This window comes from Vidua chalybeata, chromosome 19 (genome assembly GCF_026979565.1).
Source record: "Vidua chalybeata isolate OUT-0048 chromosome 19, bVidCha1 merged haplotype, whole genome shotgun sequence".
Lineage (NCBI taxonomy): Eukaryota > Metazoa > Chordata > Aves > Passeriformes > Viduidae > Vidua > Vidua chalybeata.
Genome location: NC_071548.1, coordinates 8,877,096 through 9,015,156, shown reverse-complemented (window position 1 = coordinate 9,015,156; position 138,061 = coordinate 8,877,096). Strand labels below are relative to the sequence as shown.

The 138,061-nt window shown below is 52.4% G+C and overlaps 5 protein-coding genes and 2 long non-coding RNA genes across 8 annotated transcripts; 4 read left to right on the top strand and 3 right to left on the bottom strand.

Moving 5' to 3' along the window:
* Positions 1-10,526: 10,526 nt before the first annotated feature.
* SLC16A6 (solute carrier family 16 member 6) lies at positions 10,527-19,659 on the bottom strand. Its single transcript, XM_053960678.1, has 6 exons — positions 19,543-19,659; positions 16,976-17,217; positions 16,224-16,367; positions 15,402-15,530; positions 13,698-14,519; positions 10,527-13,147 (listed from the first exon to the last, which is right to left on the bottom strand). Exons 2-6 carry the CDS (start codon positions 17,208-17,210, stop codon positions 12,900-12,902), a joined length of 1,578 nt encoding a protein of 525 aa, XP_053816653.1. The 5' UTR covers positions 17,211-17,217; positions 19,543-19,659; the 3' UTR covers positions 10,527-12,899.
* A 6,837-nt stretch (positions 19,660-26,496) lies between these two features.
* ARSG (arylsulfatase G) lies at positions 26,497-47,264 on the top strand. Its single transcript, XM_053960677.1, is given in 12 exon segments — positions 26,497-27,205; positions 27,518-27,705; positions 28,502-28,549; positions 28,629-28,740; positions 29,017-29,154; positions 31,760-31,950; positions 32,544-32,624; positions 35,822-35,930; positions 40,350-40,470; positions 45,449-45,539; positions 45,824-46,094; positions 46,096-47,264. Coding segments are annotated over 12 exon segments (1,599 nt in total). The 5' UTR covers positions 26,497-27,002; the 3' UTR covers positions 46,142-47,264.
* On the bottom strand, positions 47,261-68,220 carry WIPI1 (WD repeat domain, phosphoinositide interacting 1). The gene is made up of 13 exons (XM_053960679.1): positions 68,099-68,220; positions 66,245-66,327; positions 64,788-64,957; positions 60,553-60,649; positions 57,021-57,118; positions 55,916-56,008; positions 55,600-55,670; positions 54,822-54,929; positions 54,280-54,444; positions 54,034-54,141; positions 52,533-52,654; positions 51,762-51,862; positions 47,261-47,799 (listed from the first exon to the last, which is right to left on the bottom strand). The coding sequence occupies exons 1-13, from the start codon at positions 68,167-68,169 to the stop codon at positions 47,752-47,754; spliced, it is 1,335 nt and encodes a 444-aa protein (XP_053816654.1). The 5' UTR covers positions 68,170-68,220; the 3' UTR covers positions 47,261-47,751.
* On the top strand, positions 67,730-69,302 carry LOC128797795 (uncharacterized). Its single transcript, XR_008434238.1, has 2 exons — positions 67,730-67,972; positions 68,650-69,302. It is a non-coding gene; the product is annotated as an uncharacterized LOC128797795 (long non-coding RNA).
* A 403-nt stretch (positions 69,303-69,705) lies between these two features.
* LOC128797529 (uncharacterized) lies at positions 69,706-74,563 on the top strand. The gene is made up of 3 exons (XR_008434173.1): positions 69,706-69,932; positions 73,020-73,132; positions 74,475-74,563. It is a non-coding gene; the product is annotated as an uncharacterized LOC128797529 (long non-coding RNA).
* A 4,661-nt stretch (positions 74,564-79,224) lies between these two features.
* PRKAR1A (protein kinase cAMP-dependent type I regulatory subunit alpha) lies at positions 79,225-96,088 on the top strand. Of its 2 annotated transcripts, XM_053960171.1 has the most exons (12): positions 79,225-79,313; positions 80,225-80,288; positions 82,512-82,690; positions 87,829-88,002; positions 88,625-88,716; positions 88,913-88,974; positions 89,470-89,516; positions 90,041-90,199; positions 90,623-90,683; positions 90,948-91,069; positions 91,656-91,737; positions 93,542-96,088. In XM_053960171.1, the coding sequence occupies exons 3-12, from the start codon at positions 82,514-82,516 to the stop codon at positions 93,712-93,714; spliced, it is 1,149 nt and encodes a 382-aa protein (XP_053816146.1). In that variant the 5' UTR covers positions 79,225-79,313; positions 80,225-80,288; positions 82,512-82,513; the 3' UTR covers positions 93,715-96,088. The 2 variants fall into 2 exon arrangements, with proteins under 2 accessions (XP_053816146.1, XP_053816147.1); XM_053960172.1 differs by lacking the exon at positions 80,225-80,288 and having other exon boundaries at positions 79,232-79,313.
* Positions 96,089-98,676: 2,588 nt separating this feature from the next.
* FAM20A (FAM20A golgi associated secretory pathway pseudokinase) lies at positions 98,677-114,713 on the bottom strand. The gene is made up of 11 exons (XM_053960418.1): positions 114,359-114,713; positions 108,825-109,009; positions 108,641-108,691; positions 107,783-107,861; positions 106,273-106,365; positions 104,660-104,775; positions 103,629-103,809; positions 103,225-103,334; positions 102,400-102,481; positions 102,257-102,316; positions 98,677-99,308 (listed from the first exon to the last, which is right to left on the bottom strand). The coding sequence occupies exons 1-11, from the start codon at positions 114,655-114,657 to the stop codon at positions 99,044-99,046; spliced, it is 1,521 nt and encodes a 506-aa protein (XP_053816393.1). The 5' UTR covers positions 114,658-114,713; the 3' UTR covers positions 98,677-99,043.
* Between the last annotated feature and the right edge of the window lie 23,348 nt (positions 114,714-138,061).

The window sequence follows — 138,061 nt, the reverse complement described above, 5'->3', positions numbered from 1 at the left end:
TAATGAAATTATCAGAGGGAAAAGTAGAACATTAATAAATGGCTGTAGGAACCATGGGCTAAACTCCTCCTCTGTCTCCCAGCAAACCTCACCAGTGCTTGTAAAAGCTTCCAAACACAAAAAATGTAAATATTGGAGCTTTTATTTGCTTGGATTGAATAAAACCCCCAAAGAGCTGGTGGGAGTGTTGAGGAACTGCTGCTCCTGAGACACCTGTGCAAACCAGTAAACCCAGAATGCCTCTGGTCATAAAGAAAATATAGGAACAATGTTTCCTAGGAAAAATGCAGGGAGGCAGGTACCTCCCTGAAGGGTTGCAGCTCAGGGCTGAGTGTGGTCATGGTGCACTGTCACTCACCACGCTTCTCCCCTCAATTCTGCAAATCCCACCCAAAATCTCCTCCAGAAAGGGCGATGCTCTCATTGCCAAGACCTCAGAGTTCTCCTTCCCTCGCTGCTGCTTTCCTGCAGGTCTCTGAAAGCTTTTAAATGAGCTGGATTAATAAAAAATGCTCCACCTCTCTCATGCACACATTTTAAATGAATCATGGCAATCCCGCTGTCAATTCACGCTGGAACCAACCAGTCCAGCACACCCAGTCCTCGTGTCCCCAGCCCGTGTGTCCCCGCCCAGCGTCTCCTCCCATCCCTCGTGTCCCCACCCTGCCTGTCCCTGTCCCGTGTGTCCCCATCCCGTGTGTCACCGTCCCATCTGTCCCGGTCCTGCGTGTCCCTGTCCCGCCTGTCCCCATCCCGCCTGTTTGTATCCCGTGTGTCCCCATGCCCCGCCCGTCCCTGTCCCTCCTGTCCCGTGTGTCCCCAAGACCTGCCTGTCCCTATCCCGCGTGTCCCTGTCCCTCCTGTCCCGTGTGTCCCCAAGACCTGCCTGTCCCTGTCCCGTCTGTCCCTGTCCCCCGTGTAACTGTCCCGCCTGTCCTGTCCCGTTTGTCCCCATGCCCCGCCTGTCCCTGTCCCCATGCTCCGCCTGTCCCTGTCCCTGTCCCATTTGTCCCCATGCCCCGCCCGTCTCTGTCCCTGTCCCGTGTGTCCCCATGACCCGCCTGTCCCTGTCCCGTGTGTCCTTGTCCCCTGTGTCCCTGTTCCTCCTGTCCTGTCCCTTCTGTCCCTGTCTTTGTGTCCCTGTCCCTGTCCCCATGTCCCCACTGTCCCTGTCCCGTGTGTCCCCATGCCCCGCCTGTCCCTGTTCCTGTCCCGTGTGTCCCCATGTCCCTCTTATCACTGTCCGTGTCCCTGTCCCTGTCCCTTCTGTCCCCATGTCCCCTGTCCCTGTCCGTGTGTCCCTGTCCCGTGTGTCCCCATGTCCCCTGTCCCTGTCCCTGTCCCTGTCCCTCCTGTCCCCATGTCCCCTGTCCCTGTGTCTGTCCCTGTCCCTCCTGTCCCCATGTCCCCTGTCCCTGTCCGTGTCCCTGTCCCTCCTGTCCCCATGTCCCCTATCCCTGTGTCTGTCCGTGTCCCTCCTGTCCCCATGTCCCCATGTCCCCTGTCCGTCTGTCCCTCCTGTCCCCATGTCCCCATGTCCCCTGTCCGTGTCCCTGTCCCTCCTGTCCCCATGTTCCCTGTCCGTCTGTCCCTCCTGTCCCCATGTCCCCATGTCCCCTGTCCGTCTGTCCCTCCTGTCCCCATGTCCCCATGTCCCCTGTCCGTGTCCCTGTCCCTCCTGTCCCCATGTTCCCTGTCCGTGTCCCTCCTGTCCCCATGTCCCCTGTCCCTGTCCGTCTGTCCCTGTCCCGCAGCCCCTTGGGGGACCGCCAGGGGGCGCGCGCGGGCCGCGCAGCCGGGGGCTGCTACGGGAGGGGGGACAGGGACAGGGACAGGGACAGGGACAGGGACAGACAGGGACAGGGACAGGGACAGACAGGGACAGACAGGGACAGACAGGGACAGGGACAGGGACAGGGACAGGGACAGACAGGGACAGAGACAGGGACAGGGACAGGGACAGACAGGGACAGACACAGGGACAGGGACAGGGACAGGGGACAGGGACAGGGACAGGGACAGACACAGGGACAGGGACAGGGACAGGGACAGGGACAGGGACAGGGACAGACACAGGGACAGGGACAGGGACAGGGGACAGGGACAGGGACAGGGACAGGGACAGGGACAGACAGGGACAGGGACAGGGACAGGGACAGGGACAGGGACAGGGACAGGGACAGACAGGGACAGACACAGGGACAGGGACAGGGACAGGGGACAGGGACAGGGACAGGGACAGGGACAGACAGGGACAGGGACAGGGACAGGGACAGGGACAGGGACAGGGACAGGGACAGGGACAGGGACAGACACAGGGACAGGGAGAGGGAGAGGGAGAGGGAGAGGGACAGGGACAGGGACAGGGACAGACACAGGGACAGGGACAGGGACAGGGACAGGGGACACAGGGACAGGGAGAGGGACAGGGAGAGGGACAGGGACAGACAGGGACAGGGGACACAGGGACAGGGAGAGGGAGAGGGACAGGGACAGACACAGGGACAGGGAGAGGGACAGGGACAGGGACAGGGACAGACACAGGGACAGGGACAGGGGACACAGGGACAGGGAGAGGGAGAGGGACAGGGACAGGGACAGGGACAGGGACAGGGACAGGGACAGGGACAGGGACAGACAGGGACAGGGACAGACACAGGGACAGGGAGAGGGACAGGGACAGGGGAGACACAGGGACAGGGACAGGGAGGGACAGACACAGGGACAGGGACAGGGACAGGGACAGGGGACAGGGACAGACATAGGGACAGGGACAGACACAGGGACAGGGGACAGGGAGAGGGATAGGGACAGGGGACAGGGACAGGGGAGACACAGGGACAGGGACAGGGACAGGGGACAGACAAAGGGACAGGGACAGGGGACACAGGGAGGGGACAGGGACAGAGAGGGGACACAGGGAGGGGACAGGAACAGGGGACACAGGGACAGGGGACAGGGAGAGGGATAGGGACAGGGGGCACAGGGAGGGGACAGGAACAGGGGACACAGGGACAGGGGACACAGGGAGGGGACAGGGACAGAGAGGGGACACAAGGAGGGGACAGGAACAGGGGACACAGGGACAGGGGACACAGGGAGGGGACAGGGACAGGGGACAGAGGCAGGGGACACGGAGGGGACAGGGACAGAGGACAGGGACAGGGGACAGAGAGAGGACACAGGGAGGGGCAGGGACAGGGGACACGGAGGGGACAGGGGCAGGGGACACGAGCACCTTCCCCCGGCCTGCCCCGTCTCCAGGGCCCCTCTGCTCCTGCCGCCTCCAGGTGCAGCCCCGCGCGCGGCCGTGAAGCGGCGGAGCAGAGCGCACACCGCGGGCCGCGGTTCCCCTAACGCCGGCTCTTCCTCCGCTCTTCTGGGAGCCGGGAATGGTGCCGGTCCTCGGCACAGCCAGGGGCTGCCAGCTGGGATGCAGGGCTCCAGTCACCTGTAGGAATGGGACTGGCATCCCTGGACCCTGCCCAACCCCAACCCCAACCCTGCCCAGGCTGTGAGTGGAATGGAATGGAATGGAATGGAATGGAATGGAATGGAATGGAATAGAATAGAATAGAATAGAATAGAATAGAATAGAATAGAATAGAATAGAATAGAATAGAATAGAATAGAATAGAATAGAATAGAATAGAATAGCCTGAGTGGGAAGGGAACCACAAGGATCATTCAAGTCCCACACAGACACCCCAACAATCCCACCCTGGCAGCGCTGTCCAAACCCTCCTGGAGCTCTGGCAGCCTCAGGGCCGTTCCCTGGGGAGCCTGGGCAGTGCCCAGCACCCTCTGGGGCAAGAAGCATTCCTGACATCCAGCCTGGCCCTCTGCTGACACAGCAAGCTTGAGGCTGCCACTGGCTCCAACGTGACAGAAATCCAGGGGCAGGGAGCCTGGGCAGTCACACAAGCTGCACCCAACCTCTTCCTTCCTCCCTTCTGCAGCACTGGGGCCGTGCTGGTGGCACCCAGGGCAGAGCCCAGCCCCTGCCCTGCAGAAACCAGTGCCACCGTGTGAGGAGCACATCCCTTTGCCATTCCCAAGGCCTCCCGAGGGTGTCCTGCAGCACCCTGGGACCAGCAGGATGCTCTGGGCAGGTTTTTGGCCACTCTGCTTCCCTGCAGCCTCGTGCCTGGCTGGGTGTGTGCTTGCCCCAGACCTGCTGGGCCCTGGGAGCAGTTGCCTGGCCCCTGCTGGTGTCACCTCTGCCTGGGAGCCATCCCCTCACACCTGAGACTGGATTCCAGCCCCATCAGCCAGCCCTGGTTCCTGACCTCCTCGCAGGATGCATTTCATAACCCCTGGTTTGTGTCTCTGTTGCTGTAGATACCAGCAGCTTCTGCCTCTGTGTGTTTGCTTGTTTTTCTCATCTTTCTACGGCCTTACAGACATAAAAAGTGTAGAAGCACATAAGTTCAGGGTTTCCAAAGGAAGCTGTGGTCTGAGACATGCAAAGAAATGTCAGTGGTAGAGAGTTACACTTGTGGTTAGTGACTGTTTATTTGTTTTGCTAAGTAGAAGCAGGTGTTACAGAGGGTATTTGGGGAAAGAGGAGAAGGGTTGTGCTGCTCAGAGGCTTGAAAGCCTTCTCACCAGCATTAACTGTTGTTTTCAGACACAAGCAGCAGAATGCAGGCGAGAGAGAGCAGGATTTTGCTTCAGTCTTTCAACAGGAAGATTAAAACCTTTCAGCTTTCTCCTTTCATTTTCATTTAGTGTGTTACAACTTGAGAACCTTATTATCAAGGACTGCACAGAGATGATAGTGAAGCAGCAGCAGGAACCCCAAATGTGCTCACCAAAACCCCAACAAGTGCTCAAGGAGAACCATGAGAGGTTATTAAAATGCCTTGGGGTGTTGCTGCAGGATTGAAGTATAAAATATGCAGGGAACGTTGTGTATTTAAAGGGTTACTCTCTGCCATTTACTGTGAACTATTTTAAAATTTACTGTCTGACAAGGAACTACCAGTGCACTAAAAATTCTTCTCTGGAAAGCTAATGTTTGTATCTCTTGGCTGCCACCGGTTGCTAACATGATGCTCAGTGTTTGGTCTGTGCTGAAGCTGCCTGTATCCAGGAATGTTTGTCTTCATCACTCTTGAATGCCCCTAAATCGAGGCTGGCGTGTGCTGTGGGGTCTGCCCAGAGCATGGGCTCCAGGGAGAGCAGACAAGTCTGGCTGCATCTCAGATATTTCATGATGTTCAGGAGAAAATGCCTTGAGTTTAATCCAGGTTATTTACATAGTTTCTCTCTCTCTCTCTTTTTTTTTTTTTTTTTTAAATCAGGTTCGCATTTTTAATGGGCACTTTGTGTGAGAGGTTTAATTTCCTGTGTCAGGATGTTATTTGTAATCACTGTAAGCAGGATTTGGGCAGGTTTCTGTTCTTTACCTCTCCCAGGTAGGACACTTCCTTCTCTGTGCTGGCAATTTGACTCCCCTGTACCTGGGCCCCAAATCAGGCTGACAGGGCACATTTCCCACTGTGCACAATTTTCAGGGCTAATTTTTGCTCTCAGCTTTACAGATCTGCTTTTGTTCTCCCTTCCTGCCCTCACATACTGTGAGCAATTAACTCCTCTAAAGCACGTGAATGAAAAGCCCACACCAGAGCACATCTCTATGCATTTTAAAAATCACTCCTTTGCAATGGAGCCACTTATGCATTTTCATATTTACTGCTATTGTTCCCTTGGTCCACAAAGTAGAATTTGACGTGGATACAAGGTTGATGTCCAGCTCCCACTTTACACTCTGAGCACTTTGGCCTCTCTGCTGGGCTCAAGGGGCTTTTAAGCAAGGAGAGCTCCACAGGTGGGTCAGGCTGCAGGGTCAGTGTCTGTCCTTGAAGACAAACACAGGCTGGAATTCTTGACTCACTCAAAGCTGTGCAAAGAACTAAAATAAATAGAAAAGGTGAATAAGAACCTTTGAGATGTGACGCTGCCTGTGTGGCTCTGGGGAGGACTGGGGTTGTCTCCATGAAAACACTTCCTGAACTGAAGCTTGAAGGGGGTTTTGTGTTTAATTCTTTGGGTGATCTGTTTGCACCTGGGTGTGCTGTAAGTGCTGATGGGGGAGTGGGTTCACCTGCTGGGTTTTTTGTGATATTGGCTGAAGCTGGGAAAGGCTCTGACCTCTGCCAGTGGAGGCAGGAGGAGAAGGGCAGCAAATGGGAGAAGAAACAGAGAAATTCCCTTTGGAAGGTACAGTTTCTTTAATATATTTTTCATTCGGGTGGGGAATTGCTGAGTGCCTGAGAAGAGGGAGCTGTGCAGGGCCAGTGAGTCTCTGTGGATGCAGCTGGAGATTTCTGCGTGGGCACAGCAGAGCCCTGGCTGGGCTGTGAGCAGCTGGTAGTGGGCAGAAAAGGGCCAATAAAAAGTGTTTGTCCCCACTGTCACCGCTGGGAGAGGACGGTGGGGCCAGCCCAGCAGGGTTTATGGCCCTGATAGCCCCAGGGCAGGGCAGGGCAGTGCCTGCCCGGGGCTGATAAGGCTGTGGCAGCAGCCCTGGGGGTGAGGATGGCGCTGGCACAGGGAATGTCTGGGGCTGTGCTGGGTACAGGGGTGGTGAGCTCGGGGCTGGCAGCACGGGGAGGGGAAGGGAGTGATTTCAGGGCAGAGAGCCCGCAGCCCGTGGGAAGGAGATGGCTCTGCTGGGGCTCCTCTCCAAGCTGTTGCTCCCTGTTCCCAGTTTCCCAGCGTTGCAGTGCTTGGCAAAGGCTGGCTTGTCCCTCTGCACTGCTTTTGGAGGAGCAGCAGAGGCTCATCCCATCCTGCATCCACGGGGCTGGGGATGTGCTGAGGGTCAGGGCTGCATCCCTTCCTGCATCCACAGGAATTCATCCCATCCTGCACCCCCAGGAATTCATCCCATCCTACATCACCCAGGAATTCATCCCATCCTACATCACCCAGGAATTCATCCCATCCTGCACCCCCAGGAATTCATCCTATCCTGCACCCCCAGGAATTCATCCCATCCTACACCCCCAGGGCTGGATCCCTTCTGGAGCAGGAGTGGCCAGGTGTGTCACAGTGTCCTCGCAGTGTCACTGTCACCATTGTGCTCTGGCCAGGCCACAGAGCTGTGGGAAGGTCACTGCCAGCAGCAGAAGGGGTCAGGGAACTGGGAGGGGAAGGCTTTGGGCAGCCAGAGGGCTGTGTGACAACAGGCTCCAGTGGCAGTGGCAGAATTGGGGACCTTTCTGTGAAGACTCAGCCACCACTGCATTGTTTGGCCATTAATTTCCAGTTAATTTCATTAATTTCCAGTTAATTTCATTAATTTCCAGTTAATTTCATTAATTTCCAGTTAATTTCATTAATTTCCAGTTAATTTCATTAATTTCCAGTTTATAGCCACTGAGGGACACCTCCCCTCCCATCAGCACACAGGTGGGGTGAGGGCACAGTGAGGGGAGCTGGGCTGCTCCCTCCATCCCCAGGACAGTGGTTGGGAGGGTGCTCAGCAGGGTTTAGGAGGAGCATCCCCCTGACCTGTGCATGGGAATGGAAACCCCCCCAACCCCAGCAGTGCCTGTCCCCGTGCCTGTCCCCTGCCATCCTCAAGCCCCAGGTCTAACTTCACCAATGGCCTTTGCTCTTCATTGCAGAATTTGGGTCTTTGTCTCATTTTGCAACATGTGAAAAAATAAAAACACCTGTTACATCACGGCAAGAGCCCAGAAGTGCCTAAAATCCCTAATTGTGATAAGTTCCCATGGCCCAAGCCCAGGCTGGTGGGGATTCAGTGAGCCAGCAGGGCACTGAAAAGGCAGAGGGGAGGCACCAGCCCTGCTGGGACAGCAGCTGGCTGCAGCAGGAGCACAGGGTGATGCTCAGCACCTGGTTTGCCCTCACCCCGCTGCTCTCAGGCTCTTTGGGGTGCTCTGGGCTGCTCCTGTGCCAGGCTGCCTGTGGCCAGCACCCAGCAGTGGATGCAGCAGCAAAAGCCTTCACAACATTAATGAAAGCTCTGACAAAGGGAAGCAAGGGGATCTATTGTCTCCTTGGCCTTCTCCTCAGAGCGGCTGCGTGTAATGAGACTTTTGGTTATGCTTGTGGCTTCTGTGACAAAGCTGTGATTTAGGGGCTGTCTGCTCCGAGGCAGAGCTGCTCACACAGGCCAAAGTGCTGGTGAGTAATATTTTACCACAAATTGTTGTAACTGGAGCTCGACGACTGCAGTAGGAAGGAGGGGGGGGACTGCATTTGATTTATTAGATGACTTAGTGCAATTTGCAGAGGGAGCTTTGTGCTGGTGTGGCCGTGGATTTGCAGATCCAGCAAGTAAAAGTCTGTGGGAATGGGACTAGGGAGGGGAAATCTCCGTGGTTTGCTGCCACCATGTCCAGAGGAGGAGGCCTGGATGTGTGGGGGGCACGGAGGCTGCCAGCCAGCTTTGGGGACCCACAGCAGCTGGCCATGCCCAGGAGCCCGCCCTGCATGTGCCCAGTGGGAACCATGGAACTGCAGAATGGAATCATTAAGGTTGGAAAAAAGTCCAAAATCGAGTGCCACCTTTGATCAAACACCACCTTGTCAGCTAAACAGAGCACTGAGTGCCACATCCTGGTGCTCCTTGGACACCTCCAGGGATGGGGACTCCAAACCTCCCTGGGCAGCCCCTTCCCATGCCTGACCACCCTCTCCATGGAGAAATCCTTCCTGAATTTCCTCTTGCCTTTTAGCATGGCCATCAGGTGTAAAACAATCCCTCTGGGCAAGCAGAGCTTGCTCCCTCAGCCTTCAAACCGAGCCACAAGTCCAAGGGATGCTTTCCTAAACCCCAGACTTTTCCTAAACCCCAGACTTTTCCTAAACCCAGCCTGTGAAGCATCTTTAGGGTGAGTTTTGAGGAGGAAGGAAGTGTGGAGGGCAGGCTGCTGCCGGGCTTGCATCACTGTGAGAATTCAGGTCATGTTTACTACAGGCAGCTGGAACACGATGATCTCAGATGGTAACAAGTAACATCTGAGGGGACGAGTTAAAACATTCAAGCTGTTTTGTAAGCACCTACTTTGCTTTCTTTCCAAACCCAGTTTGGCTGTTTGCAAGGATTCATTTGTCCCCTTAAGAACCCGGTGTCATCTTGTTGAAATAAGTGAAAAAGAACAGGAGGTTCCCCTTCCTTTTAATTTCAAATGGAAATATGGTTTTGTCTTTTTTTGTTTGGATGGGTTTGTGCTGTTGATTTTGTTGTTGTTGTTTTGGGGCCTTTTTAAAAAAAAAAAAAAAAAAAAGCAAAGCCCCACAGTCCAGCTTCCTTTCTGCTTCAGCAAGGACAGATACCTACGGTCTGAAGGCTTCTGGCCTCTTGCGAGCTGACCTTGTGTAATTTCCTCTATTTACATTTGGCCAGCACTGGCCTCATTGACTACAAGAGTTTATACAGCCCTTTTGGAGAGGAATACCAAGGATTGCTGAGGCACGTCCTGCCCACATTCTCCTATTTACTGGGCTGCTAGATAGATGTACAGTGCTACTGAATAAATATATCCTTATCCTATTTTGTTCTTGCTTTAATGCCTTTGTAGCAGGATAACAGAGAAGGTCACAGGCAATTAATTTAAACCAGGTGGGAAAAACTACTCTTAAAATCTTTCTGTGCAGGGAGACATCTGATAGTGCTCCAGTTAAATGTGCTTTTATTTACGTGAGCTGTGTGCAGGCTTTGTAACGCCTTTTTTTGGGGGGCTGTTTCTGAGGAAACTGTTGCAAATAATGTTTGCTCACTGCTGTAAGCGAGCCAGAGTCGAATTTGGAGACAGATTATCTTCCCTGGACTTTGGTGTTGGCATTCCAGCCTGCCCTGCTGGCGTGCACGGCTCACCTCTGCAGGCAGAGTGGAAACAGTTTGTACCTAATACACATCAGCGTGGTGATGATTCCCTCAGCAAGCAGAGCATTTGCAAACCTAATGCGTGCCGTGGTATTTGGGACGTGGCAGCACTGCTCCTTGTAGGGTTTGGGGATGCTGGACAGGGGGAGCAGGGAAGGGCAGATCGAGAAATTAGGTTTGAGGGAGAGAGAATTGCTCTTCAGCACGCCTAATCTGCTATTTAGTGTTTTTTGGGGGCGGGTTTTAAAGTAGATTTTTCTGATCCACGAGTTGCTCAGCCTGGCATGGAGAAAGTATTCAGCAATTCGGCGATGATAAAATAATTACGTGGTTGTGTGCCCCATGAAGACACGAGGGAAACGCTCGCAAGTGCCACCAGTTCAGGCAGCAGCTGGAAGAAAAGGCTCCCTCTAATCAGGGCTCCCGGGGTGAGGGTTCACAAGGGCACCCTTGAGGCCAGCACTAATCTAAACTGGGATTGCCCAACGGGCAGGGAAAGCTGGGCCACTTCAGGCTGGAGGAGTGGCATGTGACAGCTCCCCACAGCAACCCCAGGGATGGAGGAGGGGGAGAGGAGGAGTTTCTTCACTGCATTTATTATTAAAGTTAGAAGAAAAGGGGGGGGGGAAAGAGAAGAAAGAAAAAAAAAAAAACCCAGAAAAAAAAAAAAAGGAAAAAGTTTATTGCAAATCTCAGTGTTTAAGAGTATTTCCAGAGTCCACTTTGTTACAAACAAATCAGTAAATCCTGCTTGTGCTGTGCCCTCACACACACACTCTCACCACTCGCTCCCCTGCTCGTGCCACGACGCAGACAGGAACAGAAACGGACTGTGAGGTCAGTGACAAACGTAGCATTTGATCTGGATTGGAAACTTGGTAAAAAAAAAAAAAAAAGAGAGAGGGAAAAACCAAACTAAATACAGTAGAACCTCGCAAATCTGCAGAACAGGGAGCTTCCACACACACGCAAAACCTGGAGGCCTTAATTCCACTTCCAAGCAGTTGTAATAGCAAAGTGCTGTAGTGAGGTCTCGTATCACAAAGACTTCAACAACCTTACAAGGATAGGCTACAGAACATTTACCAAAACGCTTGAAGTATCATAAATTAACAATAAATTAAAAGTACATCGTAATGCAACGTGGCTATTTGTTCACTGATCACTGATTCACACAACTCGAGTTCTCTGTAAGGGATCTTCCAGTCCTGGGTGCAACACAGCGAGGTTCTGCTGGCCGTGATAAAGTGCTGAGGCAGAGGAAGGACACGAGACCGCAGGTCCCGGGCAGTGAGGATGAATTGCTCCAGCCACTTGGTTGCAAGAGTGCCTGTTTCTTTTTTTTTTTTTTTTTTTTCCTTCTTTTTTTTTTTTTCTTTTTTAACATTTTTTCTTTTTTGGACATCTAAGACAGAAAAAAACAAATCAAGCACCTTCCCAAAAAGAGATTGTTCTTCTTCTTTTTTTTTTTTTTCTCTTTTTTCTTTTACAGATTGTCCCACATTTCTATGGCTGGTAAAACATAGACAGGTCAGTGTAGCAGTTAATGGATGATGCCACTTCCACTTAAGTACACAGAAATGGTGGCTTGGGGTTTCTTTTTCCCCCAAACCAGAACAGACTCGTTTGATTTGTCCCCCTGAGTTGCCTAGAGGCGAGAAGATGCATATAGGTGGGGTAAGCAAGCTCGTGTCACTGTGAGCAGGAATCTCTCCCGTTAAGACTGAATGAACAGCTCAAATGTTGTCTTTTATCCTTCCCTTTATGCACAGGCTCCATTTCTCACTGAAGTCAGCAGCAAAAAGTAAGAAGCCCCTTGCTGACTTTAGGGGAGAGCTGGGGAAGGGGGTGCAGCTCGGCCCGGGCACCCCAGCACCCCGTGGCTGGCAGGGGTGGGGGGCAGAGTGACAGGGGAAGGTCCTGGGGGGGCCACAGGCAGCAGAGATTTCCTGGTGCACCTGCGAGCCAAGGTTTCAGGTACATTAAGACATCCTGGGCCAAATCGTCCCTGTGGGGTGGGGCTGGTTCCAGCAGCCATGCTGGGTCCGTGGGCACCAGCTGAGCCTTTTTCCATGGAAAGAGATGCTGGATCTGTAGTTCTTTTTTTTTGTTTGTTTTTGGTTTTTTTTTTTTTTTCCTTTTTAAATAACTGGGTTACTTAAGACTTACCTATTAAAAACAGCTACACTTTATGCTGTAAGAATAATTTTCCCAACAATTTCACAAGCAATACAAGATAGGCATTGAAGAGATTGATGTAAAGACAGCTTTCCGTTATGCAAAGATCATTTTTCCTCTCCAGTTATTTAAGCTAACCTCCTTTAACAATCTCAGAATAAATTAATAAATACTAGTTAAATTAGAAACAGTACATCAGGTCTGACTATCAACAGAAAACAGTTCTAAGGATCCCAGTTGGGAGAAGAAAAATGATCTCATGAAATATGTGCAGTAATAACTGGCCATAAAGAAACACGGAGCCTTTGATTTCCCAGCATTATGTGACATTCAAGTTAAGATCATTAGCAATGGTTTCTAATTGTCAGCTATCTAGCCTGGCCTCCTCCTCCTCCAAGCTAAAAGGTGAGTCTGTATCCCTCCAGGAGAAGATTCAGTTGGCTACTGGTGGTGTATGAAATGCTCGTCTCCAGTTCGTATCATCGGGTCTGTGTGGAATTTGTGGTAGGGGATGGGTGACAGTCAGAGGCTGAGCTGCTTCTGCTGTTGTCAGTATTTATGGATCAGTTGGACCTTTACCTATGCTTGTTATCAGGAAAGCAAGTGTGCATCACATCTTCATGCTAGATAGAAGTTATTCTTATGTGACTATCCGTATTTTCTATGGAGCTTTCCATTGTTGGTTAAAAAAATTCTGCCTAATATTAAAAAAAAAAAGAAAAAAACTTGTTGGTAGCAACTGTTCACATTTAAAATTTCACATTCCCTTTAGAATGGAGTTTTAAAACGTGGAGCAGAGCTGACATTTCCCCCAGCTTTACACTGAGCACATTAGATGGAGAAGGAACAGGGTTTTTTATACCACGCTGTCAGAGCCTTTTCCTGAATTTTCTGCTTTTCCAATATCCATGTCTATAAAGTCATCTGGTAGTTCTGGTGGTGGCCCCGCCGTGCTCTCCTCCACCTGCTGCTGCTGCTGCTGGTGGTGGCACAGCCCAGTCTTGCACGGCCTCACCAGGGCCAGAAACACGGCCCCCAGGACCATGCCAGCAGCACAGGAGTAGAAGGCTGAGCTGTAGTTCTTTGTCGTATCCACCAAGACACCTGAAAAAAACATTTACAGCAGTTAGCCACAGCCTGCTCCCCCCCTGCCCTGCCCTCCTGTAGGGCTTTAATCCGCGATTTATCCGCGGCCAAAACTCAGTGACAGGCGGATGCCACGTTAAAAAAAGTAAACCCATTGTGTTCTGGGGTACACAGTGACAGCTCCAGGCGAGTCAGAAGCCCTGGGCACTGCGGGGATGCTGAGCCCGAGGTGCATCAGGCATCTGTTTGTTCTGCCAGACTTCACCTTTCTGCAGTGCATGGCACAGGCACACTGCTTGTGCCTGAAGTGATGCCAGGTTTGGGTTTCTAACAGGATCAGGGTAGCACTGCAGTATTTCCCTTCCCTCTGAGGTTCCTCAGTGCCTCATCCGTGGGACTCTGCAGAGCTGCATTGCAGTCTTCTGGCTCTGGGAGACTCCCAGTAGTGGTTGCAGGGCTTTTAGGGGAGTGCTGCGATTAGCGCTGCCAGAATACCTTCTAGACAGAGATCAGCACCAACAGCTGTCAAACATCTCTGGAACAAAACCAAGACCAAAGTTTGTGTTACCTGCAAGGGGTGGTCCAGCCAACCCAGCTAAGCTTTGAATGAAGACGTAGACTCCAGCTGCAGAGGACATCCTCTCAATGCCGACCACGTCGTCTTCAGCCAGGAGGGGAATATGCGTGCCCGCTACCGTGCCGAGCATGAACCCAAAATAAACGCTACATATCATCAAGCCCCAGAATCCAGAGGCAAAAGGGAAGGCAACCAACGCTACCGACAGCAGGACGACGCAGATGAGCTCGATGTAGATCTTGCGGATGGGCTTCTTGTTGAGAAGCCAGCCTGCAAAAATCCTCCCGAAGACCTCGGCGATGGCCATGGCTGACAGGATGTAGGCAGAGTGGTCTTTGCCGATGCCGAGGCTGCGGCTCAGGGGGATGATGTAGAGGGAGGGAGCGAAGAAGCCCAGGGTTGCAAACAGGCCAAAGAATGCATAACAGATAAAGCTATAGTCTCTCATCACAGAGAAGTCCAGTAGTTTGGTTTTTGGTTCTGGAGGGGTGCTGTTATTGTCAATGGGATTCTGTCCGTGTTGCTTTGGTTCTTCACTTTTCGGCTCTGCTTTGGTTTTTCCAGGCACATTGCTGGGTGAGGTAGTTATATCGACTCCTGAGTCTATGGACTCTATTGAGGTGCATGTTTGTTCATTTTCAAGCATGTACTTTGTCTCTGTGGGCTCCTCTGGAGGCTGTGCTTTCACTTCTTCCTGCTCTCTGATGACGATGGGGCGCAGCAGCGATCCGCAGGCGGTGATGCCCAGCTGCAGCACCCCGACAGAAAGCATGCTGTACCTCCAGCCAATCTGCTCCTTCAGGGCCGTGATTGCTGAGGGAAGAGGAGAAGTGTAACTTGGAAAGCCTGTAGTTACACCAAGGAATTGAATTTACAGCCAGGGAAGGGACTGGACATTCGCCAAGGGAGGGTTCCAGGAGCCTCTCGAAAAGGCTGAGCAGGGATCCCTCTAGCCAGGGGTCTGGCACCCACATTCCCCCCCTCTGCTGCAGCAGACAGAAGCTAAAAGCTGTGTTTCCCACCTGGCTAGCAGGTGTCACCCTTTAGGTAGCCTCTTTTGAGGTCTCAGCAAGTCTGGGGACAAAGGGGGTGTTGTTTTCAATGAAGGAGGGCAAACTCAGTGCTTGAGTTCCCTTTCTCAGCTGCCCTCACCCTGAAACCAGCTAGCAGAGGAAGTCTCTTAGCTCGGCTCAAAGGTGCACGTCACTGCTTAATTACCAGCCTCCCTTTGCACCCAAAGCAGCTTTGCAGCGGGGATTAGCCCAGAGCACACGAGCGCAGCAGAGCACATAAACCCCCAAGGGCAGAGGTGGCAGGGCCGTGACGCCTGGGGACAGGTCCCCAAAAGGCTGGAGCACTTTGGCAGCCCGTGCTGAGCGCAAGCCCAGTAACCTTTAGGAGCAGTTCTGTGCACTGTGTGTTTTAAATAGCTGAAGTTTCTCGGGCTTATTTTTAGCCTGACAAATCTATATAGGGAGCCCAGCGGGCTGCGTATCAGCCAGGCATGTCCTGCGCTGGCACATGGCACCGGGGGGGCTCGGGCAGTGTCACACCCGTCCCTGGCACTGCTTGTCACTCTGCCTGCTGGGTGCCACGGGCACGTGAGCAACCACTTGTGGGCACCGACTTGGCCTCTGGCTGCTTGCCTGGGGAGAGGATTGTGCCTTTGGCACTCGCAGCACGTGGGCACCGTACCTGGTGCGAAGGAGAAGACAGCGAAACATTCCCCTGTAGATGCCACCGCTGTGACCAGCGAGCGCCTTTTGTCAAAATACTGTGATAAAATGGTGACAGTCGGGAGGAAGGAGAGGCAGTATCCAAGGCCTGTGAATAAATGCCAAAAATTGCCATAACAACAAGTAAAGGAGGGGGAAACACCGATGCAAGAACACGTTAAGTCGGCTTTCCCGGTGGTCATTACAGTATCATTTCGGCCAACTCAGCAAGTCACCCTGGAAGAAAATCATTGGGGAAACCAGAATGTTATTTTTTTGTAAATTGGAAGGGGGAAAAGAAAAAAAAGAGAAAAGGAGAGTAAAAACCCAAACCAAGAGACCCAGCCTCCCAAACCTGCTAGATAATGCCTTCTGCTCCCCAAACAGCCAGCGGGGTCCACTTTGAGGACCTCATCTGCTTAAAGTATTTTAGCAACTGTTCCCCTAAGCAAGGCAAGCTCCTGGCCGTGGACATGAACAGGACACCCAGGCCAGGCTGGAGAGGGAGAAAAGTACCAGGAGAAGAAACCAGAGACAGAGGGAGCATTAGAGGATTTGAGATCTCCCCAGCCATCCCAGTTCATCAGAAGCGACCGGTGCTGCTGCGCGAGCTCAGGGCCGAGTCCAGGGCGGTGCCCGGGGTGGCACAGGGCAGAAAGCCAAGCCTGGGGCCCATCCTCGCTGCGGGATCAGCTCAGGAGGGGCAGCAGCACCAAGCACGCCCCGTGTGCGGGGAGCCAAAGCCCCGTGGCTTGCGGGAGGGAGCAGCGAGCGGCAGGTAGGGGACAGGAGGGCGACTCACCGGAGACGATGCCGATGGTGACGTACATGTCCACCACGCTGCGGGCGAAGGAGGCGATGACCATGCCCGTGCTGACCAGCAGCCCCCCGGCCATCACCACCAGGCGGTGGCCGAAGCGGTTGCTGAGGACCGTCGACAGAGGAGCTGGAGAAGGGAGAGAGCTGTGGTCAGCACCCACCTCAGCAACTTCACAGCCACCATCTCCTGCAGGGGCTCTTCTCGGTCTCCTGCCCGGGTCCCCGTGAGGTGCCACCTCCCTGCACAGCACAGCATCACCCCGGAGCCACCCTCGGAGCACCGCACAGCTCACAGCATTTAGGACGTGAGACAAAATCACCAGAACAGACTTAAAGACAAGCACGTGGCAGCCTGGGACAAATCTCCAGCCACATGCCTGGACACCACTGGATTTCAGCAAGGCTCAAGTTATTTCTAATCTTTTTCACTGCAGAGTTTGGTTTGAAAACTCTGGGTTTTGCCCCTTGCTGGTGAGACCTGAACAACTGGGTCAGGCTCAGTGACACGAACCCTGTCCCTGCACCACCCAAGGACAAGAGCTGGGGCTCAAAGGGACTGCCAGGCTGAGACAGACATTTCTTGGCATTTGAGGAGCAGCCTCTGAGCTTTATGGCTGTGATTTCATTTATAATGGAGCCATTAGAGGCACAAAAGTCACAGGTGCCAGGTCCTTGCATGCTGCGTCAGCAGCACGACTGCCCCTTGCACCTGCACTGAGCGCCTGCTCCTCTTACCTGTGAAGGTCTGTACAAACACACATATGGATATTATCCAGGATATCCTGCTGTTGGTTTCGTCAAAGCTTTCCATCAGGTCGTTGAAGAAGACTCCAAATGATTTTATGATGCCGTATGTCAGGGCTTCCACAACAAAGAACGCAAAAGCGACTGTCCAGCCCCATCCTCCGTCAGGCACTTTAGTATAAACGTTTGCAGAGGTGCACGGCATCCTTACAGCTTTGACCGTCATTTTGGATCTGGAAAAAGAGGGGAGAGGCAACCAGGCATCAGTTGGAGCTGAATTTTGCTGGAAGAGGCACAGCCTGGGAGCTCTAGCACCCTTAAGGCACCATGAGCTGGATCCTGCGCTGCCAAGTGTGGGACTTGGGCTGATGTTTGTGCCTCTGTCCCTCTGTGGGCTCCTTCCTGCTGCTGCCCTGTGAGCCCAGCACCAGAAACTCACAGCTCAGCACCCGGGCGAGCTGTTCCCAGCAGCCAAGCCCGGGAGCTGGGAGCTGTCATCTGTCTGTCGGTGCATGGGGGCGGATGGATGCAGTTCGTGAAAGATCCACCGCGGAACCCAGCGCGGCTGGGCTGGCGGAGCCGCAGGAGCCCCCGGGGCACCCGTCGTCCCCAAAACGGCAGCTCAGGGCTGCCCACACCTCAAAACGAGGGGTGGGACACCCCTGCTTCCTACCAGCTCCCCTGCAGCCCTTTGGCACCACTGCCACCCCCCGGGGCAGGGCAGCTGGACGGGATCACCCCATAAGACACAGGGTGTCCTCAGCCCTGCCCCGCGTCACCCGGGGGCTGTGGGTGTGCAGGGGTGGCTTTGGTGCCACATGGAGCTCCCCATGGAACCCCAGCACTGCCACGACTGCACAGCAGCAGTGTCACAGGCAAGAGGAGGACACTGTGCTGGGGTCACCACCACAGCCGCACAAGGGGCACAATGTCACAGTCCTGGGCTCGCTGCCACACCTGCATGGGGGTCCCACTGTGCAGGGTCAGCAGCACAGTCTGTGCAGGGGGACAAGTGCCAGGGTCACTGCCACACCTGCATGGGGGGAGCACTGAGCCGAGGCCACTGCAGCAGCACAGCTGTGCAGGGGGACAGCGACAGGATCACCTGCACTGGGGGAGTCGTTCCTGGGCTCACTGCCACAACTGCAGGGGGGACAGTGCCGGGGTCACTGCCACATCTCCGTGGGGGGACAGTGCCGGGGTCACTGCCACACCTGTGCAGGGGGGACAGTGCCGGGGTCACTGCCACATCTCCGTGGGGGGACAGTGCCGGGGTCACCACCACAACTGCAGGGGGGTCTGCTGTGCTGGGGTCACTGCCACACCTGTGCAGGGGGACAGTGCCGGGGTCACTGCCACACCTGTGCAGAGGGGACAGTGCTGGGGTCACCACCACACCTGTGCAGGGGGGACAGTGCCGGGGTCACCGCCGCACGTGCGCTGGGGGGGGGGACGGGGACACTCCTGGGGTCACCGCCACACCCGCGTGGGGGGTGCCAGTGCCGGAGTCACCGCCGTGGGACACAGCGCGGGGTCAAGCCCGGCGCTGGCTCCCCGCAGCCACCCCGGCAGGGCACCGAGCGGTGGCCGCGGGCAGCGCCCCGTGTGCCGCCCCGTCCCGCCCGGACCTGCGGCTCGGGCGTGCGCTCCCCCCGCGCCGCCGTCCCCGGCAGCCACCAGGCATTTCCCTCCTCCATTTTAGACTCGGCTCCTCGGCACCGCGTTCCGAGCCCGGGCGGCCCCGGCCGCAGCCCACCGGGGAACTTCGCACGGCGGAGCAGGCGAGTGCGCGGCACCGGCCCCGCGGGAGCCCGGCCGGGCTGCGAGCCCACGCGAGGGGTCCCCGAGCGGGGCAGGGGGGGGGGGTCCCCACGCCCCGCAGCCCCTCCTGCCGTGCCGCATGGCGGGTGCGCGGCTCCCGGGGGATCCTCTCCGCCAGGGATGGAGCGAGGCGTGGGCTCCTGCATCCCTGCGGTGCCGCCCGCGCCGGGCTCTGCTGCAGCCGGGCAGGGCGAGGGGCACGGGCGGGACCCCCGGCGGCCGCCCGAACTTTGTGGGAAGTGCCTGGAGACCCCCCGAGAGAGGGGACGGGGCTGCCACGAATTCCTGTGTCACTGCACGGGGAATAAGGCGGGGGGGAAAGCAGATCGGGAGGAAGCACGCTTAGGGAACAGAAAAATAAGATAATAAGGGAAGGAAAAACAACGCAGCGAATCCGCAAACCTGGGCGTACGTTTTGCACATTTAAAGATTAAAAGAAATAATGATGGCCGGGGATAAAAATTGAAAATGAAGAAGCCGGAGCGCAGGGGCCCGGCGTGGCCCCCCCTTCCCTGCATCACTTTCCCAACATTTCAGCCCTGATTCCTGCATCGCCGGGGCCGCGGGCTAAAAATACAGGGATGCGGGCGAGGGGAGGTGGGGAAGGAAAACGCTGGAAAAATTAAAAAATAACGTTAAAAAGCGCCCCAAAAGAGGGGGGAAAAAAATTTAAAAAGGGAAACAAAGCCCTCCCCCACCCAGCTCCCCCGGAATCCCCGGGCGGGAGCCCCACTCACCCGGTGCTGCGGCGGGGTCAGGGGCTGCCCATGGCCCGGGAGGGCGAGCGGGCGACCCTCGGCGAGGAGGCGGCCCCGCTGCCCGCCGGCCTCCGGCCGCTGCTGCTCCCGCTGCCCGCGGCGGCGGCTGCTGCTGCTCGGTGCTCGCTCGCAGCCCTTTTATACCGGCTGCAGCCGGTCTCCGCCGGCGGCTCCGCAGCGCCCATGTGCGCGGCGCCGGGCCCGGCTCGCCCAGCGGCGGCACCGCGTGTGCGGGAGGGGCGGTGCAGCGGGGCGGCCCCGCGGGGTCCCGCAGCCCCCGGGGTCCCGCAGCCCCCGGGCCGCACAAACCCCGCACGGGGCGCTCCGGCAGGTGCCCGGAGCGGGGTCCGGGGCATCGCCGCGATGCGGGGTGCGGAGCATCCCCGGGGTGCGGGTGGGATGCGGGGAGCACATGGCGGAGCCCCCCCGCCGGTGCTTGTCCCCTGCGAGCTTTGGGTGCTGCGCACGATGCGGTGTTAGGGGAAATATGCCCCTTACTTGTGTTTTTTAGGGACAAAACCTCTCCTTTAGTTGCATTTCTAGGGGAAAAAAACGTCGCTCTTGGTTGTATTTTTAGGAGATGCTTCCTTTAGTTGTATCTTTAGGGAAAGCCTCCTTTCCTTTAGGGAAAATCTCGTTTTGTTGCAATTTTAGGGGTAAACATCCTCCTTGGTTGCATTTTTAGGGCAAACATTTTCCTTGCTTGAATTTTTAGGGGGAATCATCTCTAGTGGTTGTATTTTTAGAGGAAAACATCTCCCTTTGTTGCTTTGTTGCTATTTTTTTTTTTTTTTTTAGGGAAAACCCGTCTCTTAGTTGTATCTTTATGGAATACATTTCCTTTAGTTGCATTCCTAAGGAAAAACATCTCCGTCAGTTAAATTTTTAGGGGGAATTGTCTCTCTTAGTTGTATTTTTGGGGGAAACATCTCCCTTGCCTGTATTTTTTTGGGGGAAATCATCTCCTTTAGCTCAACTTTTAGGGAAAAACATGCTCTTTTGTTGCATTTTTAGGGAAAAACATGTCCCTTGGTTGAATTATAAGGGGAAAACATTTCCATTGGTTGCATTTCTAGGGAAAACCAACTCCTTAGTTGGATTTTTAAGGGAAAACACGTCCTTTATGTAGGAAGCTTAAAAAGTAGGGATTTGTGAGTCAAGCAAAGCAGGAGAGACCAGCTCGCCACTTAGAGGGATGGGGAGGGAGGGAACAGCTGTTCAGTCATCCTAAAATCACAGAACATCCTGAGCTGGGAGGGACCCACAGGGAACATTGAGTCCAACCCCTGGCCCTGCACAGACACCCCAAAAATCCCACACTGTCCTTGGGAGCATTGTGCAAACTCTCTTGGAGCTCTGGCAGCCTCAGCTCGATGCTGCTGCTGCATCCTGCTCCTGCTCTCCGTGTGCTGGGCACAGATGGATGCTGCCAGGAGGATTTGGAGTCTTGCACCATTCCTTGTGCCCTGTGGGCCACTGACTTCTGCGTGCAGGGAACAGCAGAGGGGTCAGAGTGGGTGGGTGACCTCACCTCTCCTCACCTGCCCTCCTGGGACCTGCCCAGGAGCCCACCACAGTGTGCTGGGTTAATGTGGAGCCTGCTGATCCTGGTTCGTACCCCTGGAAAAAGCAGCCAGGTTAAAATGTCCCTGCACTGCAAGGGCTGCTGTGTTTGGTTTGGCCAGAGTCCCTTCTGCTGCTTTTCCCTTCCTTTGTCACAATGGGATTGCTGGTGGGACAACACAGCCAAGGGCAGCAAGTAGTTGGGACAAAATTCTCCAGATTGCCCAAAATGAGGCAAATTGTTGCTTTTGCTCAGGAACTTTGGGAAAGCTGCTGCTGGTTTCTCTTGGCAATGCTGGCCCAAAAGCTGCTGCCTCCAACAAGTGCGGGTGCTCTCAGGGAGGTTTCAGCAGCTCCACTCCTCACAGTCCCCTCCTGAACAAGCTGAAATCCTTCTGAAATCCATCAGAAATCCATCAGAAATCTGGGTACTCAGCCGTGGGACTGCACCCTGTGTGTCCTTGAGAGCCTCCTATCTCCCTGTCCCACAGGAAAACCCCTTCCCCTGAGGGAGCCTTTGAGGTGGGTGTCCTTTACCCATGCCCTGCTTTTTAGGGGTACAGATAAAGGGTGACCGCCCCTTATCTGGCCCTGCAGAGCCAATATCCCGTTATACGAGCTTTTCCTTGGGAATGGGTCACCCTCCCCGTGCTGAAATTCTTCCTCGTAGCGACAGTGCAAGTGGTTGTGGGACAACAAAAGAGGTTTGTGCCTCCAGGGCAGAAATAAGAATGCAAATATCTTTGGCATGAAAAACCCAAAGCGATTTGCTCCTCGGTATTTCTTGTCAGTACTTTGCATCTGTCTCTGCCTCACCTTCCCATTCCTTTCCTTTGGGCTTTCCAAGAGCAATAAGGCTCTGGGGAGCCAAGGGGGCTGCAGGGGCCCTGTGGGGGGACAGGGGTGGTGGCTGCAGCCTCTCCAGCCCAGAGCTTCCCAGCCCCACTGTAAAACCCTTTTTCCCCCATGCTGTTTGCCCACTTTGGGGGAATTTCCCTGCTGCTTGGCTTGGCTGTGCCTCGCTGGGATCCTTTTCCCTGGCACATCCATTGTGGATCCATCCCGTGCCTGGCAGCGCTGGCACCGGGACGTGCCTCTCCATCATCCCAGGAGCTCCAGCAGCCCGGGAGCAGGGCTGTGTCTGAGGGCTCTGTAATCCTCAGGGAAGCAGAGCAAGCCTCCTGTCTGTGGGCATAAATCAGCCAGGAGCTGGAAAACAGGGCGGGCTGGGAAGAGCAGGGGAGCGCGGGCCCCTGGACGGCTCAGGGACTTCCAGTTCATTTATTCTGCTGGGGTTTGCCCAGCCCTGCTCGGCATGTGAAATGTTTTCTCTGAAAGACCCAGCAGTGAGATGGGTGAAAAACATTCTCCTGTCCCAGGAGCTGGCAGAAATCCTGGTAAATCTGCTGAAGTATGTTTTTGTCGGTGCTGCTTGTTCTGTGAGGAGAACCAGTATAAACTATGCCAGTAGAAAACCTTTTTCCTGGAATGAAGTCCTGACTGTGTTCAGAGCATTGTCAGGACGGTTGTGCTGGGAATGGAGCTTTGCTGGTAAACATGTCAGCACTGGGGAGGCCCGAGGGGGCAGACACAGAGCTCCTGCCCCTCTGCCCTTCAGACCCCTCACCAGGTACCTGCTGCCATTCTCTGTTCAAATCAAAATATCTGGAATCTTAAATTACAAAAAAAACCATAGATTTCTTTTTCTGCCCCCTAAAAGCGTGTCTGCCCTGCCATCCATCCCCTCCAGGCTGTGGCTGGACATCCTCCAGTGGGGTCAGCACCAAGAGCCTCACCATGGGGATATGTCCCCATCCCATGTCACTCAGCAGCTGTGGGGTCAGCACAGCTGAGCCATCACTTCTGCTTGCCTGCCTCAGTTTCCCTGACCCCATCTGGCACACGGGGTGACACTGGGAGCTCCTGGAGTGGTCCTGGATAACAGCAGGTACCCAGTCCAGTTTGAATTTCTCATCCTTTGCTGTGTCCTTTTCTCCCTGCTCCTCGTGGCTGGGATGGGGATCCTGCTGGGACATTCAGCAGGGCTGCTGGGTAGGTTTGGGCTGGAGATCAGAGCTGGGACCCCCCGGGCGGGTTGTGAGCCCCAGGAGCTGGCAGGGGGGTAGCTCAGCACAGCTGGGTGTGCTTCAAAGGGCGGCAGGTTTTTCTGGGCTCCAGCCACTGCTTTGCTCTCCAGGCAGGCGTGAAAATGTGAAAGAATGTGAAAAATGTGAAAATGATCATGCTGGCCCCAAGATTTGTAAACTTTCTGGTTAATGTGTAATAAATACATGACAGATACTGCCAGCACAGTGTGGGTGACCCCTCTGTGGTGGCACTGCCAGCGGTGACATCCCAGAGAGGCATCTCCCCTCCTGTACGCCGGGGCCAGCCCGGGGGTGTCCTGCTTGGAGAGGCTTTGGGGCTTTTCTAAACTGGTTTATCTGGTTTGGACTTCTCCAGGCTCCTGTGAGCCGCCGTGCCTGGCGTGCAGCAGGCAGGTTATTTATTTGTTCAGGGCTCCCCTGGTCCAAGGTGCGTGCTGTGACGCCAGGTGTGCCCTGTCCAGCTGAGGAGCACGCTGCCAACGCCGCTCATCCCAAGGCCTTGGAGTGATTCCTCCCAGGTGCTCACCCAGCTGTGAGCCACCTGTGCAATATTTCCTGCTTGGCACAGGGCGAGGTGCTGCAGTGTTCCTGCCACAGGCAGCCTGGGCAATCTCTCCTGAGTCACTCTGATTTTTGCAAAAAAGAGCTAAAAGTTGGTCGGTCGGCTCTGGGTGGGTCTGGCTGCAGCAAAGCTGGAGGGGAGCAGAGGTGCTGCAGGTCCTGGGGATCCCAGGGGGGCTCCCACCTCCTCCAGGGGGATGTGCACAGCCCGGGCTCACTGGGAATTTGAGCTGCAAAGGGTCAGAGAGGGCTCAGAGGGCAGAGGAGTTGATGCCAAGGGATGGCCTCACCCTCATGGATGTGGTCTGGATGTGGACATTCCACGGGCTGTGTTCCACCTCGCCTTCAAACGGCCTCTGAGCATCAGGGATCAAGAAGTTTTGTCTGATGCTAATGCATGAATTTGAGCCCTGAAAGACTTTCCCTGTAATTTAGGGAGGAGAGAGTGTCCTTTGAAAATGGTTTGGATTGTTTTTGTTAGCTGTGTCATCCTGGCATCCCTCCCCAGCGTAAATGGAAGGGACAGAGGTTTGTGGGTTCGGCTGCTTTGAGGTGTGCTGGGTGTTTCTGTGAGGCTGCAGGTGCAGCTGGGGGGTCCCTGGGGCACACTGTGGGGTCCCTCAGGAGCGGGACTGGGTCTGGGATGGTGCTGCTGGGAGGGTGTTTGGAGAGGCTGGGATTTGGCACAGGGACCAGCTCAGCCTGGGAGGGGCCGGCAGCTGCTGGATGCCAGCAGAGGTGCCAGAGGGCAGGATTAGGTGGTGTGTCTTCCCAGAAAGCCTGAACACCACCTGCCTGAGGAGATCAGCTCAACTTTTGGTGCTTTGTTTTTCCCCAAACCCCAGGTCTAGCACAGGGTGATATCCTGCTGCATTCTGGAGAGTCCCAGACAGGGGAGTGGGATGGGGCTGGGAAGGAGCTGGGATGGAGCTGGGAAGGGGCTGGGATGGGGCTGGGAAGGAGCTGGGATGGGGCTGGGAAGGGGCTGGGATGGGGCTGGGAAGGGGCTGGGATGGGGCTGGGATGGGGCTGGGAAGGAGCTGGGATGGGCTGGGAAGGGGCTGGGATGGGGCTGGGATGGGGCTGGGATGGGGCTGGGATGGAGCTGGGATAGGTCTTGGATGGGGCTGGGATGGAGCTGGGATGGGCTGGGAAGGGGCTGGGATGGGCTGGGAAGGAGCTGGGAAGGGACTGGGATGGAGCTGGGATGGGCTGAGGTCTCCCTGACCACTGTGAAGTTGATGGCTCAATTCTGTGCTGTCCTTGGCCCAGCTGGGCTCAGCCCCTGGGCAAGGGGTGTTGGACCCAAGCAGAGCTGCTCCTTTCAAGTCCCCATCCATGAAGAAATCCAAGGAAATTGCAAAGGAATTTTTGTTTTGAAAGTTAAGGCAATTTAGCTGCCATCAAACATGTCCAGAGACCTAATCTGGATTATTGGAGCTGTGGGGATGCAGGAGGGTGCAGAGCAGGACCTGAGCCCATGGACTTTGCTGGGGCAGGGCTGAGCAGCCTCTCCCAGAGCTGAGCCCCCTCCCATGGCTCAGCCCCACCACCCACCACATCCCACCCCCATTAGCTGATGTACCAAGAGCCTCCAGGCTTCATAAATTAACACTCTGGGCTATGAATTATGAATGGAGCCACATCTCTGATCACTGCAATGCTCTGCTGACAGCCCAGGAGCTGCTGATCCAAGTGACAGCCCAAAGCTTTTAAAGATGTGAACAACAAAACCTGGGAATAATTTACTTTGCAAGCTGCAAACTGCTTGGCCTACAGATGGGGCTCATCGTATTCCCTCTCCTGCCTCCTCCTGTCCTGTTCTTCTCTTTTGTTTCCCAGTATTGCCTTCTCTGCTCTCCCTCTCTGTGTTAATGGGTGTTGTCCTGCTTGGCTGTGTTGACCATCCCGTGGGAGCTGCATCCCTCATGCCACGTTCCTGCCCCAAGGTTGCTGGTGCCTGCTGGGGACAGCTGGGTCCTGGCCATCCCCAGCCCAGGCACAGATCCCCACAGCCAGTGCAGAGCTCCTGGTGCAGGACCCAGCAGGATTTTGGCACATCTCTGCAGCTTCATCCCTCTTTGGCCATAACTTTGTGTCCAAGACATCGTATTCCACAGCTCCATCTGCTCCGTGGAGCTCTGCCACAGCTCCGTCTCTGCCATCGGTCTTTGGAGGGTTTGTCCTTGAACCTTTCCATCTCTGGAGGCCAAATCCTGCCCTAAGCAGCCGGATGTGCTTAATCCTCACTGTTCCTGGGGGTTTTTGCCTTCTGGGTCTGTATGGATTCCTGCCTCCTCACCTCTGGGGCAGCTCCCTCCGGCAGCCGGGCTGTGCTCCCTGCTCTGGCTCTTCAGACACTTGTCAGTTGTCACAAACAAAGGCAGGGCCCTGTATGAACCCCTCGTGAGGCTGTGCCTCCTGCAACTCTTGGGAGAAAGCCCTTGGCAAGCAGGAGGGAGCAGGGCATGGCAGGAGCATGGGATGGAAGGAGCACGGGGAACCATCCCAGCCTGAGCAGTGGGTGCAGGAAAGGGGCACTCCATATTCCCAGTCCTTTCCAGTTGAGTCATTGTGAACCAGGCAGCAGAACAACTTCAAAGGCAAAGCCCTGGTGTCTGGAGAAGCTGTTTTGCCCCGGGCTGGGGTGCAGGAGCACTCCTCACATCCTGACTATTTTCTTTCCCTTGCACAGGGGATGCTGTAAGCAGGTGAAGGATGGACTGACAGAGCCCCAGCAGTTTCTTCTCCACCCAGGGCCGAGGGGCTCAGCCTGCAGGGAAGGAGCCATTTTTGGACACAAACATCCCTCTGGCTGCGGCGAGGGGAGAGGAGCTGCCGCAGATCGAACCCGCTCCTGGAGGGGAAAATCCCGCTTCGGTTTGGTGTCTAATTAGATATTTACCAGGAAGGAAGGAAAGATATAAATAGGGTGACAGTGACTTCAAAGGGTGTTTTTTTGACTTCTAAGAATAACACCTTTGCTGGCGCCGATTTCGGGAATATCGGCTGTGCCTGGGTGTGAAAGACGGAGGAGGTGTCGCAGCTCGGTCGGCAGCCAAGGGAGCAAACCCAGACCCCAGCCCCCGTCCGGCCCCACGGGACCAGCTGAGGAAGGGACAGAGCCCGTGGGAAGCTCAGCTGCATCCACAGGGACACAGCAGGGGCAGTTTGGGGGAGACCGCCGGTGCTGCAACGTGTGGCACCATGGGGACCCCACCCCTGTCCCCATGGGCAGTGCTGGTGCTCACCCTGGTGCTGCTGGGACTCTGGGCTCCCTGCGTGGTGAGCAGGCGGCCCAACTTCATCGTCATCCTGGCCGATGATGTGGGCTGGGGGGATCTGGGCGCCAACTGGGCAGAGACGAAGGAGACCCCGCGTTTGGATCAGTTGGCTGCCGAAGGAACAAGGTAATGTCTGTCCCCCTTCCCTGCCCTCACCCTGCATCCCTGGTTACTCTGTCCTGCAGCACGGGGGAATTCAGCCCCGCAGGACTGGCAGGTGAGGGAATTTTGCTGGTGTGGGTTTGGGTGCAAGTTGCGGGCAGCCAGAGCCTGGAACCTTGGGGTGCAGGTCCATCCATCCCTGCTGGGAACCTTCATCTGCCACTCCTCACCCTCATCCCCAGAGCAAAAGGGAGAGTGTCCAGGGGAGCAGGGAGGGACAGGGCAGTGTCAGAGCACACGGGGTCTTGTGATTTGAAGGCTCTTTTCATTTTTCAGGTTCGTGGATTTCCACTCAGCTGCCTCCACGTGCTCCCCGTCCCGCGCCTCGCTGCTCACGGGGCGCCTGGGGGTGCGCAACGGGGTCACCCACAACTTCGCCATCTCCTCGCTCGGGGGCCTCCCCCTCAACGAGACCACCCTGGCCGAGGTCCTGCGGGAGGCTGGCTACAGCACGGGGGCTATAGGTAGTGCCCAGAGTGCCAGGGGCAGCTGGGGAGGTGGCAGGGGGTGACAAAGGTGCCCTCGCAGAGGAGGTACTTGGGTGAAATGCTGGCAGTGAAAGGGAAATCTGAAGGATCACGTGAGAGAGATTTCACACATCCCTCTTGGATTTTGCAATGCCAAGCTTAAAATCTCCCTTTTCAATGGTGCTGCCGGAAATCCAGACTTCTCCATTTAATCTCTCGTTGCTTTACCTCCCGAGGAATGTGCTGGGTGTTCCTTAACAAACAGGACCGGCTCTGCCATCCTGCATCCCACACCACGGGCGGTGCCGCTGGCCCGGTGGCTTTGGGCACCCTCCTGTCACTGTGGGTCCCCCTCAGCCCACACAATCCCTTTGCATCTGCAGCTCCTGCTGTTGTGCTGGCAGAAAATCCCTCTGTTTCTCCATTCCCCCCCAGTTTTTGCAGTTCTCCCTCTTGGATCGGCGCGTTCGGTGGGAGCAAGCGCATGCCGGAGGTCAGAGGATGAAGCTGGGTTTAGGGAGGGGTTAGGAAGCCGTCTGCTCAGAACACAAACACATGAAAGAGCCTTTTAAGGCTGGAACCAGTCGCTTTGCACAGGCATGAGATACCTTATGCATTTTTTCTGGGTTTTCTGCAAAAATAGACAGCATTCTGGAATCGCAGCCAGCACAAACAAGGAACCTTTCTTGTAGCTTGATGAAAGCCCCCAGCGCTGCGGGCACCTTGTGGGTGAGGGCTGCTGGTGGCCAGAGCTGTGTCACCTCTCAAATGATGTTCTGTGGCTTCCACACAGGCAAGTGGCACCTGGGACACCACGGCCGCCATCACCCCAACTCCCGCGGTAAGGGCCGTGCCAGTGGGGACGGGCTGAGGGCCCCGGGGCCACCTTGACCCCGCTGACCCCCTCGCTTGCCTCTCAGGCTTTGACTACTACTTTGGGATCCCCTACAGCCATGACATGGGCTGCACGGACAGCCCTGGCTACAACGTGCCGCCCTGCCCGCCCTGCCCGCGGCACAGCACCGCTGCCAGGTACGGGACACCGCTGCCAGGTACGGGACACCGCTGCCAGGTACGGGGAGGTGGGTGCTTGCAGCAGTGTGCCCAGCCCTGAGGGCTGCCCTTGGCTGTGGTCGCCTCCCCTCGTGCTCTCTGCAGCCAGTTTCCCCCTGCATGGCATGTCCCAGTGCCATGGGGACATTGGCACCGCTCCCTTTGTTCTCCCTCCCTCGCCTTTCTGGAGGCCAGGAGAACAGCCAGGCTCGGTGCCTGCTCCGGTGACAAGCCTGGGGTGGCTCTTCCCAGCAGGGTGGCGAGGAAGGACTGTTACACAGAGGTTGCCCTGCCTCTCTTCGAGAACGTCACCATCGTCCAGCAGCCCGTGGAGCTGGGCAGCCTGGCCAGGCGCTACGCGGAGGAGGCAGAGCGCTTCATCCAGAGGGCCAGGTGAGCACCACCCACTGTCCCCCGTCTGTCCCCTTAGCTAGGAGAGCTCCTGGGTCACTGCAGGACTCCTTTGCATCTCCAGGAGAGATGGGTGTTGCCCCGTGGTTCAGATTTGGGGTGTTCGTGGCTTGGCTTCCTGCTGGAGGAGGCACTGAGGCTCTTCTGGTGTCCTCTGAAAGGGTCGGGTGGTTTTAAAACCATAATTTCTGAGGAAAGTCAAAGCCTGTGCGTGGGGCTGTGCCTCCTTCCTGGGGGGGATGTGCATGATGTCAAGGCTGGTGGGGATGGGTGGGAGGCAAAGCTGCCATGGTCCATCCATCCCTGCATCCCTGTGGATGAGGTGGCAGTGGGGCGGTGGAGGTGCCTCCATGGGTGTGAGGTGCTGGCAGGGGCTGTCAACAGGCACTGAGTGGTGCTCAGGGTGGGACCAGAACAGCACCCAGAGGTGTTTGAACACGCCCTGCGTGTGAGATTGGATCCATTTTGAGGATAAAGCACTCCGGGATCGCTGGGCTTCAGGATCTGCCTCCCCCAGCCTCACGGCACAGGAGGTGCCCGGGTGTGTTTGTCCCCGAGGAGCAAAGTGGCTCCTCGGAATGAGGCCCCCGAGCCCTGCTGACGGGTTGTGTAATTTTAATCCCCATTACTGGCGGATTACGAGCTGTGACTTTGCAAAATGCCTCCCTGCAGAGTGAGGAGAGGAAGCGCTGCCGGGCAGCCCTGTCTGAGCCCATCCCCTGCCTGCACCCCGGGATAGCACAGGCCCAGGGAAGGCGGGTCCTTGGGGTAAGGTTTGTGTAACAGAGGTGAATGAAGGGCTGGGCAGGGAGCAGCACATGGGAAAATGGCTCTTTATAAAACTGGGCGCTGTTTTGTTGCACGAGACCTGTAGTTTGTCCCTTTGGGTACCAAGGATTGGCCGTGGGTTTGGGATTGGGCTAGGCCACGTTTGGGATGCTGAGGGTACTCAGGTTCTGGGCTGTGGGGCAGCAGCAACCCCTTCTCCTGCCAAACCCCCAGCCCTCCAGGCTGCCAGGGTGCTCTGTGGCTGTGAAACCGAGTGTGTAAGCTCTGGGTTAATAGGAAAAACCTTTAAACTCCCAGAAGTGTTTTGGGGTTATCTGTGTTCACGGAGAACAGGATTAAGCAGGTGCCTGCCTTTTCTTCCCTTCCCTTTGATGGCTTATTCCAGTTTTCCCCTGCCTGACTCATTCATTACAGGGCAACAAAAGAACACCGGATTTGCCATCTCAGTGTTTTTTTAACCAGTCAAGGTTGAGCAATTTGTGACAGTGAGACGTGGCACTGCTCGAGCACAAGCGAGCGTGGGAGCAAAAGTCAGGGACTGCTGTCTTCAGTTATTGATTAAACGTTTGCCTCATCTTCAGGACAATTCCGAGCTGTCTTTGTGGCAAATGAGAGGGATGTGCAGCTGAGCATCACAGCCACGAGTCCATCTGGATGCTGGAGCCAGGGGAAGCAGCTTTCCCTGCTCCTGGGGCTCTGGCATCCCATGGGAAGAGGTCTCACAGCAGCAGTTTGCAAGGGGCACATGAGCTCTCCTGACCCCCACGTCCTGCAGGGATGGGCGGGGGCCAGGGGGACACAGGGGAGATGGGTGTTGCCCCGCGGTTCAGATTTGGGGTGTCCGTGGCTTGGCTTCCTGCTGGAGCAGGTGCTGAGGCTCTTCTGGTGTCCTCTGAAAGGGTCGGGTGTTTTTAAAGCCATCGTTTCTGAGGAAGGTCCAAGCGGGGGTTTTGAGGAAACCCTTCGCGGGGCTCCAGCGCCGTGGGGGATGCAGCAGCTCCGGGCAGGATGGGGCTCACTCATTTTCCACGCCAGGTGGGCGGCGGGCAGAGGAAGGAAGTGCCGGCACACATGCTGGAAGGGCCCCGGGAGCTTCCAGGAGGCAGCGATGGGGCGACCGAGCCGGGCGCGTGCGCCAGCCGGGACACGTCCCTGGGATCCGGCCCCTCCTTGCCGCTGGCCATCCCACCCTTCCCCTCCGAGGTCCCTGAGGAAGAGCAGGCCTCGTTGGAGCAGATAAATATAGCTGTAAACAAGCAAACAGGACGTGTCCTGTGGTGATCTAGGAGCGGGCGGGCAGCGCACGGCGGTGGACGTGCCGCGGGGCCGGTGGCACTGCCCAGGCCGTGCCCGGGCTGCCGTGGGTGGCCTGCTGTGCCACATCCTCTGCCCACAGCGCCACGAGGCCCGGCACCTGCTGGGGAGGGGGACAAAGGGCCAAAATGGGACCCCTGAGAGAGGGGAGGGAGGTGTGTGGGTGCAGCAGTGTGAGAGTGTTTGGCCGCTGGAGATGGAGGAAGGGGCAAATCCACCCCAAATGGGGCACAGGGGGAGACAGGGGGACAGCGGGGAGAGGTTTAAGCAGGAGCAGGGGAGAAGTGGCTCAGCTCAGCCAAGGTTCTTCCCTCTAAGGAGAGGGGTGCCTGGAGCTGGGTGATGTATGTGGGGTGTTTTTCCCCGAAGGAGCAGCGGCAGGAGTGGAAGGGCCACTGGTTTGTGTCGCCGGGCTCAGCAGTGCCACCACCCCAATGACCTCCTCCCCTGGAGGCTGAGCACTCTCCCTCTGTCCCCTGTGCAGTGACAGCGGACGTCCCTTCTTCCTCTACCTGGCCCTGGCCCACATGCACGTCCCGCTGGCCCCCCCGCTGCCCCCTGCTCCGGGCAGGGGCATCTACGGAGCCTCCCTGGGCGAGATGGATGCGCTGGTGGGACAGATAAAGGAGGTCGCTGACAGCCTCGGCAGGGGCAGCACGCTCCTGTGGTTCACAGGTACTGCAGGAAAACGGGCTGAGGTGACGCTGGAGTGGGGGCAGGACCTGTGTTTGTCCCCTGCCCTCGGTGTCCCCTGCCCTCGGTGTCCCCTGCCCGCGGTGCTCCCACTGCTCTGTGGATGGGGAGTGGTCCCAGCGTGGGGATGGGGGTCCCAGGCTGCTGTGGCCATTCAGCCGGGTGGTGCCCACCCTGCCACCCCGCTCCGGCTGCGGGGCTGAAGTGGTGGGGCCGTGACTAATTAAACCACAAATCCTCGGCCCTTAAGAAGCCCAAATCCGCTCTCTGTCGCCGAGCAGCCTCCCTAATGAGGATGTCGTGCTCCTGATGACAGGAACCGCTCGGCCGCTCATTAACACCCAAAGCTGGTGGCGCCGTGCCCCCCCCTGCCCTGACCTGGCTGCACTCCAGCCCCTGCAAACAAACTGCTAAAAACCAAAATCCTTCAACCAGCTGCTCTTGCTCGTGTGGGGAGGCATCACAGGGCTGGCAAAGAGGGATGGAAGGGTCACTTGTCCTTGTCCCCCCCCTCACTGTGGCGGTGTCCCCTGCGGTCCTGGTGTCTCTCATGGGGACATTTCTTTCTCTTGCAGGTGACAATGGCCCCTGGGCACAGAAGTGTGAGCTGGCAGGACGCCTAGGGCCATTCGTGGGTGCCTGGCAGAGGCAGCGAGGTAACCTGGCAGCGTGGGGGGGTTCCAGTCCCCGGGGGCACGGCGGGGGCTGCTCCACAAAGCCTTCACTGCCCAGCGAGGGGACACGGGCAGCATTCCACCCACCCCAGCCTTTCCCTGGCTGCTGCCCTGGGCTTGAACACACCCCAGCGCTATTTTTTTTTTTTCTTTCAAACAGTCAAATTCCCCCAAAATTGCTGCGGGGGGTGGGCTGGGGTCCCCATTACCCCGGAGCTGGGGGTGAGTGCGCTGGTTTGGAGATGGGATGTTGCTCTCTGCCCCATCGGGGTCTCACAGCCCCCAGCCCCATCCCACCCAGAGCAGAGCACCCACCACCCTCCCCGCACCTCGGTGCTTTTCTTTCTCTTCACCGTTTTGTTGGGTTTTTGTTTTGTTTTCTTTTGGGTTTTCTTTCACTCTTTCCTCCTTTTCCGGCCAAGCCATCTGCTTGGTGGGTTTATTTCGGCCGGGGCAGCCAGAAACATTCATGAGTCAGGCGTTTCCCACTTCTGCTTGTATTACGCGGTGTTAACGTGCCAGGCTCGGCTCCCCGTGCCCGGGGTCATCAGTGAGGCTCATCCTTCGCTTCCTGACACCCCGGCCACGGCAGCGTGGCCATTCCCTGGGCAAACAGCGCTGGCTCTGTCCCATTCCCAGAGCCCTTCCTCCTCCTGGCCCCGGGATGGAATCGTAACCTTAATTTTCTAGTAAACAAACCCCGCTGGCGGCCCCGGGTTGTTGCTCTTGAGCAACCCACGGTCACAAGCCGGAGCAGCTGGTACAGAAACTGCGGCGTTCGGGAACAGGGCGAGCAAAACACGGCCCCTTCCCAGCCCCTCGCTGCCCCGCAGAGCTCCGGCTCCCGCCTGCCCGGGAGGCTGGGGAGGAGGTCGGGCTGGCAGAGCGCTCCGAGCTGGCTGTAAACACTGCCCTGCCAGGGTGACTTCGGAAATCCCTCGGCTGGTGGCTGCACGGATGTTTGGAAAGCCGGCCCGGGCTGCTGCCGGCTGGGCTGGCACTGCCCACACCGCCCGGGGCTGCCAGGGCTGGGATGCTCTGGGGGAGTTGTTCCCGGGCAGGGAAAAGCCCCCGAGGAGTGGGAGGGCAGGGGAAGACAGGCTGCTGCCGGCTCTATTTATTTCTGTATGTTTTCATGTGTTTCCATATGTTTCTATATGTCTCGATATGTTTCTATTTGTTTCTATGTTCCTATACATTCCTCTATGTTCCTACATGCTTCTATATATTTCTAACATGCTCCTATATGTTTCTATATGTCTCTAACATGTTTCTATATGTCTCTAACATGTTTCTTTATGTTTCTAACATGTTTCTATATGTTTCAACAAGTTTCTATATGTTTTCAGCACATTTCTGTATGTTTCCAACATGTTTCTGTATGCTTCTGCATGTTTCTACATGTTTCTATACATTTCCAACATGTTTCTGCATGTTTCTATATGTTCCTTGTAGCTCCATCTTTTGTTTTAGGCTCCAACCCTAAATTCCAGGGCTGTTTTCCACTGATTTCAGGTGGTCACTGGAGTTGGGAGAGAGCAGCATATCTGTGTGTGCTGCCTCTCTCTCTGTGCTTCCCACAGTCCCCAAAACTCGTCTCCCACCCTGGGGTCAAAAGTCCAGCAAAGGGGGGATACTGGGAGAGAGGAAAACGTTTTGGGGATGTGATGCTGGGCATGTTTTGAGGCAGGTTGGGGAAGTTCCAGAGCTGGTGTCCCTGTGCTGAGGACCTGCTGTGTGTGTGGTGGGACCAAGGTTTTCATCCCGCCACGGGAATGCACAGTTCAGCTTTCCTGGAAAGCCTGGAAAGTCCCCACAGCAGCAGGGCTGCATCATCCCCACTCTGGAGAAAATTCCCTGGTTGGGTTTGGGTGTTTCAGCCCTGTTTACTTCCCAAAGTGTTAATGTGACCTCATTCCCAGGCTGCTCTGACCTCACCAGCCAGAGGTGCTGGGGTGGCTTGGTCAGGAAATATCCGTCTGATGTCCTTCCAGAGCCCCCTGACCATGCATGGAAAAACCCTGCAAATGCATCCAGGAGGATGAGTGTTTTAATATATGTGCAGAGATGGGGATTGATATTAATTGCTGTAATTGCTGTGGTTTCCTGGGGTGTCTGGGGGAAACACCAAAACTTTGGGTGGGGAATGGGAGAGATTGGGGGTGTGCTCAGTCCGTGCCAGGGTCAGAAACCTTTCCCCTGGGCTAGTCCTTGTGGCACCCGTGCCATTCGTGTCCTTGCGGGCACGGCAGCATTGTCTGGGGGATGGATCAGCCGGTGGCATCGGGCAGGGACTCCGGAGAGGCCGGGCCGGGCCGGGCTCGGCTCAGGGGCTCTCTTGGCTGTGCCCGGAGGAAATGGCTCGGGGCGAGTGCCGTTGCCATGTGCACACTGAAAGGCAGCGCACAAAGGCTGCTCCTGGGAAGTTTGCTCGTGAATCGGGTTGGGATTTTCTCTTTGCCCCATTCCCAACCCCTTCCCCCTCCAGCTGCCTGGGGCCCTTTGGGCTGCAGCCAAGGCAGAGGCTCTGCAACCCCCTTCCAGCCCTTTTGATGCTTGCTGCTCCCATTTCGGGGCTCAGCACCCCGATTTTGGTGCTCAGCACCCCAGTCCCACTGCTCAGCACTCCAGGTGGAGGAAGGGACTGGGCAGCTCCCCCGTGCATCTCAAATCCAAGGGCAGAGCAGAGTGCTTTGGGTGCTGCCAGGGAAAGGATGGATCAGGTTCATTAACTGGCAGGAGGGTTATTAGCAGGATGGTATTTTTAATGAGGCAGGTTTCCATCACCCCCCCCGGGGAGGGGGGGGGGGCTGTTGGTGCTGAGCCCTGCAGGGGACAGAAGCCCCTGGAATAAATTCCTACATTTCCTGCCTGCTCCATTCTCTCACCTGGCATCAAAAGGGGATGGAAATGCAATGGCTCTGGCAGCTGCTGCATTTCTCATCACGGACTGGAGCAGAGAAACAGAAACCAGTGCCCAGCTGAGACCCTTTCTTTTCCCTTTCCCTTTGAACAACGCCTGTGGCTCTTCTCCCTCTCCCTTGCTCAGTGAAACCACTCTCCCTTGGGGTAATTTACACCATCTCTGCCTCTGAACAGTTCCTTTCCCAGGGGGGCTCCGGGCTCAGGAGGTTTCCCAGCATCAGCAGGATGCTGAGCACTGCCCTGTTCTCCTGCAGGTGGGAGCTCAGCGAAGCAAACAACCTGGGAAGGAGGGCACAGGGTGCCAGCCCTGGTGTACTGGCCTGGCCGTGTCCCTGCCAGGAGGACGAGCCACGCTCTCCTCAGGTAAGAGCCCCTCGGGGAGCGGGGTGGCCCCATTTGGCAGGACCCCCCATCCCCACACTGCCAGGTCATCACCTGGATTTTGGCAGCAGCAGCTGCCTGCTCTGGTTATCCCCTGCCTTGTGCCAGACTGTACTTTTGTCCTCTCCCAAGACTTAATGCTTCAGCTGAGAGGAGCTGAAAGGGCTTTTTGTGAGGCTGGAGGGCTGGCGCTCGCAGCCACCGGGCTTCGTGTGCTCCTGGCCGCGGTGGCCAAGGGCCTCCCGATAATTAAAAGATGACGATGTTCTCTCTCCCCAGCAAGGAGCAGGCTCAGGCTTTGCGGTCTGTGAATGGCTTTATGTGGAGGAGGGTGCGGTTGAGAGGAGAGGTGGCGCTGGCAATCCCTGCAGGATGCGGCCGGGCCGGGATCCGGCGGCAGCCAGGGCAAGGGCTGCTGCCCCCGCGCCTCTCCTCGCTGGGGAGGGCGGCACGGGGGGTCTGCACTGCCCCTCTCCCTGCACCATTCGCGCCCCTTCATGTGCAACCTGCACCTGTCCTTACAGCCCTCCTGGGCAGCGGGTGCGGGGCACAGCCTGGGGCAGAGCGGGGGGAATGTCCCCGTTCATCCCTGGTGGATCCCCATGGTGCTGGGGGTCAGACTGGGGGGCTGGGGGGGTTCCTGGGCATTGGGATGTCCTGTCCCCTTACACCCCTGATGGATCCCCATGGTGCTGGGGTCAGCCTGGAGGGTTTGGGGTTCCTGGGCATTGGGATGTCCTGTCCCCTTACACCCCTGATGGATCCCCACAGTGCTGGGGTCAGGCTGGGGGGGCTGGGGGGTTCCTGGGCATTGGGATGTCCTGTCCCCAGTCATCCCTGATGGATCCCCATGGTGCTGGGGGTCAGCCCGGAGGGTTTGGGGTTCCTGGGCATTGGGATGTCCTGTCCCCTTACACCCCTGATGGATCCCCACAGTGCTGGGGTCAGGCTGGGGGGCTGGGGGGGCTGGGGGGTTGTTGGATGTTGGGGTGTCCTGTCCCCATTCATCCCTGATTGATTCCCATGGTGCTGGGGGTCAGGCTGGGAGGGTTGGGGGGGTTCCTGGGCATTGGGATGCCCTGTCCCCTTTCACCCCTGAGGCACACAGGGTGGTGGGGCTGAGGGGTTGCTGGGTGTTGGGAAAGAGTGTCCCAGCTGCTGGAAGCAGGTCCTGACTGGTGGGCCCTGGGGCAGTGTTGGGTGTTTCTAAGGTCCGTGAGATAAGCTGGAGACACTCACTCGTTCCACAGCCCGAGGGCAGCTCTGGGAGCTGCATTTTTGCAGGCAAGGGAAGGTTTGAGCCATAAGCTGAGTCACTGGTGTCTGGTGGAGGGGGTGAGGAGCACGTAGCACCCCGTGGTTTCACCTCCAAGTCCATGGGCCATGGGGCAGGGCTGCCAGCCCCTCAGGCAGCTGGGGCAGCGTGTGCAGGATCAGTGCCCATCCCATCCCCCTGTCCCTGCCTCCAAGCCCAGGAATTCTGATTATCTCCTCAAAGACCTTATCTCCTGCATTTCCCAGCTCCAGTCTGGCAGGCTGGACAGCTGGAAATCTAGAAATCCAGCAGAGGCAGGTGCAGCACTCCAGGTGCTTGGGAAGTGGCCCTGTAGCTCCCCAGGAGTCCCATTCAGCTGGTGTCCCCCCCCAGCAGAGCCTGGCACTGCCACGGGGCCATGCCCAGCTGTGCAGGGTGATGCTCTGGCATCAGGAAGGGGCACCCCCTCTGTGGGAGACAGCACAGAACCAGCCTGGGGGCCGTGAGCGACGGGTCATGCTCAGGAAAGTCACCAGCCGTGGCCTGAGGTGGGACAGAGAATGTGGAGGGACACAGAGGGACGTGGGGATGCTCACAGGACAGGTGGCTTTTCTCTGTGCCTCTGTCCCCTCAGGGACAGACCCCAAAGACCAGCATGTGCCACAGGGACATTGAAACACCCCCAGCTGATGGGGAAGACCGAGAAGCTGGGGAGGGAATGAAACGTGGAGCCCTGTGCACTCACAGAGGGACCTCGGCCAGGTGGGATCCCCGGCAAGAGCCAGGGCTGGGCAGGGCAAGGCCTTACCCATCTGCAGGGATCTCCTCTTCCCCTGGGGCTATGGAAACACCCGGCTGGGGCACAGAGGCTGCTGCAGCTGCTTGCTCAGGACCTCGTGGCTCCGTGTGCTGCCTGGCCAGGGAGCGCAGGGGTGAGCGAGGGTGAGCGTGCCCGGGGGCCAGGGAGCTGCAGCCAGCACAGAAACGCTGATGCCTCGCCACAGACCAGCACCTGCACGCTGGGCTCTGCACAAAACTGCCTCGTCTGCTTTTCTTAATTATGTTTAATTGTCAGAGCCACCCACTGTGCTCCTGCCCTTCCCTGCCCCAACCCGAAGTAGGGCATGGAAGAAGTAGGTCAGGAGGGTGGTGAAGGAAGAGATGGCACCATCCTGGCTGTGCTGGCAGCGTGGGGCTGGGCAGGTTTCTGAGCTGCTGGGGCGTGGGGAGAGCTGCCTGCACGCCAGGCAGGGCAGTGTCCTGTGCCTCATGGTGCCCGGGGTGCTCAGCAGCACGGCAGGGCAGCGCTCCCCGCCCGTCCTGCCCAGGCTCAGCATGCCCATTGTCCCACAGGCAGGAGCTGCTGTGCCTGGGCACTGCCAGGCCCTTTTCCCTGGTGTCCAGGTGGCAGCAAGATGCTGGAGTGGCTTTATGTGCTGAATCTCTCTTGGCCAGGGCAGGGCTGGCAGTGTGGCTTTTTCTTCCCCTCAAGCACAGGTGCCAGGATGTGCCCACTGGTGCCTTGGCTTTGATGCCAACTTTCACCAAAATCCTATTTTTCATGCTTTTTTCCATGGGTTACTCCTGCCCATGGCTGGGGAAATCTTCAGCCACCTCTGCCCTCAATCATGTTGTTCTCCCAGCCCAGTGCTGCTTTCCAGAGGTCCCATCCACTGGGGCAGGGCTGCTTGGGACCATCCACGTGCATTGGGGTGGGAGCTGGCTCCTGGGGGTGCTGGGCACCCGTGGCACCAGGGGCAGGCTGCCCAGGTGAGCTGCAGTTTTGGGGGTCCTGCTCTGCCCCCAGCAAGGTGCCTGCAGGGGTTGCAGTGGAGAGCCAGGATTTTTTTGGGCGCCTCCTGGCTCACAGCAGTGTTTGTTCTTATTTGTTCTCTCTGTCTCTTAGCAGCTAAATGAAAACTCCTTCAGTGGGAGAACCGGGGGCTGGTAAGCCCAGGGCTCTTTCCTCTCTCTGCTCACGCAGCTGCCACCACGCTCCGGGCAGGAGACAGGCAGGGGCAGGACCGTGGTGGTGGCAGGACCATGGTGACACGGTCACAGTGGCAGGACCAGGGCAGCACCCTGGCGACCCCAGTTCCTGGTGCTTTTGCCTCCTGTACCAATTTCCAAGCCCCCCGAGGTGCTGGCAGGGGGGTTTTGTAGCCAGAAGGGTGTGGGTTGAGTCCTGACAGCAGTGCCAGCTGTCAGCTCCTGTGCCACAGCCTGGTCCCCCAGGGCAGTGCTGTGATGTGTCACTTGGCCACTGTCCCTTGGGCCCACGGGACACCCTGGTGCAGGTGGTTCCTTTTAGAGATCTGGGGTCACCTCGTGACTGCATCTGCGAGGGAGAGATGCTGTTGGTGGCACTGGGGGGACAGAAACTTGTGCCCCACAGGATGTGGAGGGTGAGGATTGGACATGGGGGCTGTGAACAGGATGTTCCATCCCACTGGAGTCGAGCCTGGACCCCTCTGGGACACATGGCCAGAAGAGGGGGAGCCTGTGCCCAGGCTGTGAAGGGCTGGGTGATCCCCATCCCACCCCATCTGCAGCTCCTTCACACCTCAAGGGTGTGCCAGGTGGGGACAGTCAGGGTCCCAGGGCACAGGCAGCAGGTGACAAAGCAGGGACTGTCTCTCTCTGCATCCCCAGGGAGCCAGAGGGACTTTGGTCACCTGCCCCTTCCCCGTGTCCCTCTGCTCTGGGAAGGCCTGAGGTGAGTCCCGGGTGCTCTGCTGTGGCTGAGGCCGTGCACAGGCTGGGGCTGGCACTGGGGAGGCTGATGGGGCTCTCCTGTTCCATCCTGGCAGCTCGTGCTGTGCCCTGAAACAGCCACTCCGCATTCCCTGGGGAGCCAGGAGCTGCTGGCACTGGCCTGAAAAAACCCCTGCGGTGGCATTTCTGCAGAGGGTGACTGACCTGTCCAGGGGCTTCAGTGCCCTGCTCTCCGTGCCCCTGCCCCAGGGAGAGGCACATCCTGACTGAATCCAAGCTGTGGCAGGGGTGTGAAGCCAGGGCCAGAGCTGGGTTCAGCCTTTTCAGCTGTTGGGAGCTCTCTTGGGAGGGATGTGGGGCACAAATGAGGTTGGGGAGACTCTCCAGGGATCCTCACTGCTCGCTCTGATGACTGTCCCCTCTTTCCCCAGCATCCTGGACATCTTCCCCACGCTGGTGGCCCTGGCTGGGGCAGCACTGCCCCCAAACAGGCGCTTTGATGGCTTGGATGTGTCCCCAGTTCTCTTTGGCTGGTCGGATGTGGGGCACAAGGTAAGGCAGAGCCACCCCTGGTGCCACCCGCCTCCCGACAGCAGTGCCTGAGCTAAAACAGGTACGTGGGTGTCTTGGTTTGAACAGACAGGTGTCTGCTAAGGAAGGCAGGAGCCTTCCTTGAAATGGAAAATGGAACCCCCCTCCCTCCAAATTATTCTTATTTTGAAATTAAGGGGCTCTCAGGCACAGATATGGGAGCAGGAAAATTTAAAAATACAAATGCAATAGTACAAAAAAAAAAAAAAAAAAAGAAAAACCAAGAAAACAAACCACTGCCAGAGTCAGAGCAGGCCCTGGCAGGCTGTGGGTCAGGGTGGTGGCAGCAGTGCCATTCCATGGGGGCTCAGCCCTCCTGCAGTGCCAGCTGTGCTTCTGCTGGAGCAGGATCCTGGACAAGGCTGGAGTTTTCCTCTGAAGCTGCAGGGCTGGTGGAGATGGGCCTGGGCTCCCTCTGGGAATGCAGTGGGGCAGAAAGCTGCTCCTCTGGGAATGCAGTGGGGCAGAAAGCTGCTCCTCTGGGAATTCAGTGAGCAAAGGCTGCTGTGGTGCTCCAAACCTCAGATTGTATCCAGGTAGGAATGCTTGGGTCCTCCCCTGGGCGGAGCCTCTCCCCATGGGATGATGGAATTTTCTCAGCCATGCAGGGACACTCAGTGGCCCAAAAGGGCTTTGGGTTAATGAAGATTGTTTTGTGCTTCATTCACAAAGCTGGGAGCAGAGGTGGAAGTGCTGCGTGCCTCAGAGCTGTGTCTGTGATCCCAGGGACGCCAGCCCGGGGTGCTCTGGCTTGTGGCAGCCTGCAGTGCCCAGCACAGCACCTTTCTGATCCCAAAAGGTGCATCAGTGTGGGGAGGGGCAGCTCCCAGGGCTTCAAACCTGGTTATGCCCGTTTATTTATTGCACCAGATCAAGACACAACAAACCCTTCTCCCAGCTCCAGGGTGACAACATTCCATCGGGACAGCCCACCCCAAATCCCACAGCTCTGTCCAAGCTGGCAGCTCCTTTCACCCCAAAAACCACAGTTTGCAGGACAAGCAGGATGACCACACGTTTGTCTCGGAGTCGCACGAGATTTTTGCGGAACCAACAAAAAAAAAAAAAAAAAAAAAAAAAAAAATTGGCTTTAATAGCAGTCCCGTGGATAAATCCTGATTTTGCTTTTAAAGTACACCCTCCTGCAAGCATCGTGAGCCAGCTCCCAGCGGGATCTTGGATTTGCTTTCAGTGTCCATCAGGGGTTTGGTATTTGCTTTGTATTTATGGAACCCTCTGCTGAACTGGGAGATGGAGCAGGGAAGGGGATGGGATGTGGCCAGCACGCTCTGCTCTGCTCTGCTCCTCGGGATTAACCCTGCTCTGCACGGGCAGTCCTGGGAGCAGGGCACTGGGAGCTGCTGGGAGCAATGGTTTGCTGGGAATGATGGTTTGTTGGGAATGAGGCTTTCCTGGGAATGAAGCTTTCATGGGAGCAATGGTTTGCTGGGAATGATGGTTTTCCTGGGAGCAATGGTTTGCTGGGAATTAAGCTTTCCTGAGAACAATGGTTTGCTGGGAATGAGGTTTTGCTGGGAGCAATGGTTTGCTGGGAATGAGGCTTTCCTGGAAGCAATGGTTTCCTGGGAATGATGGTTTCCTGGGAGCAATGGTTTGCTGATAGTGATGGTTTTTTGGGAATGAGGGTTGCTGATAGTGGTGGTTTTTTGGGAATGATGGATTGCTGATAGTGGTGGTTTTTTGGGAATGATGGTTGCTGATAGTGGTGGTTTTTTGGGAATGATGGTTGCTGATGGTGGTGTTTTTTTGGGAATGATGGATTGCTGATAGTGGTGTTTTTTTGGGAATGATGGATTGCTAATAGTGGTGGTTTTTTGGGAATGATGGTTGCTGATAGTGGTGGTTTTTTGGGAATGATGGTTGCTGGAACCATGGTTTGCTGGGAGCAATGGTTTGCTGGGTGTCAGGGTGCAGCCATTCCTGTGTGGGATTCCCCCATGGGGTGGGATCACCCTGCCATGGGATGGGGCCCCGTGGGGTGGTGGGAGCAGCCGTGTCCCCTCTCCCTCCCCTCCTGGCTCCTCGCCTCAGCCCCCGCCTGCGAGCGGCCGACAGTGACCCCGTGCAGGGCTTCCCTTGACACAAATCCTCCTGAAAGCAGCTCCTTCGCTCACTCCAAAGCCCAATTTCCACACTTTCCTAATTGGGGTCGCTGGAGCTCCCAGTGTGGGCTGTCCCAGTGTCCCAGCCTGTGCTTGGCACTGGCACAGCCGGGAACAGGGCTGGGGTGACACCGAGGTCCTGCTGGGAGCAAGGGCTGTTGGCAGGAAAAATAAACCACATCCTCCAAGGAGCACCGAGGGCACCAGGGGCAGTAAATCCCTCTGTCCATCAGCTCAATGTCAATAGCCCAGAGCACCAAGTTCAAGCCATGAATTTTCAGGAGAGAAAAGGCTTTCCCCCCGGCCCTTCTCTATTTTTTATTTATTAAAATAAAAGCCATGGATTAATGGAAGAGTTCCAGATCTGGGAATGTTTCTTGAATCAAAACAAGCTCCTTAATTATGCAGTAAATTATAACAGATTTCCTAAGTGTGGGGTTTTAAGAGGTTTAGGAACGTGGCTGTTTGTAGGAAGGGAGGTTTGAGTGCCCTTGGCAGCATCCCAGCCGTGCTGTTAAAGATGTAGGCAAAGCTTTGAGGCTGGAGACAGATTAATTGGTCAGTTCCTGGTCCCTTGGCTTCACAGGGCCTTGAATATTTGCTGATTCCTGCTTTGGAGCTCTTTTATCCTGCCCAAGGAGTGTCAGCAGAAGGGCACTCTGTAGCAGAGCTTCCTCCTTGCACCAGCCTCACACAGCACCACCTCTTCCACTTTACACCCTTCTTATTTTCCCCAAAACCCACAAAGATCCAACGAAATTACAAAAGGTGTTTTTTTACCAAATAATTTACCTTACACTGGAGAGCAATAAAAGAAAGTGAGAACATTTGCACATCACCCCCTACCCTGAATGCTGTCATTTCTTGGATGAGGTTCCAACCCTCAGTCCCATGAGATAGTGGCTACATCCAGACCAGGCAGCACGGGATGGACACCTTGGGGTGCCTGGGATCCCTGGAATGCTCTGCCAGGCAGTGTGGGATGGATATCTTGGGGTAATTGTGCCAGGCAGTGTGGATGGACATCTTGGGGTGCCTGGAATTCTCTGTGCCAGGCAGTGTGGATGGATATCTCGGGGTAACTGGAATTCTTTGTGTCAGGCAGTGTGGATGGACATCTTGGGGTGCCTGGAATGCTCTGCCAGGCAATGTGGATGGACATCTCGGGGTGCCCAGGGTGCCTGGAATGCTCTGCCAGGCAGTGTGGATGGACATCTCGGGGTGCCCAGGGTGCCTGGAATGCTCTGCCAGGCAATGTGGATGGACATCTCGGGGTGCCCAGGGTGCCTGGAATGCTCTGCCAGGCAGTGTGGATGGACATCTCGGGGTGCCCAGGGTGCCTGGAATGCTCTGCCAGGCAATGTGGATGGACATCTCGGGGTGCCCAGGGTGCCTGGAATGCTCCCTGAGGGACAGGGCTCTGTGCCGGGCACCTGCTCAGGCACTGCTGCACTCATCAGCTGTGAGTGCTGTTACTAAACTTGGCACTGCAGCTGCCTACAACTCCAGCAGATGTTTCTAATTTTTAGCACAGTGGAAATTTCTTGAATCACTTTTAAACTCAAATCCCAGGGAGGAAACCTCAAGTGACTCATCCCTCAGTGAAGGCACTGGCTCCGCGGCAGATGTTATCGGAGAGAGGAGCTGCTGGAGTGTCCAGCTCACTTGTCTCCTCATCCCCAGTGCCAGAGCAGCCGTCCTGTGTGGATCAAGTGTCCTAAATACCAAAAGGAAGAGATTTGACCCACCCTTCCCTCGCTGCTCACCCCGTTCCCCGGCTGTTGTCAGGGAAGGGAGCCCTCGCACAGCGGGGTGAGTCAGACGGACGGGAGGGATGTGGGAGTGATGTTCCAGCACCTCACCTTCCCCTCTGCTCGCATGAGCTCACCCTCAGCTCGTGGCTGGCTGCTGGCTCCAGCCTGGGGCTCGGCTCCCTTGGATGTCCCCACTGCTGGCCGAGCTGTGAGCACCCAGGGAGGTGCTGGGTGACACAGAGCACCTGAGACCACCCTGGTTCCCAAGTATTACTCAGGCATTCAGTGACAGGACAAGGGGGAATGGTTTTAGAGTAAAAGATGGGAGATTTAGATTGGATGTGAGGAAGAAATTCTTAATTTTAAGGGTGGCAAAGCCCTGGCACAGGTAATCCCAAGAAGCTCTGGCTGCCCCATCCCTGGAAGTGTCCAAGGCCAGGTTGGATGGGGCTTGGAGCAACCCAGGACAGTGGAAGGTGTCCCTGCCCATGGCAGGGGTTTGGACTGGATGGGCTTTGAGGTCCCTTCCAACCCAAGCCATTCTGTGATTTTATGATAACTGCCCTGCTCCGCTGAAAGCCTCAGAACCTTTGTGATCCCTTTCTTGCCATAGAGCTGAGAGATAAATTCAGAGTGTTCTGCAGGGCCAGGAAAGTCCGAGGGAGATGTTGGTGTTTCCTGGAGCCCTTTGCCACCATCCCACTGCGGTAGTTTCAGTTTGAAACCGGGCAGAAACACCAATTTTGTGTGGTGGTTTCAGTTCACCAATTTGAGATTTCCCAGCCAATGCACCAATTAATGTGGTGGGTTCAGTGTTGGCTAAATGCCCATGCACCCTTCAGAATTATTTACTCATTTCCTTGCTGTGAGATAGAATTAGGAGGAAGGCAAAGCAGCTTCAGCAATCACAGCTCTGCTGGCTGCTCAGCGTCCAGAGCCTGAATGACGGCTGTGAACGTGTTCAGGGGTGGGATGTGGCTCATCTGGGGAGGGAGTGGATCTCATGGAGCAGGTTTTCCCTGCCATGGGCTGGCAGGAGTTGTTACCCTGTCCTTCCTGCAGGTTCTGCTGCACCCCAACAGCGGCGCTGCGGGGAAGGCGGGCGAGATCGAGGCGCTGCGGCTGGCTCAGTACAAGGCGTTCTACACCACAGGTACTGTCCCTGCCACAGGTTGTAAAGTCTAGGAAGAGGCTTCTGGAATTCTTAGATCCCTGCAGATGCAGGTGAAAACCAGCTCAGGTTAATCCAACCAAGAGCAGACCCAAGGATGTGCTGAGCTGTGTCTGCAGGGTGCTGCTGCAGCCCGGGGTTGGTCTCAAGAACGCTCTTGGAATAAGAGCTGGGATGGGGTGGGAATGGGCCATGCTGGGCGGGTGAGGAATACAGAGGTGATCCCTGAACCTCTGACTCCCATTTTTCTCCAATTTCTGCCCTAGGAGGGGCCATGGCCTGTGATGGCAGCACCGGGCCGGCGCAGCAGCACCAACCACCCCTCATTTTCAACCTGGACCGCGACATCCAGGAGCAGGAGCCTCTGGACGTGGCATCCAGGGAGTACCAGGCAGTGCTGCCTGCCATCAGCAGGGCTTATGCCCAAGCTCTGCAGGACATTGCAGCAGACAATATCTCGGTTGCAGATTATTCCCAGGATCCAGCTGCAATTCCCTGCTGCAACGTGCAGCACGTGGGCTGTCGGTGCCACGGGGCTCTCGGATCCCCACGGGGAGAGGAGAAAACCACGGCTCTGCCTTTAAGCAAATAATTGCTCAGGCTGCTCCTTTCCCACGGGTGGTGTCTGTGAATTCCAGGCTGGAGGTGGCCATGGAGAGGGATGGAGGCTCTGGTTCCCTTTGCTCCGTGCTGGGAAGAGGGAGCTGAGTTGGGTGTGGGCCTGGGGGAGCTCACAGAGGGTCCCCTTTGGACGTTGGGCATGTGGAAGGCTTTTTGTAGGGCTCTTTATCTGGGAAAGCTCTTGCATTAAAACTACCTTCTGTGAGAGCTGGCTTTGGGAGAGGATTCCTTTGGGAAATTTGCTTGGTTTTCCTCTAAACAGAAACCTTACAGGAGCAGCTGTGGGAGCACAAGGCAAGGGAGGATGGGGCTCACAGCCTCTGGGCAATCAGCCCTTCTGCTGCAGAGACCCTGGAAGTTTGGTGGCTGCAGAGAGAAAATTCCTACCTGGCACCAGGGGAGTGCTCTGGGAATGGAGCACCTGCCCCACACCTGCCTGCTGAGGTTCATTAGAGGGGTCATGGCAAGACCCAGCTGGCTGTGGAAGGAAGGAAGGGGGTCCTGGGCTGTCCCTGAGGGCTGCCATCCACATGGGAAGGATGCTCAGCTTGTCCTGCCATGGTGGAGCTCAGGACTGCACTGTGATATGCCAGGGTTTGGGGGAGGCTGTTCCCTGAAGGTGGCAGGGAGACAACTGGGGCTGCTCCCCATCAGCTCTCAGCAAGGAGGAAGTGCAGCTGTGGGGTTTTGGGAGGTCAGGGAGAGGTCCCTGCCCTGGGGTCTCCCAGCAGATCAGGGCTCCAGGCAGAGGAGCTGCTGCTGCTGCTGATCCCTGGGCAGGCACAGATGGAGCGAAACAGCTCCTGTGGGGCCATTTCTGGGCAGGTGCAGAGGCCTGGGGAGCTGCAAAGGCAGAAATGAAGGTGCAACTGAAACCTGAGAAACCTCTGGGATTTCTCAGCAGCTGAGTGAGGGCTCTGAAACCATTCTGGATTCTGATTTACACACCCAAATCTTTCTTTGGCCGTAAGAGGACTTGTGTGGACTCACCCAGGTGTGCTGCCCTCACCCCAGCCCCAAAACCCCTCCCACTCCCCAAACTTAATCCAGACCTTTAGGGCCCCAAAAAGAACAGCAGGAGCTGCCAGGGACAGACTGTGACTTTATTCTGTCTTTCAACATAGCAAATGGCATATTCTCTAATATCACTGCAAAAATACTTTGCCTGGGTTAAAATAGTCTGTATATACTGTACAAAGACATAAGTTTAATATCTCTTCCTATAAGTACATTTATACACATAAAACAGCATAAATTAGAAAAGGGACAAATGGGTATATAAAATTCTGGTTACATACAAATCTGATTAAATTAGCATTTACACTGTGGTTCTAACATAGAGTTTGTTAAATAGAGCCATGTGCATACAGTACATTGACACCCCACCCAGACACAAATTAAAACAGGGGCTAACAGGGCCAGGTGTTCACTTACACAGAGCAAAAAAGTCTGGCCCACCTTAATTTATATTTTTTTTCTCATCTCGGGGACTCACAGATCTGTTCTTCGAAACTCCTGGCTTTTCCAAAGCACCTCCCAGCAGCTGTCCTAAGCGTGGGTGTTTTGCTTCTCCTCATGACCTCTTCGCCTTGCCCGGCTGACCTCCACGGCACAAGATTATCTACCAAAATCAAAACAGAAGGGCCTTACTTTTCCCAGCACCAGGGAGCATTTCCAGTTGGTTTTACGCACATGGGAGGAGCAGGGGGAGGGATGTCCCGCAGTGTTTTACTTTCCATTCAAAGGCAGATTGGTGAGAGGTTTATTTATTTGCTCTCCCCCTCCCCAAATTTACAGTCCTGGGAACAGGAGCCATCTGGATCAGTGATAAGTGGGTCTGGCCTCTGGCTGGCACTGGGCTGAGCAGAGCCAGGCTTTGGGGAGTGCAGTTCCTGGGGGTGAAGTGCATTTGCCTCACTAAGTGCTCCCAAAAAGCTCAGCTCTGGAGGGAAAGGTTCGTGCTGGGCATCGCTCTGGGGTCCCTGGATGGATCCCAGAGTTCAACTCCGTGTTAGACAGGATTAGGGGAGGGAAAGCCCAGCCTAAACACCAGCAAAGCCTCTGAGTGAAAGAGTAAAGCAGCAGCAGGACCCTGATTCACTCCCATCAGCTACTCCTCCCACAGAGATCCTGGGTAAGATGTGCCCCTGCTCCTGATGAGGCGTGGGCAGCCCTGGCACAGATCTGTCCCAGCTCCAGCCTTGCCAGACGTGACCTGGAAGGGATGTGAACCCCACAGCTCCTGCTGCAGAGGGTCTCTGCCAGCTCCTCCTCCCAGGTTTGCCTCTCCACGAGCTGCAGGACCATCACTGGCCAGGTTTCCAGGCACAAGCATTGACACTGGATGGCACAACTCCCAAGGGACCTCAGATAATGTACTGATAAGCTGGGCTTAATCCTGCAAGCCCCAGCTGCCCAAAATGCCAGGCTGAGCTATAAGGGCAGGAGCCAGGTTCTGCCAAACTCCCTCAGCCCCTATGACACATAATTACAAGTAGAGCCTCACTGGAAAATCTGTGGCCTTTCCTCTGCTACCAGCCAGCTGTTAAAAAAGAATCACTTAAAATAATTAAGTGTCCATATCCATGCAACAGAATGAGGGAAACACCATCCAGCAAACAGCCAGGAGGAATCTGGGCCAATAATGCTTCCACAGAGCCAGAGATGTATCTGCAGCCTGGCTTGTTGTATCAAGATCTCTGGTCTGGAGCAGCAGAAGGGTGTGTGGACCCCATGACAGGGCACTGATTTCTGCCCTGTTGTAGATCTCCCTGGATTTTTTCCCTCCAACAGGCAGCAGCATCCTTTGGCAGCACAGGAAACTGTTTTGGAGCAGCCAAAAAAAGATGGGAAAGAGATGGTTTTTAAGGGTGATGGAGTAGCAGTGAGGGGAAGCTGCCTTTGAATGGCTGATTGCAGTCTCACTTGACTTAATGAAATGGCTCTCCTGATAAAACCTTCACCTCTGGGCCCTGCAGCCAAATGCAGGATGGATCACCTATGCCTGGAAAGCACTGACCAATCTGCTGAAAGAAATTATCCTTCCTACTGAATCCCAGGAGTTTTGGGCAGATCTCCTGGTTGCACTCCCCAGCTGCACACAGGCTGTAGGATTTATTTTAATAATCCTGTAGGATTTATTTTGCCAAACCTCACAGCACCACCCCAAAACTGCAGTGCCCTGCCTTGCCCAAAACACCCCAGCAGCTCCTTGCACCACTGGAAACCTCACTCCCTGCTACACCCACAGAACAGGGGTGGCTGCTCAGGCAGGTGAGCAGAAAACAGCCCAAATTGCCACAGTTTTGTAGCCAGAGCTGGCTTTGCTCTTCCCACCCTGTAAAATCTTCCGATCCTGCAGGGTGAGGGCTCTGCAGCCTCCTCCCTGCACATCCAGCACAGCACCCTTGGCTTCAGCCCCCTGTCCCCCTCAGTAACACCTGAGTCCTTCCTGCCCAAGACCAGCAGTGACTTGGGAGTGCTTAATCCACCCCATCCATGCGGGAATTGTCACTGAACTGGTTTAACCTCCTTCTGCAACCCTGGCACCAGCAGCAGCAACATCCACGTTCCCTCTTGTGAGGCCACTTTTTACGAGTCCTCCTTGGGCTCCTCATCTCCTCTCTGATCTGTCCCTCCTTCCACTTAATGAACAGGCAGTGTTTGACAGATTTTATGTCAGGCTGAAGCTGGTTTTCCTCAGTCTTTAACAGCTGAGCCTCTGAAGTCTTGCTTGAGGTCAAGGGAAGACAAGAGGTTTCAAAATGGGGAGAAACTGTGGGGTTTGAGCACTGCTGTTTCTCCAGAACCATGTCTGAGTTCAAAGCCATACCATGGGCTGCGGGTGAATATTCCATTTTGTCACAAGTTTTGAGGTTTTGAAAAGTCTTTTTGTTGCACACTGGAAAACAAACAAAACCCTTCCCATGTTTCCGCAAAGCTGAACGCTGTCAAAACATTTTTGTTGGATAAGGTCAGGTTTTCTCCCCCTCCTTCTCTGCACAGGAGTGACCGATGCCTGAAACCCCCTTCACTGGGACTGGAGATCTCAAGTGCCGAGAAAACAGCCAAGTTCAGTGAAATCCAGAGCATCCAAACATCCTGAGTGCTCCCACTGCGAGGGCAAACCCCAAACCCAAGAGCGAGGGGGCTTCATCTGGAAGCTCCATTTGCTCAGGCACCGTTATCAGGGAGTATTTTTGGAAAGCACCTTCCCTTCCCACACCACCTCCTCCCTAACAATACACATGTCACTGCTCTGTCAGGTTAATGACAGGATTTGGAGGGATCAAAGTTCATTTCATAAAGCACCTGCTGTGCTACAGCAGGGGTTTGGGGCTGCTTTCATCCAGCACAGTCCCAGCAGGACTCATTCGGGAGCAGCGTGACTCCTGCGTGCTGGCATTTGCTTGTCCCCAAACCATGAGTTCAAGAGCAGGTTTAGCAGAAGGAAACAAAGGATTTCTCTCTGTCCCTGCTGCTCCTTCCAGGGGCCTGGGCCATCACCTTCTCTGTGGGCACAGCGAGGGAGACATTTTAAATATCCTTCTTGAGTAATGGAGTTGGACAAGTGGGAAATTCCCCTGCTCCCCCTTTGCAGCAGGGAATGTTGCAGGTAAGGAGAGAACTAATCTGAGGGTTGTGTGAGTTGAGCTGGGTTTAGGTGGTGCTGGCTCAAAGGGAGTCATGAGCCTGCCTCCTTTTATCTAACACTTTGCCTCAGCTCAGAGGAAGGTGCCTCACAGAGGTCAGCTCAGCACATGGAATGAATCCTGGGATAAGGTTTGTACTTCCTCCTTTTCAGGCAAAACTCCAACAGCAGGATATGTAAAAATGAAGTAAGGAATTCCAAAAGCCTGCCAAGGCTGCAACCTGAAATCCATTACAGTACTCTGCTGCGTTACTGCTATGAAGACATCACTGATTACAACCAGATCATAGCACACACCAACATTTGTCCAGTTAGGGGTTAGATACTTAATTAATGAGTGTGGAATAGGAACAGGAGCCAGAAAGACACTGCCAGGCTGAAGTTAGATTGAAAAATCCACTAGCTCCTTCCAATGGTAACTGAGAAAGTGCCACATAAAAATCATAAAATGGTTTAAAACTCTGCTATTCCTTTCATCTTTGTACTTGGAAAAGGAGTTTCCTTCTCAGTTACCTTGGAAATGAAGAGACTGGTGAGGCTCAGGTATGTTCCAGTTGCATTCCATGAACACAACTGACTGAAAATGCAACGGGGTATTAAGTTTTTACTTCTAAATTGTTCCAATTAAAACTGTTCCTGGTAATATTAGAAATCTGCTCAAGGCACAAAGGTTAGGTCTGGATCTGAACACCATTCAGCAAGTTAGTTCAGATCCATCTCTGCTTAGGTTTGATCATTTTTTGCCCCATCCCCAGCTGCTGCTTAGTGGAGGTGTCATTTTCCTGGCACTGTCCCTAGAACCCATTCAGTTATTTTAGGCTTCACAGTGAGCTGGGACAAGGAGGGGGCAATGGAATCTCTTCTGGGAGAGATTACTACTTCCTTCTTAGCATGAGGGCTGCACTGCAGGTTTAGGGGTCCCGAATGCTCACAGGAGGAAACTCATTCTCATCATCCAGACAGACTGGTCCAGTTGCAAACTCGTGCTCCGGGATAACCTCCCCCCGCAGGGCTCCGCCGTCCTCCGAGTAACCTGGCCAGGGGAAAACACCAAGAGTTACTGCAGGAAGGGATGGGAGGAGGCTGCAGACAGGCAGCAGACACTGATACCACCTTTTTAGCACTGAGCTGCTTCCTCTGGCTTCATGGACTGAGGAAGAGGAAGGTGTCTCCATGGATACTATGGATTATGGATGAACTACATGGCCAGCTCCCGTGGCAGCAGCTTTCCTCCTCCTGCCATGAACCTAAGCGCCAATTTCAGAGTAAGATCTGCGTTTGTATGTGGATCTTACACTTGGGAATATAATGAGATAGTCACCCAGACTTTTCTGCAGCAGTTTTGTGCAAGGTGTACCAGCTTCAGAGACTCTGTGGCAATCTCACCACAAAAACAGTGAGCCCTGACTTCTACACCCATGGTTACAACTCCTGGAAACCACCTGGCAGCAGCTGCTGTCTGCCAAAGAGTGGCTCCTGCTCTGCCTTGTGGCACAGGGAGCAGAGCTGGCACAGAAAGCAGAGCAGAAAACTCATGCCCTGTTTTTGTGGCAGGGGAAGAACCAGGTAAGCTGCAAAGTCCTGCTGCCCCAGCGTGCAGCCACATGTGATCCTGGATGAGCCCTTGGAATGTGGCACACTTTCCACTTTGCCCCAGGTGGTTTTGTGGCTTCTGCCTGAGGAAGGGCAGGTGTGGTGCTCACCTGGCATGGTTGAAGTTGAAGGCACTGTACTTTGTCTGGCTACAGTTGCTGCATAAGATTGAGGTACTGGAGGCTGAAGGTCGTTTTCTTTGTTCTCCTCCACCTTTCCTGAGCCAAGCAGACTAATTGTACAGATCAAGAGAGGGGAGAAGAGTTAGTTCTGATCCTGGCTGTTCCTCCCCAGCTCCAGCTAAGACAAGCCCATGCATCCACATCTCCTCGAAGCACATCACCCATCCCCATCACTGCATGCAGCAGCCCCAGCAGTGCTGTGGACAGGGGAGCATTGTGCTCCACAAGGAAAGCAGGGGGTGAAGAAGGAGATAGGGGAAGCACCACTTCGGCTGGAGGACAATGCTGGCATGGGAACAGAAGGGAACAGATTGACCACAAAAGCTTTAGGTTACAAAGGCAAACAGTGTTTCTAATCACAGAGGGGGCTCCGAAGGGCTTCCAACAGGAGCAGACTAGATGGGAAAAGCAGCCCTGGCTAGTTTAGGATGGGGTTTGAGCAGAGATATCGTATGATGTAATGTAACTCATGACCCAAGGGCCCTTTTCAGCCCTCTGATGCTCAGAGGAGCCCACATGACAAGGCTGGGGGCTGCGGGCGGCGCGCGCTGGACAGCGCAGCTTTGAAGTGCTTTTGTTTTGTGGCTTTTCCAAAAGCTGCTGGCACTTTCCTGGCTGGCAGCCACCTCCCGGCCTGGAGCACATGTTACATCTCACCCCACCCCAAAGGCTTCACATCTGGAGCCAAGCAGCCCAGATGTGTGCGGGGGGGTTACGTGCTTAATGGGATTTGCATATGGCCTGACCAGCAGCGGGGGAGGCTCCGTTTTCACAGAATCCCAGAATGATTTCAGCTGGAAAAGACCTCTGAGATCATCGAGCCCAACCTTTGACTGATCACCACCAGCCTGTCACCCAGACCAGGGCACCGAGGGCCACATCCAGTCATTCCTTGAACAACTCCAGGGAACGGTGACCCCACCACCTCCCTGGGCAGCCCCTTCCAATGCTTAACAACCCCTTCCATGAAGAAATTCCTCTGCTTTGGCACTGGGCTTTGTTCACAGAAGCTCACAGTGTCACTCCACACCATCCTACCCCCAGTCAGCTCTCCAGCACCCACTCCAAGCTGGAGAAGGTGCTCTGCTCTCCTGCTACCACGATGGTCAGAGCTCTGCTGCGGGGGCATCTCCTAAAGCACAGCCTGCCCAGTCTAAGCTGGGATGTCCCACAGCTGCCACTGCATCTGAGATGTCTCAGGTTTCTCCTGCAAGAAGCCCTGTGTCCCTGCCTGCTGATGTAATTCCCAGCCACATCTGTCAGATCAGGTAGCTCCAATCAGTTCTATCTTTCTTGCTCAGTTTCTAACTTCCAAACTCAGTTCTAACTTTCTTGCTCCTACAGCTCCATTTTGTGCTGCCAGGTGAGATTTCCCTTCATTTCTTAAAATATCAGCCTCTGTACGAGGTGTGAGTGGAGGTTGATTTACCTGTGATTTTTGATGAGGACACACTCCCCTCCATCCTGTGGGTCCAGGTTATAGATGTAGAGATGTCCATCCAACGTCGTCACCAACAGCCGAGGCAGCTTCTGAATCCTGCTGGGAAAAGCATCCTGAGGCCAAAAAGCTCCCACACAGAGACACAGCAGCACCCACACCACATGCTCTGCAGGCAGGGGGACGAGGTAAGGCTGGCCTGGCCCAGGGGCAGAGGTCAGCAGGGTCAGTACGTACGTGGACAGGGCACAGATGTTCCTCTGGCCAGAGATGTTGAGCCGGACGGTGGCAAAGGCTCGGTCCTGGCTCATCATGCCCGACACCTGGGCAGGGAGGTAGTTGGTAGCAGCCTGGAACATCTTTCCCATGTAACCACTCCAGGTTGGAGGCTCCTCTGGCCGGCTGAGGGGGTCACAAAGCAGCGTCAGTGGGGTTACCATGACCAGTGGGACAAAATATCAGGAACAGACCTGATCTCACGTGGGCGAAGGGTTTTCTGGAGCACCTTTACATTGTGCACCAGCCTGGCTGGAGAAGACGGGGGACAGTGGCACCTAATAAAGCCACAGAGGCCTGGAGAGGCCGACAGCAGGGGTGCAGTGTGTGGCTTTTCCAAAGAGTGAGTCCCTCAGGACACGATGACACTGTGCAGCTGGAATTGCTCATGGAGAGCAATTGTCCTCCTCATCGTGAGGATGTGGAGAGCAGCTGTGTAAACACAGACCTTTGAAGCAGAGACAGCCGTGGGGCAGGCAGGTTAAGCCAGGCTAACCCCTCACCTGTCTGTGAGATGCTCCAGTTTGAAGATGTGCACGGTCTCCGTGTTGCTGGAAGCACAGAGGAACTGGGAATCCATGCTGAACACCAGGGAGCTGATGTTCACATACCTAGAGCCGAGCAAGGACAGCACTGGTCACTCCCACAGCAACTCATTCAAGGGGAGCTGCTGGGTTTGGCTCACAGAGGAGTGGATGGGTAGGAAGGAGACCCATCCATGGTGAGGATCACCCTGCACAGCTGCTGCTGAGCCTGTGGGCTCACTGATGAGCCATTCCCTAATCCCTTTGCTCAGCAGGGCTGGGGGTAGCCTCGAGCTAGTGACAAACAGCCAGAGAGGTGGAAATGTCCTTGCTCACAGAGCTGCCTGTGGAGGGAACATCTGTGCCAGCCTCATTGCAGCTTCTGGTGCTGCAGAGACCAGGGAGGATATCCAAAGTGCTGAACAGTGGGATACAAACAGCATCTCCTGCACATGTTCAGCAAGAATGAGGTCTCTGACAATTCTGGGGACTTCATAATTTCAAATAAGAAAAAAGAAAGGACAGAGTAAATGGAGTGACTCCACGTCTGTTCCCTGTTCTGTGACACACTGGAAGGACTCAATGAGCTGGGCACAGCCTGGTACAGTGACATTTCCAGCTGATACGTTTGCTCTTGTTTTCCTTCTGCAAAAGATGCCAAAGCCACCAGGATCTGACGTTGCCCTGTGTCCCTGTGTTTGCATTTCGGCTCTGGGAGCCCTGTGTGTACTCGTCACTGCCAGAAGAATGAACTGACCTTTTCATCCCTCGCCGGAATTCATAGAGTTTTTGCCCCCCAGGAATGGAAAATACACGAATGACTGTGCCCTGCAAAAAATGCAAATGGAAATACCACGTAGGAGCAGGCCAAGGAGCCCGAGCCCTTTCCCTGACACACCCAAGAAACTCAGGATGTGCAAAGGCTCCTCCTGTTTGCCAGCTGGGCTCAATCTGATCGGATACACCGAGCAGTCAGGGGCCCTTCTGTGCTGGCTGTGTTTAAGAAGGGGCAGCTCAGGGGTGCTGATGCAGCCCTGGGCAGAGGGAGGGTACTTGCAGGCACACTCACTCACTTTTTCAGAAGCACTGGCCAACTTGGAGCCGGTGGAGTTGAAGGTGAGAGCAGCCAGAGGCCCATCGTGGGCAGGAATGGAGCAGGCTGTTTTCTGTAGGGCACAAGGGAACGTGAGTGCAAAGGGACACGCTGGTCCTTGGACTGTGTGAGGGCAGGGCGTTCCTGCCTTGCACCCTATCCACACCTGCTGATATGGATTCACGGGATCATCATGTGCTGATGATATCCCTTCAGCATCCTCAGCAGTTTATCTCTGCCCTGCCTTGAGTTCATTCCCCAGCTATTATGGCCACTGTGATTACAGCACACTCACCTCAGGGGCAGAGAACCCCAGCTCCCCACCTCTCCAGGGTTCAGGATTGTGCCTGCACCCTCTCCAAAGCCTGGCCCTTCCCTGTTGGGATGAGAGCTGGCTTCCCTGCAATTCCCTGTGCTGCACAGCAAGTCCTGCTGCAGTGACACCACCCTGGTACCTGCAGGGAGCCCCAGCTCTTGCAGCACCTCTTGGAGCAGCAGCATTTTCCCGGTGCTCTGCTCCTTCCCTGCTGCAGATCCTCAGCTCTGGCTGCATGTACGGAGCCACCAGCCTTATGTAACCCAAAGCTCTGGCATAAACAGCAGATAATCATGACCCTGCATCCAGCCAGGGATTTCCAGATTTCCTAAGGGGACTTTGGACACTTTGCCCTCTCTGTGACTTTGGGTCAGGCAACCCCTCCAGCCCATGGTGTGGCAAAGCTGCTCCAGGTCCTGTGCTGGAGCAGCTCCAACCCCCCTGAACCATGCTGGCCACATCATTCCCATGGGATCCGCTGCTGATGCTCCCACGGCAACCCCAGTGTCAGCCTGGCAGTGCCCTTGGGCTGCAGGGCAGTGGGTCACGTTTCCCTGAATATCCTGTGCTGGGAGATGCACGTCCTGATCGCAGAGCTGTCAGCTCCGAGCAAGGGGGATATGTCCAGATGTGCCTGCCAGGCAATTCCCTTGCACTCCAGCTCGGTGGAGTGCATTTATTCATCCTTCCCAAGGGCCCCGTTGGCTTTGCTGTGGCTCTGTTTGTTTTCAGCCCCTGCCGGTATCCAAAGGCTGAGCCTCGCACTTACCAAAGTATTTCCGTCGTAAAGCGCGATCTCTCCGCTGGTCGCGCTGCCGGGATAAGCCAAGTAGGAGTTGGCGTGGTTGATGGAGAGAGCACACAGACCTGGCAGGGGGACAGGGACACGGCTGAGGCTGTGAGTGGGGGGAGGACAGCGCGGGGCACGGCGGGGGTTCAGGCTCTGGCTCCTTCTGGGACTGCTCGGCCCCGGCGCTGGGGCCGCGGAGCGCTGGAACACCTCGGCCGTGGGGACATCTGCTGGTATGGGACAGAACGGCGGCTGTGCCCTGCCACCCTCCCTGAGCACAAGGAACCCAGATCCGGCTTTTCTGCACGCTCCGGGCTCTCCCCCTGCATTATCTCCCTGGAGGAGGCAGGAATAGGAGCATGAGACAGCAAATGTGGGTCTGAGGGCTGACAGCATTCCTGTTCAGCCACATCTGGACATGTCCAGATGTGCACAGGGTGTAGGCGCCGGGTTGGAAGCTCAGAGGAGCGGCCCATGGGTGCAGCTCTGTTGCAGCCTGGCTGAAGGCAGTGCCATTTCCTTCTGCTCTGAATGGAAAAGGGAAGCAGAGAAAGACAAAGGAAATGCGCCAGCTGTGCAGGGAGTTTCCGGCCCACAAGGAACTTGAACGTAGCGAAATTTTAAGCATAGGGGGGATTCTTCCCCATAAGAGCCAACATGAGCACAAAGGTTCCCAAATGCTCCTTTCAAAGTGGGCAGGAATTACAGGATGAGACAGGGACAGATGGGTACATGTGTGGGTACATCCACCCGCTTGTCCCCCAGGTGACCTCGGAAAAGAGCATCTCTTCCTGCCTCCCGTCCCGCTGCTGGCTGAGGATGCAGCCCGGTGAATCCTGTCACACACCAAACGTGCCTGGCTCGCTTCCTGCCCCACATCCGTGTGCTCACAGCCCTCCCAAACCCGACCCGAGGCTCCAGCACGACCTGAGCTTCCTGACCCGCGGCGGGGGTCCCGCCGAACCCCACGTGCGGAGGAAACCGCGGGGTTAAAGGCGGCGGGACCGCGGGACAGCCACACACTGCACGTAGATGGGACGTGCCGTGCCGTGCCGTGCCGTGTCAGGACACGGCCCTGGCCGCCGCCCAGCAGCAGCGGGGAAGGATCGGCCGGAGCTCTCGTTTTAGGTCATTGTTTATAACCAAACAAAGAGACCGCAGCGGAGCCAGGAGCTGCAGGATCAGCCAGAGGCCCCAGGGATCCGCTCCCCATCCATCCAGAGGCTGCACATCATGCCAGGAGTGGCGCGCCGGGAGAGGCACGGGGAGCACGGCAGCAGCAGAGCGCGGCAATTAAAAGGCAATTAAGGAGGGAGGGACGGGAGGAAGGCAGAGATAGCCCAGAGACTGCTGCTGCGATGAGCATCCTGCCCTCTCCGGATGGTGATCCCCCGGCGCAGGCAGCACGGGGGTTCAGCACAGACCTTTCAGACAGGATCAGGGAAGGCTGGAGCTGAACAAAGCGAGCTCTGAGCGCCGGCGTGAGTCACCCGCTCCCTCTGCTCCTCTGGCGGCAGAGCAGCCGGAAAACCAGGCCAGGGGAAAACACAGATGTGAGTGTACTGGGCTGACCTCAGGGACGCACAAAGAACAGGGACCACAGGGCCACGGGCAGCCTTTGCAGATGCTCCTCTCCCCTCAGCAGCAGCCCCCTAGCCATGGTGAGGGCTGGTGCTCGCAGCGGTGGGCTCAGGCAGGCTGGCACTGCTCAGATGGCACCTCTGGGAGTGCCACGTCACAGGTGGCTTCCTCAAGCAGCACGGAAAAATGCTACTGTGTCCAGGAAGCCTGGCCTTGCCCTCAGGCCAGCAGGTACAGGGACATCCAGGGCTTGGGGGGAGCCACATGAGATGGTTTCCAAAGCTGCAGTCACTCCCAGGATGTGTCCCCACAGCACACAAGTCACCCCAAGCACTGTGACCTCCTTGATTCAAATCCTGCCACTGATGTGAATCACATGAAAAACAACTGTCTTGGACACCGTGGGCATTTTCCTCTCCTACGTGGAGGAGGCTGGATCAGGAGCCAGGTGCTGGCCAGGAACAGCCAGAGATCACAGAATCACAGAATAATGGGGTTGGAAGAGACCTCCAAGATCACCAAGTCCAACCTGTGCCCTCACACCTCAACCAGACTATAGCACCGAGTGCCATGTCCAGTCTTTTTTTAAACACATCCAGAGATGGTGATTCCACCACCTCCCTGGGAGGACAATTCCAGTACTTTATTAATCTCCCTGTGACTGGCCAGTGTGGCTGCAGCAAACCCTGGTCCTGCCCGTGCTGCTGTCACTGTGCCCAGGGCACACACTTTAGTGGGGTGGCACATTTTCCATGTGCTTCTAAACCCCCCAGCACAGATTCCCACTCCTAAACAAGCTGCACTGAGGCTGGACTGCCCTGACCTACTGGACACACCATCCTTGGGGTCAAGCTTCTGACCAAAGCAGGTGGCCCAGGGACAACAGGGGCATTGCACTTGTCACTCAGCTCATTTCAATGACAGCTGCTGCAGTAAAAGGGGTTTAAAACACTAAGCCCATACGAACTTTGTGATCTGCAGCATCCCAGTCCTGCCCTGCTGCTCTTAAACCATGACCTGATCCTCCAGCTCCTCTGCAGAACAGCTCCAGGCCTGGGTATCCCTGCCCATCCTGCTGCAGGGCCTTCTCAGGAAGGTTTTAAACTTTAATTATATTTGCAGCATTTAGCATGTTTAATCCACACAGAGAGCCCATCTGGTGAGACCTGAAGTAGGTCAGGGGAACTGCTGGCAGAGCATCCCTTGAAAGCCCCGAGGCCAAGCGTGAGCACATCAGCAACTTCCCAAGCACCCAGCCATGAAAGGATGCTGCAGCCCGAGCAGGACAGCACAGCACCACGGGCACCCGGCCAAGCTTCCCTCTCTGCTGCTAAAAATAGCCTCTCCCAGCAGCAGGAAAGCCGGATTCACCCTGTGCCACACACACAGGATCTGTGCCACAGCCACCTGCCCTGCCCCTCGGCTTTGCAGCCTGCGTGCAGCACTAGCAGGTGGCAGCTCCTGGGAACTCCCTGGCAGGGATTGCTGCTGTGCCTGGCTGTGTGTTCTGTCCCCAGTGATCACTCTGGGAGCTGAGCCCAAGGGGAAGTCAGACCCTTCTGCCCATCTCTGCTCTCCTTTGATGCATCTGCTCTGGACAGAGCAGGGGTTTGCTCCCGACAGGGCAGGGTTTTGCTCAGGACAGAGCTGGGTCACAGCACCAGGCCTGACAGAGCTCAAGGAGAGTTTGGACAATGCTCTGGGCACAGGGTGGGATGTTGGGATGCTGCTGTGCAGGGCAAGGAGTTGCATTCAGTGATCCTTGCAGGTCCCTTCCAACTCTGCTTATTCTTCCAAGCCTGCCTGACTGCCTCCATGCATTTCTGACTTCCCAGGGCTGGATTAGGATGCACAGGCCACAGGCTGGTTTAAATTCTAACAATGCTGTGGCTCTCCAAAGCTCCCTTTCACACAGCTCTCCCATGCTCACCTGTTGTGTTGGGAGGTGTATCCATAATAGTCTTCAAAAGCTTCATGTCCTTGATGTTATGGATGTAAATGGACTCTTCCAGGCACACCACCAGCCTCTGCAAGGACACAGGAGACATGCACAGAACCCCACCAGCAGTGCTCCACACTTCCCAAACCCAAACCTTTGCTGTCAAACTCAACAGGAATTTCCTGCACACTGAAATGGAACAGAAATGTGATCTCTTCTGCTTCTCCATCCCCTCTCTCAGCTGGGTTTGTACAACTCTTGTTTTGAGAGTTTTTGCATCCAGTCTTGCTTTAGAGAGAAGGCAAAACACCGTGACTTCTCTGCTCCTCTACATCTTCCACATCCCCAGGAACAGGAAGACCCACCAGGGTTACACCCCACCACAGGCCTTGACTGCCATCTATCCTTTTCTCACCCCAACTTTTCTCTGCAGTTCTTAACGAATTACGTTTTGATCACAAAGACCTGACTGCTCGTCAGTGTGCCTCCAGATGGCAATGCAGACCCTTTGCCCTGATGTGGGAATCCAGGGCATCCCTCTCTGGCTGCCCTGGAAGGTCTGGGACCCTGGCAGGGGGTCAGGAACCCCCCTGTACAGAGCCCCAAGAGACTCTGCCTCTGATCTCTGTCCACGGAAAAGAGTTCTCAACCTTACAGGATTAATTACAAGCTCTGAGTGTTTGATATCAGTAGTAATTAGTGTGGCACGGGTGCAAAAGTAGAATTTTAGGATTCTAGATAAGGGGTTCAAAGGGGGCAAGATGGAGGAAACTGGGCGTGCCTTGTCCTTTTTCTTCTTCTTGATGCCCTCCATGTCTCACTGTGCTGTTGGCATTTTTCTGTTGGTTTAGGCTGGGGACACACTGTTCAACATGGGTGATAGATATTGGCACGTTATTGTAAATATAGCACATGTAGTTTCTAGTCTAGAATGTTTGTAACATCCCACTGAGGGGCAGAGCCCCGCACACTGCCCTGCAAGACAGACCTGCTGCAGGTCAGAGAGAAAATATTTGAGATAAGAAGAAATAAACAACCTTGAAAACCAGCACAGACAAATTACGACTCTTTCTCTGGCAGCGGGGCTGAAAGACAGAGACTTTCTACAATCTCGGGAGCATTTAAAAATCACAGATCCCGACACCCTGACTGTTTCCTGATCTGGGAGACAACAGGGAGGTGCTGGGTCTGCCACTGCTGCCAAGCTTAATGCATCTGTCCAGCACATGAATATTTCTTTTCCCATTTGGTGTCAGCAGGGAAGACTCTGCTTTATGTGCCCTGCAGAACTGCACAAACACAGAGCCAGGACACATTTGTTCAGGGACAGTCACCCTTGCACCATCTTGGCTGAGGGGCTGGGATTTCCCAAGTTCAGGTGCTTGTACCTCTTCTGCTGACCCTGCCAGGAACATCCAGCCAGCCACGAGGAGCTGCCAAGCCAGGGGGAGGCAAGGCAGAAAGGCAAAGGGAAGCCTGATGCTGTAATCTTAGCCCTGGGCCAGCATCTCTGTGGCCACTCAGCTTTTGTCTCAGCTTGGTCCAGATCCCTATGTGTCACCACAGAGGATTTTTGCACAGAGGCTTTTTTTGGGACCAGGCTTTGGGTCTGGCTGAAGGGCTGAGCTTTGTTAGTCCAGCAAGTGCACAACTTCATCTCCCTTCGTGCCAGGAGTCCAGAAGCACTACAAACATCCCAATAAAAGCCTAAGCCCAGACCCCATCCATCCTGAAGTTGGAGCACTGAAATCCATGTCCAGGAAGCCTCCACCTCTTCAGAAATGAGGCCACTTATTTAGTATCTAAATGTGGAGCTTAGTCACCAACTTGAAACACCCACATTAAAAATCTCTGCCTTGCTCCACCATTACTCTCAGATCAAACTCTTTCCCACTTCTATTCCTGCTAACCACAGCATCTGGGGCTGTGTCACAGCCATTTTGCATTTCCAGGAAGACTTTGCCTTTTCTACAGTAAGAGCCATCCACTTGCAAGCAGAGGAATATTTATACAGCTGATTTGGGCAAAGCCACCATGTGCTTTCCCAGAACGGGCTGCTCTTGATGTCCAGGTGAAGGGAGGTTTCCAGATGATGGCAAAGCAGCAGCCAGAGGTGCTGGCACCCACAGGGACAAAATCCAGGAAAGTTTGGGATGTGAAGAGGCAGAGGAGGTCTGGACAAGCTCAGCAGGAGCTGGAGAGGGCTGGTTCACCCCTCCTGGCCTCCATGCAGCCCTGTGGCCACGTGAGGGTCACTGGGATGGGGTTTATCCTCACTGTGCACACAGACAGAGCCTCAGAGAAGGTGCTGTGATTGCTACACGGGGTCAAGGCATTACTAATTGTCCAAAATGTAACTGCCCACCAGCTCGTTCCGTAGTTTGAATGGATTGGGTCAGATAGCTGAGCTGTATTTGGGGCTGGAATGGGTCTGGACACAGCTAGATAAACACCTCAAACCTCTCCAAAGAGCTCAGCAGGGTTTCAGCGGTGAATGAAAACCCAGGAGCTCCCCAGCAGTCCCAGAGCACAGCCTGATTCCCCACTTTGAGACAACTCAGGATTTACCTTCACACGTTCAGAGTTATCATGGAGCTCAGAACTAAGAATTCCCACAACAACAACTGAGGGATTTGCTTGTTTGCACAATGAGGACTTTTTCACAGAAAGAACAGATTGAAACATGCACCTTTTGTTTGAGACCTGTTCCTGGTTAATTTGTCACCATTTCCCTGAGTTAATGCCTTGTCTGGGATTTGTCCTTCTGTGAACTCCCAGTGGAGTGCAGCTTTCCAAGAGAGGCTCAGGCAAGAGCTCAAGTGTCACATGCAGAATCTGATGGCCACCAGTTTAAACCCAGAATGTAGACTGAAATAATGACTTCTCTTCAACCTACCCAAATTAGGAAGGTTTAGATGGGACTGGAGGAAAAAGATCTTTGTGAAAAGGGTTATTAAGCATTGAACAGGGATGGGGCCACCATCCCTGGAAGGATTTAAAAAATGTGTGGATGGGGCACTTTGGAACAGGGTCTAGTGGTGGCCTTGGCAGTGCTGGGGAATGGTTGGACTTGATGGTCTTATTGGTTTTTTCCAATCTAAATGACTCTGTGATTCTGTCTTTCTGAACATCTGTAGCATCTTCAAATCCCTCCAGGTGTGTCTGTGGCACAGCCAGAGGATGAGCTCAGCCCAGGATTTGAACCTTAGCTTATGATGCAGCCAAGAAACGTGGATGCAAGGCTGGGACTGTGCATCACCTCCGGGCAGCACATGGGGAGTAGCCTGAATGTATTTTATTCACACCAATCTCCTAGAGCTGCTCAGCAGAACCTCCCAGTTTATTTTTACACACACACATCTATCTGCAATTCAAAGGAAGTCTCTCTTTTGCCAGTTTCACTGTAAGCTTAAGTGAAAAAAATCAATTTAGGACAGATTTAATTGTAGTGCAGGAACTCCTGGTCAAAGACAGCTTTCCTGGAAGCTCAGCCCAGAGAGCCTCACTGCAGGTCTCGCTGTTGCTAACTGAGGAGAGGCTGATTATATACAATTACCCAGACTGCTTATTTCTTCATTGTAAAATGTCCTCTGCTGCTTAGGGCATATACTTGGAAAATAATTATGGACAAAAAGAAAAGATGACTTAAAATCCTCCAAAAGTGCTCAGGGCTGTATGAGGCTGTGTCACATCAGAGAATAGCACTCTAAAAGCCTCACTGTAAGTGGCCTGAGTGGTTTTATACCTTTGAAACCTAAACAAGGCTGCCAGTAGTACTTAGAAAACAGCTTTTTGCCTTATCCACAGAACTCAAGTTACTCCTGAACTTTTTGTAACCAACTTTGAAGGTCTCATTTGCAACCAGGATGGCAGAGGTGGGCCTGAAGTCAGGATGTGGAATCCAAGGGAAGGAGGAACCTGAAAAGGTGTTTTTTTGGCAGAGCTGTGTCCTGAACAGGCAAGAAGGCAGATAACAAAAAGCCTTTGTGTAACTGCCACCAAAACAAGGCCTTGGCTTCATTTTCCTGAAGGAAACAGTGGTGGCTGAAATCAGAGCCCTGCAGCTCCTGTCAGAGGACTCTCATGTGGGGCTGGGAGGAGAGCACAGGCACCCACCCCTCCAATCCCACTCACAGCCTCCCTGCAAACCTCCCAGGCTGCTCCCAGCTGGAAAGGCAAAAGCAGCAAAGAGCCAGAGTGGGATAATTCTGGCTAACCCCTCTCACCTGCCGGTTCAGCCGGATGGACAGGATTTTACTGGAATAGCTGTAGTTGCAGATCTCTGTCCCTTTCTTGAAGTGGTAGACATTCATTTGCTGTGGCTTGGCATGGCTGACCACAACCACAAGGCTGCTGGAGAACAGACGCTCCACGATGTAAACATCTGGGATTTCATCTGGGCACACAAGGAGAGCAAGGCAGAGCCTTCAGCTTGGCTTGACTGCAGCAACAAGACTCAGCTCAAGAGGGGATGGGGTTGGGAGGATCTGTGCTGTGATCTGTGCTGTGTTTAACATCGTTTTTGTGAAAAATTTCTCATGCCTGGCACAAAGCAATTAGGTGGGAGCAGGAAAGGGTAAAAGAACCTTCCCCTGAAGGCAGAAATGAAGCACCAGGGAACATTTCCACTGGATGAACATACCCAGTTCTCTTTAACAGTGTTGCTGTGCCTCTCTCTCCTGGGCAGGGCCCAGCTGAAGCTAATCCTCAGGCCCTCCAGCTGCACTAGAGCCTTGGGAAGGGGATATAAAGGGAGGAGCTCCCTGCCTTTGGTCAGGGGTGTTTCCTGAGGAAGTGTGAGAGGTTTACTGAGGTGAGGCAGGAGCTGGCTGTGGCTTGGTGTTTCTTCTGTGTGGTGTTTGGTTTCTCCCAGCCTCCCTGGGGAAGCAAACTGTGGCTGCTGTGTCTTGCAGTGACTGTGTTTGGGATGGCTCCTGCTGTGAGGAGAAAGCACCAGGCAATGCTGCTGGTGGCTCTACACCTAAATCCCCAGGGACTGCAATTTCCAGCGTGCCCAGCCTGAGTGATGCTCACTTTGGGCAGGGCTGCATTGGAGGAACAAAGGCTGCCCCACAACTGAAATGTGGGACTGGTTGTGCCTCAGCCCATCACCCTGAGTGTGTCACCAGCAGGGACCTGTCTGCCTTTGCCTGACTCTGGGAAAGGAGCCTGGACCCTGCTCCAGAGGAGGCAGCTGTGTCTGATTGCTGAGGCTCCTTCTGCAGCCACTGAGAACATATCCAGTGATGAACATACCCAGCTGGGAAGTGTTATCTTCAGTGCAGCTCAGCTGAAGCAGCCTGGAGTCCCTGCTCCATGAGGCCAGGCTTGTTTTGGGCTGTTCAGTGTGTGCTACATGCTGCTGTGAGCACAGCTAAGAGCTGCAGGCCTGCTGGGAGTGACCTTCTCTACATGGAAAACCTGTTAAAAACATCTTGCTTGTAAATACCACACTGGATTAAAAGCCTGGGAGTTCTCCAGCAGCTGGAAGCATGTGGGCTGCTACTCATGCACCTGAAACATTCCAGTGGGAAACTGCCTCTGAATGCTGGGCTGCAGCACAAACTGCTGCTGTCAGGATGGCAGGAGTGGAAAAGAACTGGGCTCTAACAAAGGTGAAGGACTCTCACAAATTTCAGGTGCTGCTGGTCAATATTCCTGCCCAGGGAAACAGGAGACTTACTGCTTTCATGGACCTGGTCCAGTTGCTCCACAGAACTTAAGGAGAAAAGTCTGTATCCAGTTGTGGTTCCAATTGCCAGGGAGCTGCAAAGACAAAGCAAAAATCTGCTGGTTCAGAGCTGAAGCCCTCCAGGTGACAGCAAGAGTCCCTGCAGGGATGGTGTACTGGTTTTGACTGGGATGAGGATTTTTTGCCGTATTAGCTTGTACAGGGCAGTGTCCTGAACACAGGGTTGATAACCTGGAGATGTTTTTGTTTTTGTTGAGCTGTGCTTGCACAGTCAAGGCTTTTTCTGCTCCTCACCCCTCCAGTGAGGAGGCTGGGGGGGGCACAAGGAGCTGGGAAGGGACACAGCCAGGACAGCTGACCCCAAGTGACCCCAGGGACATCCCAGGCCATCCAGTGTCAGGCTCAGGGGATAAAGGAGGAGGGAGGGGAGGACATTTGGGGTGATGGCCTTTGTCCCCCTGCTGTCCTGGGGATGGCTGAGCCCCTGCCTGCCACGGGAAGTGGGGAATGAATTCCTTGTTCTGCTTTGCGTGCATGTGTGGCTTTTGCTGTAGTTATTAATCTGTTTTTATCTCAGCCTCTAAGTTTTCTCACTTTCACCCTTTTGGTTCTCTTTCCACCTCACTGAGTGAGGAGTTGGCTGGAGTTAACCCTGACACAGGGTAAATGGGTAGTTCCTGGCACAGTGCTCTGTGAAGGCACAACCTCAGTTTCCAACCTAAATAATACAGAGTAACAAACTCAGGAATTCAGTTTTCCCTCTGAGGCCGTTGCAGCCTACAGAAGGCAAGTATCCCTCTGAGAGAGCAAACTCATCCTCTCCTACGGCCCTGTGGCTGCTGGAGGAACAAAGGAGTACGGATCTACCTGGGAGGATGCAGACAGGACCCGTGGGTCACAGAAGGGGCTGTTCCCTCAGCCGGGGGCTGATCCACCTGCACTGGCACAGTGACTTCCCCGGGCTGGGGAAGCTCTGCTCTCACTGTTAAGGGTAGTTAGTGGGCAGAGTCTTGCCAAGCGCTGTCTCTGCCCAGCTCCAGATGTAGTAAGCAGCGAGACCTAGGTCTTAAACCAGCAGGCAGCCCATAATAGCAATGCATTTGTACTGGGGACAGTGACCAGCAGGTTCACGTCAGCAGCACATCCACATCCCTCAAAGCACCCTGTGTTCGGGCACGCCAATGCAAAGCAGGGCTGCAAAGGAAAGGGCATTTCCAGGAGGGAGTGAGGCCGGTATCTCTGATTCTTATCTCGCTCCCCACGACCCGGGCGGATCCTGGCTCCGGGCTACGGCTGCCACATCCGTTTGTGGCTCGCTGCTCCGGGAGGTCTTTGCTGTCCCGCTTGGGAGCGGTTCTTGAACGGGAGCAGGTAAACCACAGGGCAGCGGGGCAGTGACGAACGCGGCTGTAATTTATCCCGGGGTGGGGCGGTGCTCTGGCTCGCCGAGAGCCTCCGGGGGGTGTCGGTGGCCCTGGGCAACGCCGCCACTTCCCAAGCGGCCGCACACCGCTCAGCGGACAAAGCCGGGGAGAGCGCCGCTGCCCTGACGGTCCCCAAAGGCTTCCCGGGCTGCGGGGGAGGCAAAGCCCGGCGATCGCTCTGAATTCCGCCTCCGCCGGGCTCGCACAGCCCCGGCCGGGGCCGCGGTGGGTGCTCACCCACAGCCGGCAGGGCCGGGGCCGCTCCGGCCGGGATGGAGCACCCCGACCCCGGCCGGTGCGTGTGTGTGCGGGAACGGGGGGGGTTCCACCGGGCCATCCCTGTGGGGCCGCGGGGCCGGACCAACCCCGCCCGGCCGCCGTCTCCCCCCCCCCCCTGCCCCGCGGCGGCCGCCCCGCTTACGTGCAGTCCTGGTTGTAGGAGAAGCAGCTGAGCGCCGCGGGCGCCCCCGGGGCCTCGGCCGCGGCCTCCATGGAGCGGGCGCGGCGCCTCGGCCGCTGCGGCCCCCGCGCCCGCCCCGGCCCCGCTCCGCCGCCGCACGGGCGGTGCCGCCGCCCATTGGCCGGCTCGCCGCTGATGGACGCGCGGAGTGACCTATGGGGTGAGGAGCGGGCGGGGCGGGCCCGCCCCGCGGGGTGGCGGAACCGCCTCCCATTGGCTGGCGGCGCGGAACAGCTGCGCGTGGCCACGTGGTGATGTTGTGGTTGCATCAGACGGGCGCGGGCAGATGTTGCGGAGCGCATCTGGCGGAGCGCGGCTGCAGCGGTGCTGCGGGGGGGACACGGCGACAACGGGCTGCTGGAGGGGCCGGGGGTGGCCCTAGGGAAGGCGTGGGCGAGGGGATGGGGCGGGGAAAAGTGGTGGTGACACCGCTGACCGGAAAACAAGTCAGTCTGCCTCTCCACTTCCTTGGCTAAACAGCGCTTTGAAGAGATGGTTTTGTCTTTTTACAGCATTGACATCCTGAAGCTAACAGCATTTGTGCATCACTCCTGTGCTTAACACCGCTGCTGCCGTGGGGGGTCAGATCTACGGGGGAAAACACAAAGGAAAACAAACCTCCGAGCCAGTCACTAAATGACAAGTATGCCAGGAGCCAGTGCAACGACATCAGCAGCGCACAGAAACGCCGGGGCAGAGCCTGCAAACCCCCTAATTAGATGAGTAATCCTCATGTGAGTGCTGAAGTCATTGGGCCCAGATCACTTGATGTGCACCACAGGACTTTTGGAAAAAGAGCCACATGTAATAGCATCTCCGTGAGGCAGATTCCATGTGGACACATATATCTGCCTGGATTAATCCCCCTCTGCTGCATGGGGGCCTTGGAGTGCCCGCAATATTCCCCTGTGAGGGAGCTGGAAGCCTGCAGCAGTGAAGATGATTGATTTTGGGGAGGAAGTAAGAAAAAGCACATCTTCAAAACACCATTTTGGAGGGAGGTGGATGGTGGGTCATCCCTAGGACTCAAAGCACATGAGTGACACTGCAGGGGAATAATTTTCAAGACATCATTTTGGGGGGAAAACATCTTCTTTTCCAAGGGGCCTAGTGGGAAGTTCTAATAAAACCCAAACATGAAATAAAAAATCTGGTTTTGAATGTCCTGAAACTGTCCCTGTGGATCAGCGTAGTTTGATTTTGAAACAGGGATGTCAGACAGGAAGTGGGGTTGTGGAGGAGGAAAAAATTTAAAAAGAAAACAAACCCCTCCAACAAACAAAGCCAGGGAGACATTGCCTTGTGTTTAAAAAAAAAAACCCAAAAAAACCCAAAAAAACCCCCAGTTTCTGAGCAACAGCAACAGCTGGATGTTTGCTGCTTGGGCAATCACCATGGTTTTAAAATGAAACCTTGATAAAGCACCCGAGACTTGGGTAACACAATTATTTTTGCAGTTTGACTGATGCAACCATGTTGGTCAATCCTCCTTTGAGCTCACTGCCTGCAATGGCTGTTTGATCAGCAGAGGTGGGAGAAACAGGGAGTTCTTGTCCTCTGCTGCAGCATGGAAAGTGTGGGTGGCCTTTGGAGCACGTTGGGTACAGCTGTGTCACCACCATGGATGTGAGGTCAGGGCAAGCTGCTCCTCGGGCTGGAAAAGCTGCTGTGTGTTGGTGAAGCCCTTGGAAATCTCAGCATCTGTGCTCTGGAACGTTGGAGCAGTTGGGTGCTGGGTGTGAAATAGAAGCTGGGGTGCTCTGGGTGGTAACTGTGAGTCTTTCTGATGCCTCAGGTTTGAGCTTTTCTATTTTTCACATTCTGTGCTGCTTTATTGTGTGGGTCTGGGCTTCACATGAGGGGATGCTGAGCTCTGTGCACAGAGCAGGGAGACAAAACAATTCCTGCTCCAGCTGGGCACCAAGGACAAATGATCCAAAGCTCAGGCCCAGGAGCACAAACAGCGTGGGCTGGAGAGAGAAAAACAAGCAGGATGGGACTGCATGGGCTGGAGCTGGAATGGGACAATGAACTGCAAGGTGCAAATGGAGCAGAGCTGATCCCAGTGAGAGCCCCCGGGAGCGCTCGTGCATTTTGGGACCATTTTGGTTCCTCTTGGGTGCAGCCCTGGCTGGGCTCTGGTGCTGCCCGAGGTGGATCCATGGAGGAGATCCTTTTAATAAATCCCTACTTTATTCCTTAACTCTTTCCAGTCTCTGTTCTAGGTCAGCCTTCTCAAGGTATCATTTCTGGTAAAGAGATGAAGTGTCTCTGGTGCCTCAAACATAAAGAAATAGCTGAAGTGATTTTTCAGGAATACAGCTTTGGAGGGAGGTGGTAATTAGGGTAGTAGTTAAATCCCAAGACATTTCTTGGGATCTGAATATGTCACACCTGGGGAAAATTGTCTGGCAAGGCCAGCAGAGAGCCCTGCCAGCCACTAGAAGGACAGTCCTTGTGCTGATGCATGTGTTTGCTGGGAAGAATATATCAGGAGTTGGCCTCCCTTTCCTGACAATCCTGTGACTGCAATAACTATTGACAGTAACAACCTCAACTCAGTCATTAACTCTAAACCCAGTCCAGAGTGTGACCATTTGATCTTAAATGTTTTCCAGTGTGGAAGACATGGTGTGAGGGATGTTGGTTTGTGATCTCCACCCTGGATGTTTGTGCTGAAGCCTTAAAGAGGAAACAGAGGTGAAGAAGCTGGGAAACCAGTGCTGTGCCCAGAAGGGCCTCTCCCAGCCATGGCATCCTGTGTGCTGCCATTCCACGTGGGGAGGGTTTTGAGAGCTTTTAGGCTTTTCCCTGGCTCAGAGTTTAAATTCCAGCTAAGTTCTTCCCTCTCAGATAAAGCCTGCTCCCACTGATAGGTCTGGTATTTTAAATCTGCTACAGGAAAATAAAAAGGTCTTGGCAGAGCTAAATCTGTTAAATATCTTTATATCCTTCACTGGAATTGCTGATAACCAGAAGCCTGTTCAGGGACTGCAGCCTTGTAGGGGATAAACAGGCAAAAGGTGAATGTGTAATAAGGAGAGCAAGTGTTTCTAGAGCAAGGAAACCACTTTTTCTTGTGGAAGGAGCGGGAAGAGATGGCACAGACATTGCTTTGCTCTTTTTTGTTACCCTTCCCGAGTGTATCGAGCAGGTGGAGAAGGAAGAAGGGGCTGCATCCCGACCTTTAGGAGCTTGAATATACGAAGTGTCGAGCAGGGGAGTGCCGGTGGCGGCTGGTTTAGGATCTCAGACAGACAATAAATGCTGCCATCTGGTGCCCCGAGCAGGCTGCACACAGCCGGGCCAGCATCGCATCGCACACGGCAGTACCTCCACACCGGGTTTGTTTAATCCTGCTCCTTGGATTATCCAATGGGTTACACCGGGTTTGTTAAATCCTGCTCCTTGGATTATCCAATGGGTTACACCGGGTTTGTTAAATCCTGCTCCTTGGATTATCCAATGGGTTACACCGGGTTTGTTAAATCCTGCTCCTTGGATTATCCAATGGGTTACACTGGGCTCATTAAATCCTGCTCCTTGGATTATCCAATGGGTTACACCAGGCTCATTAAATCCTGCTCCTTGGATTATCCAATGGGTTACACCGGGCTCATTAAATCCTGCTCCTTGGATTATCCAATGGGTTACACCGGGCTCATTAAATCCTGCTCCTTGGATTATCCAATGGGTTACACCGGGTTTGTTCAATCCTGCTCCTTGGATTATCCAATGGGTTACACCGTGTTTGTTCAATCCTGCTCCTTGGATTATCCAATGGGTTACACAAGGCTTGTTCAATCCTGCTCCTTGGATTATCCAATGGGTTACACCGGGCTCATTAAATCCTGCTCCTTGGATTATCCAATGGGTTACACCGGGTTTGTTAAATCCTGCTCCTTGGATTATCCAATGGGTTACACCAGGCTCATTAAATCCTGCTCCTTGGATTATCCAATGGGTTACACCAGGCTCATTAAATCCTGCTCCTTGGATTATCCAATGGGTTACACCGGGCTCATCAGGGGAGATGTGTGTGTCATGTGCACAGGGAATTCATTGCCCTCTTGGTGGAGTCTGCTTTGCTTGGAATGACCCTGAAGTTGTAAAAGTCCTTGTTCCCCTAGCCTGGCAGCTGAAGAAGAGGTCTGGAATGCATGAGGTTGAGTTTTCAAGGTTGCTTATTTTTCCTTATCTATAAAATTCTCTCTCTGACCTGCTGAGGTCCATCTAGTACAGAAGCCATGGCAGTCTGCCCTTGAGCCTTGGGTGGCTCCCACATGATATACTCAAAATTACGTGTGGTATGTTTACAGATTTGTGCCAATGCCCACCACCTGTGTTAGACAGTGAATCTCTACCTTAAACCAATAGAAAAGTGTCACCATCACACCAAGACATGGAGGAAAAGAAGAAGGAGAAAAAGGTTAGGACACACCCAAATTCCTCCATCTTGTACCCCTGAATCACATTCTAAAAACCCTAAAATTCTACTTTTCCACCCTGTGTCAATTCACCTATTACACTACTCAAACCCTTTTGGCTTGTAATTCCTCATATAGAGTTGGAAGCCTCTCCCATGGGCTAGAATAGAAGCCACAGGTGTTTTTGACTTCTTGCCAAGGTCCCTGAGCCTCCTGACAGGGTCTGGAGACACCAGGGCAGCCAGAGGGATGTCCTGGACTCTGGCACCCTCTGTTTAAGGTACAGAAATTGGGACAGATTCATGGGGACCCTGAGAGCCCTGTGCTGACACTGGCATCAGCCGGGGCGAGGGAAGAACAGGAGCAGTCATGGCAGTCTCCACAGCCAGTCTGGATGTCACCAAGGCTTTGTGAGCTTTGCTTTTGATGCTTTGCTTGTTCCTTTTCTGTTTTAGGTGCTGACCCTGTCCCAGGTCCTGCCAGGGAGGGAGCTGTGCTTGGGAGCAGGCCTTGCAGATGTGCTTGATGAGGTCAGGGGAGAGCTCACAACTGGATGTTGCATTTCCTTGTAAGTTGGATTAATGCTCCTTATCTTGTCCTCACTCTGGCAAATGCTCCTTTTCCCTAAGTAGCATTAGGACATCACACTTGCCCTGGTCATGGATTATCTCCCTGGGGGCCTGACACTGCTCACAGGAGCGACACAGGCCAAGGGTGGCTCATCTTCCTGGCTCTTGGGGGTGCACACTGGGCTCTTTAAAGTCTTGGAGTGTTTTCAGCTGAGAATCATAAAACCTGTACCACAGAGAGCAAAGGGGTTAAAACTGGGAGACAGAAACTTTTGCCTTCCCTTTAACTCTTGGATACAGCACAAAGTGCAATTCCTCTGTAATTATCTAAAGATCAAAAAATGTTCTGACGTGAGAGATCAGAACAGTTGCATTGTGAGAGGGAGCCTGGGAACACACGGAGGTCCTGACAGCCAGAGGAACGTCGGGTTCCCACACGGCCTGGTGTGAGCAGAGCAGGGAGCAGCTGGGAGGGAGAGCTTTGGGAGAGGCAGGCTCACTGCCCAAGCTCTTAGCACAGAAGATTTATCACCTGGGGGACTTTCTCCTCTCCCATGCTAGAGGAGACAAGGAGGGGTTTGGAGGAGAAGTGGCACAAAACATTGGTGTAATAAATGCATTAATAGCAGAGTTCAAACAGAGAATGCAGGGCAGCACCTACACTGCCCACAGCACTGTGGTGCCCACAGAGCCAAGGGAGCCTCCATCCATGTGGATGCCGTGTCCTGACTTCTTTTGCCAACCACACTGGACAGTTCTCCTGTGACTGATCTTGAAGCTTGTTCAAGCAGTTCAATTACTGATCCCCATTACTGGAGCATGCAAACCTCTCATGAGCTTGGATCCATGCTCAGCCCAGAGAGTGCTTTTATCCTCATTGTGCTGGAGATAGAGTGAGGCTAAATGACTTCCACAGGAGAGGCTGGAAATCAGTAGGAGAGCAGGAATCTAGAGCTGCAATTCTTAATCATCGTGCTGCTTCAGATGTAAGTGTTACAGCTGGAGAATGAAAAAAGGCTCTATCGTTTTCCTGTGGGCACACAGCGCGGGCCAAGCAAGCCTGAGCTGACATTTCAAAGACCTTTTGTTTTTCAAGTGGGTTCCTTCCATCTGGGAAAATGCTCTATTATCTTGGGGGGAGGGAGGCAGCAACTCGCCTCAGAAATGGCTCGATTCTGTAGCCAGTTTGTTAGATGTTGGTCCAGACATTGTTTGGATGTCAGTCCAGACCAAGGAGAGTGGATCTGACCAATGTGTTTACTTTGCCACCTGCTTTCAGAGGAAAGCACATAAGCAAATTCAAATGTTTTGAATGCTTTTATGTGTGCATTTATTTTGCAGAAGAGCTGTGTCCCAGATGATACTCGGAGAGGGAGCTCTCCCCAGACTGTGTTAAAAGCACAAGAACTGAGGATTCTTTTCAATGCGGGTATTTACATTCTGTTACAAAAGAAACACTGGGAGTATTTCACAGGCATTCTCGGAAAAGCAGTCGGCAGTAGCTGCACACTATCTCAGTGCTCTTTAATTTGGTTTGTGTCAGAGAGATCTCAAAGTGAAGAATCACATTTGCAGATGCTTGGGCAGTTCATGAACTGCTGAGGCTGCCCAGAGGTTGTATAAAGTTAATGATGCAGGACAAAGCCTGCTCACATCCAAACTGCAGCAGGCACAGACCTGCTGCTCTCCCATCTCCTTCCTTCTCTCTGGAGGCATGAGCCTCGCAGCTGCTTTTTTTTGCCCCACTTCAGGTGCTGTTTTCTATCTCCATGTCTTGTGGGGCAGCCTAACCCTGACCTGGAACTGTTTCCCACTGCATTAATGCCTGTCCTCTTCTGGAGCTGAGGAGAGGGAGAGTCCTTGGAGTGCAGAGATACCTGAGTAAGGAGTTCCCAATAAATATTGTCACGAGGCTGCTTAAAGACTTCTTGCCCTGCTGTTGAGGTAGAGGCTAATCACTGATCTAGGACAGAACTCCCTAGGCTAGAAAAGACAATGCTGAGTTCAAGTTCAGCCTGGATGGGTGGCAGGAAGAGCACCATTATCAATGTCAGAATTTAACCAGGGTATCCTGGCTTTTTCAAAATGCCATGGAGCCTGTGGTTCAGCCAACACAGGAGAGCTGTGTGACAGATTATCCCCTGATAATCACAGCCTCCCTCACGCTGAGCTCGTCAGCACTGACTCAGGAGGTACAATGTTCCCAGTGTTGCCCCTTGGGTGTTGGGAGCCTTCCAGCTGGGAACCACGCTGGGAGTCTGAAGGGCTGTGCTGCAGCAGGCACGTCTGGCAGATGGATTCCCCCACTGGTCTATCTGTTAGATCTGGCCACTTCAGGGCATTTTTTTTCTTGGCACTTGCTTCCTCTGTTTTGAGTCTTACCAGTCATTTTCTTCTTCAAAGTAACATATGGAAATGGTTTGGGATCTGCCCATAGCAAACTGGTTCTGCACTGGGGACTGTTTCACACAGCTGACGTCAGCCAGACCGAAGCCTCCACACACCACCTCTCAGGGTCCACGGGGGTTCTGAGCCCATGACTCATGCTGGGCTTAGAGCAGGAAGTTCAAGCACTGTCTTTCAGGCTCTTTTTGGATCATATACATTCCTTGCTCTGTTTCTTTATCACTTTCATGTGGCAAAATTACAGATTTTACACTGTAAAACTCACCCAGAGGCTCAGACTTCCTGGCAAACACTGCATTGATGAGAGACAAGTGTCCTTCTGTCCCTGCATGCAGGTACACTGAGGTGTCACACTGAAAGCTGTCAAGATCCAGAGTTTGACCTGGAACCCAGATGTCCTCAAATAATCTGTTGTTAAAAGAGAATATATTTTTTGTGTGTTTGGGTTTCTAATCTATGGATCTTCCTATGAGTCACTGTGTGGTGCTGTGAGCCAAGGTGTGCAGCAGTAAGAGAGGGTTATTTTCAGTGCTATTTTCAGTTAAAGCTTAAACAAAATACAAGGAGCTATGCCCGAAGGATACAGTGTGAGCACTACCTCTGGCATCCCACGGTCCACAGAGAGCTCATAGGTTTTAATTCCACTGATTTTCTGATGTAGATTTCAGGTCTGTTTGGGATAATGGCAGCTTCTGTTTGTACATGAAACCTTTTTGTACCACTAACGCTTCTTCTTTCCCCATTCACTCCACCCCAAGACAGCACACATGCTGCAGTCACTCTGATCAGGAGTGTTCCAGGTTGTGCTCTGCCCCTTTGAAACCCCATTTGTACCTCAAGGGTGATGGGCACGCCTGATTTAACACCTAAATCTGTGTGTGTGTGACAAAACCATTGGCTGCTTCAATCTGCCACTCGTTTGATTCATTTGGTTCCAACCCCAGAGGCTGCTCCAGGACTGTGGCACCTCACAGAACACAGTCCTGAGCTGGGTGGTACCTTCAGTAGAAGCCCCTGGCACTGCAGCTCCTGTGCAGCACCTCAGCTCCCCACAGCACTGCTAATTTGGCTGCCACTGACCTTTCAAGCAGCTCTTTCTGTTCCACGCACACAGCAGGCGTGGGTGACGTCTGTGCTCTTATTTCCCACCTTGGCTCACACACTCTTTCCCCCTGAGCTCTCCTCTGCTCTCCAGCAGCCACAGCCCTGGGCAGCAGATTGCTCCATGAGAAACTGATGCATAAAGTAGTTTGAAATCAAAGTTGTGAGAATAGTGCTGACGGTAATGCGTGTTATTTACTCAGGAATGTTTAATTAGATGGTTAAGACCAGGATCTGACTTTAATTCAGACCAGACCAAGTGGAACAGGGCTTTGTTTGCTTCTAATTTCCCTTACGTCTTCGGCGGTGTGAGAATGAACATGCGGGGACGTAGGAGCATCAGCTTATGGAAGTGTGATTTAACTTTGAGAGATCAACCAGTGCTGACTCACTGGGGGAAGCTGTGTCCATGCCTTCACAAGACTCCTCCTGGAAGCTGGTTCTGTTCCCCTCCTCGCTCTCCTGGCTCCAGGAATCCAGCAGGGATTGCATCAAGCACAACGGAATACTTGTTTCCCTAAGAAAGAGGACGTTGCAGAACAGGTTTTACACATGGGCAGAGCTTTGTTCCAGATGGGATCTATCCCAAAACAGCACCGGGACTTGTCCAAACAAGGAGTGAGATGTGACACTAGCAGGCAGCTTGTAAAGAAAAAAGGGGAGGTAAAAAACTGAGAAAGAAAGGTGTAGGTGGGAATGCAGATGCAGATTGCTTTTTGTGGTGTTCAGAAACTTCCAGTAGTTTTGAGCTACAGAAGGAACTGTTCTATAACCAGGTGAGCAAGTAATTTGGTATTTCGACGCCGTACTCTGACAGTGTTTCACAAATATTAATTACTCTTATTTAATATTTCTTGTAAAAGTACCAGCTTTGAGCTGAATGTCAGAAAATCCTGGACCCTGGCTTCTAATTAACCCAGATCAGACAGAAGTTATCAAAGATTTGGGGAATGCGAGCTCAGTGGCTGGACTGGGTCTGTGGGAATTGCAGGTCCAAGATCTACACCCAAGTTATTACCCTTTATTTCTTTAATATAAGAGCTAATAAAACAAGAAACCCCTCAGCAGGCAGTTCATGATGGCTTGTGTGTCACTGCACAAACACCACTATCTTCTTATATCAAAATATACATTAAACTGTTGCTATTTTAGAGAATAATTTTCACTGTACCTTATGTGATTCTCCCATATGGGTTAAGCACGAGTGAGTGCTGGCTGAAATGATGTAACATTAGAGTAAAAAGCTGAGTTATGTTCTGTGTTGCAAGATCAGCAAATGCACAGTTCAGGGTGCATTTTTAGGGATCATTTCTCCTTCCCAAGCCCAAAGATGGGCTCTGCCTGTGCCAGCACAGTCTGGATATAAAAATCCTTTAAATTATTTCTTACAGCTTGGAATAGAAAAAGTGAATGGAATCAAAGGGCTCATCTCAGCTATAAAGACACATGAAATAATTCCCACGCGGATTTACATTGATTATAGTGAAATCTTTGCCAAACTTGAATATCGTTTATTTCCCTCCACCTGTAACAATCTCTGATCTTTTAACCGGGTCCTTTCCAGGCTGGGGATTGCTGCGACCCAGTCGGGGTGGAGTTGATGCCCCAGCGGATCCCACTGCCCTCAGGGGATCCCTCTCCTCCCGACCATTCCCGCTCCCCTCAGGGTTCCCCACTCGTCTCGCCATTCCCTCTCCCCTCAGGTTTTCCCACTCCTCCCGACCATTCCCGCTCCCCTCAGGGTTCCCCACTCCTCTCGCCATTCCCTCTCCCCTCAGGTTTTCCCACTCCTCTCGCCATTCCCTCTCCCCTCAGGGTTTCCCACTCCTCTCGCCATTCCCTCTCCCCTCAGGGGATCCCTTTGCTCTCAGGGTATCCCACTCCTCTCAGCCATTCCCTCTCCCCTCACGGTTCCCCACTCCTCTCGCCATTCCCTCTCCCCTCAGGGTTTCCCACTCCTCTCGCCATTCCCTCTCCCCTCAGGGTTTCCCACTCCTCTCGCCATTCCCTCTCCCCTCAGGGTATCCCGCTCCTCTCGCCATTCCCTCTCCCCTCAGGGTATCCCGCTCCTCTCGCCATTCCCTCTCCCCTCAGGGTTTCCCACTCCTCTCGCCATTCCCTCTCCCCTCAGGGTTTCCCACTCCTCTCGCCATTCCCTCTCCCCTCAGGGTTTCCCACTCCTCTCGCCATTCCCGCTCCCCTCAGGGTATCCCGCTCCTCTCGCCATTCCCTCTCCCCTCAGGGTATCCCGCTCCTCTCGCCATTCCCTCTCCCCTCAGGGTTTCCCACTCCTCTCGCCATTCCCTCTCCTCTCAGGGTTTCCCACTCCTCTCGCCATTCCCTCTCCTCTCAGGGTTTCCCACTCCTCTCGCCATTCCCTCTCCCCTCAGGGTATCCCGCGCCCCTCAGCGGACCCCTCACCCCACCCCATTCCCACCAGCCCCGCGCGCCTTAAAGCCGCAAGCTCCTCCCGCGCCGCTCCCCGGCCTGTGCCCGCGCCGCGCCCACCGTTGCCCCTTTAAGGTTACCGCGGCGACGGGCCCGGGCGAGAGTGAGGCGCATTGACGTCACGGCGGGCGGGGCCCGTCCGGCCGGTCGGTTTCCGGTGCCGCCGCTGCAGCGAGGCCGCGGCCGGGCCGGGACGGGCGGGGGGTCCCGGCGGAGCCGCCGCAGGTGAGCGGGGCGGGGGCAGCGGCCGGGCGGCCCCGGGGCGGCGGCGGGGCCGGGGGCGACGAGAACCGGGCGGGACGGGCGCGGAGCGGGAGGCTGCGGCCTTGGGGCGGGGCCGGCCCGGCCCGGCTGAGGGAGCGGAGCCGGGGCCGCGGCTCCGGGGTTGCTGTGAGGGCAGCGGCGCCTTCTCGGGCCAGTGTCCGAGGGGCCCCCGCGGGCTGTGGGGCCGGGCCCGGCGGCGCTTCCGGGCCTTTGGGCCGGTTGTGGCCCCGCGGCTCCGTGTCCCCGCCCCGGGGGTACCGGCTCGGTGCCTCCCCGGTGGCCCCGGGTCTGAAGCGGCCGCAGCCCCGCGCTGCGTGAGGGGCGGACTGGGCTGGGCTGGGCGGGGCAGCCCCGCCTTGGGGAGCTCGGGGAAGCTTTGGGAGCGTGCAGAAAAAAAAAAATGGCTTGTAGAAATAAATATTGGAGTTTTCATTTTGCCCGTGATGCCGCATTTCCCGCACCGCTCTTGCCCTTCTCGCGTGGCCCGGAGCCCCGGGGTCGGTTAATTAGCGCTGACCAAACAAAAGCAGTAACTGCAGAACTTCTCGGCGCTTTCTCAGCCCGTGGGAAGGCCACGCTTTGTGTTTATGCAACGCGCAGTACACGTGTGTGTGTATGTGTGCGTGTCCTTGAGCAGGGATTAAGCGTGACAGTCACGACACCTGCGTGAAGTGTTGGTAATTCCATGTTAACTCGGAGCCTTCCGTAATCTCCAGCAGCAGAATTCGGCGGGGCACGTTGTTGTGTTGCCTCTCTCTGTGCCCTGGGTTTTCCTGCTGCTGCCTCAGCAGGTTAAAACCCATGATGTGACTTCAGTGACTTGTCATTTCTCAACATTCTTTTGACTGAATCCGTTTTTTCCCTTTCAAAAGCTGATCCTGGGATCAACATACCTTACTGCACATAAATAAGCTGTTGCCACACTCCCTGTACCAGGTAACTTTCTTTATATTTCATCCAAAAATGCCCTGAGAAATTCTTTCCTGTTTCTTTAACTCTCACAGTGTTAAGTTTCTTATGAAAAAAAATGATGTGAAATGTGTGTCTATATACATGGTACACGTAAAAAATATATTTTAAAATGGTTTAATAACCTTGTGGTGGGCTGAGCCAGGCTAGATGCTAAGCACCCACCAAAACTCCATCACTGCCCTCTTCAACTCAACAACAGAAGGAAAATATAAAGAAAGGCTCCTGGACTGAGATAAGGGAGAGATCACTCACCACTTGCCATCATGGGCAAAACAGATTTCACTCGGGGAAATTGGTAAAAAATTAAACTAATTAAATTGGAGTAGGATAATGAGAAATAAAGCCAAATCTTACAAACATCTTCCTGGCCCTCTCCCTTCTTTCCAGCTTTAACTTTACTCCTGATGTTCTCTGCCTCCCCTCACCTCAGAGGATGGGGATTGCAGTCAGTTCCTCACATGTTGTCTCTGCTGCTCCATCCTGCTCAGGGGAAGACTCCTCACACCTTCCCCATGGGAGACAGTTCTCCATGGACTTCTCCAACGTGAGTCCTTCCTGCAGGCTGCTCTCCAGCCTGGTTTCCCTTCCATGGTCACAGCTGCTGCCAGAAAACCACCCCAGCCAGCACAGGATTCCTGTGGGGTCACACTCTGTGCATTCCCCTGCTCCAGTGTGGGGTCCTCCATGGGGTGTAGGTGGGTCTCTGCTCCCCCATGGATTTCCAGGGGCTGTGAGTGGATCTCTGCTCCCCCATGGATCTCCAGGGGCTGTGAGTGGATCTCTGCTCCCCTGTGGATCTCCAGGGGCTGTGAGTGGATCTCTGCTCCCCTGTGGATCTCCAGGGGCTGTGAGTGGATCTCTGCTCCCCCATGGATCTCCAGGGGCTGCAGATGGATCTCTGCTCCCCCATGGATCTCCAGGGGCTGCAGATGGATCTCTGCTCCCCCATGGATCTCCATGGGCTGTGAGTGGATCTCTGCTCCTCTTTGGATCTCCAGGGGCTGTGGGTGGATCTCTGCTCCCCCATGGATCTCCAGGGGCTGCAGATGGATCTCTGCTCCCCTGTGGATCTCCAGGGGCTGTGGGTGGATCTCTGCTCCCCATGGACCTCCCTGGGCTGCAGGGCACAGCTGCCTCACCATGGTCTGTATCACAGGCTGCCAGGGAATCCATGCTCCAGGGCCTGGAGCACCTCCTGCACTGATCCTGGTGGCTGCAGGGCTGTTTTTCTCATTTATTGCCACTCCTCTGTCTGGCTGAAGCAGCCATTTCTCCTCTCTCCTTAAATACATTGTCCCAAAGGCTCTGCCACTGTCACTGAGAGGCCCAGCCTTGGCCAGGGGCAGTTTCATGTTGGAGCTGTCTGGCATTGGCTCTGTTGGACATGGAGGAAGCAGCCAGCAGCTTCTCACAGAACCCTCCTGTACCCCATGCTACCAACATCTGGAAGTGGAAACAAACTGGAAAGGGGAGAAAAATCTGCTTAAGAACATTTTTGAAAGTGTCAAAGCTGAAGTGTTTAGAAAACCTGGCATCATAGCAGATGTTTAAAGCTGTACTCTTCATTATTTACAGTTGGAGAGGTATTTTTGGGATTGCAGTGCACCCATGAAATAAGTGATGAGGTATGAGCAGGTTTAAATTACACAGGAGCTTTTTAGGAGCGATGCCTGTAATCCATAACTTCCGTTAGCAAACTCTGCCTTGACATTTTGGCTTTGGCTTCAACCTGAGCATGTTTCACTTCCGAATACCGGTCATGCTTGGCCTCTCACATTTCCAGCTTCCACCCACCTCTCTCCTGGCCACTGTCCATCCCCATGACCCCACACAGACCACGCAGCTCCTGACAGGAGCCTCCAGTCCTACAAAATCCTCTGTTCAAGCAGCAGGAAGTTCAGGTGGGATCTTCCCTGACTTGGAGCACTCACAGGGCTTGAGTTGTTGAAACTTTCTCAGCTTTTCCTTTTCTGCCGGTGGCTGTAGAGCCCCCAGAGTTTTGTGTTCTGATTTCTTTCCAGGTGCTAAATAAGTTCCCAGCATTTTCCTTAGCTTAGTTACTGCTCTGGTAAAAGGTATTTTTTTGCTGTGGTATCAGTAAGATAATGCAGCATAACTTCGTTTTAGGCAGCAGCATCTTTGTTTCCAGTAGTTATTTATTATTTAACCTTCTCCTGTTCCTTTCAGCCATGGCAGCTTCCAGCAGCAGCAGCAGCGAGGAGGAACGGAGCCTTCGGGAATGTGAACTTTACATCCAAAAACACAACATCCAGCAGCTGCTGAAGGATTGCATTGTGCAGTTATGCACAGCGAGACCTGAAAGACCCATGGGATTCATCAGAGAGTACTTTGAGAGATTGGAGAAGGTAAAAACACAGAATGGGAGGGAAGGGGGGTGGAACAACTTATATTTAAATGTATCTTTGTCATTTAGGGGCTGAGTTGCAGATTTGACCACTTGTGTTGACTGTTTGAAATTGGAAGTGGTGCTTTTGGAAAACAGATCCTGTTTTCCAGTAGTTTGTGCACCCCTGTCATACCAAAGCCTGTAGGACAGAACATAAGGAAACAAGGGGACTTAACCAGCTGGGATACAGGTGTGATCCCAGCCCAGTGCTTACTCATGGAAGCTGGTACACAGCATTCATGGGTGTGTCTGGAGCTGGAGAACTCTGGAGATTGACCTTGCTGGATGCTGCTGAGGGCATTTGGATTCTTATATTGATTTCCAGTAATGTGGCTAGAGCACAGAAGTGGTGCCAGTGGTATTATCCAGACCTAGATGAAGACAAATGGAAGTATTTGCATTGCAGATCTCTGGAAGAGCAAGTCTGTTTCTGCCTTCTCTTGGGAGTTCAGTGTTGCTGTCCCTCTTGAGATTGTCCTGAGGTCCCTTTGGTGTTTTTGTTGTTGTTGGAAGCATTCTGAGATCCCGGGAATGGAAAGCATTCCGAGTTGAAATAGTGATTTTACACTCTTCTGACCTGTTAATTTTATATATTGAAATCTAAGCAGGTAGGAAAAGGAGCTGCAGTGCAAATGGGAAGATTAAAGGCTTGTGCAGAGGAAAGGTTGGATGCAACTGTGCTCAGAACATGGAATTAGTAAATAATGCAGCTGTGACCTTGTGCAGCACTTGTTTGCAGGTGATGCTCTCAGTACTTGTATAGGGCAGTTAGGTATTTTTTTTTTTTTGTTCTAGCGAGTTACTAATTGCTGATATAAAGAAGAAGGAAATTAACATTGGAGATCATAAATATGTCTTGTGAAAATTGTATTTTAATGGAAGTGTTCAGGATAAATTCTAGAAAATGACCAAGGGGTGCAGACTACCTGCTATAACTCATAATTTATTTAGGGAACATATTGCTTATGAAATGAAGAGCTCTAACTTTTTTTTTTTTTTTTTTTTTTTGGTTGTTTGTATTAGCAGCAAACCAGTGAATAATGGGGTTCTTAAAAATTCCTATTCCCTGCCTATTGCAATGACTCCTTCCCCTCCTTGGTTTCTTAAGTACTGCTAGGTTGGGAATTTTGAAACATGTCCACAGGTATCTATAGACAAAATTTTACCACGTAAACCACATTACGGTGCTTAGAATAAATCCTAAACCAATCCATATGTGGGGATGTAAAATGGGATTATTTGGGTGCTTCTGTGCAGTGGATTTATGGTCAACATGCAGTATTTGGGAACTTGATTTGTGTTTTAGCAAGATAACAAGTCCAGCTCTGAATTTAATGACATGAATGTTGGAATTGAATAAGTTGATGATTTTATTCTGGTGCACATTGGCTCTCTGTGTACTCGGTCAGCCTACACTGAAGCTGAAAATAAAACTGGTTAGGTAATGTTTTTTCCCTTTAAATTGCTCTCACAATTTTGGTCAGGGTCTTTTCTCATGGTTTCCAAGTGCCCTCTAGTGCAGCTGCAGCTACAAGTGAAACTGGAGCATTTTTTTGTTGCCTCCTAGGATTTAAAACTTGCTGTAGCTTCCTCTGGGTGGTTTCCCCACTCAGCTGGGCTGAGTTTAGCCAGGCACTGTGGTACCTCCACAGCTCTCAGGTAACAGAGCAGTGAACATCCTGTGCTGGGCAGGAAACTCCTGACATCCCTGTCTGGAGAGCACAAATGCTCAGTAACAATATTGACCAACTCCTACCCAGTCCTCAGCTCTGCTACAGCAAAAATGCCTGAAACTCACTCTGCTTCACCTCCCAGAATCATGTCTTTTACACCTGTAATAAAGCAGAGCAACTTTTCAATGTGCTTTCTGAATTTTCCTCTCTCTGACTGTATCTCAACCTGAGGTTTTTTTAAATAAGATTGATTTTTGAAGGAACACCATTGAAAACTGAAGTGAGCTTGCTATTTTCTCTCTCATTCTCTTGACAAGCCATCTCTTCCACTGCACACAAACAGAGCTGATTCACTGTCATGTTATTAAAATATGTTGAAAAAATTTAAACATGTTTTAGAGTTTCTGTTCAGAAACATTAAAATTGCTGCCTCTGAGATGGTTACAGCTACTATAGAAATTCAAATGTCCTCTTTGGGGTTATGAAAGCTGTTAGATGAATCTAATTACTACTCATTGATTGTATAAATGGTTTTATTTATCTGTTTGTGGTGTGCTAAGGCCTCTGTTCTCTTTGCTGTGCAAACACGTGTGGCAATACCAATACCTGCTAAAAGCTGTAACAGCTCTCCAGTGCTGGGCTGGGCTGTGTCATGCAGCTTGAGCTGTGGAAATTTAATGTAGAGATCATTATTGCAGCCTGCCAGGTGAATCCTGGCTGTTGGACATGGCTGTCCTCTGGAATAAGAGCATGCTTGAAATACTGTGTGTGATGCAGTTATGTGCACATCAGGCTTTAGAGAAAGCTGGAATTAGGAAGTGTGATGGACATGTAGTCACTGTCCCTGTTCCCCACCACCTGCCCTGCTCAGATACCTGAATATCTGAATATTTTCCCATTTTCCTCAGTGTTTCTTTTGCAAAACAAGCTAGTTTAGGAGGATATACTTGCAGTTGTGAATTTATGGCAGAGATTTTTTAAAAATAGTTTTATCGCTTCTGAATGTTTGGGGTTTTAAAAATCTAATATAAATAAAATACTAATTAACCAGAGGAAGTTGAGACTTGTCTGGTGCAATGGCAATTAGCAGGTTTTACATTGTACATCATAATTCTGAAATTGTGAAGGTCTTCTTCAGTAGCTGATAGACTTAAATCTCAGTATGTGAAGTGTCATCACTTCAGTATTACTTGGAATAATTGAAAGGGACTTAAAAAACATTTGTTATTGGTCAGGAAAAATGAGGCTTGCAGTTTGTGACTGACACTGAAAACTGAACTGCTTCATCAGCTGAAAGACCAGATCAACACTTGGATGTAATGAATAGATTATTCCTCAATATTTCTCAAATCCTGGGAATGTTTATACTGATGAGTACAGAACAAACTGAGTGTCTTTATCCGTGATTTGTTTAATGTGAGGAGCCTCTAGACTTGAACAAACACATTTTCCTCATAAATGCTGGCTAAAAGCAAAGGTATCTGGGAATAACAACTGCCACCATTTCTTTAGGTCCTACTGTAATTTTTCTCTGATCTGTTGGTTTAATAAATGGGGATTAGTGTCAGAAATTGTAAAAGGTGTCTCTTACAAAGATGAAAACTGAGATAATAGGATGTCGTGGCACAGGGTTGGCTGGCAGTGTGTAATATGAATATCTGGAGATTAATAGTTTAGTTGATGTAGTGATGTGTGGAGTTTATGATCTTGGAGGTCTTTTTAACCTCATTCTATGGTTCTGTTTTCATTCTATGGTTATGTTTTGTCTCAGGGTGAATCTTCTTGGTGAGTGTGTATGGGCTATTTAGAATAACTGGTGTATTTTAAATTAATACATTATTTTACCCACCTGTAACTTGTTTCTGTGTCCATCCCCTACTTACTATTCTAAAAAAAAAAAAAGTATTAATATTAAATTTTGGGTCAGACAGAAGTTACCAGTTATAATTTTTTGTGTTAGTGCAGTTTCCTTCTCCCTGAGTGGGACGTTGCTCTGAGGAGTCTCTTGAAGAGTGTTTTGATAACAACTCCCTCACTAAATGCTGCCGAAGTGCTTCAATCTCTGATCATAATATTTGATATTTTATGTGATACTGGAAAAAACCCAGCAGCTGGTGTTCACTTATTTAAAAAAATGTCTTTTTTAATGGCTTAAGTATTTTGTATTTGAACAAACATGTTCTGTGGTTGATGGTGAGGCAGTTTACACCAAACACTTATTACTGCTCAGGCTATATTTAATTTCATCTCTGTTGAGACTTGTTCCTCTAAGATCAGAGGACAGAAATGAGTTTTAAATACATTTTGCTCCCATGGTTGGGATATGTGGCACTATTTTATCAATGGGCAAAGAGCAGGAAGTGAAACGTGAGGCCATGGAGCTCCTTGGCTCTGGGAGAGGGGCAGTGGAAACTCCCAGGAATGGGTATCCCATGGCCCTTCCCTCAGGCTGGTGTTGTTATCCAGAGCCTCTGCCCAGCTGGGATCAAGGACACTGGGACAAACCCAGCTTTTACAAGGGCTGGAGCTCTGGGAGAACAGATGAGTCTTTGTTCTTTCACAGAATGTCCCAAACCCCTGTTTCCTAACGCTGGGAAAGTCATTTGAGCTGTTATGATGTCAGTGCTCTGACTCCAGGGTTGGCTGCTTTGTTTTTAATCTGATTTTAGTTGATTGAGGTGAATCTTTCGAAGAATCAAATTTCTGTGTGTCAAGTTAATTAGAATTTGTGTTATTGTAAGTACCCTGTTCTTCTACAGTATCACTACAACACAATAAGTAACTGAAGGAAATAAGGAAAACAAGTAAGCTTGTGCAAGGTTTGCATGTGATTTGCATAAAAAATCCCACTTCGGCCTCCAGCATCCTTCCTCCAGCTCTTTTGAAAGCAGTGTTCATGTTTCTTTCTCCCAAAATAAATGTTGGTTAATGAGTATCAAGTTGGTCCATGACTCAACCTCTTTCAAAAGCTTCTCATGTAGCATGGATTTCTGAGGAATTGCTCCTCTGTCTTTCAACTCCAAAAAGGCTTTAACACCTCGCAGCTGAGGGGAGGGACTGGGAGTTTGCAGCTGGGGAAGTGCCTTTAGCATTTGAGGAATGTCCTCATCACCTGTTGAATACACTGGCAGAAACCAGAATCAAATTGTTCACACCAGAAGTTTAATAAATGAAGAATCACTCAATAAAATAAACACCATTGTGATGTGACTGGTAGGAATGAAAGGCACATCTACCACGTGTCTTGAAAGGCCTTTGATCTCAGATGCTGCAGTCTCCTGTTTGCCTTAATGTGGGAATAATGGTCCACAGGAAGCTCCCTGGTGTTGGCAGGCTGGGCTGGAACATGATACATCACTGCTTTTTTTTTTTTTGTCTTTCCCTTTGGATTATGTGACACAAACATGTCTTCCTTCCTGTTTAGGAGGAAACAAAGCAGTTGTTGAATCAGCTGAAGTCTGGTTCTCGCTCCGACTCCCGGGAGGATGAGATCTCCCCTCCTCCCCCCCTCAACCCTGTGGTAAAATACCGATCACGACGTGGGGCCATCAGTGCAGAAGTCTACACAGAAGAGGATGCTGCCTCTTATGTTAGAAAGGTGCTCTGACTCTTAAACCTTGCTCAAAATTACACCCACAATCCAAGAGTTTTATCTGAACCCACCTTCTATCCAGGTGGATAAATAACACCAAGCTCCTGGAGCCTGTTATGTCCTAATTGCTGTAAAAAGCAGACCTGTGTGTGTCTGATTAACTGGAGGACAGAATAACCTATCATGCAATTAAACCATTCATGCATTACTTAGACCTGTTCCCTTTGAAGTCATGTATATTTAGATGTGCATATATTTAGATATATATAATGTGCTTCCAGTTATTTGGCAGCTGTAACAACATTTGGCCTAATGACAGAGCAGGCTTGCTGCTGTTCCCAGGAAAACACAGGTTGAACAGATATTTGTCCTCCTGCAAAAAAAACTTACAAACTGAGCATGGAATTATGCTTTTCAGTTGCATAAAATAATACAAGATTATATTTTCCTTGTGTTCAAACTGTCTGTAAACATTTACTATATTTGGGGTTGTATTTATAGTGCTTGAAAGAAAATGGAAAAACTCAGCCAGTGTTTTGTAGTAATTTAAGTTGTTTATTTACCACGGGAAATGCAGAAATTTTTCAGGAGAAAAATTAACCATTTGCTTTCTCTGATTCTCTCCTAGGTTATTCCAAAAGATTATAAAACCATGGCTGCTTTGGCAAAAGCAATTGAGAAGAATGTGCTGTTTACCCATCTTGATGATAATGAGAGAAGGTAGGAGGAAATCTTTGTGGGGTTAAGGTTTGTGGAAGGGCAGAGTTCAGAAGAGCTAAATGTGTCACAAATCTGCAGTGACTCTGCAGTGGTCAGTGGAAGCACACAGAGCTCCAGGAGCAGTGTTGATGGGTTGGGGGTACAGATGTGTGGAGTTGTGCAGGTTTTTGTCTGATTTTGGCATCCTCTCCTTCAGTGACATCTTTGATGCGATGTTCCCTGTCACTTACATCGCAGGAGAGACTGTCATCCAGCAAGGCAAGTGACACTGTTTGCTCAGGGGAGTCATTTGGGGATGGGGAGCAGGCTCTGGCCTAGTGCTCTTAGTTTGTGTTTATTTTTTAATATAAAAGCAGGCTCACTGCAGCCACACAATTTCTTGCTGTGTTGCCTGAAGCACTTCATACCGAAATGAGGAGTTGGAGCCACTGGAGGAGGATGAGGCTTCCTTGAAGAGATTATCTGTTGGGAATATTGTCCTTTGATGACTCTGTAGAAATGTTGTGTTAATTTATGGATCTAGTTGGCCTTTCCAGGAATTCTGGAATTGCTGCTGATCTCCTGGGTACCAGTAGATGTCCCCTTTCATGGGGCTGAGAGGAGTGTGAAATCAGCCAAATGTGATGTTTCACCCTGCAAACTGCAAAAATTTGTCAACCTTGTTGGAGTCTAAACATCAAAGTTTCCAGAGATGCCAGTTCTTTCTTAGTATATTCAGTTTAGTGTATATTCATTTTTTTTTCTCTTCTTTAGGTGATGAAGGTGATAACTTCTATGTTGTTGATCAAGGAGAAATGGATGTAAGCATTCTTGGTAGTTTATTAATGATATGTTCATTCCTAGAAGAAGAATACTTTGATAGTTGCGGGCCTCTTCTACAGACCCTGCCTTTAGCAGCTTTTCTCATTTTAAGTTCTTATTTATAGGAGTTTGTTTTGTCCCTTAACAGCTCAGTCTGGTTGCACAGACTGAGTTTGAAAATGAAGGATTTGGACACAGTACAGATGTTTTAGGCATGCAAGGTGGAGTTGAGGTGTGGGGCAGGCTTTAAGAACAACCAGACTTTTATTTTCCAGCCCAGCTCATTCATAGCTCTTTATGATACAGACCTTGTTGAGATGTTTCTCAGGAGTCTGTGTGTGTAGAGTCTGTGCATGAGATGTAGAATTTTGGCAATGAAAACACAAATTGTGCTGGGGTTGGCAGCATTGATAAAACCCTGAAATGATCAACCTTAGTACAGATCTGAGAATTTCCATGTACTCCCAAGGGAATAGAGGGCAGCCGGAGGTTGAGGGGTGTCTGACCATGCTCTGCCTTCCAGGTTTATGTGAACAGTGAGTGGGCCACCAGTGTGGGTGAGGGTGGGAGCTTTGGAGAGCTCGCCCTCATCTACGGCACCCCCCGAGCTGCCACCGTCAAAGCCAAGACCAACGTCAAGTTGTGGGGCATTGACAGGGACAGCTACAGAAGGATCCTGATGGCAAGTATCCCTCAAAACCTGGATTTATGATTTGGGGGTCATGTATGCTGGGTATCTGTCCTTCTGCCTGTCCTTTGCTGGAGTTGCTTACTCCAAATCCATCTGTCTCTTCAGTAATCAGAAAGCTGATTACTCAACGTGCATCTCTCAGGCACAGGGCAAGGGGGAATCTTGCATTAGTGAGCAAAACAGTGCCAGTATTAAACTGAGCTGAGAGTGTAATAAGGCTGCAATAAATGCTGAGTACTTCAGGAATGTTGCTCAACTGGAATATTACTGAGAGAACTCAATTTCAAAACATTTCATCTTGTGGGTTTGGGGTCTGTGAGACAGAACACTGTGTCTGGTTAAATTTGTTTGTGTCTGGAGTTTTGTTTAGAGTAGAAAGAAAACTTACTTTGTGTCCTTTCCTTTTTTTAATAGGGAAATACTTTGAGAAAGAGAAATATGTATGAGAAATTCCTTAGTAAAGTATCTATATTGGGTAAGTGAGAAGATTTTTGTTCTGGAGTGGAATCAATTGCCACATTGTAATGAAGCTGTTACCCAGCATTATGATGATTGCAGGCTGTTGTGGTAACTCATCACAACTGCTTCTCTGCATCAATCCAAAAGAACCCTAATTCAGGTCTTGATCACTGATGCACAAATGCAGCCAGAAATACACTGACCTCTGTATAAATACAGAGCAAAAGGTGTAATTTGTGCCTTGAGAAGACACCCCAGTAATGAACTTTTAACTCTGCAGAATCTCTGGACAAGTGGGAGCGTCTCACTGTGGCTGATGCCTTGGAACCGGTACAGTTTGAGGATGGGCAGAAGATTGTGGTCCAGGGAGAGCCAGGAGATGAGTTCTTCATTATCTTGGAGGTAAGCAAGCTCAAAATTAAAAGCTCAGAATGTGACTTTTTTTTATTGTGTCCCTAAGCAGGCACTTGGAGAAGAGCAAAACATAAGAATGTACTTCCAGAGAATCACTAAACAAACATAATCTTGCTGGACATGCAGTAACTTGGATTTAGTTTTGCTCTTTTCACAAATGATACTTCCAGGAAAAAAGGAACAAGTTTCTGACTGAAAGCAGTTTATCTTTCTGAGAGTAGAGACCTGTTCCATATAGTAATGCCTTGGTAATGCCTTACTAGTGTTCTGTCTGGTGGTTTGTGTTTTTTCTGGGCTTTTTGCTAGTCATAATATAATATTTCACTGTTATGAGGAAAACCAGGAAGAAGTCACTGCTGTAGATATGTAAATGTTCAAGATGTTTAATGCTTAGAGAGGAGAGGAGCAGTTGTTCTTATACAGCAGTTAGGTGAACTGTGCAAGGACTGTGAAGTGTTTTTCTAACTGAGGCATCCTAACAGTTATTTCTGCAAAGCAGCTGACTCTGTGTGAAATTCAGTGTTTGGAGTGATGCTGGAGATTGCAGTTGTTTGACTGCTGTCATTTATTGAAGGGCACAGCTGCAGTGTTACAGCGCCGGTCAGAAAATGAGGAATTTGTTGAAGTGGGCAGACTGGGACCTTCTGATTACTTTGGTGAGTTATGTTGTGACAACTGTGGCTACAGACACCGCTGTCACCATTTTGTCTGTGCTGTGTCAGTGGTAGAGATGAGATGGATTTGCTTAATTGCTCCTGTGGTTTTGGACTCCTGTGGTTGCTCTCAGTATCAGGTGAGTATCAGAGTCACTTGGCGCTCAGGTGTGCACACAGGATGTGATTGTTCCACACTACTTTACTGTAAAAGATGATTTGGCCCGACCTCCCTGCCCTGAGCAGAGCTAAATTTTTAAATGACATCATATTCTCCAAGGTTGTGTCCAGTTGAGTTTCCTGTGTCTCCAGGGATGGAGATCCCACAGCCTCTCTGGGCAATTTCTTTCTCTGTCTAACCAGCCTTGTTGTGCAGAGGTTTTTCCTTCTTGCCTGACAAGAATTTCCTGTTCTGCAGCCTGTAGCTTTCTCTCTGTCTCTCCCTGCGCAGCCTGGGTTTGTCTTTGTAGTCACTCATTACACAGCTGAAGACAGCAGTAAGATAAGAAAATTTCTTCCTTGGCCTTCTGTTCTCCAGGTCAGAAAGGAACCTGGTCAGAACCTGCTCTTTAATGGTTAAATACAGCCCTCTCCCTCTCAAAGCCCCTCATATTTTTCTCATGTTTTGGGTAGTTCCTCTCTTTCCTCTTGCTAAAACCTTTTGGTTGTCCAGGTTTTCAGCTCTGTAGATGATGTAAGCAGCAAATCCTCTGTTGCAAGGCCTGAATTGGGATGGACTTGAGAGCATGGGCTCTGCCCAAAGGCCTGCTTGGCTCAGGATCTAGGACTAGACTTCATTCTGTGTCATTTCATATTTTCCAATATTTCCCTCTGTGTTCTCTTGAGTTTCCCACTCTAAAACTAAATATTATCACAGTCATTGTGTTCAGGTGCTGCAGACCTTTCCTTCAGGGGTTTGACTTTCCCTTAGAACCTCCTTATTCTTTAGCAAGCCTCTCTTTTGGAGGCTGCTGAGTTCAGGAGTTTTAATTGGGTACAGAGGAAAAGTTTTCCTCATTTCTTTTGAACATCCCTTCTGATAATACAGGCAAAAGTGTTCTCAAAGGAGCACTGAGCTCTCTCTTCAGTCCTGAACACAGAAAGGACTCAAGTCCAAAACCAAGCAAACAAAACCCCAGAGTTGCTGCTCTGGTTCCTTCCATGCTTGTTGTAGGAATGTTCGGGGTTGTTTCTGTTGCTGATAACAGCGGCTTGTTGAAAACTTCATTTCCGAACATGTTGTTCAGCAGTTGAAACAAAGCTTTTGGCATGTTTGTGCAAAACTTAAGAAATGGGATCCAGTGGGACTTCAAAATGCTCCTTTTCCACTGCCCCATGACAAAGTCAGACTTTTGATTCTGGCCAGCAGTGGGTCAAAGGCTTCTGTCTGATGCATGAATGTTTTATTTGCTTGTTTACTTCAAAACCATGCTCTTGTTGTCCCAAGTTTCCTAGAAACACCAGAACTGAGCAGTACTATTAGAAAAATAACTACTTGTTGGCTAGGAAAATTACACTGTAAATTGAAGCATGACCTTTCCTCAAAGAGACAAAGTATTGAAAATTTTTTAGGCTTTTTTTTCAGAGAGACTTGAATGTGGACAGGCTTTTTAATAACAAAATCATCAAGTAGGATTTTTTTTTAAACTACCTTCACAGTTGCTTTTAATGTAATTATTTAGGTACTTCTTCTGAGCAGTGCTAAAGCCTGAATTTCCTTCTCTGCAGTTTATGGTGAAGAAGGGTCATTTCTTTGCTTCTTTTTCCCATTGATTGGTAACTCTGCTGCCTGTTTCTGCTGTCCCAGGTGAGATTGCTCTGCTGATGAACCGTCCTCGTGCTGCCACCGTCGTGGCTCGTGGCCCCTTGAAATGTGTGAAGCTGGACCGGCCCCGGTTCGAGCGTGTGCTGGGCCCCTGCTCGGATATCCTCAAGAGGAACATCCAGCAGTACAACAGTTTTGTATCACTGTCTGTCTGAAACCTTCCTCCCTGTCCAAGCCATGCTTCATGAATGCAGACTGCTTTCTTCCCCTTGTGCAGAGCCACATCGCCACTGGCATTTGCAGCTTCCTGTCCGGTTAAAAAAAAAAAAAAAAAAGGAAAAAAAAAGAAAAAAAAAGGAAAAAAAAAAACCAAAAAAAAAGGAAAAAAAATAAACTGCTTATCATGGCACTGTTATTAATTTAGAGCATATTATTTCTGTGCTCTCAGTCCCATTAAATTAATAGAAAAAGTACAATGGAGACGTTTGCTTCTCTCTGTGCACCAGTGTCCAACTCAGGCCAGGGCAGCCTTGCTTCAGCGGGAGAGAGACCTCCTGGCACCACGCCATTGCCATAGAGTGAGGAGGTGACAGCAAAGGGGAAAAAAAGTTCTTTTAAAGGTGTTTCTCAAATTATTGGACAGATTTAAAGGCTGTGGTCATCACCTGCTGTATTTCTTTTCACATGAGAGCTGCCCTTGTAATTGAGCTTCTTGGGGCTTGGGGTTTTCTGGGTTTCGTTTTCATTTTCTAGGTACTGTAATCCTAGGTTCAATCGTGAGGCATCAGCTGCTAAGAAAGCCACAGTTGGAATTTACCAGTATAATTGTTCCTGTGTCTGCTGGTTTAAGATTGCTTAGTTCTGTTCTTGTCAAGTGTAAATCAAAAGCTTTCCAGGTTAATAGTTCTGCTGAACTACTTCAGCTGTTGATCCATTTGCCGACTTGCCGCAACTGATCTCTTTCACTTGTTCTTTCTCCAGCCGTAGATTGGCCATTTAAAACTCTTCCTGTTCCAAGTGGCCAGAACCAAATGCTACATGAAATGCCTGACTGTGGTCTCTAGTACATAGATCGGTGTAAGAATGGTGCAGCTGTCCAGCTGTTAGTACTGTTGGAGTGCTTAGATTGGTGTAGAAGTCGAAAGCAAACATTTGATTTTCCCTGTGAATTGTTTTGTTAATCCTCAGTTGACTTTGAAAAAAAATCAGCATCAGTTCAAGTGACCCTTTGTTACCAGGGAAAATAAATGCTGAGTGTTTTGGCCAGTATCAGTTGCAGGTGACAAGATTGCTGGTCTGTAGAGCTCTGTTATTCTTGGTAGAGAATGTGAGGCAAAAAAACCGAATGTGTGAACTTTCCTGCAACACTGAGTTGTTTTAAGTTTTTAGAGCTGTCAGTTCATCATTTTAAAAATGGTTCACTATAAATCTAGTTCAAAGCCAAAAGGTGCATTCTCTTTTCTTGCTTATGGAATTTCCACCGTACTTATTTAATCCTTTTTTTTTCCCCCAAGTTCAATCTGTTGCGGAGTCTTAAATGTATTTCAGTATTTCCCAGCATTGTGTTCCATTACTCTGTGCTCATCAAGACTTCCCAAAAGTTTTTACTGAATTCCACGGTTTAATAATTGTAGGCAATTTTTAAGGTTTCCTTTAAACTGTAATTTATATCAAGTAGCATAGGTTTGTATTTGGGAGTGACAGCAAGCAGTTTGGCATTTGTTGTGCAACTACTTTAATGATGGAGCCCTCGTTTTATTTCCTTTCTGAGGTGGAGTGGATGAAAATCCAACGTTTTCCCAGACATGGAGAGAATCAGGAAAAGTTTGCTAATTCATGCAGAATAATACTGAAGGTGTCAAGCCTTTACAAAAGGTTTCAGAGTATTTCTGAAACTGAAATCCCAGGAAGGGGATTGAAATGCTTGTGGTTTGAGTTCTCTATTCAAGAGATGTTGAATAGAGGATTTCTGCCACAGTCCTTAAGGAATAAGCAAATGCTACCTTTTTTTGGTTCTTTTTTTTTCTTCCCTTTTTTTTTTTTGAGTAAAACTTTTTTCTTAAGTTTTGACTCTGCAGGTTTTTTCTTCATATGTGTTTTGTGTTTGTTACATTAAAGCACCAAAAACTGTGTAAACCAGTTAGAGCTCCACAAGAAAATGCACATTTTTTTTATATAAGGCTTTCTAATCAAATTTCACTACTGCATCTTTTTAGCTTGCTGTTTACTCCCTTTTGTAGTTTTACCTACGAGATTTTAAGATAAATCAGCTAAGTCTGAGTTAAATATTAAACACAGTTATAGCTTTACCTTTGTGTGCAATTTCAATATGTTTGAAACCACAATTGGCATAGTTTTGCCTTAGCTAACATTCAGGGCTTTAGAAGTAATTTTTTGCTAGTCTATCTTCAGCAAATTGATGAAGTCTATTGCCCTAGGAAGCTATAGTCAACCAGAGGACCATTTTTGTATTGTTACCTGACTCTATAAGTCTGATTTACTGTATGTGCTAATATATTATATTATATTCCTTTTGTTATAGATTGTCCTAATGGCAGATAAAGCAATAAAATGATTTAAATTCTTAAATGCAATCAGCCTCTTTTATTTTATTCCCTGCCTGCCCCTACATCGCGTTTTCCTTTGGCTTTAGAGGATGTGTTATGAATGAGGCAGCAGAAAATAAGCAGCTTAATGGATTAGCTTGGTGTAAACTCCAGAGGGGTGAGCTCAGGTCCTGGCTTCCCCCTGGAGCCTGGGGAGAGCTCAGCCTCCACGTGCCAGCCTGGGAATTCCTCTGCAGGTGGACCTGTGTCCTCTTGGGCTCCTGACAACTTTGATCTCTCCCAAGGTGTTCATTCCCAGCCCAGCCATGATTTTTGGAGCTCAGGAATTTTTCTAAGTTGGCTGCTCCCATCTCTGCAACCCCTTAATGAGCATGTGATGGATAATCATGAACAAGTTGTGGTGGGAAATGGAAAAGGGGGATTTTCAGCTGTGATGAAGTAGGAGAACAATTTGAAGAGTGACCTGAAGCAGCTCAGACTTGGATGTGTTTTACATCCAGCTCCAAGAAAGCTGGGTCACCCAGCTTTGAAGGTCCAGTAAAAATGTATCTGTCATGTAAAGGAAAATAAAAGAAGAACCCTGTTAGTGTGCCAGCCATTAAATATCTATGGATTAGTTTCCTTCACCTGCTCTCCATTTCCCAATCCCCTCACTGAAAAAGCCAGGCTGAAAACAGAACTTTTATTACCTAAAGTGAAACTTTTAAACCCTTCACTTCCAGCCTTATAACTATAAATACACACTTTATAACTACAACTTAAATTTAAGCTTATCTTCTGTTGCCATGCGCTTCCTGTTGAAGCAGCAAACGGTCACCATTCCATGACAAAAGATGGAATTAATTCTGGGTTTGTCCTGTGTGGGGAGAGCACAAAAAGTCACCGGTAGAGGGAGATAAAAGTTTGGGAATTCATTGTTCTGGACAGAAGCAGCCAACAGAGCAAACGTGCTGAGAGGGAGTCAAATCCTCTTACTTTCATCTGTTCTCTGTCCACAAGAGTAAAAGTGTCTAAGTCCCAAGAGAAAAAAAGGTCAAGAATCTGCTTGAGAGTGTTGTAAAGTTGGAAGTGCAAGGACTTGTCTGAACCACAATCTGGGAGAGACTAAAGCAGCTTGGAGTGGGGTTTTTGGTGGGTTTTGGTGGGTTTATGTGGGGCTTTTGCTCACCTTTGTGGCCTCAGAATACTGGAGGAATTTCTTCACTAAGAAGCACTCCAAACTTCCTCAAACACACAAATGGGCACCTGTAGGACACGCTCAGATCAGAACTGCACCTCTCCCACTGTTTTGCAGTTTGGAGCCAGGTGCATTATCAGATTATTGTGGAGTTAAATGAAGCACAGCACAACCCCCTGTGACAAACAGCTGTGGCCAAATGAGCTTTGCTCATTCCTTGCACCATCCAGGCACTTGTTGGTGTCACTGAGCCCCCTTTGGGTCAGGCAAAATTCCAGCCCATGGGACAATGAGCTGCTGGTGGTGCATGGATCCTGTTAAAATGCTGCCTGGCAGCTTTTGTGGAGGGATTTGGGGATCCTCTGGAAGGTCTGCAGTGCTGTAGGTGGGTTTTGTTTAACTTAAAGGTTAGTTTAGAACGAGTTTCTGGTAGATTGGTTATGGTGTGGGGTTTTTTGTTGGCTTTCTTCTCCGAAAGGATGATGAATTATCAACAGAGTTCTCAACTACTTTCCCCAGGCTGCCAAAAGGCTCAGTGTAGTAATTCCTAATAGTTAAAGGAAAAAGCTATAAAAGAGAGCTTCACTAATCCAGTTATTCTTAAACCTTGTTGGGAGGTGAAGGGTTAACTAAGAACTGAAATACCCACAAAAACTCCCTCCCCACACTATTTTTTGGTTCCCAGTTTCTGTTGCATCTCCTCAAAATGCACAGACCTGGAGAGGGGGGGAGAGACTGAGATACCATTTGTATTTTCCAGCTAATTATGACAACCTAAATGATTTTAAAAGCTATGAGGAGAAAATGATTTTAAAAGATATGAGGAGGTGACTTGAGATGGATTCCCCCCACTTTGACAAAATGTTTTCCCCAGAAATGGGTGGGTTCTTGAATTGTAAATACAGTCCCATGTCTCAGAGCGGTTTGATTTTCAGGATTTTTTTTTCAGTTTGGGTTTTTTCCCTTGGGGTCTAAGGCAACACAGACCTGCCTGTGTTCTATATCCAAACGGGCTCTTCAGGCAGGTCAGAGAAGTGGTTTTAGTGCCCTGTGAGGCTTTGTGAGACGTGCACAGGTCACTGTGGGCTGGGGTTTCACTGCTCCTGACAGTGAGCACGTGTAGGTGCCTTAAGTCTTAAGGTCTGTCTCAGCCAAGCCTAAAACTCAAACTGTTGTTTCACATCCTTGCTTGCTGTTCTATTGTAACTTTTCTACTTTCAGACTCTGCAGCTGCAGCTAGCTCTGAGTTCTTTTGCTCTTTCTGTTTCTGAGCCTGCTGTCACAGCTTTCTGAAGGTCTTCTTGCCTTTACTGTGTTTCTCACAATGCCCTCTGGTCTGACCAAGCTGGACCAATGCCCTGTCTCATGCCAGGGGCAGGCATTTCTCAAATATACGCTCCTGACCACAGAACAAAGACCTACCGAGAGGAAAATGCTCTTGGCATCTCTTTATTCAACCCTCACCCTCGTGTCCTTCTCTAGCAAGAACAAGCCCCTGTGGAGGTTGAGCAAACCAAGGTCAGGTGTTCCCTCAGCCTCCCAAGGGCACGGCCAACTCTAGATCTGGAGATCACAGCTTTTTCACCCCAGAGCCGTGTTTGGGCTGTAAAGATCTGCTGCAGCCTGACCAGCACTGGCCGAGCACAGGAGCTCTGCTTAAACACCAGCAGAGGAGCCCGGTGGGCTTCTTGATCTTCAGACATTTCCCCTCCAAGTCTCTGTGAGTGTTTGTAGGTGGAAATGAGCAGTTGCTGGAGCTGCCACTTGCCTGCCAGGGTTCTCCCTGACTCTGAGCCCTGTCTAAGTGTCCAGCTTGGCTCTGTGCGCCGCAGGGCTCTGGGGCTGCGCGGTGTCGTTGGCCACCACCGCGGCCTCTCCAAAGGTGTCGACGCACTTCCCCACGGCGTCCAGGATGAGCTGTAGCCGCCTGTCCAGGGCCAGGAGATGTGGCTCGGTGAGCACAGGGGCCAGGGGGTCCTGCAGGAGGGATTCCCTCATCACGGCGCTGAGCCGGTACTCGGGCTCCGCCAGGAGCTGCAGGCGCAGCAACGTCGTTCTCTTTATTCTGGAAAAAAAAAACAAATCAACAATTCAATGCCTGCCAGCAAGAGCAGCTGAGCTCCTTGACAGCAGGAGGACAGAGACAGGTGAAGGAATTTCAAGAACTTTAGAACAAAAGTTCTATAATTTTAATAGGTATAATTCTATTCTAATTGTATTCTATAATTTTGGAAGGTAATGACATTTTTTTTGCAGAAACCTCTACTTCTCCCTTTGTTTTTCCAGAGTGTTTGTACTGCAAATTTCTGTCAGCAGAGAGAAAAAACATGACTGAAGTTCTCAGTAGTGAGTGAGTCAGAGATGACCCAGTTCCCCAGGTTCCTGCAGGGTGGTGTCATCTCCCCGAGGATGACATTTATGAGATGGGAGCAGAGGGGGAGGTAAATGAAAAGACATGAATGAGAAAATATCTTCTGTCAAAAATCTGAGCAAAAAGAGGGAATATTTCCTGGAACTGATGTAACTGTGACTTTTCACCTTAGGGGGTACTGAGATTCAAATGTGATTTGCTTTGACAGAAAATGGGATGAAAACCTGCAATCTTGGAATGCTTCTGGGCATGAAATGAAGTGTTCTGAAATCATTTGTTTAATCCTCAACAGAAATGTGTTGACTTCAGCATGCACAATACTGAAATGAATCAGTGGCTGTGGTTATTGCCCTTTGAATCTTGGAAACAAAGTGGTCCATGTTCATGGAACCATTTGGATTCAGCCCAGACAGAATTTTCAGGTGGAAAAAGGTCAGATCCATTTTAGGCAGCTCAAGAATTTGTATTTGTAGGCTGTTGTTTATCCAGGGCATCCATTGGGAATGTTGATCTGGATCTCTGCAGCTCCAACAGGCCATGTGCTGTTTGGGAAAGGCTGTTCAGGTGCTGGGGACAATCACTAAGGTTGGAAAGGACCTTTAGGATCATCAAGTCCAGCTGCTGTCCCAGCACCATCAAACCATGTCCCCAAGTGCCACATCCACACATCATTTGAAGAATTCCAGGGATGGTGACTCCATGATTTCCCTGGGCAGCCTGTGCCAGTGTTTTACTACCCTACTAGTATGTTTTACTACCCTTTCCAGGAAAAACTTTTCCTAATATCCAATCTAAATCAGGAGCGTGTGTGGAGCGAGGTGTGTGTGGGCACTGTGCCTGTGGCACAAGGGAAGGAGGATGCTGCTGCCACGAGGCCAGGCATCACCTTCCCACATTAATATTCCTGAAAAAACAAAAATAATTAATTGATCGAGGGTGAGGGCTGACAAGGAAGCTTTAAACCCCAGCTGTGAGCTGCTGCTGCTGCTGCTGCTGCTGCCAGGGGAAGCTGTGCCCAGAGCAGATGTGAACAAGCATCTGTGTGCTGTCCTTTGAGGCAGGGCCGGCCCGGGAGCTGCTGTGGGTAAACACCAGCTGTGTTTGCTCTGGTCCCAACAGTGCTTGGAGGTGGAGAGCGGGCTGGTGTGACCCGCGGGGAGCAGCTGATGGAGCTCTGGAACAGTCACACAACAAACAAGCAGAGCACAGAGAGGGCTGAGATGGAAACGCTGCCGCCGGCGCCGCTGCGCTCCCACGGGGGCTGTGACCCCGCGGCTGGGCTGGAGTGCTGAACCTTTCACCCCGACCTTCCCGGGACTTCAGCAGCCTGACTGGGGCTGCTTCCAGGCCTGGCTGTGCCTCCACGAGGGTTTTGATGCTTTCAGGGAAAGGACCATATCATGGCATGGCTGTATTTGTGCCACTCGTTGTCTGGGAGAGGAGACCCGCAGGCTGCAACGTGTGGGACAGGCTGGGAGCTGGGAGAGGCACGTAAAACAGACTCAAATCTGCTGGAAGCCAGGCTTGGAGCAGAACTCAGCTGGGAATGAGGTGGATGTGTTTAACAGCCTGCTCTCAGCATCCCTGTGCTCCCAGCACTCCCAGCTGGAGGAGCTTTCCTGCTCACATGGCTCAGCTCGGTGTCGGAGCAAGGAGGTGACTCGGTGGGCTGGGTCCAGGTTGTTGGTCAGGGCAGGCTGAAATTTGTGGCCTCTGTGTGCTTACTCAAGTAAAACCTCTTCCCTTCCTTCCCAAGTGGTTTTAGATGCTCTCCCACGCCAAATGGATCAGCTCTTGTGGGAAATGAGGGTTTGTGTGTCTCCTTCAGGCAGCACGAGTTGTTTTTATGCTGTTCCTGGCCCTTGTTTGCTTATGACAGGGTGCTCAGGTCCTCTTACCACTGCCTTTTACAAGAATGAAATTAAGAGGAGTTTCTGGGAGGTGGATCTGGAAGAATAGGAGTGATGTGACCTGTGGATATTATGGTATGAAGGTCAAATTAAGAAGCAGAGTTAATTTCAAACTGCACAAAATTTCAAGAGAAGGATTCCCTGTGAGCCTTCAATTAGAAATGAAAAGACTTGCTGAGTGCAAATAACAGTTCTTGAAATTAAAGGTGTGTGGGGAGAATGCAGTTACCACCCCGAGGGGGAGGAGAAGCAGGTAGAGCGAGGAAAAAGGCTCCACATCTCCCGAAGACAAACCCTAGGAAAGAGCAGCTGCTTCTGCCTCTTAAATTTAACTTGCAGCTGCTGATTTATGTGAATTAATGAAGGGGGAACATAGGATTAAAATTATGAGCTTCTCTTTCATGCCATGAGAAGAGGAAGCTTGATTAGGTGCATCAAAGTTCCACCAGGATTATGGATGGAGATTTCTGTGCTTCCTGAGAGCACCTCGTGCTGATGGGCTGGGAAAGGCTGTTAGAACTTTCTGGAAGGGTTTGATCCATTGGACAGTGTCTCCTGATCTGCCAGTGGATGTTTTTCCACTCGTGATTCTGCTCCAGCATCCAGCCCACCCCTCAGCTGGGATTAGCAGGGTCCTCCTTGAGCTGCTGGAGGGAGCCAGGCCTGGGTGAGCTCCCCGGTGACAGCAGGAACTCGGACATTCCTGGGAAGGAAGCTGCAGCTGGAACTTACACACAGCACTGGGACAGCGGGGCCAGGATGGAGATTTCATCGTGGGAATGCCGCCCAAACCTGGGGGGTGAAGCAGAGTTGAGAGCCTGTCCCTCCTCATCCTCCTCCTCCTCGCCCCTCCCGAGCTCCTGCCGGTGCCTCACCCTCTGGCGTTGTCCAGGTGCAGGAGGAAGCCGTCGTCCCCAAACTTGGTGAACATCTCATAGTGGTGCCGGTCCATGTTCCCTGCAAAGGCCACGCAGAGGGACAGAGTTTGCCTTGCAGAGAATTTTCTAAATCATCCCAAGCTTTCTTTCAGATCTGCATGGAGTGTTTGTTGCCGTGCTGGAAGTGCCCAAGGTGCTGCTGTCCCCTTGCTGGGGTGAGTCTGGGGGCTCCCCTGTGCCCTCATGTTGGAGGGGCTGTGGGGAGACAGCAGCACCTCTAAAGTGTCTCTGCAGGGGGAGGGAAAGGGAAAGGGAAAGGAGGAGAAGAAGGAGAAGGAGAAGGAGAAGGAGGAGGAGAAGGAGAAGGAGAAGGAGAAGGAGAAGGAGAAGGAGAAGGAGAAGGAGAAGGAGAAGGAGAAAGGAAAGGAGAAGGAGAAGGAGAAGGAGAAGGAGAAGGAGAAGGAGAAGGAGAAGGAGAAGGAGAAGGAGAAGGAGAAGGAGAAGGAGAAGGAGAAGGAGAAGGAGAAGGAGAAGGAGAAGGAGAAAGGAAAGGAGAAAGGAAAGGAAAGGAAAGGAGAAAGGAGAGGAAAGGAAAGGAAAGGAAGGAAAGGAAAGGAAAGGAAAGGAAAGGAAAGGAAAGGAAAGGAAAGGAAAGGAAAAGGAAAAGGAAAAGGAAAAGGAAAAGGAAAAGGAAAAGGAAAAGGAAAAGGAAAAGGAAAAGGAAAAGGAAAAGGAAAAGGAAAAGGAAAAGGAAAAGGAAAAGGAAAAGGAAAAGGAAAAGAAGGGAGGAAAGGGAGGAAAGTCCTTTCCCTCTGTCATTACCTGTTAGGAAGTCGAATATGGCCATGTCCACGATGTTGAGCAGCCGGTTGCTGTTGCTGTAGGGGTAGATCTCCCTCACTGTGTTGCAGTAGAGTGGATTCACTTCCCACCTGCAGGAGATGGAGAAGGGGAGATGCCCTTAGCTCCTTCTGCCATGTCCCAGAAATACCCCAAAACCCATCTTCCATGTGAAGATGTACAAGACGAGGAAATAAATCTCCCCTTGTGCATGCAGGAGACTGGAACTGAAACACAGCCAATGCCCAGGCTTTAAGGGTTATTACAGTAATTATTACACTAATCATGGGCTCCCTGACCCTTGGCCTGGGTTATTTCTGCAGCTCTGTCCGTGTGTCCGTGCCCTGCAGCGCAGAAATGGGAAGCAGCCTCATTTACCCACTTACTCCTCTTTTCCATCGAAGGAGTAGGAGCGGATCCAGGGGTTGGGGATGGAGAGCCGTGGGGCCAGGTTGAGGGAGGGCAGGAAGGCAGACAGGGAGCCTTCCAGGAGGTGGGGGTTCCCACACACGGCGTACTCCGTCTTGCACATGTACGGGCACTTGGCGAAGAAGCAGACGTTGCTGGCTGGGAGGAGAGCAGAAAACAGGGAAAAGGGGCTGTGATCCCCAGGAGGGTGCAGAAAACAGGGAAAAGGGGCTGTGATCCCCAGGAGGGTGCAGAAAACAGGGAAAAGGGGCTGTGATCTCCAGGAGGGTGTAAAAAAACAGGGAAAAGGGGCTGTGATCTCCAGGAGGGTGCAGAAAACAGGGAAAAGGGGCTGTGATCTATAGGAGGGTGTAAAAAACAGGGAAAAGGGGCTGTGATCTATAGGAGGGTGTAAAAAACAGGGAAAAGGGGCTGTGATCTATAGGAGGGTGTAGAAAACAGGGAAAAGGGGCTGTGATCTCTAGGAGGGTGCAGAAAACAGGGAAAAGGGGCTGTGATCCCCAGGAGGGTGCAAGGCTGAGCCCTTCCCCACCGTGGGACAGTGGTTATTTCTTGTGGCAGGGATGGGGTGAGGGGGAGCAGATGGGAGGAGTCCCAAGGGGCTGCAGATGAGTGCAGAGCAGTTTAAATTTGATGGCTGTTTCATGGAAACACTCTGGGGAAGCCAAGGAAAAACAAGGTAAAACCCAAAGCATGGCAAGGATGTCAACCTGCCAAATCACAGATTTGGGTCCTAAGGGAAAGGTTAAGAAAAAAGGCCAAATGAGTAGATCTGGTAGGTGATTCCAGAATCTGTAACCATGTCTTTGTGCACGTTTAACCCAAGAATTTCATTTCTGCACCACAGCTTGAGTCCTGCAGCCCCTTTTCCTGCAGCCCCTGCCCTTCCTCCCACCATGGAACACCACAGGTTTGGGATAGGTGTGAAGGGACCTTAAAGACAATTGGGACCATAATTTGCCTCATCCCAAGCCAAGCCCTCGCCCACCTGGTGACACGAAGAAGACGCTCTGCAGGACCTCGTTCTTGGTGACCTCCAGGATCTCCTTGGTGACATTGATCAGCCTCCCCACCGTGGGTGGCACCCTCCGGAAATCCAGGATCCTGCACAGAGGGGACAGGGGGTGGTGCCAAGGGGTGATTGGCACAGTGGGGTGGCAGGTGCTGCCCTCACCTCTTCCATCAGTGAACCAGGAGCCTTTGGATCGCTGCACCCTGACTCTTTCCAGCAAAAAACCACTCTGGGCCAAAATGTGGCTCTGTTTGGATTTTGGTATTTTAATAGCTGCCGTCTGGAACAATCTGGGTGTTCTCCAGCATTCCTGTCTCTTTCCCTAACATTGCCTTGGTTTCTCCCACCCCTTTGCACACAAACAGGGTCCTCCAAGGGCCAAAGCAGCTCTTCAGGCCTTTCTACAATGTTGGTTTGACATGGAGCAAAGACGTTGATCCTGGTACAGCGTGGCTGAGGAGGCACTCCCTCCTCCAGAGGCACTCGTGCCCAGCTAATTCCTCAAAAATACTCTTAAAAACCTCAGGGCCTGGGGCAGGAAAGCATTCCTGGCAGTCAATGGGAAGCTGCTGCTGATTGCTGAGTCAGTAACATGGGGAGAACTGGCTAATGCTCAGCTTGGCTCCTTGGGTAATGCCCCCTGCTCTTGGGAAATGGGAACAGGATTTAGCCTGTTACATATTGAGCAATGTTCAGAGAGAAAAAAATATTTGCTTTTATCCAGCATCTTTCAGCTCTAAAAACCACCAAGCACTTCACAAAAGCAGTCTGGCCTCATTTTTGTGGCAGTGGAGCTGCAGGGGTGAGGTGGTGGTGGCTGAGTGAAGCAGAGTCACTGTGAGGATGTTGGGGCACAACTGGGAAGGGAATTCAGCTCCCTTTGTTCCCTGTCTGAGTCTGAGCTACAGGACTTAAATTAGTCCTGCTTATCCTATGGAAACTGGAGACACCCACCCACCCTGACCATCAGAGATCACCTTCCCGTTGTGTTCAGAGGAGAGAAAGGCTGCTGCCCTCACCTTCTGAGAAGAGTAATTTTGATTTTATTAAACACACACCCTGCTGGGAAGAGGTACCAGGTTAACTGCTCATTAACCGCTCCTTCCTTCCTTCCTTCCTTCCTTCCTTCCTTCCTTCCTTCCTTCCTTCCTTCCTTCCTTCCTTCCCTTCCTTCCTTCCTTCCTTCCTTCCTTCCTTCCTTCCTTCCTTCCTTCCTTCCTTCCTTCCTTCCTTCCTTCCTTCCTTCCTTCCTTCCTTCCTTCCTTCCTTCCTTCCTTCCTTCCTTCCTTCCTTCCTTCCTTCCTTCCTTCCTTCCTTCCTTCCTTCCTTCCTTCCTTCCTTCCTTCCTTCCTTCCTTCCTTCCTTCCTTCCTTCCTTCCTTCCTTCCTTCCTTCCTTCCTTCCTTCCTTCCTTCCTTCCTTCCTTCCTTCCTTCCTTCCTTCCTTCCTTCCTTCCTTCCTTCCTTCCTTCCTTCCTTCCTTCCTTCCTTCCTTCCTTCCTTCCTTCCTCCCCAGCTTTCCCCAGCGCTCCCGTGGCCAGAGGAGCAGCAGAGGCAGCAGCAGGAGGAGGCAGGGCTGGCCCAGCCCTACCTGTCCAGGTGGAAGGCGGCGATCTCCGCGTTGTGCCGCTGGAAGTCCACAAAGTAGAAGAAGTCCTCGGGAGTCTCCTCCTCACGTTTCTGCCTGGGAGGAAGCAGGGGGTGAGCCTAACCAAGCTGGACACTGGTGGCACAAGGACAGTGACCCAGGGACAGCCGCTGTGTGGCCACACGGGGCACAGGCTCAGAGCCAAAGCGCTCAGTGCCCAGCTGCAGCCGTCACCCACCGTGCCAGGCAGCAGCACTTGCACCTGGGTGCTGCCAGGCGGCCGAGGGAGGCAGAAGAGCTGGCTGGGGGCTCCAAATCTGCTTGAGCAAGAGCTTAAAGCCCCTTAGGAGAAAGGGTCAGGTGTTTGTCACATCCCCCTGGAGGCAGGGGAGAGCTCAGGCCTGATGCTCTCCTACCCCTGAGGTGGGAACTCCATTTAATTCCATTTTCTGGCCGTCACACTGTGCCCCAGTAGGTGCAGCATGGGAATTTGATGCTCTGCCTAAACTCCTGGGAAAAGGGGTGTTAACTTCTGGGAAATAGGATGTTAACTCTTGGGAAAGGGGTGGTTAACTCCTGGGAAATGGGATGATGATAACTCCTGGGAAATGGGATGTTAACTCCTGGGAAATGGGGGGTTAACTCCTGGGAAATGGGATGTTAACTCCTGGGAAATGGGGGTGTTAACTCCTGGGAAACGGGGTTGTTAAGTCCTGGGAAATGGGGTATTAATTCCTGGAAATGGGGTGTTAACTCCCAGGAAATGGGGTGTTAACTCCTGGGAAATGGGATGATAACTCCTGGAAATGGGATGTTAACTCCTAGGAAAGGGCATGTTAACTCCTTTTCGGGTTCCTGGGAAATGGGGTATTAACTCCTGGGAAATGGGATGATAACTCCAGGGAAAGAGGACAGGACAAAGGAAATCCCTCCTGGCTCTGCAGGGCTTGGATGCTTTCCTTCCCCTGCAGGACCTGGTGGGCGCTGGGCAGAGGTGGATGGAAACCCAGGGGAGAGGAGCTGGCTGCCTTCTTATCCCAGTCCACGTACTGCCAGCTGCTCTGCTCACACAGGGACAGTAAAGTGAGAGGGAATAGATGTGAAGAGTCCCAAGGGGCTGCAAATAAGTGCAGAAGCAATTTAAACCCCTGTTTGATGGCTGCTTCTTGGAAACACTCTGGGGAATCCAAGGAAAACCCCAAAGTCTGCTGGGGAAGAGCAGTCCCTCACAGCAAAGATCTCAGGAGAACAAATGTCCCAAGGTCCTTCTCCACCTGGCACCCATGAACTGAGAAATTTCCAACATCAACAGCGGTGTGGGAAGGCTGGTGTTTACCCATGTGTGCTCCTGGGATGGGGTGAGCAGCCAAGAATAATGAAAAATAATGGAACCCTTTCAGCTGCCCAGGTGGTGAGGGCAGGAGAGGGAAGGTGTGGCTGTGGAGTGGCTGTCCATGCCAGGGAAGGTGCCAGCCCGCCCTGCAGGGGCTCAGGGGGGCTCTGCTGGCCTTACCTCATGGGCTTGAACATGGCTTTCCCAAAATCCTGGAACCTGAGGACCAGCTTCAGGTGCACACCGCTGGGCTTCACGACTTGGGAAGGAAAAGGGGTGTTAACTCCTGGAAATGGGGTGTTAATTCCTGGGAAACAGGGTGTTACATCCTGGGAAAAGGGGTGTTAACTGCTTGGAAATGGGGTGTTATCTCCTGGGAAAGGGGGTGTTAACTCCTGGAAATGGGGTGTTAACTCCTGGGAAACAGGGTGTTACATCCTGAGAAATGGGTGTTAACTCCTGGAAAGGGGGTGTTAACGCCTGGGAAAGGGGATGTTAACTCCTGGAAATGGGTGTTAACTCCTGGAAAATGGCATGATAACTACCTGGAAACACCACAGTTACACCCCCAGCACAACCCAGCTTTCCAACCCCGTGAGTGCACCCCGTCACTCCTTCCAGCTACTCCCCTTTCTCCCTTTCCATTTATTTTCCTCTCCGTCTGTGCCATAGAGAAGATTTCTCTCCAGCCCCTCTGTTACATCCCCTTGGGGACTTTTTCCTCCCTCCCCAGTAGAAACCAGTGCTGTACTGGTGTCCTGACACCCACATCGAACAGGCTGCTCATGGAAGTGGTGGAATTACCACCCCTGGGTGTTAAAAAAAGCGTGGACGTGGCCCTTGGGTTGGACTCCATCATTTTAGAGGGCTTTTCCAACAGAGATAATTTTATGCTCTGTGATCCCAGCCTCTGCTGGGCTGGTGGGGGTTACTGGGAGGGAGCAGAGCCTGGCTTGGCATTTCTCTGGCCGAGGTGAGGATGGAGCAGTTGGGCACGGGGCCAGCCCCGGCCGTGGCACGGGGGGATGCCACACTCACCCTGGCTGCAGTCACAGGCTCCCAGCAGCGCCTTCTCATCCTGGCTGTAGTCTGCAAGGGCACGAGGAGCGGTGAGACCCCGCCGGGCTCCATCTCCTGCTGCTGACCCCTCGCAGGCTCCACGGAGGGAGCCGCGGGAGCGGAGCCTCGCAGCTGCCCCCTTCCCCAGCCCCTGTGTGCTCACCGGCGCTGATGGTGGGCAGCTCCCGCATGTCCCGGAGCAGCCTGGCGACGGCGGGGCTGGAGCGGGGGTAGAGCCCGTCCCGGCTGATGCCCAGGTGGAACTGCAGCCAGCTGGCCTCGGGCCGCAGCGGCAGCGGGGCCGCCGGCGAGGTCAGGTTCAGCTCCTGCCGGTAAAGCTTGTGTCTCCTGCAAGAGAGACGTCCTGGGGATGAGGATGAGCCACGGCGTGGAAAACCTCCCTTCTCCGAGCCTGGAGGGTGCCAGGAGCAGAGCAAGGGGTGGGTAAGGGGAAACTGAGGCAGGGTGAGATGGCTGGGATGGTCAGAGTCTCTGACCATCTCTGAGAGAGTTTTTTCCTTGAAGCTGGGGAAAAAAAAAAAAACCCACACTAAAAGCTACAAATTGCCTCTGTGACTAAATTTACAGCGAGCAGGGATGCTACGAGGTCATGTGGCAGCATCCTGCCCATGATCTCTAAAAATCAAGATTCTACCCCACCCTTTTTTGGTAAGTGGAGCTGAAGGAGCCTCCCAAGTTGGGTAATAACCCAAAAGCAACTCCCCACACGATCAGCATTTTCATGGAGACCTCCAAGGCTGGGACTGTGGAACTGAAAGGTCACTTATTGCAGCCAGCAGAGGACAGGGCTTTGGTTTCTCATTAACATTGTCCAGCCCACGTACGGAGCAGCCAGTCCTGATAAAGGGAAAATGAAGTTCAGTTTACACTGAAAGTGCCAGGATCCATCCATGAAAGCAAACAGGAGCTGGGGGCTGATAAGGAGTAGGACATTAACCAAGGCTGGGAAGGAGTGGCTGGACAGGGGGAAGTGCCACATGCCCGGCCAGACCCCATCCAGAGCCTGAGCAATGAGGTCTGACCGTGCCCCGAGGCATTTATCAGCCAAGGAATGGCACTGGGGGCTGGAAAGGGCTCCTGGCTGCTGCTGGTTTCTTTATTTCCCTGCTCAGCACAGCAGCTGGGGTTTGGTTGGGATTTTTTCCATCACCCTTCTCCATCCAAGCAGGCTGAGCAGTGTGGTTAATCTGGCTGTGAGCAGGGGATGAACCCTCCCAGAGGTGTTCCAGTGGTGTAGGAAATGAATTTGTAGAAAATTCGTAAAGTTTGATAGAAAGTCTACATAGTATGTATGTGTATGTAAACCTTGAGATAAGAAATGTTGACTTAGAAATATTATGGAATAAGACAGACCTTATTGACAGAAAAATTGAAGTTTTAAAGGATAGCCTTGCAAATAAAAGTAGATAGTTTAGAAAAATAGAAGTATGAAAGATACATTGCAGTAAGACTAATGGAGAGTAATTTTAGATGATTAGCTTAAAACATTTATAACATAGTGTATCAATACTATCCTTTGAAACTTGTTTTTAGTTCTATTTTTCTCTCAATAATGTCTTATTCCACAGTATTTCTAAGACAGCATTTCTTATCTCAAGCTTTACATACACATACGTACTATGTGAGCCTTCTGTCAGGCTTTGAGAATTTTCCACAAATTCATTTCCTACACAGTGGTGTCCTGGGAGACCTCTGGGAGCTGGAGAGACAGGTTGGATGTGCAGCTCGTGGGAGCCTGTTCCCTCTCCCAGTTTGTTTGTCTTTCCATTGGACTGGGTCAGCCACAGCATGAAATCCACGTGTGCATGGTCAGAGGGAGCTGGAGCACTTCCCTCCCTGACCAGCTCTTTGCTCAGGAGGCAGAAAATTCCCCGGGCACAAGGAAGTGCCCCTGGAATGCCAACAGCTCCAGCAGAAGTGCCTTGACCCCCCAGCCTGCTGCCCTTCCCCTGGATAAGTGAGGCACAACCTTAACGAGTTGTGAGGCATTAATAAGGCCTTAATTAATAAATGAGGTATTAACCCTGCCACAGCCAGGGATGACAAACCCCAGCCCCGTGGACAGGAATGACTCAGGATTTTTCCCTAGGGAAGCTGCCCAAATATTTTACCATATTTGCTCTCCTGCCTGCCATACACGCAGGCTGTTCCCCCGGGGTGGCAGCAAGCAAGGGATTACCAAGGGGGAAAAAAATGCAGTGGTTATGCAAGGGGAGGCAGATCCCAGCCCTGCATCCACATGGTCCCTGCCCAGGCTGAGCCAGTCCCTTCCCAGCCTTTCAGCCCAAAATACAGCTTTCTGTGCCTCCCTGCTTCCTTCAGGATTCCTGAAATATTTCCCTGGAAAAAAACAGATCTCTGCAAAAGGCATAATGATATAAAAACAGGGTTCATGTCTACCCTGCTATAAATAGCCCTGGGGTTGCCCTGGCTTTCAGCTCTCTGCTGGGCTGGGAGGGAGGCACAGCGTGGGGTGACACAGCTCAGGCCACCAGCCTCCTGCGTTTGGGATTTTGAAGCTGCTCTTTCAAGGATCAAAATAAGCTCCGGAGTTTTTAAGGGATTTTTTTTGCTTGTTTGTTTGTTTTGAAGAGGTGTGGATGTTTTGTTGTTTTTCTGTTTCCTTCCTGCATCCCCATCAGTCTCTCCAGCTGGTTCCTGCAATCAAACTGCTGGTCCTGACCGAGGTGCTGGGAGCAGGCAGGGCTGGGCAGCACCCATCTGCAGGGAGCACCGTGGAGGAGGAACACTCTGGCCGTGGGTATCCCACCAGGACGTGTCCCTGGCCTGGGGCAGCTCCAGCTGGCAGAGCCCCTGTCCAGCTGATTTCCATCTGGCTGCAGAAATGAAGGCAGACACGCCGTGCTGGAGGAACGGGATTAAACTGCAGCTTGTTCCACTCAGGAGGAACGTCCTGCTGCTCCCAAAGCTGCTCTGCCAGCACCCACATCCACGGGTGATGGAGGAATGTGCTTCATGCTGTCATGTGAGGAGAGGATGCCCGTGGACACTCAGCCCTGAGCCTCTGCTGCCTGTCTCTGCATGTGGAGCTGCTGTGGGCGTTTTGCTCTTCAGTCCTCAGCCACAGCAGCAGCTTGGTTGAACCCATGCAGTGGGAGAGAAAGCCATGGATTCCTGAGTGCCACGAGGACCCTGCCCTGGCCACATCACAGAGGACACGGGCTCTGCAGTGCTCCTGGTGAGGCAGAAATTGCTCCGTACCCACAGCAAATGAACAATCTTATAAAATCCATCAGCTCTGGCGAGTGCCACCTGATTACATGTTCAATTTGCAGCACCGATGGTTGTTGGCAGTTTTTTTCAGGAGCAGTTGTGTCACCTCAGCCTGTGCTCTCTGGAGGTTTCACCCACTTACGAGCATCACATATTTTATTTCAGTGTGGCTGAGGAATGATCAATACTCTGCCTTCCTTCCCTTCCTGGAGGTGCAAAGCGAAGTCAGTCAAGGACAAATGGCATCACCGTGTTCCTCCCAGTCACACCACAGCCCAACCTTGGGCCATGGCTTCAGCACAGATTCCATGTTTTAACAGCATGGTGAATAAAACTGGGGAGTGCAGACTTCTCCCTGTCCTGCAAGAGAGGCTGCAGCAAGTGCCCAGGGTTTCTGATGGTGCCATAGAGCCGTGAGCTGCTTTGGTTTAAATCCCCCATTCCCACCGGGATTTTGCTGGGGAAACATCCACCCTGGGAGCCAAATCCTGATGTCTTCAGAAGGCAGTGCTGAGCTCTGAGAAGATACACCCAAGGTGGGTCTGTGGCACAGCCAGGGCTACTCAAACCCACCAGCCATGGATTTCAAGTGCTGTGACAAAGGATTCAACAGGATCCAGACTGGAGACAGGGAAGAGCCTGGCAGGGGTGACCCTGGCTGAGCACCGAGGTGGTTCCAGACCCTGCTGCTGCTCAGGCCATGAAGGTCGTTCTCTGTTCCTTCCATTATCACTTCCCATCCTCTCCTCCAGCAAATCTCATGTGGAACCAGCACTGGGTGAGTCCCACAGGAGCAGGAGGAACAGGCATGGAAGTGGAGAGAGCAGGAGCTTGGGAATCCTGTCTGTGCAGCTCAGCAACCACCACACAGGGGATGGGAGGAGTGGGGGCTGCTCCCATGCTGGAAACCAAACCGGGGCAGCGGGGAAGTGCCAGGACAGGAGCCCCAGGACATGCTGTCATCCCCTTGCAGGTGTCCTGTCCCACAGGGGGGACAGTGGGTGAGGTGATGCCATGAGCTCAGCACGCTGGGAGCTCTGTGCTCTGTTGTATCCAAGTTTGTGCATGAGTGGAGGAGTTCTGGGGGTGCAGGGAACTGCTGTGGGGTGCTGTATGCTTCCAGCGTGGCCCCAGCCCTCGTGAAAGGGGGGTTAGATCAGGGATTCAAGGTACAAATAATCAGTGCTGGAGCTGGCGCTGAGGGTCACCGTCCCCCCCAGGGCAGTGACCACAGAGCAGGGACAGTCCCACCCCGGGAGCAGGGGAGGAGGAAATTTCCTCCTTGCTGGGGCTGGGAGAGGCAGCAGGAAGAGAGCTCTGAGCTGGGGGTCCCTTTCTCTGGGGCTCTGGCAGTGGAGCAGGGTGGGAGACACGCCAGGAAGGAGCGTCCCAGCAGAGCCCCTCAGCCCAGCCCAGGCTGCCCGTGGGGGGCTGGAAGGGCCAGGGTGAGGGCACAGAGCCAGACTGGGGGGGGGCAAGCTGGACTGGGGATGCCAGGGGACATCCAAGGGACAGAGGTGCCCAGGAGAGCTGCCCAGAAAGGGAGGGGTACGTGAGAGGGGGTGTTCAGAGAGAGGGTGCCTGGGGGGTGCCCATACAGGGAGTGCCTGGCCAGAGTGTGCCCAGGGGATGCCAGGGCAGGGGTACCCGTGCAGGGGGTGCACCCACTGAGGGTGCCTGGGAACGGGGTGCTCAAGAGATCCCAATACATGGGGCGGGGGGGGGTCCAAAAAAGGGGTGCCCAGGTGATGCCAGGGAAGGAGGTGACCATGCAGGGGGTGCCCAGGAGATGCCAGAGAAATGTGTCCCCATGCAAGGGGCGCCCAGGAAAGGAGTGTCCAGGAGATAGCCGGGAAAGGGGTGCCCATGCAGGAATGCTCAGAAAACACCCGGGAAGGGGGTGGCCAGGAGATGCCGGTGCAGTGGGTGCTCAAGAAATGGGTGCCCAGGAGATGCCCAGGAAGTGAGGGATCATGCAAGGGGTGCCCGTCAGGAGGGTGCCCAGAAGCTGCCGGCACAGAGGTTGTCTGGGAAGGGAGTGCCCAGGAGATGCCCAGGAAAAGAGTGTCCAGGGGATATTCGGGAAGGGGGTGCTGGGGAAGGAGGTGCTCAGGAGATACACGGGAAGGGGGTGACGGGAAGGGAGATATTCGGGAAGGGGGTGACGGGAAGGAGGTGCTCAGGAGATGTCCGAGAAGGGGGTGCCGAGGAAGGAGGTGCTCAGGAGATACCCGGGAAGGGAGGAGAGTGCCAGCAGACGCTGGTGCACGGCGTGCTCAAGAAAGGGATGCCCAGGAAATAGCCAGGAAAGGGGTGCCGGGGGAGGAGGTGCGCAGGAGATGCCCAGGAAGGGGGTGTCGCGGCGATGCGCGGCGCCCAGGAGCGGCCCGCGCGGGGGATGCGCGGTGCCGAGCGCGGGGGTGCCGCGGCTGCGGGACGCACCTGTTCCAGCGAGCCGCCTTCCGCCGGTAGTAGCGCAGGGCTTCGCGGGCGCCCAGCAGCGGCTCGGCGGGGCCCGGCGGGGCGGCGCGGTACAGCGGGTGGGCGAAGAGGCGGCGCAGCGCGGGGGCGGCGCGGGAGAGCGGCGGGCGCGGCGCGGGGGGCGCGGGGCAGGGGCAGCCCGGGGAGACCCTCCCCAGCTCCCGGCGCGCCCGCGGCCAGAGGTGGAAGTAGAGGTCGGCGGCCAGCAGCGCCCCGAGCAGCAGCAGCACGGCCGGGCGGTCCCGCCGCGGCCCCGGCATGGCCGGTGCGGGCTGCGGGCGGGGACGGGGACGGGGACGGGGACGGGGACAGCGCCGGGCGCGCCGCCGGCGGCTCCCGGGGCAGGGCGCACGGGGGAGCTCGAGCGGCGGAGCCGGGGGGTGCGGGCACCTCGGGGCGGGGACCGGGCAGGGCGCTCGGGGCCCGGGGCGGGGGAGCGGGGGTGGGGGCACGGCAGCGTGGGAGCCTCCCCCGGACAGGGTCCCGCTGCCGGTGCCGGCGGGGACCGAGCCCAGCGGCCCCGGGCTCTGCCGCCCGCTCGCCCAGCGCAGCCCCCGCGCAGGTGGCGAGTGCCCCGCCCGCCCTCGTCGCCAGCTCCTTCGGGGGCTTCGTCCCCTCTCCCGCAGGCGGAAAGTCGGCGCGGGAGAGCTTTGGCAGCAGCTGGAGGGGGTTGCTGGGGCGCCGGGGGGGCTGTGTGGGAACGGGGCGAGGGCAGAGGGTGCTCGAACCCCTCTGGTGTCTGCGGGCAGGGCCCGGGTGGGCTCTGTCCCCCCACAGCTGGGCTTGCAGCCCCTCCTGGGGCCGACAGATGGTTCAGAGGCCGCTTTTATTTTCTTAATTCCTAAAAAAAAAAAAAAAACCCAAAACCTTATAGTTGAGGAAACTCCTCCCTGCAGTTTGCTGGGAGCGGCTGGGCCGTGGCGATGAGCGTGGGCTGGGAGCATCGCGCCCGTCCTGGGGGGATGGAGAGCCCGGCTGCGAGCGGGGCGCGCAGCCCAGCAAGGGACAGGCGGGAGAGCCCCGGCCAAGGGCGGAGAAACTGGCGGAGCACCGCGGGAGCGTGACCAGACCGGGCTGGCTCCGGCACCGTGCTGAAGGGAGAACAGAAAATAAACTGCAGAAAGAGGGAGAAGTCGGTTTTATTTTCAGCTGGCTGGAGCAGGGCTCGGTGCTGAGCGCAGCGCGGCGAGGGGAGGCTCTGGGAAGTGCCAGCGCTGGGATGGGGATGCTGGACTGGGCAAAACGGCATCGCAGGGGCTGCTGGCCAAGCGCCTGTCCTGATGTCCGAGGTGCTCCTTTGATCCAGAAGGGGAGAGAAAACAATCCCCTGAGCGGCGTGGTGGCTGCAGGGACCTCAAACAGACCTGCCTGTTGGTCTTCTGATCTTTGGCAGACGGTTCTTACTCTCCTTTAGAAATGCAATTTCAAAATTGCGCAGTCTTTTGATATTTGAAGAGTTTGGGCTTCTGGTTTGGGAATTTTTGCTCTGAATTTCTTTTTATTATTTTTCATAATGCCAAATTTTATGTGTCTTCCACAGAAGATTTAGAAGCACAAAGTGCAGCTGGTGCTGCTGTGGCCAGCAAGGATCAGTGGGAGGAAAGGATGTGCTCCTCACACTGCTTGGCTTTTGGGGACACCAGCTGTGCCCCCCTTCTGTGCCCTTTGGGGACAAAATTGGTAAAATTATTGCACTTGGATCCCTTCAGGCTCTAGAGCAGGCATGAGGTGTGGAGAGGGGAAATTTTAGGGTGCTGTACTGGAAAGGTGTGGGGCAGGCAGGGGCTTTGTTCAGAGGTGCTGGGTTGGGGCCTGCAGGATGGGAAGCCACAGAGCTGATCCTTCTCAGGAGGGGAGAGGGAGCTTTCAGGACATGAAGTTGGATGTAAACAGGGGGAAATGAGTGCCAGCTCGCTGGTCAGGTGGCCTAGGGGAGAGCAAAGGGGGTGAGTTGCAGCTGCACCCTCTGCCTGGGGACACCCTGGTCCTCCAAGGCCAGGTGACCTGGCAGCTTCCCCAAACAGTGACATCATAAACCCGAGATGAACCAACAGCCTGGCACTAACAATAGGATTCTTCTTCTTCTATTTTTTAAACTTATTTTTAAAAGGATTGCCCAGATGAAGTTAAACCCCAGGATTCAGCAAACCAGGATGAATCCCCAGGAGCAAGCCCTGCTCCATGGCTACCAGCCCCTTGAAGGACACCCACAGACTCACTTCAAACTCAAAGAACAACTTTTAACAAACGCTCCACCAAAAACTGGCTGATACTTGCTTGGCTCCCAATCCTCCCTAAACTGTTTCCCTGTTGCTAATCTCTCCCAGGAACCATTAATAAATCTTCCCTGGTTTGCAACATTAATTCTGGACAAAGGCACCAGGAACCAGCAGTGCCTGGGCCCGTGCCCCTGTTGTTTGCATGCTCTGCAGGAAGATTGTTTGGCTTTTAATGAGGCTAATTAAAAAGAAACAAACAAAAAAAAAAAATCAATCCCATTAATCTGTAATAAATTGAAGTGCTACAATCCTCCCCAAAGCAGTTGGGACTGCCAGCTCCCAACTGGCTGCAGTGCAAAATCACTGTTGTTATTATTTGGAACAACTCAGTGGTGCTCCATAATGCCACAGTGATGCTTCCATAATGCCACAGTGATGCTTCCATAATGCCACAGTGATGCTTCCATAATGCCACAGTGATGCTTCCCTGCTCGCCCATGGCTTGGAGTGCCTTGGAGCAGGGGGATCCCAATGAAGCCTGTCCCACACACATCTCCTCGTGTTCTGCTTTCTTGGTTCGTGGCTCTTCCTGCCCAGCTGGGGTCCCTGGGCTGCAGGTGAGCATCACTTCCCACCCCAGGGCTCAGCAGAACTCGTCCCAGCCCGCTGGAAGGGGTGGATGTGTACCTAAAATTAACCTGGAAATGCTATTTTGATAGGGCACTGACAGCTCCAGCAGAACCAAATTACCATTTGGAATTACCATGAGATAATTTGCCTCATTTACTATTTAAAGATGGGAGAAAAAAAAGTTCCTTCTTCCAGACAACTGCAGTGGAGAAATGTTCAGGCATAGATGATGTCCCAAAACATATCATTGAAGCTTTAAATAAATGTATGATGACATCTCAGAGTAAGAAATACTTCCTTTGTATTTCAGATAGGAGCCAGCCAGGTCCTTTTCAAAGCCATTTTTTAATAAACAAAGGGTATTCCTCTTGTTTTTCCAGACACGCAACTTACAATATTTGGAGTTTTAAGTATGCAATTTAAATTCTTTCACACTGTATGGATTTAAAACCCATCTTCCTTAGGGACGTCTTTGACTTGCCAAAAGGTAAATGCCTCTGTCTGCTGCTTTTTGTCTTTTTAACTTGAAATGCTGCAGAGCTGCCCAGTCCCACCCTGCAGATTGTAATGTTTGCAAAAGGGAGGAGATGAGAATTATCCCTTTCTCACTGCTGTTAATTTCGAGGATGAAACACCAAGGCAGCGACACAGCATCACAAAGGAAAGAAAAACATCAGCTGGAGGTGCCAAGTTCTGCAGTTGCTGCTTCACTGACAAGAGCACAGACGTGCCAGGAGCACATCCTGCAGCTCTGCTCCTCTTCCTGCTCCAGCTGGGACTCAGAGCAGCAGGGCCACGTTTTCCCTGCGTGGTGGTGGTGGTGGTGATGGTGGTGATGGTAATGGTGATGTTGGTGATATCAGTGATGATGGTGGTGATGGTGATGGTGGTGATGATCATGGTGGTGGTGTTGATCGTGGTGATGGTGATGATGGTGATGGTGGTGATGGTGGTGATGGTGATGGTGGTGATGGTGATGATGGTGATGGTGGTGATGGTGATGGTGGTGATGGTGATGGTGGTGATGGTAATGATGGTGATGGTGGTGATGGTGATGGTGGTGATGGTGATGGTGGTGATGGTGATGGTGATGGTGGTGATGGTGATGGTGGTGATGGTGGTGATGGTGATGGTGGTGATGGTGATGGTGATGGTGATGGTGATGGTGATGGTGGTGATGGTGATGGTGGTGATGATCATGGTGGTGGTGTTGATGGTGGTGATGGTGATGACGATGATGGTGGTGATGGTGATGGTGGTGATGATGGTGGTGATGGTGATGGTGGTGATGATGGTGGTGATGGTGATGGTGGTGTGATGTTGGTGATGGTGATGGTGGTGGTGATGATGGTGATGGTGGTGGTGATGATGGTGATGGTGGTGGTGGTGATGGCAATGATGATGAAGGTGGTGTTGATGGTGGTGATGGTGCTGATGACATCGGTGGTTGTTTTACACAGAATAATGAGGTTGGAAGAGACCTCTAAGATTTTGGTTGTCCTCATGGTCCCCAAAGAACGCTTCCCACCCTGGGCACAGCCTCATACCAGGGCTGGGTTTTTTGTTTCCCGGGAGGGTGGCGTCTCTCACAAGGGGTCCCCTCTGCCTGAACCCCCCGGGGCTGGGGCTTCCCCCCGAGCCCTTCCCGGTCTCTGCTGGTCTGGTGGGAGGAGCTCTCGCTGTGCTCTGGGCTCTCACACTCTGTCTCAGCTTGTAATTAAAAATGAAATATTTGGGCCAAGTGCTTAAACTGAGAACACATTTTTGATAGCTAACAACACCGAGGAGAGCCCTGGAGACCCTGACAGGGCAATTAGTGCCTCTCCACTCTCACAGGAGTGGAGTCTTGAGAGAAGAAGTGTGTTCACTCCAGAGGGTTTTTTGGTACAAAAATGCAATTATAGGGTATAAAAGGAGATGCTTAGAAACATGCAAAGTGGGAATGAGTCAGGAGCCTCCTTCACCGCAGGACAGGGAAAGCAGAAGGGAAGAGGTGCCCCAGGCATGACACCTCTAACACCTCCCCATCCCTGGCAGCAGCTCCCATGGGTGGTTTCATTTCCCTCCTCCCATCTACCTCTCCTCCTGGCTGCTGTTCTAGGCTCATCCCTTGGCCTCAGCGAGCTCCCAGCTGCTCAGGGCTTGGGAATCTGGGTGGATCCTCTCCCTCTTGGCAATGAACTCGCACAGCTAAGCACAAACCAGAGGAAAGCACCTTCATGGTCCAAGCGAGCTGCTCTTGTGTGCTGGGGCCTCCAGCACGGCTTTGCTTCCCCCCTCCCTCTCTCTCTCCCTCTGAGCATCCCTAGAGCTGGCTTAGAGCAAAATCCTGGGGAGCTGTGGCAGCTTTCCACGGTCAATCCCAACACCAAACCATCCTCTTCCAGGAGGGTGGGACGAGTCATGAACCCTTGTGTGGGGCGTGGGGGCTGAGAAGGCTCCGCCACGCTCCCAGCACTCCTGTCCGAAATCCAGCGGGTGGACACCAGCCCTGGGAGCCTGGAGAAGCTCTGTGCAGGCAGAGCTGGCGGAGAAGGGTGACCTGCACGTGGGCCTGCACGTCCCGAAGAGCTGGGATGACATGGAGCCCAGATGTCACAGGGCTGTTTGTCTTGGACACGCTGGGATTGACCGGGAAACGGCGCCGACCTCTTGAGCAACACCAGGGGTTTTTGGCCGGCCGGGCAGGGGCTCAGCCTGTGCTGAGTTTATAGCATCTGATTTCCAAGATAGCAAAAACAAAACAATCCCTCTCCAATGGACTCGCTGGAGCCTCCCCTGCCATGGAGACGGGACCAGCCCGCCGGTGCCGTTGAAGGTTAAATTGCAGCAAATCCCTTTCCTCGTCGGCAAACTGCGCCGGGCGGCGCGCACGCCTTGTTTAATGAGTATTTAGTTTGTGGAATTGCTTTTATTGGTAGTTAACTGTGTAGTGGTCTCCGTGGGACATCTGGGGCACCATTTGAAAGGAATACTCCTCAGCCCTTGCTGAGTGAAATTGTTTTTGTAGACAAGTGGAGGCTTTGGGGCCATTAAGAAGATAAAACGCAGATTGTTTGCAGAGGGTTTTTATTTTGTTTTAATGGCTTTTGGAGAGATGAGCTCTTATTATTTTATTTGTCTATTGTTAGCAGGCAGAAGGGCTGGGAAGAGGCACAGATGTTCCCTTTGCTGTTGGCTGGGCCAGGCCCCAAACCCAGGGCAGAGGGTTTGAACCTCTCTCCGAAGCTGCTGTAACATTTTCCAAATCCTGAAACGGCTCCTCTGCCCACCAATTTCTCAGTAAAACCACTGAGGGCTGGGGTGGGACTCCCTGTATAATAATTTAAAATCTTGACAGCGGATGAGACAAGGATTGTGTACAAACCAGAGAAAATGAAGGGCTTTGTGCTTCCTTCTAGTGATGGGAAAATCATAGATGGATCCCAAATTTCCAGCTCTCAGCCCAGCACCAGTTCATCCAGACCACAAAAGAAAACAGCCAGTCTCCAGTTTTGGGGCATGGTAGGCTGTGATGGACGTTGGGACACCTTTGTCCTCAAAAGCAAATCCTCTAAAGAAAAGAGCAGCATTAATTTCCAGTAGCTAATGAGTTGCCTCAGGAGTTAATTGAACATTGTTGTGTATCCTGGGGGTACCTTGTGGGTGAGATCAGGGTGTGGGAAGGACCTTGGATGGCACTGCAAGTGCCAAGGCGTCAGTTATGGGATGAAGGAGAAAAAAACATCTTCCTCTTCCTCCTCTTCCCCTTCACCTTCCCCTTCTAGTTCCTTTCCCCTTTCCCCTTTTCTCTACCTCTTACCCTTCCTCCTCCCTCTCTCACTCCTCCTCCTCCTCCTCCTCCTCCTCTGCTGTTTTATTCCAGCACCTCTGTATATCTTGATTTTTGGGAAATGCCCTCATGTATCAGAACCGCCGGGGAAAGAAGAGGAAAGGGAGCGAACGTGTCAATCCCAAACTGTTTTTCAGTGTTTGCTGTACTGAGGGGAGGGGGGAAAGCCCTTTCATCCTCAGTCCAGAGTGGAAATTGTTAATTACCATAAATTGGGATGGTCAAAAGCAAACTGGAGAGTTGTCAGGTGTGTGAGAGCACAATGTCAGCCAGAGGGGAAGATCCTTCCACTTCCCAGGCAGCTTTTGGGATACCACTGCCCTGCTCAGCTTTTCCAGAGGTTTTTTTTTTAGTGTGTGTGTTTGTTTTTCCCTTTCCTACCCCTGTTAATCTCTGCTGTCACCAGGGTCACCTTAGCCTTGGCTCTGTGCTGGCCACAGAAGTGGTGGCAATAACTCTTCTGGGGGGGTGAGTCTGTGCACACAGGATTGGGTAATAAAAGTAACGATTTTGGAACACAGTGCTCATGTAGGGGTTTGTCCAACAGCTTATTCTGCAATAAATGTGGCATTAACTGAGAAAGAAAACAACAACAACAAAAAAAGGAAGAGCTGGGAAGGACATCAAGAGAGCAACAGCTCCAGTCCTGAGGGTGCCAGGCTGGATGTGGCTGCAGGATGGGGGTGATCACACCCAGACTGATCACCTGCCACCTCCTCTGCCTTTCTGACCACCAAACCATTTAGGCCTTAACTCCTCACCAACTTTGCTGCCTGTTTTCTCACTTCATTGGAAAGCAGCACCAGTGCTGAGGATTTTATCACCAGTAGAACATAAACCAAGGAGAACCTGTGAATCCCCTGCAGTAACAGAATTCCTGCTGAGCCTGGGAGTGTTCTCTATCTCTTTTCAGCACAATCCTGTGTCCAGATCAAATTTAAATGGAATTGTGGTGCTGTGACCCCGTGTAGGTTCAAATATCTCTGTGTAAAATTCCCCCCAGCATTTTAAACATGAATTCCTGTGCCAGAGCAATGATCTTGGGCTGAAGCTGCTCTCCAGTGCTGCTGTAGGGGTCAGTTCTGCTTGGTTCATCTCATTGCACACCAGGGAACTCCCTGTCCTGCTGGAGATATTTTTTGAAGCAAGAAAATAGTCAGGATAGTTTTAATGAGGCTCAGAAGGAGGGGGTCTCTTACCAGCAGAAAATTCAGCTGTTTTTCAGCTCTGTCCTTCCTTGACTTCCTTATTGACCCTTCACCACCAACGAGTGAGACCAGGGGGAATCCGGGCTGCAGGTCCTGGTCTTTAATCCTGTTCTCCTCTCCTGGCACCTCCAGGAGTGGAAAACATCTCTGACCTTGCTTCTTTCCACATTTTCAAACCTCTGCAGTCCACGGAGAAGGACACAGGTAGACTTCTCCCCCCAAGCCCAACGTGCTGGATGGAGAAAGCCCTGGAGAGAGCTGGTGCCAATTTTAGCACAAGTTCCTGCGGCAGAAATAGATCTTCCTGAGCTCACATTTAAATCTTAGTAAATTATATCTCAGGTTAATGTATTTATTCAAGTGCCGTGGGGGAATTTCAGGCTGGCTGTGTTCCTCATCACAGGAGATGGGCTGGAAATTACAGTCATTTGGAAAGAACATGGATTTGAATCCTGGGGCCCGTGGCGAAAGTCGGTGCACAGTGAATTATTCCACTCAGCTCCTGTTCACACATGGATTCCACTGGAGCTCAAGCCATTTCCAGAGAATCCCATTTCTGCAGTGAGCTACAAGGGCTCTTGGGGGGGGTTTGTGCTTGTCCTTGTGTTTTTCATCCCCCTGCCCTTGCTGCTCATCCAGAGGCAAATGCCAGTGAGGTGCCTTTGCTCATTTGCTGCATGCAATAACCACAGAGAAGGATTTTTTCAGGCTGCCCTTGGTAGCTGGGCTTCTGTGATGGTGGGAAGCACAGAGCTGAGGAGCCCTTGCCATTTGTGTCCTGCCTGGTGGAGCTGTTGAAGTGTGGGGATGTCTAATATTTATATAAGAAACTGTCAGGGAAACCCTTTAATTGGCAGTGAGAGAAGGCCCAGCTGCTCCTGCAAACTGCTGGAATAGTCTCTTGGCTCTCTGCTGCTCCAGGTGTTCCCCTGGGTCACCCTGAGCCATCCCTGAAGGTCACAGAGGGATGGGAGAGGGACAGCTTGGGCTCACAGGGCTGAGGGACCTGCCCTTGGCAGGGGTGCTGGGCTCACCTCCCCTCGCTCTCTCCCGTGCTCCAGGTCTGCTCAGCAAAGTGGGATCCTGCCTCTGGCATGGCAAGTGGCTCTTTGGGGGTTCAGAGGCTGGTCTGCACCTCCCTCATGGGATCTGCAGCTGCCCCAGCTTGATGGCTCAGGTTTAGCTTCTATATTTTTATATTTTTCAGATTCTGTGCTGCATTAGTGTGCTTTAAAGGTTTAAGAAGAAAAGCAGCAGCTTCTTGAAAGAAATAAGGTGAGTTTGACTACAAATATAATTCTTTTTAAAAACACCTTTGTCTTTCACATAAGCTATGATCCAGAATGATGGCTTCCCAGCCTCTCAGATGTCTGGGCTTCATATTATGGGATGCTGAGCTCTGTGCACAGAGCAGGGAGACAAAACAATTCCTGCTCCAGCTGGGCACCAAGGACAAATGATCCAAAGCTCAGGCCCAGGAGCACAAACAGCGTGGGCTGGAGAGAGAAAAACAAGCAGGATGGGAGTGCATGGGCTGGAGCTGGAATGGGACAATGAACTGCAAGGTGCAAATGGAGCAGAGCTGATCCCAGTGAGAGCCCCCGGGAGCGCTCGTGCATTTTGGGACCATTTTGGTTGATCTTGGGTGCAGCCCTGGCTGGGCTCTGGTGCTGCCCAAGGTGGATCCATGGAGGAGATCCTTTGAATCAATCCCTGCTTTATCCTTTAGCTCTGTCCAGCCTCTGTTCCCGCTCAGCCTTCTCAAGGCATCAAGCTCAGGGAAGGCACCAGCTGGCTCAGGCACTTCCAGAATCAAAAATAAATTACAGAGGGAAGCAGCTGATGAGCAGAAATCTGTTGGATAGCTGGAAGTGATCAGCTTCTCCATCAGATCTGGGGGTACCAGGGGTGTTTGTGCTCCTCCTCCAGCCTGGCACTGCGCTGTGTGGGTTGGATGTTTCCAAATCACCATTTTTGGTGTTTTTCAGTGCACAAAACATGAACATTCAGGCCATGCACCCAAATTGAGCTCAGAACAGCAAGTTTTCCCCCTGGCCATAGTGTGGGAGCCCTGTTGGCTCTGACTGCCACACTCTGAGAGCTCTTAAAAACATCTGTGAACCAAATGGCTCAAAGAACAGGAGGAGAAAAACCTCAATTGTAGTCATGGTTAAAGTTTTTTGTCATTTTGTAAATTACCCACCTTTCTTCCCAGCCCAGCTGATGGGTGCAGAAGTTTTGGGGGCTGCAGAGGACAGGCCCTGCACTCCATCCCTCTTTTTGTTGTGTGGGCCCTCCACAGGACAATATTCCCTGTTGTCAGGGAAAGATCAAAAATGAATATTTACCCAGCACTCAATTGCTGCCCATCTTCCCCATCAAACTGTGAGTGGTGATTGCAGCTATTGCTGAGTTCCCAATTTATTCATGACATGCAGATTGCAGGGCAATAATTACAGCTGAGGTTGCTGTCATTCTGCTGGATCCCTGAGGATCCACGTCTCCTGAGGGCTGGAATTTTTTGCTCATGTGGCAAGGTTTGGCTTTAACTGGAGACACAGTTAAGTAGGGGAAAGCTGCAAAATGTCCTTGAAAACAAGGTGACAACTGAGCTCTTTCTTTGCCTGGCCTGAGCTTGTCCCATTATATTCGGGATGTTCCTGTGGGAGCTGGCACAGGCTCCGAGGGGCATCAACAGAGCAAAAATAGCTCTGGGCTTGGCCACAGCCCTGCTGTTGTTCAGGAGCCTGCTGGGACGTGGGTGATGGTGGAGAGGAAGGGCTGGACATGGCCAGAGGGGGAGGCTGGGAATTCCTTCCTTTCTGCTCTTGGTGGGATCTCCCAGCAGCAGCTTCTCGTGTTAGCAGTGACAGAAAGGTTACAGTGCAGGAGGGGACCTCAGAAGGACAGGACAAGAGGGAATGGCCTCGAGCTGCACCAGGAGAGGTTCAGGTTGGATGTCAGGAGGAATTTCTCCATGGAATGGGTGGTCAGGCATTGGAAGGGGCTGCCCTGGGAGGAGGTGGAGTCCAGTCTCTGGGGGCACCCAAGGAAGGCCTGGACGTGGCACTCAGTGCTCCTTCCCTTCCCTTCCCTTCCCTTCCCTTCCCTTCCCTTCCCTTCCCTTCCCTTCCCTTCCCTTCCCTTCCCTTCCCTTCCCTTCCCTTCCCTTCCCTTCCCTTCCCTTCCCTTCCCTTCCCTTCCCTTCCCTTCCCTTCCCTTCCCTTCCCTTCCCTTCCCTTCCCTTCCCTTCCCTTCCCTTCCCTTCCCTTCCCTTCCCTTCCCTTCCCTTCCCCTCCCCCAAAATCTCTTACCTCTCTCCCTGCATGAATTAATTAAATATTTACACACTTTTAGAGTCAGATATTGCGCACAAACTCAATTTTACCCCAAGTCATTAAATTCATACTTTAAAGCCCATTTTTAATGTGCCCCTGTGGGAACATTAAAAGCACATTTTGTGGAGTTGGCAGACTTGCAGCTCCGTGCTACAAGAACTAGCAGGGCGACTCAGGCCAGGAGCTGGGGACACAAACAGGCAGATTTTAAACCCAGAAAGGGTCAAAGTTAAAGGTTTAAGAAGAAAAGCAGCAGCTTCTTGAAAGGAATAAGGTGAGTTTGACTCCAAATGTAATTTATTTAAAATAACCTTTGTCTCTCACATAAGCTATGATCCAGAATGATGGCTTCCCAGCCTCTAAGATATTCCAAACAAACAATATTAATTCCCGGGGAAAAAAAGAAAAACATCCCCATCTCTCACAGGTGCCCTCTGCAAATTGAATTCACAGCCCTGAAAACCCCGAGCTGATGCCAAGCATTTTAATCTTACCAGAAGTAAACAGTGAGCACCAATTTACATAAAAATCGACGTGTGAAATGATTTCAGTGCTAACATCGTGACACTCTGAGTGTTTGGGGTGGCTTTGGGGCCACCCAGAGCTCTCTAAGTGGATGCTGCTGCCACGAGAGATGCCAGCCGTGGTTCTTTTCAGAGCTCTATAGGAAAAAATCACTTGGGGAGAAAAAGCTCTGCTTTAGGAAAAACCCCAGAGGCAAGTGGAATGGAAAGAAGGAGCAGATTCTCCAAGGAGAGTTCTGGAAATCTTCCTGGCAGGGGGATTTGAGGGAGCTGGGAGGTTTGGGATGCTCCTGTGGCTGCTGGAGCTGCCAGGGCACGTGGTCCCAGTGAGTGACATCTGGTGGCACTGAGGTCCCCAGTGTTTGCTCAGTGACTTTTCTTCACGCTGCTCTCCCTCAGTTCACGTTCCCAGAGTTGTCTGAGAAACCTCTGAGAAGGGAAATGGGAGCAGAACTCGTTTGTGAATTTGTGGGAAAGGGCCCTGGCAGGGGGAACGGCTGCAGCTCAGCTGGCCCTGGCCTGGGAGCGTCACTCATTGCAAAGCTCTGAATTATCAAACCTCCAGCCCCCTCCAGTTGTTGGGTGAAATCTTTCACCTTGTGGTGAAAAGGAGCTCAGGAAAGATGCTTTAATGGCTGCTTCTGATCTGAAAACCAAATATTCCCTGAATGGCTGCCCATACCGAGGAAAACATCCCTGAGCTGTGCTGACATTTACTGCATGAGGATGTACTGAAGTTTATCCAAGCACAGAGCCTGCATTTTCAGACCTTTGGAGATTACTTTTATCTTCTTTCCACTATTAAATATAGCTCAGCTCTGCTGTGCTTTCCCACGAATAAAATTTGCTGGTGATTACTTCCAGGAATCATCCATGGAGTGTTTTTAAGGAGCTGTTCAGCCGTGTGTTTGTGCTAGATGGGATCTGTGTTGTGTAATCCACAGTGCTCTCTCTGCACTGTGATTATTTTTTGGCTGCTTTATGTGGGAAGGAGCCTTCCCTGCTTCACCACTTTGCTTGTCTTTTAAATCTGAAATTGGGGTGGATTTTTTTGGAGAGGAGATGGTGGTGTGGAGACTGCAGGGACTCTTCTTCAGGAATTGTGGGGACAGGACAAGGGGGAATGGGCCCAAATTAAAAGAGATCAGGCTTAGATGGGATATTAGGAATAAATTCTCCCCGTGAGGGTGGTGAGGGGCTGGTATTGAATTCCCAGAGCAGCTGTGGCTGCCCCTGGCAGTGCCCAAGGCCAGGTTAGAAGGGCTTGGAGCAGCCTGGGACAGTGGAAGGTGTCTCTGCCATGGCAGGGGTGATCTTTGAGGTGATCTTTGAGGTCTCTTCCAACCCAAACCCTTCCATGACTCTTCTATTCTCTTACCTGGAGCTGTGGAGCTTTTCCCAGGGCTGGGAGTGCGGAGGGGACGAGCTCAGAGATGGGGGAAGGGCTCACCTGGTGATTTCTCAGGCTGGAGGTGCTGCTGGGGGGGTGTGAAGCGTTGATCTGTGTCTGGGGGTGCTGATGGCATTGGGGGATCAGCACCTGGGATCTGCATCAGCACAGAGCAGGGGCAGGGAGCAGCTCCTCATCCCTGCTGGGGGAAGGATGCTCAGCTCATCTCCTCCCACCAAGGGAGGAGGAATCACACACATCCAGTGCCAAACGGGGTATGATGACTCAAGGGATAAAAACCACACTCCTTTATTACCCAGATTCTTCTCCCTGTGCCTGAAAAGCACCAGCAGATGCTCCTCTCCTCAGCTGCTTTATTGGATTCTGGGACACCCTGGTAACTGCTGGAAGTGGGAGATGATTCCCCAGCAGCTGGCAGGTGCTCACACTGATCCTGGGCACTTTTAGGGAGAGCACAGCCGTGCTCCCTGCGCTGCCACAGGCAGCCTGGGAATTCTAAAGCATCGTTTGATGCTATTTTTCTTCCCTGAATGACTGAGGCCTCACCACTGCACCTCCTGCAGGCTGGCCAGCTCAAGGTGGGGAGGCATTGCCCAGATTTCACCCCCATTTCCAAAAAACACTGTCCCAGTTCCCCCAGCCTTGCCCCCAGGCTGTATTTTGGGACCTGCTGGAATGTTATCCCAGCACAAGCTGTCCCTCAACTCATGGAAGTGCATTGAACAGTTAAAGATGTTCCAAAGAAGCAATATTAATTCCTGGGAAAAAAACCCATCCCACTCTCTCACAGGTGCCCTCTGCAAATTGAATCCACAGCCCTGAATTTCTATTTCTTTCTATCCAAAAGAAATCTTTGAATAGATTAGAATAGCTTCTAATTTTTGGTTTAGGGTCAGAAGGTCTCCTGCTGCCTTTGGGGGTAGTGGCAGATATTGATGGCATCATTTAATGGAGAAGGGATTCCTGCCTGGTGGGTTTCGCTGGTCAGCTCAGAGTGAGGAAAAGAGAGGAATAAAACCAGCTAAAAGCAAATATTTCAAGATTTTCTCCAAAGCTGCTGCTTTCATTCCAGGTAGGAATGAAAAGATAGATTTTAGGCAGTTTAAAAAAATAAATTTCTTCCCTACTTCCTTCCTCTAAGCAGCCTGGCAAGGTTTGTTCCAACAAGAGTCGATGCTGGCATGTGGTCAGCAGGGCTGGCAGCTTCTGTTTTCCAGGCACAGCTTTGGAGCTTTTGGAGGGACACGATGGTGCAAAAGGGTCTGTCTGAATGAGAGAATGAAATATGAAATACCTCCCAGCTTCTGGAATGCTGCTGGGTGTTGGAGAGCAGGGAAAAGGGATTCTCCAGGGCTCCAGCACTGTCTAGACTTGGTAACGCAGTGGTGGAAACCCAGGGCACTGTGAATATTTCTCTGTGTGCTCTGGGGTGTCCTGACCCCCAGGGGAGCACTGACTCTGACCCTCATTCATGGAGAAAACTTCCAAAGCCTCAAGGTAAACCAGAAACCACAAAAGTGTGAAATAGATTGTAGAGATTGTAGAGAGTAGTGGAGTGTGTCACATGGGTGAGAAATTTAGGTTTTAGGATTCTTAAGCTGTTATAGATGGGTTCAAGATGGAGGGTACAGGGTGTTGTCTTGAGTTCCTTTCTTCTTTCTTCTTCCTCTTTCTTCTTGGGTTTAGGCGATATCTTGTAATTGGGTTTTTTTGCAGGTCTTTAGGAGTCAGTTATTGGGTTAGAAAGGAAAATAATTGAGGTGTCACTTCTTAATTGGGTAGCTTAGTTTTTGATTAGACTTAAAAGGCCTTGCAACAAGAGATTTTTGGCCATTTTTTGTGCTGTTTTCCTGCACGCAGAGTCTGGTGCAGACAGTGCTGAAGTTTTGATAAGATAACAATAAACAGAAGCTGAAGACCGAAAAAGTCCAATGTGTCTCTTGTTCCTGACACAGAACTGCTCCAGGAGGGTCTCCCTGCCAGGGGAGCCCCCAGGGAGTTGCCCATCTTGGGGCCTGCAAACTCACATGCAGTGGTGCAAAACCACCCTCCTTGAACTCCTGCCACGGCCTCTCAGCGTCCTGCAAGTGGAACTGGAGAAACCTCCCGGTGCCAAAGCCTCAGTCGTGGTACTGAGCCCCCAGTTCCTGTCAGATTTGGCAGCTCAGCCCCTCTAAACTGGTGAACTTGCAGCAGGTGGGAGAAAAGCTCATTTCCTAAACCCACATCCCTCTGGAAGCAAAAGGCCCCTCCTGGATTCCCCTGGCCTCTCCCTCCAGGCTGGTGGGGACTCCTGGGGTGGGGATGGATGCTCCCACAGGGAACACTCAGAGCACCACTCCACAGAGGGGATTTGGGTCAGCACATTGCTCTTGAGTCCATCACTGCCAAGTCATCTCAGAAAGGTGACACTCCCTGCCCAAAGCCCATTGGATGAGGCACAGACAGCACCAAAATCAGTTTTTTTGGATGTTCCTGTCCTCTCTGGCTCCAGGAGGGAGAAAAGCTCATTTCCTAAACCCACATCCCTCTGGAAGCAAAAGGGCCCTCCTGGCCTCTCCCTCCAGGCTGGTGGGGACTCCTGGGTGTCATCTCAGAAAGGTGACACTCCCTGCCAAAGCCCATTGGATGTGGCACTGACAGCACCAAAATCAGTTTTCAGCCACCAAAATCAGTTTTTCGGATGTTCCTCTCCGGCTCCAGGACGTAGAAAAGCTCTGGCTTTTCTCAAAATCAGTTTTCAGCCACCAAAATCAGTTTTTCGGATGCTCCTGTCCTCTCTGGCTCCAGGAGTCTGCTGGCTGAGCTCGGCTCTGCAGAGCTGGTTTGGGTCACCAAGTTGGTTTGGGTTTAGGATGAATTTCCTCCTCCACCCTCCCTTCTCCCCTTTCTGGGATCAAGTTTCCTGCAGCCAAGCACACCCTTGTCCCTCCATTTCCCACTGAAGGCTGCAGCAGGGCTTGGTTGTGGTACTCACATGTCCTCTGAACAGAGAGACAGGATTTCTCCTGAGAGAAGCTGTGAGAGAAGCAGAGAAAAGAGAATCAACAAAATTCTTATCTCATTTACTACTCCTGTGTTTGTGCACACGTAGAATGTGTTGTAGAGATTGTTTACCCAAGGTGATTTCTTAATTAAATACCGGTGACAGCGTTTTAAATTGATTGACCAATTAGGTCACAGCTGTGTCGGGACTCTCAACAGAGAGTCACAGTTTTTTAATTAGTTAGTGATAGTTCTTGTTAATATAGTGTAATATAGTTTATATTTTAGTATAGTTTATAGTTTAATATAGTATAGTCAAGTAATTAATGAACCTTCTGATACCATAGAGCTCTACACATCACTCTTCCCACTGGTCAGACATCGTAACACCGATACTTGGGCACCTCTGTTTTCCTAAACCCAGCCTGAGCAAGGAGCTTCTGCCAGGAGCAGAGGTTTTCCAAAGCCTTGGCTGGAATAACTCCTCCTCTGCAGCCTTGCTCTGCTCCCAGGCACGCTCCCAGGCCAGGAGGAGAGGGAAGCACGATTCCAAGCCCTGGATGTGTTCTCCTGTGCACCCACAGCCCAGGCTGATGGGAAAGCTGAGCTGGCCAGCTTCAAACCCTCCTTGTTTCACTCTTCCTGGAGCTGTGCTCTGACCTTTCCCATGGCAGAAATGTCCTCCCTGCTTTTACCAGTGCTGAAATGAGGGAGTGGCTGAGGCAGAAAATGACCCAGCACCTCCCAAGTGCCAATTCCCCCCTCCCTGGCTTGCAGACACCTGCACCTGGCACAGCGCTGAGCTCACCTGACCAGGTCTCCTCCTGCCAGCGCACAGAAGCACCACTGCTCCACAGAGCAGGAAATTTGGGTCTCACGTGTATTTTGAAAGAGTCTGAAGTGTCCTGGAGGGTATTGTGGCTCCTGTGCTGGCAGTTTTGGGTGCCTGGGAAGACACTCCTTGGAAAGCATCATTTTCCAGAGGTGCAGGTCAGATCCCTGTTTCTCTGCCTGATGCCTTGAGAAGGCTGAGCGGGAACAGAGGCTGGACAGAGCTAAAGGATAAAGCAGGGATTTATTCAAAGGATCTCCTCCATGGATCCACCTTGGGCAGCACCAGAGCCCAGCCAGGGCTGCACCCAAGATCCACCAAAATGGTCCCAAAATGCACGAGCGCTCCCGGGGGCTCTCACTGGGATCAGCTCTGCTCCATTTGCACCTTGCAGTTCATTGTCCCATTCCAGCTCCAGCCCAGGCACTCCCATCCTGCTTGTTTTTCTCTCTCCAGCCCACGCTGTTTGTGCTCCTGGGCCTGAGCTTTGGATCATTTGTCCTTGGTGCCCAGCTGGAGCAGGAATTGTTTTGTCTCCCTGCTCTGTGCACAGAGCTCAGCATCCCCTCATGTGAAGCCCAGACCCACACACTGAAGCAGCACAGAATGTGAAAAATAGAAAAGCTCAAACCTGAGGCATCATGCCCATAGCAGTGGAGGCAGCTCAGATCTTCTGTCCTTTTGGTGCAGGTTCCTGGCCTCCATGAAAAGAGGGAACCCACCTGTGCACAGCTTTGGTTGCCAGTGAGCAGGGAGGGTTGGAATCAGTGACTCTGGATGTCAGTGGAGGCTTCATCCCCAGTGGGAATTTGAGTTTGGAATTAACAAGATTTTCAGATCTGCTGAAGCTTTGGGTTCGTGGTATTTTTGCCTCTTGGACTGACACACCATGTGTGGGTTATGCATCAGGGGCTGACCCATAAAGGAATCATAATTCCCATAGAAATGTGCTCCTCCCATCCATCTGGCATTAGGTCTGCCATCCCAGGAATGGCAGAGGAGGTGCCCAGGGTGGTCAGTGCACCTTGGAGGAACAGTCACTTCTTCATTTACATGCAGGAAAATGAGCACAGAGACCTTCTGTGTAAACTCCATAACAAATGCTGAGAAAACCTGGAAAGTCCTGCTCCCATTTCCTGCTCCAAATCCCCCACAACAGAGCCTGATATCCAGGGCTGGGAGCCAAACCCTCTCGAGTCAATGGAAAGATTCCCCTTGACTTTAATGGTCTTTGCATGAGTGCCTAATTCCTTCCTGTTCACAGCCTCTCTTGGACTCGCTCACGGAAACAACTGCAGCTATAAAGTGTTGCAGTGAACTGTAAACCCTTCAAAGCAGCAGCACGGCAGATTTCCCTGTGCTGCCAGCCACTTGGAATGGGATTTGTTTGACAAAAAGCCTGATCTGTGTGCTGTGGCTGCAGCGTGAATGAGGGTTTGAACAGAGGAGGCAACGAGGCTGGAGAGGGGCTGGGAACACAAATCCTGTGGGGAACGACTGAGGGAGCTGGGGGGGTTCAGCCTGGAGAAAAGGAGACTCAGGGGTGACCTTATCACTCTCCACATCTCCTGAAAGGTGGCTGTGGCCAGCTGCGGTCAGGCTCTTTCTCCAGGAACTGACAGAACCAGAGGACACAGCCTCAAGCTGCACCAAGGGTTGGATATCAGGAAAAAGTGTTTTACAAAAAGGAGATAAAGTTCTGGAATGGCCCGGGGAGGTGGTGCAGTCCCCATCCCTGGGTGTGTTTAACAAAGCCTGGATGTGGCACTGGGTGCCAGGGTTGAGTTGAGGTGTTGGGGCTGGGCTGCACTCGATGGTCTTGGAGGTCTCTTCCAACCTGGTGATTCCGTGACTCTGTGAACAAATCTCTTCCTGCAGACAGGGTTTGTGGTCAGCCCACGGGGCTGGAGCCAAACTCTTCCCAGCAGGATGGGGAAGGCAGGGAGCCCTGGCAGGGCTGGGTGAGGCCGAGCCCCTGTGGCTCCCAGAGCTGTGCTCATGGCCATTCCCCTCCCAGGGACTCTTTACCCTGCAAGGACCACGTCACTGCCCAAGTTTGTCAGCTGGTTGTGAAATGTGTTTTGCCCCAGGCTGGGCCATCCTAGGCCACCTTTGTGCCTTGCTCCACAAAATTCTGACAAAATGTTTGAGTTTTAAATGCTGAGAATTTTAAACCTTCTGTGCTGACAGATTCTAACTCCCAAAAGAACACTACATTTAACATAAAACCGTAAAAAAACTTCCAAAATTGATTAATAACACTAAAATTACAAGTGTGTAGGTAATTAAAGTGTATAACACCACAAAGTAGGAAACTTAGAGTTTAAAGTTTTAAAATATAATAATGTATATAAAACAAAATAAAAGTTTTAAAACAAAAACTAATCCTTCTTCTTTACCTTCTTCTTCCTTCTTCTTCACCTTCTTCTTCCTTCTTCTTCATAAGTTTAAGTAATATTTTGTAATTAGACAAAAAAGTCCACATTGCTGAATTCAAGTAATTAGTTATTAAGTTAAAAATAAAAATACTGAAAAAAAAACCCACTGAGTAAATGCTTAACTTTAAGGATTTTGATATGTTTCACTGGGGATTAAACACACTTGGCTGGGGAGCAGCCTTGCTGGATCTGGCTGTGTGATGCCAGCAAGAGGCATGTGGAATTTTCTCCCAGCACCTGGGATTATCAACTGGCACCTCAAGGCATGAGATCTGCCTGCTTCAACCTCATCATACAAGGCGCAGTGGCAGCACACGGATTTTTGTCAAGCCCAGAGTCACCGGATCTGACTGTGAGAGGGACAGTGATGTTCACAGGGGGTCTGAATGAGGGTCTGACAGTGTTTGTCCCTGTGGAAGGCTGCTCAGCTGCCTCTGGGGGAGAGGAGGCTGATGGTGACTGCTCTTTCTTTTTTTAGGTCCTAAAAACTTTCTGGAATGAGGCTTTAGGTTGTTTTCACTTCACTGTTCAAACACCAGATGGGTTTTGCTAGTTTTTTTTTTTTTTTCCCCCACACAGGGAACTGGGTGTCTGCACCTCCCACCTGCCCATCCCTCTCATCCTGTGCAACCTGAATCCAAATGTGACCCCAAAACGTGACCCCAAAATGTGACCCCAAAATGTGACCCCAAAATGTGATCCCAGCATGGCCTCCATGGCTTGGGCACAAATCCCCACTTCTGGAGCCACGTCCTACAGGAGGAAGCCTGGCCTTACTTTCACAGCTGTGCATTCCTGAGATGAAAAGGGCAGCTCAGGCCCGGGATGTCTCTCATCAGAAAACCTGACCTGGGCAATCCACAGAAAAGTCTGGCAGCTGCTGGAGCTGTCTGGAAAAATCTGGAGTGAGCTCCCTCTTGACACCCTTGTCTGGGGAGCTCTGCCCTTTTGGATTTCGGAGTGTTTGCCCATCAGTCTCCCTAGAAACGTGGCTGCTTGAGGGCTCCCAGTGCAGCCATGTGGGAATTGTGCTGGCCTGGCTCTTTTGGAAGGATTATTTGCTTTTTAAAGCCCTTGTCTGCCGCCCAAGCTGATGGTTCTGTTGCAGAGGAGAACAGGCAGAAGCCTGAGATGTGGATGAAGTAATGAGTTCATCTCTCTGCAGTCTAGCCAGGTACAATTCTTTCTGCTCCCAGGACTTAATTAAAATGCAGGCATCTCTCCTCACATTTTTATAGAGCTCAATGGCAAATTACGGTCACCCTCGTTATGTCTTGTTTTCTTGTCTGAAAAGGAGAGCTCCAAGGGCAATATCCTTGCTTGCCCTGCATTTGGTTACTCTGGGATGTGCTACCTCCAGCAAACAGCCAGGAACCCGGGGTTTATATCAGGACCAGGACTCATGGCTGGACTGCTCTGGGGACAGAGGGAGAGACTTGCCCAGTGGAAAATGCCTGCACTAGCCTTGGATGGCTGATAAATCCTCACCTGGCTGATGTTCTCCCTGCTCTGTTTTGTGGGCTTTGGCACTGACCCCATGGACATCATCCTGCCTGGGGTCTGGAGCCCACTGGGCCTCTCCTGCCTGGACTCCTCCCAGTGCCCCCAGGGCTCACTGGAGAAAAGGAAAATAAAAATCCAGGCAAGTTTGATTGAATAATGAGTTTATTTACTTTGACCAGCCACAAAACAGGGGATATTCACTGAGAAGGAAATGAAACAGAGCCCCAACAGAATCATCTGTCCTACAAAGGTGTCCCAGATTGAAAGGCAAGATGTATTCCACCTGTATGGCAGTTGTCTTCTGTTAACTGGGCAGTTGTTCCTTATCTCTTCCACAATCAGTTCTCCCTCCAGGGAGACATCTGCTGTTAATGGGCTATTGAATGTCACTGCGTGACTGATAGGAACTGTAACCTCCCATTGGGAGATGCTCCGCCCAGAGGGAGGAGCCAAGCATTCCTACCTGGATATAATCTGGGTTTCTGGCACACAAGCACGGCTTTTCCTGCGCTGGATTTCCCAGAGGAGCAGCTGCCTCTTCCACTGCAGGATGACCACACCCTCTTCTACAGGATCACTGCTCCAACAGAACCACACCTGACACTCCAGGAGGACTGCAGCCATAATTCCCAATTGGACTGTCCAACAGCGTGTCAGGTTGTGTTCTGACTCTGTCGGGGTTGTTTTGGCTCACTGCATTGTTTATTTTATATTTTTATTTTCTTCCCTAATAAAAAACTGTTATTCCTGCTCCCATATTTTTACCTGAGAGTCCCCCTTAATTTCAAATTTATAACAATTCAGAGAGAGGGAGTCTACTTTTTTTTTTTTTCCATTTCAGAGGAGGCTCCTGCCTTCCTTAACAGACACCTGTCTTTCCAAACCAAGACAAAAGGAAACCACCAGCTCCTTGTGGGAGGGGTGTAAAGCTGTTGATGGAAATGATCATACCATGATCCTGTGGCCTTGCAGTGCTCTGTGATTTTGGTTTCTCCAGACTGTGATCAGCACAGCCAGACCAGGCCTCATCCCAGTCCAGCTGGCCACTGGCCCCAGTAGCTGTGGCTGCTGTGCCTCGTGGCTTCAAAGGGAGTTTTTACAGTCCCAGAAATGTCTTTGTGCTGTTCTGTGCAGCTTGGCTGCATCCTGCAGGGTTATTGGTTATGAAACTACAGGGCAATTTAAAAATTCAGCTCTTTTTAATATGGAATTGGTGTCTCCTGGTATGAATATTGCAGTGCTGTGTTCTGCTTGAAATGATGCTGCTCCAGCACGCCAGAGCTCAGCACTGCTTGTTCATTTTCCTGTCTGAACCTGACCAGTCCCATCAAATCAAAACCTGTCCTAAAATAGTGCAGTTTCTCGGATTACCCTTCGTGCATGGGGAATGGACACATTTTGATGATGCTGCCAGGATGGCTGCACTGGAAGAGAAGGTTTTGCATGAGGAGAGGAGGTTTTGCTCAGTGTAGAGAAGGTTTTGCATGAGGAGAGAAGGTTTTGCTCAATGTGGAGAAGGTTTTCTGTGAGGAGAGCAGGTTTTGCATTGTGGGAGAAGGTTTTCTCTGTGCGGGGAAGGTTTTGCACTATGGACAAAAAGTTTTGCATTCTGGGAGAAGATTTTGCATGAAGAAAGATAGTTTTGCCCTGTGGAAGAAGGTTTTGCCTGAGGAAAGGTTTTGCATGGTGGGAGAAGGTTTTGCATGAGGAGAGAAAGTTTTGCTCGGTGTGGAGAAGGTTTTGCTCTGTGGGAGAAGGTTTTGCACTATGGGGAAAAGGTTTTTCTCAGTGTGGAGAAAGGTTTGTTCTGTGAAGAAGGTTCTGCACAGTGTGGAGAAGGTTTTGCTCCATGTGGAGAAGGGTTTGCTCTGTGGAGAAGGTTTTGCTCAGTGTGGAGAAGATTCTGCACAATGGGGAGAAGGGTTTGCTCTGTGTGGAGAAGGTCCTGCACAGTGTGGAGAAGGGTTTGCTCTGTGGAGAAGGTTTCGCTCAGTGTGGAGAAGATTCTGCACAATGGGGAGAAGGGTTTGCTCTGTGTGGAGAAGGTCCTGCACAGTGTGGAGAAGGGTTTGCTCTGTGGAGAAGGTTTTGCTCTGTGGAGAAGGTTTTGCACTATGGGGAGAAGGTTTTGCTCAGTGTGGAGAAGGGTTTGCTCTGTGGAGAAGGTTTTGCTCTGTGGAGAAGGTTTTGCACTATGGGGAGAAGGTTTTGCTCAGTGTGGAGAAGGTTCTGCACAATGGGGAGAAGGTTTTGCTCAGTGTGGAGAAGGTTCTGCACAATGGGGAGAAGGTTTTGCTCAGTGTGGAGAAGGGTTTGCTCTGTGGAGAAGGGTTTGCATTATGGGGAGAAGGTTTTGCTCCATGTGGAGAAGGGTTTGCTCTGTGGAGAAGGTTCTGCACAATGGGGAGAAGGTTTTGCACAGTGTGGAGAAGGTTCTGCACGAGGAAGGTTTGGCACTGTGGGAGGCTGTGCAGCCCAGCACACTCCACGGGTGGGTGGTGTGGGTCAGGTCCCAGACGAGCAGTGTGAAGGAAGCAGGTGCCTCTGACCATCTGCAGGGGGAGGAGGAGGTGCCATCCCCCAATCCACCCTCCAGCTTCTGGAGCTGGAAGGTGCCGTGGGTTTAAAACGGGATCAGGATGACAAATGGCTCATCCCTTGGGATTCCCTTTACTGCTCAGGAGCTTGTGGCTGGAGTGATGGAACAAGAGCAGGAGGGTTCAGAGGGCTGAGCTGCCTCCAGG

What these genes read in the sequence shown, in the direction of transcription:
- SLC16A6 (XM_053960678.1), bottom strand. Translation starts at nt 17,210, where the DNA reads ATGACGGTCAAAGCTGTAAGGATGCCGTGCACCTCTGCAAACGTTTAT. An exon ending in TGTCTTCTCCTTCGCACCAG is followed by an intron (nt 14,520 to 15,401) that starts GTACGGTGCCCA and finishes CTCTTCCCTCAG; the next exon opens with CAATCACGGCCCTGAAGGAG. An exon ending in GGCTGGACCACCCCTTGCAG is followed by an intron (nt 13,148 to 13,697) that starts GTAACACAAACT and finishes TGTTTTTTTCAG; the next exon opens with GTGTCTTGGTGGATACGACA.
- WIPI1 (XM_053960679.1), bottom strand. Translation starts at nt 68,169, where the DNA reads ATGGAGGCCGCGGCCGAGGCCCCGGGGGCGCCCGCGGCGCTCAGCTGC. An exon ending in TACACCTCCCAACACAACAG is followed by an intron (nt 57,119 to 60,552) that starts GTGAGCATGGGA and finishes TCCCCCTGCCAG; the next exon opens with GTCTGTGTGCTCTCTCCATC. An exon ending in GTCCTCATCAAAAATCACAG is followed by an intron (nt 52,655 to 54,033) that starts GTAAATCAACCT and finishes CTGTACAATTAG; the next exon opens with TCTGCTTGGCTCAGGAAAGG.
- PRKAR1A (XM_053960171.1), top strand. Translation starts at nt 82,514, where the DNA reads ATGGCAGCTTCCAGCAGCAGCAGCAGCGAGGAGGAACGGAGCCTTCGG. An exon ending in GCTACAGAAGGATCCTGATG is followed by an intron (nt 90,200 to 90,622) that starts GCAAGTATCCCT and finishes TTTTTTTAATAG; the next exon opens with GGAAATACTTTGAGAAAGAG. An exon ending in GGGACCTTCTGATTACTTTG is followed by an intron (nt 91,738 to 93,541) that starts GTGAGTTATGTT and finishes CTGCTGTCCCAG; the next exon opens with GTGAGATTGCTCTGCTGATG.
- FAM20A (XM_053960418.1), bottom strand. Translation starts at nt 114,657, where the DNA reads ATGCCGGGGCCGCGGCGGGACCGCCCGGCCGTGCTGCTGCTGCTCGGG. An exon ending in AAGGCGGCTCGCTGGAACAG is followed by an intron (nt 109,010 to 114,358) that starts GTGCGTCCCGCA and finishes TCTCTCTTGCAG; the next exon opens with GAGACACAAGCTTTACCGGC. An exon ending in AGCCTGTGACTGCAGCCAGG is followed by an intron (nt 107,862 to 108,640) that starts GTGAGTGTGGCA and finishes TTCCTTCCCAAG; the next exon opens with TCGTGAAGCCCAGCGGTGTG.